This window comes from Schistocerca piceifrons, chromosome 11, assembly GCF_021461385.2.
Source record: "Schistocerca piceifrons isolate TAMUIC-IGC-003096 chromosome 11, iqSchPice1.1, whole genome shotgun sequence".
Classification (NCBI taxonomy): Eukaryota; Metazoa; Arthropoda; class Insecta; order Orthoptera; family Acrididae; genus Schistocerca; species Schistocerca piceifrons.
Genome location: NC_060148.1, coordinates 67,545,646 through 67,672,809, shown reverse-complemented (window position 1 = coordinate 67,672,809; position 127,164 = coordinate 67,545,646). Strand labels below are relative to the sequence as shown.

At 40.0% G+C, this 127,164-nt stretch overlaps 1 protein-coding gene across 1 annotated transcript; it reads left to right on the top strand.

The window, feature by feature from the left end:
- The first annotated feature begins 8,372 nt into the window (after positions 1-8,372).
- Positions 8,373-108,763, top strand: LOC124720108 (L-galactose dehydrogenase-like). The gene is made up of 8 exons (XM_047245400.1): positions 8,373-8,759; positions 38,968-39,130; positions 60,442-60,559; positions 65,165-65,329; positions 77,258-77,494; positions 88,785-88,916; positions 95,375-95,547; positions 108,561-108,763. Exons 2-8 carry the CDS (start codon positions 38,997-38,999, stop codon positions 108,646-108,648), a joined length of 1,047 nt encoding a protein of 348 aa, XP_047101356.1. The 5' UTR covers positions 8,373-8,759; positions 38,968-38,996; the 3' UTR covers positions 108,649-108,763.
- Positions 108,764-127,164: the final 18,401 nt, after the last annotated feature.

Sequence of the window (127,164 nt, the reverse complement as noted above, 5' to 3'; positions counted from 1 at the left end):
GTGATCGGCTGGGATCTGATTCAACTGCACTGCTTCCAGATACAATACATTCCTGGCTATCATTTGTGTTTCCAAGCCTTATTTCCCTTACAAATATGTTTGTGGTTCATGGTTTAATCCTCTGAGTTATCTATTATTGGGCCAAACATTTTGTATATGTCTTCCTTGTATTTACAGCTCTAATGCCATAACATGCACTATAACAATGATACCTACCCATATGATTTCAATTGACACCATTCTGAAAGCTGTGCAGCTACACAGAATTTGTGGCGTTCTGTGTGAATGGTAGCATAGTGTGTCACTAGAGAAAGCCGAAAGCTGTAGCGTCACGTTAGCTGCCTGTGTGAACCTGGCTCAAGTGTAGGAAGTTCTCACACATAAATTTACTGTATTAGTTGCAGGGCGAACCCAGCGACTGGTGTAATTTTCAGATCGTTTAGTATACATATAACCATCTTTTGATGCTCATGACGTCTTGTATAATACAGAAAATACCTGTATGAGGATAGTAATTTCTCCACATGTGCGTCTGACGGTGATGTTAAGATTCCTGGCGACAGGAAAGAGCTGCTAGGATATAGCACTTTCTACTGTAACTTCGAAAAATTCTTTGAGTGAAATTATACCCAATACATGTTAAGCCTTATTCAGCTTCCTGAAATAAAGTACTGTACCTCAATTCTGACAAGTTACAGATAATATTTTTACAGTTTTAGAAGTGTTTGAAAAATACACTCCTGGAAATGGAAAAAAGAACACATTGACACCGGTGTGTCAGACCCACCATACTTGCTCCGGACACTGCGAGAGGGCTGTACAAGCAATGATCACACGCACGGCACAGCGGACACACCAGGAACCCCGGTGTTGGCCGTCGAATGGCGCTAGCTGCGCAGCATTTGTGCACCGCCGCCGTCAGTGTCAGCCAGTTTGCCGTGGCATACGGAGCTCCATCGCAGTCTTTAACACTGGTAGCATGCCGCGACAGCGTGGACGTGAACCGTATGTGCAGTTGACGGACTTTGAGCGAGGGCGTATAGTGGGCATGCGGGAGGCCGGGTGGACGTACCGCCGAATTGCTCAACACGTGGGGCGTGAGGTCTCCACAGTACATCGATGTTGTCGCCAGTGGTCGGCGGAAGGTGCACGTGCCCGTCGACCAGGGACCGGACCACAGCGACGCACGGATGCACGCCAAGACCGTAGGATCCTACGCAGTGCCGTAGGGGACCGCACCGCCACTTCCCAGCAAATTAGAGACACTGTTGCTCCTGGGGTATCGGCGAGGACCATTCGCAACCGTCTCCATGAAGCTGGGCTACGGTCCCGCACACCGTTAGGCCGTCTTCCGCTCACGCCCCAACATCGTGCAGCCCGCCTCCAGTGGTGTCGCGACAGGCGTGAATGGAGGGACGAATGGAGACGTGTCGTCTTCAGCGATGAGAGTCGCTTCTTCCTTGGTGCCAATGATGGTCGTATGCGTGTTTGGCGCCGTGCAGGTGAGCGCCACAATCAGGACTGCATACGACCGAGGCACACAGGGCCAACACCCGGCATCATGGTGTGGGGAGCGATCTCCTACACTGGCCGTACACCACTGGTGATCGTCGAGGGGACACTGAATAGTGCACGGTACATCCAAACCGTCATCGAACCCATCGTTCTACCATTCCTAGACCGGCAAGGGAACTTGCTGTTCCAACAGGACAATGCACGTCCGCATGTATCCCGTGCCACCCAACGTGCTCTAGAAGGTGTAAGTCAACTACCCTGGCCAGCAAGATCTCCGGATCTGTCCCCCATTGAGCATGTTTGGGACTGGATGAAGCGTCGTCTCACGCGGTCTGCACGTCCAGCACGAACACTGGTCCAACTGAGGCGCCAGGTGGAAATGGCATGGCAAGCCGTTCCACAGGACTGCATCCAGCATCTCTACGATCGTCTCCATGGGAGAATAGCAGCCTGCATTGCTGCGAAAGGTGGATATACACTGTACTAGTGCCGACATTGTGCATGCTCTGTTGCCTGTGTCTATGTGCCTGTGGTTCTGTCAGTGTGATCATGTGATGTATCTGACCCCAGGAATGTGTCAATAAAGTTTCCCCTTCCTGGGACAATGAATTCACGGTGTTCTTATTTCAATTTCCAGGAGTGTAGTTTACTCTCAGAAATTAAATACATGGCCATTCAGCTATCGATTAGTTTGCTTCTGAATCGGAATTTCCAATTCTTTGGCTGAAATCTAGTAGCAACCTGTTAAAGCCTTCGTACCAGATTATAAAACCCTATTTTGAACTCTATAAAGATATCCATATTTTGTTTGGAAAGTTTTACTTCTAGAATTGTGATAGTGAATTCTACAGCTCACCTCTAAATCACTCTTGTTATGAACTATGTATTATGCTAGAAAGCAAGGCAAGTGTGATAATCCCTTTATCTCTAAATCCATTATTTCAATATCTTCCATTTTTAGCTTAACACAGTAATGTGATTGCACCCTTCTAAAGAAGAAATAGAGCTTACTTTTTTTGATACCCTGTCACATGAGACAGTACTAAATGAAAGTATACGAGCAATCCCCTGGCACTAGGTCGAATAGATTTCGTTACTTTGCCCAGATCTTTGCTTTAAACAGCCACATAGTTTTTTTACTATCGTTTCCCCATTTGCTGGAGTGTCAGCTGCCTGTTATTTCTCTATTAAAGAAATACACGCAACCTCCTTCTTATCTCTGTTACTGTATTCATGGCTCTTAATTTTCTACAAACGTATATGACTCCTATACATTTCGATAAATTCAGCAATCAACTCTCGACAGAACTTACATTTATCTGCCATTTTAAAATACACTGTGCACACACAGACAAGAAACACTATCGCCTGTCCAAAATTACTTTAGGATTGACGGCAAGGACAGAAGTGGTAGGGTATGGGGGCGCTGAAGGCCACCAGCAGGGCCAGGCCACTTTCCACCAATATCATGATGATGACGATGTTTAGTTTTGTTGGGCTCTCAACTGCGTAGTCATCAGCGCCCGTACAAAGTCCCAGTTTTTCATACCATCCAATTTTTTTACTCAGTCCAATTTAGCCACTGTCACGAATGATGATGGTGGTGATGAAATGATGAAGACATCACAAACACCCAGTTCCCAGGCAGAGAAATTCCCCAACCTGGCTGGGAATTGAGCCTGGGACCCCGTGATCGGGAGATAGCAACAGTAGCCACTAGACCACAAGCTGCAGACCCACCAATCATGCTATCTGCAGCCAGCCCTCCATCAAAACACTTCCTGCTTGCAGTGGGCTTCAGTTTGCAGTCCTACGCAGGATCATCGCGACCTATGACTTTCTGTGTGTTCATTTATACAGTTATAGGAGTTATTCTTTTATTTGTTGTTACTGTTATTCTTTGTTACTGTTATTCAATATTACGATTGTTCGTTGTTAGTATAATTCGTTGTGTAGAACTCTATGATGTCACCAGTATGTTCCTCGCAAGCCATAAGTGGAAAAGTGATTGTCTTATGACAGCATCGAAATAGTTTATATGTTATGTACCAAATTTGAGAATGAAAATCTTAATGATGGCCTGCAGCCTCTGTCAACAAAGAAATAGACAGAACTGCTGCTGCTTTGAATCCAGACTAAAGCACTATTGTGAAGATTAGGAAGAAAATGTTCGACTAAGAAAAGACAGCTGAAGAACCATCAAAACATAGCACCTCTGGCAAAAAATGTCGAATTGATAAGTGGATTACCAGTATAGATTTGTTTGCAGAGGTTTATCATTATTCTCGCAGGACGGGTGATTTAATGCTCAGGAATTTACCCGTCACACTTAAAGAACCAGCACTTTTTCAAGGTAGTTGCACATCTCTGTCCACAGTTTTCACTATGGACATTTCTGGGCCTTATGCAGTTGGTGGAGAGGTAAGATATAGCTGCATGGCGATGCCGATTTTTAAGGTACATCCGCCGTAGCATAAATATCGACGAAGTGATGTGGCTTGCCGAAACGTGGGTTGGTTCTGTTCATGTCATCAAGTAGGGCGGGACAGAAGACACAGCTTATGGAACAATGGCAATGCCTTCTGGCATGTGGGGCCAATGTAGTCTTCTCCATGCAGCACCCACTAGGACTTCTCGAAACAGTCTCTTCCTTTTTATTTAAGAGAAAACATGAGATTTACAAAGTAGTTCGAAGATTTTCTAATATAAAATTTTGAAAAACAGTTAACATTTATTCCAGGTAATACTGTTTAGCCTACCATTCAGTTGTTGTTGACAATGCACATACCATGGCAAACCGAAAGAAGGAAATTATTGATTGGCTTCAGCATCATAATATCAATGTAAGTGGTTATCTTAAAATGGTGGAGCTTATGGAAAAAATTTCTATTCATAATCCACAGTTTCCTCTATAGGAAATAGATGAGGAAAACATGGGTTCACAGTCAGTAGACTACCACCTTACCATTGCCATTTAAACCTAATAGAGTTATTATGGGCACAAATTAGACATTACCAGGAATAATAATAAATGTATCATGTCTGCAATCGAAGCACTCCCAAGGTAAGCTGTCAGGAATGTCAACTCTGAAGGGGGCTCAAAACTGTCCAACAAACATAAGGCATCATTGAAGGAGCATGACAGAATGAAGCTTGTTTGGAAAATTCAGAAGGCAAAGGAGACAATGAAAATTTCATTAAATGAAAGTGACAGTGACAATGATAGTGACGAGAACGACATTGGTGGAGGTTTTCAACAGAGCATGGGTGGATTCAGCTATATGTTTGGAGTGTGCATTTAACATCTGCAAGTACCTACATATCAAAATTATATCCCATAATTTTTGAAAGTTTAATAAGGTCTTGATAGAACCAATTCCAAAAGAAGTTCATCTCAGGAATTCAGTCTGTATTACACAAAATAAATATTACTGGTTACAATATGACTGCTATTATACAGAGACCCTGTCATTTGTATCATCTTCGTTCGTCCTAAACAACAGAGGTTCATCTATTGCAGACACGTTTTTCCACAATGTAAGCCATTGAATCTATTTTTCGTGTTACTATTATTTAGTTTGTGATACACGTTTATTACTGAATTAACAAAATTGTATCATTTACATTGAAGACTAGCTATTCGTAATATTACATTAAAAACTATTTTTAATCAGAAGAAACGCAGAATTTCCCCTTTAAGAGATTTTATTTTAAACAAAAACTTTGAAACAACCAATCTGATGACGTTACATGGGTATATGGTGCAATTAGCGACTGTAATCCATGCAGCGCTATAGCAAACTGGCAAAGTTTTGGTCAGAGTGTCATGGCAGCGAGCCACACCCCCATGGCTTCAAAACGTAGTACGGCTGGGATACGTAGCGCCATCTCCCCTTATTCTTACCTCCATGTTCTCAACCATCTGTCTGCACAGATATTATGTGCACAGGCATTTGTGCAGAGAGATCTTTGCATGTGGGCAGGCCTTAATGTAAACACATCCGTAAGCATTTGCAGAACTTAGAAGTTACTTGCTAGTGGACATAACCATTTTTCATTCCCATTCTCCTGGTCTGCTTGCAAACAAAGCGGAACAATTATAACAGTTGCAGCATCTTGATAGTCTAACATTTCAAATCAGAGTAAATATCGCGCAATATTACTGCACATTTCACTGAACTGTCTACGAAGAACTTCAATAACTTCCTACAAAAACTACACAATACATAGACTATGTAGAGGCAGCTTATGCGGTCAATGATGTCAAAATTATTGCGCAATATTTCTAAACATGCAGTAATATTGAACATGTAGGGATTATATTGGCAACTTGTGCAAAATTATTGATCATATGGAAACATCTGAAATATATTGCTTTTCCTGGAAACATTGTGCGTGTTAGAAGTGTCTTGCGCTAGTAAAACGGCTAGCTGCGTTGACATTTCAAACTGGAAAGCGGCACCTCATGACTAACTACTGTCTCACCTGGGTGCTTCGGCATATGAACAGCTGACACGAAATTCTACCAACAAGTGGAAAATGATTTTATATTTGCAGCTATAAAATTCGTGTACTTTTCCTCATTTTGATCGCTCATTTATATATGTGCACTAAAAATATTAGCGAGTGTGCTAAAATGGCTGACTGCTATTAAGAGAAAAAAATGGTGCTAATTACATTTCACTTGTGCTTAAGAACTTTCACCTGATTGAAAGAAATCGTGTAATTGCTATTTCTGGAACACGTGTCTGACCACATAGTAAAAGTAGACTCAAGATTAAACTGTAGTCAACATTTGTTGTAATGTATGTGGTCACATTAATTATGATTGTGCATTAAATACTGAGAAATATACTAAGGTATTTAAGCTTTTCTGACAAAATTAATACAGGACCATACCATACTGGGACATTAGTGATTACTTTAAATACATTTGTATTTTAAATGTAATTATTACTCTATGCCTGTAAATTGCTGTAACATTGTATAACTATTTGTCCAAACCAAGTAAACAACCTTCAAATTTCATAAACACTTCTCTTTTAGTGCTTGGTATATGACACAGAACTCTCATATTTTTCTAGGCATCTGCATCACTGGTAAGGCTGACTCATTGATATCTTTATCCTAGAAAAGTTGAAACTACTAAGATTTATTAAGTCTGAAACCGAAATCTAGATCACTACCATATGAAAGGTCACGTCCATGAACAGCACGTCTTTGTGATGACTCATCCAACTTTTCTTTGCTTTTGGAATAAGGTACTTTTTTTAGTGTATTACAGTAATACATTTAATGTTTTAAGTCACTGAGAAGGATGGTCTATAAGATGCAGTGATCTATTCAAGCCGGCTGTGGTGGCCGAGCAGTTCTAGGCGCTACAGTCTGGAACCGCGTGACCGCTATGGTCGCAGGTTCGAATCCTGCCTCGGGCATGGATGTGTGTTATGTCCTTAGGTTAGTTAGGTTTACGTAGTTCTAAGTTCTAGGGGACTGATGACCTGAGAAGTGAAGTCCCATAGTGCTCAGAGCCATTTGAACTATTTTGATCTATTCAATATTCGTTTGATAACTCTGATTTTTTTTTCTTCCCCCCCCCCCCCCCCCCAACAGGAATACTGTTAGCGTACAGTACAGAGGCTCGTATACAGAAGAAAGTGTAGTTTGCAAGCAGCTGTTTTCTGCTTACAGTAGGTCCTAATTTATGAATACTAAAACCAATTTTAATAGCTTACTTGTGCCTACCATCGCAATTTGAGATCTAGCACCTGATTGAGCTACTTATTAACTCTTTCACTGAGTTCGTGATGGTAAATATAAATAGCTTCAGCTTCAGTGCTATTTGAAATGAGGATATTATGTAAAAACTCAGTTAGTGGTATCTATTATGCATTTCTTCCCCACCTTAAATAGGAGGTCATAATCTGGAATAATTTGCAGACAGCTACGCGAGCTTTCAGAATTCAGAAAGAGGCCATTAGAATCATAAAGTATATAAACCTAGAAACTCGTACAAGCCCTTGTTTAAGAGTATAGGTATTCTATCTTTACAGTGTATTTATGTTATGGAGACTACCGTTTTTAAAACAAAAGGAATGGGCAAAAGGTAGCAGATTATTTAAACGGTGCCGATCATCACGATAACAATGTTTTTGTTGTGATCTTGTCTGAATACTGGTTTGATGCAACTCTTCACACTACTCTATTCCATGCAAGCGTCTTCATCTCCGAATAAGTACTGCTACATACATACTTCTGAACCTGATTACTATATTCGCCTCTTTCATTGTATAAATTCTATAAAAATAAGTAAATTCCAGCAGCAAATACAAAACAACAGACGAAACATAACAAAGAAAGAAAGTGAAATGAGAACAAGCAACTTATAAGGTAGTAGCTATTTTCAGAATGGTAAAACACTCGTAGCCAGGTGTTCTCTGAAGCCGAGTCGGTATGATCGCTTTACACCGATTTCCATTCCCGGAATTTCAGCGCAGACATTCGCTGCGCGTCTGTGCTGTATCGACAATATCCTTGCCACTCTTACTTTTGCTGACTGCTGTAGACTCTGAGCATATTTGTATTCGCGGTTTGTTGTTTTGAAAATGATTTCAAAAATAAGTGGAATGTGGTCTTTGCAGAGTGCATTGAAATATATAAATCACTGCCAGCGTTGTGAGATGTTAAAGCAGATTAGTACTTCAACAGAAATATTAACAACGATTTGTTGATGAACCATCATGGCGTGAAATGTTTTTTTTTTTTTTTTTTTTTTTTATGTTGTTCAACCTTCATTCTGTCAACAATTTTTCGTGAGCGAATGTTTGAAGGTCCTTTATGCCAATTATCATCCATATTCGTTTTTTCTGCTTTCCAGAAAGTGGAAGTGTTGACACAGCAGCAGCGTCTTGATAAAAAAAAAAATACTAACCAGAATCAGTATTGCAGAATATTATTGCACGTTTCTCTCGAGCTATCGAGGGAGAACTTACGAAGTATTGCACAACATTATTGAAGTACTGTCTACACATAAACAAGTGTTTCCCGATAGCACACCTCTGATAATTTAGTTAACTGATACATCTGGTGCCCTTTTACGTAATCCGACACAGATACGACTTAAGGAGCTGTTATCTGCAAATGCACTGTCTAGGTTCTCTATTTAAGAGGCTTCTGGTACCCACAGTTCATTAGCCAATGGTGTTCGTAGCGAGTGGCAGGAATTTTTGACAGAAAATAGTAAGGTTAGTTTTTTTTCATTCATTCGTAAGGTTAATTTTTAATTTTATTCTTTCTTTCTTGTACCGCAGCCTCCACAGATGCGGAGAACGTTCAGGGATGTGCAGTGAATCAATTTATATGTAAGACATGAAAATTGGGTAAAAGCTGCATATAGATCACCCTCGCATTTTTAGTACCTTGTTTGCCATATCCTTATGCCAATGATTCCTTAAAGACTCGACCTCCGAAACATAAAACAGCTTCAAACTACTGAAGCAATAAATGAAAGAAAAAACTGAAACTTCCTGACAAAAAGAAACAACTGGTTCGAAAAATTTCACTACATCAGTATAAAAACTAACCCATTTTGGGAGACATTGGCAAAATTAGATATCGAAATGTACAGTGTTGTTGTCAATGCAGAAAACGATAAGTGTCATTGCATGTTAAGTGGCCAAAATTTAGGTGAGCTCTTCACTTGACCATATTCAATTTTGATAATATTTTTGCAGGATGTACAAGGGAATTACATGAGCCCTTTTCAAATTACAGCTCCATAAGTACTATGGTTGGGCCACTAGACTCCCTTTTGTGAAGCATAAATTTTTGATATTATAACTTAAATGAATAAATCATCAACTTTATTGTATCATTGCTCGTGATTTAAGGAATGCCGATTTTTAAAGTCATCTGCAGCTTGTCAGCATTTCAAGAAACCCTGCAACAAATGACACCTTGATTGCTCAAATAACAACTTAGTTACCTAAGTTCAAAGTCTACTCAAATGTTAGATTAGTCCATTTTAGTTCATTATCAAGAGGCCATATCTTAAAGGGGATCACTCAGATTTTTGGCTTCATTAAAAAGAGTATATTTTGTTTGATCAGAAAAAGTTGTTTTTATTTTTGAGACTTTGCATTTAAGAACAAATAAACTTATGTTTTCATTAGGTTAAGACCATATACATTTGCACAGTTTTGTTTTGGTCAGTAGTGGCTTTGCCACTTACAATTGTACTGTTTATGGTTGCCAGGCTGTATGGTTTCAGTTCTCATTGATTCAGTTGCTGTAATGTGCTGATAACAGCAATTACAGTTGATTCTGGCAAGCTGTAATGTTGACCCATGCTTGTTGATGATGGAGCTGAAATGACAGAAATAATGAATTGGTCTGGAATCCAACAAACATACTGCTGGCTGGCAAGTAGAATGAATGTACAGGTCCATTGGGATGCATGAAACTGATTAACACATCATGTTCTTCATCTGAAATTTCAGAGACATTACCAATTCACCATTTTCCAACATAAATTCAGACAGGGTATAGGCCTGGTTGTGATAAACTATTCACTGACTTTGGCCAACGTTTAACACAAAACAATTTATATAATTGAATACTCTTACAATGCATATTTGGTTTTCATTCAGTGGCACAAATTGATGATTCTCTCATGTTTCTGGCCACGCGGTCTAGGGTGCCATCTGTCTGTGTGTGTGTGTGTGTGTGTGTGTGTGTGTGTGTGTGTGACAAATCTCATGTTGCTGATAGTGAGCAGTCAGTTTTGAACCTTTCTTCTTTCTCAGTTTTTAATGCTTCAGTTTCTTCTTTTGAAACAAAATTAATTGTATTGCACTGATATTCTTTCTGCAGTGTTTAAACAAATCAGTTAGTGTCAAAATCTGGTCCTTGCTTGGTCTTTGAAGGCTTGTTCTTGATGTGGAGTGCTTTACGGTTCCTCCTACTCAATCATAAGGAGATTTTCCATCATGATTTATATCAATAAAGTTCCATTCAGCTGAGATTCCAAAGTCATTTTGATGGTTGATGATATCAAAGATTCAGGATTTTTTTGAAGTTTTTATACTGTGTTGCCGACCCATCACTGAAGTAGATTTTTTTCGAGGTGACACTTTAGATCTTGTATGAACTTCACGAAAAAAGCATGTACAATGATTGTGTCATGCCACAGGCTGTCACTTATGACACAGTAGCTAATGCTATTGATGGGTAACTTATTTCTGAAGTACACAACACATGGCTGCTTGGCTGTTATCCCAGTGATAACATTGAGCTGAATCTTGGACCAGCCATGTCAGCTGGTTAAAATCCCACAAGCTATTGACCGAGCTGTTCTTTGCCATTGTCAAGTGATACACTACTGTCGTGTCGCCGTGGCCTCGCTGTTATATAGACACACTGCTGGCTGTCACGTCACCGGTTTGCTATTCCTTACCGACTGCTGTAATGTTTTTATCCCGCGTCCGTCGTGCTTGCTTGAAACTCGCGATGGCCAGATCTCAGGTTTTTCAGATATTTTTATTTCTACAGCTTCTTTTACAACCCATCCCAAAATCCATTTGTCCTCACAATGACAATTGTTTTGTCGAATAGAATTAGGTGTCGATTTTGTGAAGTGTGTTCTGCCGTGGCTGATTTCTCAGGATAGCATAGGCATAAGCGCCTCCCGTGTTCCATCTGGCGTTGCTCCACAGTGTGTACTGTTTGGCTGACGCAGCTGACATGTTATTTTATACACTCCTGGTGTTCTAAGCCCTAGTCCCACCACACCTGCTTGTGGGTCACTGTAAGCATCACACAAGAACACCGACAATTTTATCAACCAAATTAAACATCTGTATCACGGGCGAGGTTATATAATGGTCAATTTTGATGTAGTCTCCTTATTTATGTGTGTTCCTGTCAAAAACTGCGTAGTCTCTCTCAGTTATTTGACAATATGATGGCAGGATTGTTTAAGTACACATTGACATCAGAATATTTCCTATACTGTGGCCAGTATTTCGACCAGTTGGACAGTGTTGCAATGGGAAGTCCACTAGCACCATCCACAGCCAACCTTTTTATAGAAAAAATTTGAGGACATCGCTTTGGGAATGGCTCCAGATAACCCAAGTTGCTTTTATCCGTACATCTATGATACGTGCATCATCTGGTTCCACGGATGTGAAAAGCTGGAAGAATTCCGGGAACACCTGAATGGCATTCATAACCTTATTAGGTGTACGATGGAAATAGAAATAGATGGTGCATCGTCCTTCTGTGACATCCTCGTTCACCGGATGACCCGATGGACACCTCAACCACAGTGTGTACAGGAAACTTATACACACAGGAATTCGTGCCAGCATGCTCTCGGTCACGACCATCCGGCACAAAAATGTGGTATTCTAAACACCTCCATCCTCTGTGCTAAAGTTGTCTCAGATGCTGAATATCTGTCACTAGAACTAAGCCACCTACAAAAAATTTTCTGGGAAAATGGCTACAATCATTGCCAGATATCACAGGCTATTTCTGGTGGGACAGGAAAAACAGCACTGAAGAAGAAAACAAGAGACTTGTGTTTTTGCCTTTCTGTTGCACAGTGTTGGGGAAGACTGGCCAGCTCCCAATGAGAATCCTGTACGTATTGCTCACATAGGGACTGTGAGAATAAGATTAGAATAATTACAGTATACATGGAGGCATAATAACTGGTACTCTGCCATGTGCCTTGTGGTAGTTTGCAGAATATAGATGTAGATAAATAGACACGACATCTTATCAGTCTTCAGGCCACCAGCGAAAATACAGCAGCTAATGAGGCCTGTGAAAGATGATCTAGGGCTCGGAATACCTGGAGTGTACAAGATACCTTGTCATTGTGACCGTTGTTATGTTGGCAAAACAGTATGCACTGTGGAGCAATGCCAGATGGAACAGGAATGGTGCTTATACCTACGCTATCCTGAATAATTAGCCTTGGCAGAACATGCATAGAAAATTGATACCAAATTCTATTTGACGAAAGATCTGTGATTATGAGGATGAAGAGATTTTGGGATAGAATCATAAAAGAAGCTGTAGAACTAAAAATATGTGAAAACACCATCAACAAGGATGGCAATTTGCAGCTCAGCACAGCCCGGTACCTGGCCATTGCAAGGTTGAACGGGGGGCAATGAACACGGGACATAAACATTATTACAGTCGGCAAGGAAGAGCGCACCAATGGTGTCACAGCTAGTAGCACGGCTATGTAACAGTGAGGCCATGGTGACACGGCAGTCGTGCACCACTTGACAATGGCTGGGGAGAGCGCGGTTAAAAGCTTGTGGGATTTTAACCATCTGCTGCGGTTGGAATCCTGAGAAGATTTCATTAATTCATATTACTGTAAGACCGTGCATTCATATGAATGAATAACTTTCAGCAATATCCATCAGTATAATCAGTTCATTTGGGTTGAGGCTTTTCCTTACGCATTTTAGGTGCTTACTTTGGTGCTTCACAATATAATGATGAGTAGAAAGCTTGTCACTTTTTGAAATCAGATCTTCAATTAAATCTTCAGTGGTCATCTACTGGTTTCTAATGTACCACTATCAGTGTGCACCCTCTGTTTGAACTCTACAGTATCAGCTGGATCACTGTCTTCAAAATGATTTCTAAAAACTGTTGCAGAAGTTCTTTTCGTGGAAAAATTTCACACTGACAATGCATGCAGTCTTCAGATTCCAAATCGTTCACTGTTTAAGGGATCAGACTCTTGCAATCTTCTTTAATTAGACAGCTTGCAAGCATTTTAGTGTATAAACCAAACACAGACTGAAAGGGTGCACCTGCAGTGATGCAGCAATTTCGCCTCAATTTGGAAAATCCAGTTTGAGGTCCATGCTGATTCTTTTTTCTCTCCAGAAGAAGGTATTTTTCCATCGAAACTTTGTTACCGCCTTTTATAATACAGTATAATCATCGTGCAACACTTGTTCTTTGGCAGTGCCAATACATTATTTCCTGCCTTTAATGTTCTAGTTGCTTTTACCATCCTTACTAGAAGACCAGATTCTTACATTACCTCTTTTCTAATGCAATCCTGAAGTACTAATGTCAGAAACTGCAAGTTTTCAGGCTGCCTTGACAGTTGCAACTTCTCTTTCACATGTTCAGGACATGTCTTGCTTGTACCAGGTGTTTGAAAATCTTTTGGGCAGCCTCCAGCACCAGCAACGTTATTCACAGTTGCCTCTTGACTTTCACTTGCTTTTCATTCTGCACAACCTTTGGCACCCCTAGTTGACACTCTGTGATGTTTCAGAGGGGAGACCCCAAAAGCAGTTAGACTTGTATTGAGTGATCCTGATGGATATGATAACTCTGATTCATCTTCTGACAGGCTGAAGTTGACTGAGACTTTCAGCTTTCATTGCTGAGAATTGTTTCCTGCAAGTTGGACAGAAACCAGATGGCAGTTATAAGAGTCGAGGGACATGAAAGGGAAGCAGTGGTTGGGAAGGGAGTAAGACAGGGTTGTAGCCTCTCCCCGATGTTATTCAATCTGTATATTGAGCAAGCAGTAAAGGAAACAAAAGAAAATTTCGGAGTAGGTATTAAAATCCATGGAGAAGAAATAAAAACGTTGAGGATCGCCGATGACATTGTAATTCTGTCGGAGACAGCAAAGGACTTGGAAGAGCAGTTGAACGGAATGGACAGTGTGGTGAAGGGAGGATATAAGATGAACATCAATAAAAGCAAAACAAGGATAATGGAATGTAGTCGAATTAAGTCAGGAGATGCTGAGGGAATTATATTAGGAAATGAGACACTTAAAGTAGTAAAGGAGTTTTGCTATTTGGGGAGCAAAATAACTGATGATGGTCGAAGTTGAGAGGATATAAAATGTAGACTGGCAATGGCAAGGAAAGCGTTTCTGAAGAAGAGAAATTTGTTAACATCGAGTATAGATTTAAGTGTCAGGAAGTCATTTCTGAAAGTATTTGTATGGAGTGTAGCCATGTATGGAAGTGAAACATGGACGGTAAATAGTTTGGACAAGAAGAGAATAGAAGCTTTCGAAATGTGGTGCTACAGAAGAATGCTGAAGATTAGATGGGTAGATCACATAACTAATGAGGAAGTATCGAATAGGATTGGGGAGAAGAGAAGTTTGTGGCACAACTTGACCAGAAGAAGGGATCGGTTGGTAGGACATGTTCTGAGGCATCAAGGGATCACCAATTTAGTATTGGAGGGCAGCGTGGAGGGTAAAAATCGTAGGGGGAGACCAAGAGATGAATGCACTAAGCAGATTCAGAAGGATGTAGGTTGCAGTAGGTACTGGGAGATGAAGAAGCTTGCACAGGATAGAGTAGCATGGAGAGCTGCATCAAACCAGTCTCAGGACTGAAGACCACAACAACAAGTTGGACAGATCTTCTGACCAGCTTTCAATTGTTGTACTGTTTCCCCATAAACAATCCATAAACCCTTTTTTTAAAGAATATTTCTTAGCACCTAAAGGGCTACAACAAGGTTTCTGTAGGAATTCATGCTTGTCCAAAAGAACTGCTTTGTGATGAAAGAATATTTGAGTATTTTCAGTAAGACGTATTTCACTTCTTTGTGGTTTAGTAATTGTTGTTGTTCTATTGAAAATTCTTTGATTTGTATGAAGCCTTATTGATGTGTTTATGGTTTGAGATGACATGCAGAATTATCTGCAAGACCAATGCTACATGGCACTGAAACATCTCTAATATCCGTGAAACTACAACTGAATTTTTACTTCCAATTACCTTTGCTTTCAATATTTGATAATGTAAAGGTGGTGTATATTTCCACCTGAAAAATATTAAACAATCATAGATGATGATTGTTGTACTTTAGTAGGAAATTTTGGAATAGAATGAAAGAAATTTAAATGATCGGATAAACTTTTCTAAAAAATCAGACAGCTTGAAATAATTTTTATTTACATAAAAAACACATTTAACTTATAATGACAAGACTTTACATCATTTAAAAATGCACCCGTTAGATCTGAACCGTCTCCGTCACACAGAAGTGCCCTTTGCAATCAAGCTCAAAGCATGTTTGTAAACTACATGGTTCTCATTCAGTTTGTCTGTCTCAAGAATGAAAGACTTTTGTGGTAAAACAAAGTGAGTTCTTTCGAATGGTGCAAAGAGAAATCGGATTTGAGTGACTTCTTTTGAGCTATGGCCTCTTGAAAATGAGCCAGACTGAGTACTTAAATTTTTGAGTAGACTTTAAACTTAAATAACTCAGCTATTATTTGTGCAACCAAACTGCCACTTGCATAACATTTTGACATGCTGCAGAGGACTAAAGAATCAGCTTCAGAAAGCTATTCTTTCAGTATATACAGGCTAATGAAGTATAGCCCAAATTTGTTACAATATTTGTGAGCCACTTTGATAGCATATTATGATAAATTCACCACAACTTGAGCTTTTGTTCTACAATTAAGGTATTGCACCCAAGAAGTTGAAAAGGATCATTAAGTTTCAGCACGACAAGTTTCTTACATTCTGAGCAATGGTAAAACAAACTTGATGATTTATTTATTCATCTCACAATGTCAAAAAATGTTGTGTTGACAAAAAGGCAGCTAGTGGCCCAACCATCTACTTATGGAGCTATAATTTTGCAAAACTTCCTAGAAGACTTATATATGTACATCCTGCATAAAGTTTATCAAAATTTAAAGAGGCTCAAGTGGGGATCAGTAAACCACTTGACATGGAGGATCCATAAGAAACACTATAAACAAAATAGAAACTGTTCATAATATTATTGAGCCTATTCAGTATGGGAAGAGCTGTAAGACAAGGTTGTTTTTTATCACCAACACTGTTCTGTATTTGTCTGGAAGAAATTGTTAATGAAAGTTGTGATGGAGGGAGAGGAGTTTGTATAGGGATCAGAGAGTGGAGTGTATAAGATTTGCAGACAACATGGTTGTGATGGCAGAGAGTGCAAGAGAGATGGAACAAATGTTAGATGATCTAAACACAAAATTAGAAAAATATGAAATGTATGAAAAGTATGATAACTGGAGGAAAGGAGAGAGAATGCCATATAAAATAGGGGGAGAGGAAATAGAGCAAGTGAATAACTCCATTACTTAGGAAGTGTAATAATGGGTGATATGTATTGCTCAACAGAAATTAGGAAAAGAATTGCAATGGCAAAAGAAGGATTCAAGAGGATACAGAAATTACTTTGCAGACCACTAAACAAAGATCTGAGGAAAAAACTGGCCAAATGTTACATCTGGAATGTTGCAATGTATGGTGCAGCCTGGACATTGAGGAAGGAAGATGAAAGAAGATTGGAGGCACTAGAGATGTAGATATGGAGAAGAATGGAAAAAATGAAATGGGAAGACCAAGTAAGGAATTAAGAAGTATTAAGAAGAATTGGTGAAGAAAGAAACGTGCTGAAAGTCATCAGAAAGAGAAAATGGAACTGGATTGGACAGTGTTTGAGGAGGGACTGTTTATTGAAGGAAGGAATAGAAGGAATGGTGGAGGGGAAAAGGGGGAAGAGGAAAAAGAAGATACCAAATGCTGGACAATATCAAAGGAGGCAAATATTCAGAAATGAAAAGAGTGGCTATGGACAGACAAAAGTGGAAGAGGCTTAACCCATGATAAGAACTGCCGTAAGGCAGAATAACATACTACTACTACTATTCAGTATGAAATGAAACAAAACACTCGCTGTGTATGCCAACATTGCACCTATCATATTTTTTTCGGATCTCTGCTGTGTTTCATTTGGCACAATAAACTGGTTTCCAGGATCTAGTCATACATCTGTGCTCACCCTTTCTCCCATCAAATTGCTTTCTTGTGGTCTTCTGTTCTGTATTTCCTCTGTGTTTCAGTGTCGATCTTGTTTTCTTTGAAAGGTACATCATCACTATTCTCCTTCAGATATCCGAGAGAGAGAGCTTCTCATTTGGATTAACAGTTTGATATGCATGCAATGTGTTTACCCTGCAGATATCAGTCATCTGGATGGATAATGGCCACCACCACTTATTTGATCATATCTTCTACCTATAAATTGATATCTGCTTATTCAGTAAGTCAAAGCCACCCAGTTGGGTATTGTCATTGTAACATATATATCATTTTTCTGAGCCCACAAGTATCTTTTAGTGCAGCTCCAAGAAATAATAGTATCATATAATCTTTTGTTTGTTGCCACCCCCCCCCCCCTCCCCCCATCCATTTCACTACTACAACTTCATTCCCTTGTCAGACATGCAGCCATACAGTCCTTTTTTTTTTTTATATCTCACATGTTGCTCCAGTAGCTTTAATTTTCTTCTTTCCTAAGGTGATGAGTGTGTCAACACTGGTGCAGAAGCTGTCAAAGAAAAGCTTGTGATTCGGATACTCGCATGTTGGAATCATGCAAATTAGCTCATTTATTGCTCTTGCACTTAAAGCCCATGTTTGTTGTCTGTCATGCTGCAGCCATTGGAGCTCTTAAGACATCAAATCTTATATCCAAATGTGGCAGTCTTTTTCCCTCAGCAACATCTTGGCTGAATGTTTGGATGTTTGGCATGATAATGTACCCTAATTTCATCAGTTGAGCATTCTGAATGAAGTATGCCAAATTTACCACAAATTCCTTCTTGTGTTTTTCAAAGTACAAAATCAGTTTGTAAATCTTGTCTCTTTTTGAGTTGTCATTCAGGTGAATGAATTTCTTTATTTCCTGAAATATATTTCTTGGCATGAAGCAGAAGGCTAAAGGAACACTGACATGTGGAGCCTGTTTGCAGTACATTTTCTCATGGAGAGCCTTATGTTCCCACTCAGCAGTAGTATACTAAAAAGGGATTTTAGTTCTGCTTTGGTTAGAAGAAAATTTATGTTGTTCTGTTGGCAAGCATAGAGTTTGCTTTGTTCTATAAGAGTATTCACCAGTCCCTCAGAAAAAATTCTTCATACTCCTGGGGCATTGTCTTGATTGCTAGACATTCTGCAACAATTTTTTTTTTTTTTTCCAAATGTTTCATTAGTGCTTGTGTATGTTGGTTCATCTTTTTAACACTTATGTTTGTGTTTTTGTGGATGATACATCACTTTCCACTCCATTACCCACTGCCACGAGCTTCACTGTGGTTTGCAGAGTATGGATATATGTGTAGATGAAGACATTTTAAAGCCTTTCTTCATTTAGTTTCTGGGCATAAATCGGTAACCTTAGCTTCATCTCTGCAGGTTATAAGTTCTAAAGAACCTGCTACATCTTGTACAAATTATAGTCATTGCTCAGTACATTTTCTTCAATATCTTCAATATCCCCTTCATCTGTTATTTTATCTGCATTGGGTGAATAATCATCAGTTCTAAGTCACCAGCTTCACGTTCACTCACTCCATAACTTACCAGTTCTATCTGTTACAACTTCTTCAACTGAACTCCATGCAGCATGTTTTTATCCTATTAGAATCATAAACTGTGAAAGAAAATATTTCACTGAACTTTATAACCCTGGAGAAAATTCCATACAGTGCAAGGGAAACAGATCTCAACAGTGCAAGTAGTAAGTAGTAAGTTTTGTGTGGTATTGCAGTAATGAGGTATATTAACAAATGTGCGATAATATACCATTTTCCCTTTATTGAGACACACAAAATAAATTAATATTGCCCTGAATGTTACGTACTGGTAGACATCCACTTGCTTCTAACACATACGCCCCCAGACAAGAAAATCACAATTTATTGTTGTACAGAAATTTTCAGCAGGCATACAGTGCAGCCAAGTGCAAAGATAAATATGCACATTTTCTAATATAAACTAATTACAGAGAAATTATTTCTTTTCAATCAGCAGACATTACAGCAGTCAGTCAAAAGTTTAAGTACAACACTCAAAGCTAAAAGTTCCATTGCTTTTGTAGAAATGAATAAAATATTTGCATCCCAAAAAAGGGGTAAATAGTAAATAATGATTTAAACATGTAAGTGAGAAAATGTTTGAAATTACAATTAAAATCTGTTGGAAGTCGCTATGTGCTCTTATTATGAAACACCAGATGAGTATTGTCTGAATCATTTGCACCCCTATTTTAAGCACAAGCTAGTTTTTTACTTCATTGTTTATGGTTTTTATTTCTTGAAATGTGTGTTGTACAGTGCTATAATTTATAGGTACATTCAGTGGTATACGTGGATATTGTCTGCAAGATGTGTTGTGAATAGAATTTGTAAGAAAGAAGTAATGAATTAAAATGTCAGCAGTTTTACTGCATGAACAGCAAAAGTGTAGGAAGCGATAAATTTTTTCCTTTCATCATTTGGTGGGAAGTGTCAGTGAGAAAAAGTTTCTTAGAAGTTTGAAATTACATGTGAAACTCATTGGAAGTCACTAAATGTTCTCATTCTCACATGATAAATGAATATAATCTTTGGTGTTTGGGGAAGGTGAGTTATGGTGCCTCAAGATATATACACAATTTACTTGTGTTCTGATGCTAAGCATTTAACATACAATTATACTTCTTAATAAATAGATTATGATAGCATTTTAAATTTGGTCGGTAATGATATGAAATACTGAAAATCAAATTTTTGTTGCCCAAGATAGCTGTTAGGACATATTTCCACGTGCAGGTACCCTCAAGCACTTGGTGAGGTCAGACGCACATGGAAGTTTGCAGTGTCGTACTTAAGAACCATGGCAGCTGCCATCATTGTTGCATTATTATTGAAGAAAAATCATGACAAGAAGTTAAGAAAAAATAAATGTTTCCATGGATAAATTGAACTGATGAGTTGGAAACAGGGTCATATCCATTTTTCTTTCAGATTACATTTATCAGAGATAACTGATCTTCATATCAGTTTGCATCATTTGGTATAACAGGAGATCATGTCCAATCAACAGAAGAGCTCATTTGAATGGTATTGGTTTAGAGAAGAGGCCCACATCTGTATAAACGGGCATATACAGGGTGTTACAAAAAGGTATGGCCAAACTTTCAGGAAACATTCCTCACACACAAATAAAGAAAAGATGTTATGTGGACATGTGTCCGGAAATGCTTAATTTCCATGTTAGAGCTCATTTTAGTTTCGTCAGTACTGTACGTCCCCGATTCAGTTCAGTTGGCCCAATTGAAGGAAGGTAATGTTGACTTCGCTGCTTGTGTTGACATGTGACTCATTGCTCTACTGTACTAGCATCAAGCACATCAGTACATTTGAAGAGAAGTAATAAATGAGCTCTAACATGGAAAGTAAGCGTTTCCGGACACATGTCCACATAACATATTTTCTTTCTTTGTGTGTCAGGAATGTTTGCTGAAAGTTTGGACGTACCGTTTTGTAACACCCTGTATAGGATCTGTTCCAATTAAAAAGAAGACATTAGATAACATAAACAAAATTCTGCAATTAATACCTGACAAGCAGAAACCATTTTATAACAGTATCTGCCAGTGGCCAGCGAAGGATGGACAAGATGAAGATGAAGCATACTCACAATGCTTCGCTGTACTTTTGCGTGTGGTTGTATTTTGGTTACATTATGAATAAACATGTATGTTCATAACACACTATTTCATTACTTCAATGAATATGAATAATTTAAACTTGCATAACACAATCCTTTTTCTGCAAGTAGAATGTTAATTGCTTCATAGACATCATCAAGTTCGGAAAGGGGTCATCCCCAGTACATTCGTCCGCAGCTCGTGGTCGTGCGGTAGCATTCTCGCTTCCCGTGCCCGGTTTCGATTCCCGGCGGGGTCAGGGATTTTCTCTGCCTCGTGATGACTGGGTGTTTGTGATGTCCTTAGGTTAGTTAGGTTTAAGTAGTTCTAAGTTCTAGGGGACTGATGACCATAGCCGTTAAGTCCCGTAGTGCTCAGAGCCATTTGAACTCAGTACATTCAAACTCTATTACTGACTACAGTCTGTGGCTGAAGTGTGTTGTAATGGTATATATTGTTTCATCCAGGGGCCACTTGCTACGTGGGAACTTGTAAGACACTGTGCTTAAATCCATTTTGTAATCTCAGTTTTTTGTCTCTCCTGACAAATTTACTTTCTGGGACATGATCCCTTTTCCTACTCACCAATTCATTTGATACAGAGGTATACAATTTAAATTCTCAAGAAACGCTATTGAATGAACTAAAATCAGAGGACTTCACTCAGTTAAAAACTTTCTGAGAATGTCGTACGTGTCAGTTTCGAGCTACTCTTACCTATTGTACAATCAAATAATCAAAAACAGGATATAAAAATGTGGCAAGCTATATCACCAAGAGAGTGCCTTGTAATTATTCTTAGATTTTTTGCAAACCATATTTATTACCTTTGTTATAAATGTAATGCACATTATCAACACTCCGTCTTTAATAGCTGAAAGTTAGTGACCCATCACACAATCCTCTTTAACAGTCTGTCTCCATTTTCCTCAATCTCAGAGTAGCTGACCCATGTTTCATGACTCTTCTCCTTTATCTGGTCTATGCATCATCTCAGTGGTCTTCCCTACAATCTTTATCATTTGACTTTGCCTCGGATGATCATCATCTCCAAGTTATCCTCCTGTTGTCATATTCAGTGACCAAAGAACTGTAGGATTCACTGGAAGCAAATACTGGGCAACCTCTTCTCTGCCCGGAGTTCTTGAAAGATTGAGTTCTTGAGAGATTGAGTTCTTGGAAGACTGAGTTCTTGAAAGAGTGAGTTCTTGGAAGAGTGAGTTCTTGGAAGAGTGAGTTCTTGGAAGAGTGAGTTCTTGGTAGAGTGAGTCCTTGGAAGACTGAGTCCTTGGTAGACTGAGTCCTTGGTAGACTGAGTCCTTGGAAGACTGAGTCCTTGGTAGAGTGAGTTCTTGGGAGACTGAGTTCTTGAGAGAGTGAGTTCTTGAAAGACTGAGTTCTTGAAAGACTGAGTTGGTGAAAGTTTGAGTTGTGGGTCCATTTGTCAATCCATGATGTTCTCAGCAATCTCTTATATATCCACATCTCAAAAGTGTCCATTCTTTTGCAGTTATTGTTCATGTTTCAGTGCCAAGGAAGACTGGAAACACCACAGATTTCAGCACTCTCAATTTAGTACGAATGGTTAGGGTGCAGACTTTCCAAATCATTGTCAGATTCAATGCAGCATCCCTACCCATGACAGTGCAACTGGTAGTGACTCAACTCTGTCAGTTATCATGATCTTGGCCTTTTTATTGTTAATTGACAATCCAGGTTTCTCACTTTTGCTCTTAACCCTAACCAGTAGCTCCATCATTTTCACTTTTGGTTCTGTGCACAGTGTGGCATCATCAGCAAATCTTAAATTACTGATTTGTTGTCCTCCAATTTGGATCCCACCAATACAGCAATGAAGACTTTTTCTAATAACATTTTCTCTGTAGATTTTAAATAATGGCAATAACAGAATGTCTGGCCAGATACTCTGTAAGAGATAAAGCAGTCTTGCATTATCATACAGTGAGAACCAGTCCTGAGAATGTCACAAATCAGGGCAGCGACGTCAAATTGCTTGTTGCAAACGTTTCAAGACTTTGATGTAAAGAGTTTGGTTCACTGTCTGACCTGGAGGAACATACTGATGGTGAACTAATCTTTTACTGTCAAAGAATGTGATCAACATTGTCTATAGAATGGTAGAGCACTTGCCCACGAAAGGCAAAGGTCCTGAGTTCGTGTCTCGGTCTGGCACGCAGTTTTAATCTGTCAGGAAGTTTCATATCAGTGCTCACTCTGCTGCAGAGTGAAAATCTCATTCTGGAAACATCCCCCAGGCTGTGGCTAAGCCGTGTCTCTGCAATATCCTTTCTTTCAGGAGTGCTAGTTCTTCATGGTTCGCAGGAGAGCTTCTGTTAAGTTTGGAAGGTAGGAGACGAGGTAATGGCAGAAGAAAAAGCTGTGAGGATGGGGTGTGAGTCATGTTTGGGTAGCTCAGTTGGTAGAGCACTTGCCCGCGAAAGGTAAAGGTCCCGAGTTCGAATCTCGGTCCGGCACACAGTTTTAATCTGCCAGAAAGTTTCAACACTGTCTATCTTCTTGAAAGTTTTTGTTTGACTTTTTTTGAGGCTGGTGATCTGGGTCTCCACAATTCAGCACTTTGACACTTTGTGTGAGGTCTCACTGTTAGCGTCAACCTTCGTCATCAACAGAAATGTGGGATCAGGTCTGGCTCTCTCCAGTAGTTCAGCGGAAATTCTTTGTCTTTCCTCTTTCTGTTTGTCTGTTAGTGTTTGAGGGACGAGTTTTGCATTAAGTTTTTGTTTTCATAAATCTTCGAAGGTTGAGCAAAAACTTCCAGCAACTGGCAGTTTTGGCAAGTAGTTGCAGCAAGATGCATGAAACTGTTTCTACTAATTTGTGGAAGCTATTTCTGGATGTAGACGAGAGTTGTTAAAGCTGTCTTGCTCGGGGTGTCTCCACGTTGCAGAACTATAGTCTGATAGAAATTACGTGATAGTTGACACTTCACAGGTTGTAGCTGGTTTTCTCCAATAAGAGCGCTCATCGACAAACCATTCACCATTGCCAAACCATCACAATAAACAGTCAGTTCACTTCCAGCTACTTGTCCGATATTCTTTCTCGATGTGTCTGGATCCCGAATCACGGGTCTGGCACTTTAATTTCGTATTTCATCATATATGATACTGGATACTTCTGCACAAGAAGCAGTTCAACATCACATATGTGGTTATCATAATCACAGAGATCAGCCTATATCAGATAAGCTTTGCACGATATTGCATGAAACCAAGTTTTTGAAGGCTGCAATTCATCATTGCTACTGGGTAATCATGTGTAAAACAACAACTTGAGTGGTTAGTGGATTAACCCATGTTGAAGGCTGCAGGTTCAAATCTTGTCAAATGATGTGAATTTTTTTTAATTTCTGAAGCTAATTAAAAGAGTTTGATTGACATTTTTACCCAAATAATTGGTTTCAATGTAATTTTTTTATTTCTAATTCTTTGTCACGTCATTTTCATCATCGTATTGACTTTTTTACTTTCTCTCGTTTATCTACCTATCATTCTTTTTTCATCTGGAATCTGCCTGTGTTGTCTATAATATGCAAACAAGTGTCAATGAGGACTGCTCACCGGTTTGATAATGTGGCAGCTCATGTAGCCAGTGAAAAGATAGTTTTAGGTAACCAATGGTAGCAAGAAATTACAGTTTCCTTTTAGCACTGAAAGTGAACTTTCTTTGATTTGAAGTCTTTTTTGTAGAGGTTAGCTTAAATCGCCATGAACAAAGTAATTGAGATCTTAGTTCTGCCACAGGTTGTTGACTGCTGTTTCCTCAGATACATTGCACATCACGAGACTGTGGTTAAGTTATAACATGAGTTTAAATTCAGGGCTACAAAATGCCACAGTTCAGTTATTGGTCACTTAAAATTAGTTGTTGACAGAGCATCTCGAATATCCGACATACCTCGAGGTGGCCACTTCTAACACTGCTTTGCATTACACATTCACAGCATTTGAGAAGTGACTTGCCATCAGATGTGACAACGTCATAGAGGCAAGTGACAGATGTCAGCTATGAAGTACTTTTAACCAGATTATAGTAGCTTCTGGAAGGCACTTGTGGAGGTTTATTTGCTACGAATACACATCTGCAACTGTGATTGTGCACCACGAACCAAGAACTGAGTCAAGTGGTTAGAAACAGTGTAAGGAAAAGACAGACTGCTGTTTACCAAAAAATAAAGATGACATATTAAGTTGCAGACAGGCACAATTAAAAGACACTTAAACTTTAGCTTTCATCCACAGCCTTCATCAGAAAAAGAAGAGTAACACACACTATTCACTAACACAAGCAAGCACACGTCACATGCATGTGACTACCAATTCTGGCAGCTCAGACCAGAATGCAGCTGTGACGTGGAATGGAACCAGCAAACTGAAGGAGTGAGGGAAGGGAAAGGGGAAGGGATAGCAGTGTACCGGGGGGAGGAGCACTGTCGGCAAAGTTTGCAGGTACTGTACTGCCAACAGGTGCAGAGTAGGGAGAATGTGGGGCAGGGAGGTGGGAAAAATAGAACGGAAAAGGAGAGGACTGGGGAAAGATGGGCAGGTGCCTTGGCAGAGGATGGCATACAAAAATGAAGGGATACTGAATAGTGAGTTGGTGACAGGAGAGAGGGTGTGAAAACTGTATGTTGAGGCCAGGATAATTTTGGGAGCAGAGACTGTGTTATAAGGATAACTCCCATCTGCACAGTTCAGAAAGGCTGGTAGTGGAGGGGAGGATCCAGATGTCTGAGGTGTGAAGCAGCCATTGAAATTGAGCTTGTTATTTCTCGCATGTTGTGCCACGGATGGTCAACCTCTCTTGTCCGCAGTTTGGTGAGGCTGTTCATCCTAGTGGACAAATGGTTGCTAGTCATACCAACATAAAAAGCTGTGTAGTGATTGCAGCAGAGCTGGTATATGACACGGCTGCTTTCACAGGTGGCATGGCCTCTGATGGATCCTATGGTCCAAGCATTCTGGGTCACCAGTGACAATCAACTGTCCAGGGTCTTATCGTTCGAGGTGCTCTGTGTACTGACCCTTCAGTCCTTGCAGAACACATTGTGACAGCATTGGCGTCCTGTTCCTGTCCTGCTCCACTATGTGATCAAAAGTATCTGGACACCTGGCTGAAAATGACTTAAAAGTTCGTGGTGCACTCCGTCGGTAATGCTGGAATTCAATATGGTGTTGGCCCACCCTTAACCTTGATGACAGCTTCCACTCTCACAGGCATATGTTCAATTAGGTGTTGGAAGGTTTCTTGGGGAATGGCAGCCCATTCTTCAAGGAGTGCTGCACTGAGAAGAGGTATTGATGTCGGTCGGTGAGACCTGGCATGAATTTGGCGTTCCAAAACATCCCAAAGGTGTTCTATAGGATCCAAATCAGGCCTCTGTGAAGGCCAGTCCATTGCAGGGATGTTACTGTCGTGTAACCACTCTGCCACAGGCCATGCATTATGAACAGGTGCTCAATCGTGTTGAAAGATGCAATCGCCATCCCCAGATTGCTCTTCAACAGTGGGAAGCAAGAAGGTGATGAAAAGTCAATGTTGGCATGCACTGTGACAGTGCCATGCAAAATATCAAGGGGTGAAAGCCTCCTCCTTGAAAAACATGACCACATCATAACACCACTGCTTCTGAATTTTACTGTTGGCACTACACGTGCTGATAGATGACGTTCACTGGGCATTTGCCACACCCACACCCTGCCCTCGGATCGTCACATTGTATACCATGATTTGTCACTCCACACAACATTTTTCCACTGTTCATTCGTCCAATGTTTACACTCCTTACAACAAGTGAGGTGGTGTTTGGCATTTACCAGCATGACATGTGGCTGCTCAACCATGACATCCAAGTTTTCTCACCTCCCACCTAATTGTCATAGTGCTTGCAGTGTATCCCGATGCAGTTTGGAATTCGTGTGTGATGGTCTAGATTGATGTCTGCCTATTACACATTATAACCCTTTTCAACTGTTGGCGGTCTTTGTCAGTCGACAGACGAGGTCGGCCTGTAAACTTTTGTGCTGTATGTGTCCCTTCACATTTCCACTTCACTATCACATCAAAAACAGTGGACTTAGGGATGTTTAGGAGTGTGGAAATCTCACATACAGACGTATGACACAAGTGACACCCCGTTACCTGACCACGTTCGTAGTCCGTGGGGTGCCCCATTCTGCTCTCTCACGATGTGTAATGACTGCTGAGGTCGCTGATAAGGAGTACCTGGCACTAGGTGGCAGCACAACGCACCTAATATGAAAAATATATGTTATTGGGGGTGTCAGTATACTTTTGATCATATAGTATATCTTTATCCAGCAGAAGCAACCACTTGAAGAAACCTCCTGTTTCAACCCCTGCCAAGTTGAAGCCTAACACGAACCTGCACTGAATGGGTATTCTTGCAGGCCCTCATCTCTTCACATGACTTGGCCCCAGGCCCAGATTCCATCCACAACCAGATGATCCGACACTCGGGCACTAGCCAGAGACAACATCTACCCAGGATCTTCAACAGCATTTGGCTCGTGGGTGTCTTCCCTTCGCAGTGGCGAGACAGCACAGTATTCCCCATACTAATCCCAGGAAGAACCCAACGTCTCTTGACAGCTACCAGCAGATTAGCCTGGCCAACTTCCTTTGTAAACTGCTTGAGGGGATGGTTAGCTTCCAATTATGCTGCATGCTCAAATCATGAGGCCTTTTGATCCCGTATCAGTGTGGTTTCTGGCAAGGTTGATCTACAACTAACCATTTACTCTGATTGTAAACAGCAATTCAACAGGCTTTTGCTAACTGCTGACTGCTTGTTGTGGTGTTCTTTGACCTACACGAGACATACCACACATCTTGGTGCTGTCACATTTTAGTTACCGTCCACGACTAGGGCTTTTACGATGCACTTCTGATTTTTTGCATGGGTTTTTATCGAACCAGCTCTTCTGGATTGGAATTGGCAATTTACACAGCACCCTTGATCTGGGAGAACAGTATCCCACAGGGTTCTGTGTGAAGTATTGCACTCTTCCTCATATCCACCAGTGGGCTCGTAACCTGTGTTGGGCCTCTGGTTACCCCAGTGTTGTTTGTCAACAATTTTTGCATCTGGTGCAGCTCCCCTTCATTGCTCTGCTGAACACCAGCTGCAAGGCACCATACCGTAGGCCTCTGCATGGGCCCTTTCCCTCGGCTTCCAATTTTCTCCCTTCAAAATGTTGGTTATGCATTTTTGTGATCAAATCACAGTAAACCCCTATCCAGAACTTTATTTAGGCAATCAGGACCTAGATGTTGTAGCACAATCCCTTTTCTTGGGCCTCCTTTTTGCTAAAAAGCTGATGTGGCTGCCCCATATTTGCCACCTGGAGACTACCTGCATGCAGAAGCTTAATGCTCTCGGCCTCCTGGCCCACTCATCTTGGGGTGCAGATCGTGCTACTCTTCACCATCTTTAGCATGCTCTGGTTTTGTGCTCACTAGATTATGGTCGTCAGGCTTATGGCTCAGTGGCACCTTCCACTCTGAAAATACTTGATCCTGTTCACCACTGTGGGACGCATCTGGCTATCAGTGCATTTCGCACCAGTCCTTCCGATTGTCTCCTCGCAGAAGCAGGGGTTCCCCCTCTACAAATACGAAGGAGCCAACTCCTGGTTTCTTATGCAATCACTGTTCAATGATTCCCTGGCCGGGATCTCCATCCCCGTTCTTTGGAATGTGCCCCAAGTATTTCCTCCCACATTCCCCTCGGATGGTGCCTAGACCGCAGATTGTGACCAACCATTCCAGAGTCACAAGGCCTCTGTTGCCTCTATGATCTTCTAGTGTCTATCTTTCAGATAGGACGAGGGAAAAATGACTACTTGACTCCATATGAGCCCTAATTCCTCATATCTTATTTTCATGGTCCTTAACACACAATGTATATTGGAGGCAACCGGATCGTTCAGCAGTCAGCTTCAAGTGCCAGTTCTCTAAATTTTCTCAATAGTGTCCCTCAAAAAGAACATTGCCTTCCCTCCAGAGAGTCCGATTTCAGTTCCAAAAGTGTCTCTGTAACACTTGCATGTTGTTTGAACCTATCAGTAACATATATACTACTGGCCATTAAAATTGCAAACACCACGAAGATGACGTGCTACAGATGTGAAATTTAACCGGCAGGAAGAGGATGCTGTGATATGTAAATGATTAGCTTTTCAGAGCATTCACACAAGGTTGGCGCCGTGACAACACCTACAATGTGCTGACATGAGGAAAGTTTCCGACCAGTTTCTCATACACAAACAGCAGCATTGTTGTGATGCCTCGTGTACGGAGGAGAAATGCGTACCATCACATTTCCGACTTTGATAAAGATCTGATTGTAGCCTATCGCGATTGGGGTTTATGGTATCATGACATTGCTGGTCGCGTTGGTTGAGATCCAATGACTGTTAGCAGAATATGGAATCGGTGGGTTCAGGAGGGTAATACGGAATGCCGTGCTGGATCCCAACGGCCTCGTATCACTAGCAGTCGAGATCACAGGCATCTTATCCGCATGGCTGTAACAGATCATGCAGCCATGTCTCAATCCCTGAGTCAACAGATGGGGACGTTTGCAAGACGACAAACATCTGCACGAACAGTTCGATGATGTTTGCAGCAGCATGGACTATCAGCTCAGAGACCGTGGCTGCAGTCACCCTTGACGCTACATCACAGACAGGAGCGCCTGCAATGGTGTACTCAATGACGAACCTGGGTACACGAATGGCAAAACGTCATTTTTTCAGATGACTCCAGGTTCTTTTTACAGCATCATAATGGTCGCATCCGTGTTTGGCGACTTCACGGTGAACGCACATGGGAATCGTGTATATTTGTCATCGCCATACTGGCGTATCACCCGGCGTGATGGTATGGGGTGCCATTGGTTACACGTCTCAGTCACCTCTTGTTCGCACTGACGGCACTTTGAACAGTGGATGTTACATTTGAGATGTGTTACGACCCGTAACTCTCCCCTTCATTCGATCCCTGGGAAACCCTACATTTCAGCAGGATAAAGCACGACCGCATGTTGCAGGTCCTGTACGGGCCTTTCTCGATACAGAAAATATTCGACTGCTGCCCTGGCTAGCACATTCTCCAGATCTCTCACCAATTGAAAACGTCTGGTCAATGATGGCCGAGCAACTGGCTCGTCACAATACGCGAGTCACTACTCTTGATGAACTGTGGTAGCGTGTTGAAGCTGCATGGGCAGCTGTACCTGTACACGCCATCCAAACTCTGTTTGACTCAATGCCCAGGCGTATCAAGGCCATTATTATGGCCAGTGGTGGTTGTTCTGGGTACTGATTTCTCAGGATCTATGCAACCAAATTGCATGAAAATGTAATCACATGTCAGTTCTAGTATAATATATTGGTCCAATGTATACCCGTTTATCATCTGCATTTCTTCTTGGTGTAGCAATTTTAATGGCCAGTAGTGTATATTTGTCCAATGAATACCCGTTTATCATCTGCATTTCTTCTTGGTGTAGCAATCTTAATGGCCAGTAGTGCATAATATCCCACCTCTGAATTGCTTCGATGTCTCCCTTCAATCTGACCTGTACAGATCACAAGACTTGAGCAGTACTCAAGCCTTTATCACACTAATGTCCTATATGTGGTCTCCTTTGCAGATAAACCACACTGTCCTAGAATTCTCCAAATAAACCAAAGTCGACCATTTGTCGGCTTTCCACTCACAAACCTCACATGCTCGTTCCATTTCATACCACTCACATTATACACACATATTTAAACGATGTCCCCTATACGTTCGGATAATTTATAGAAAGAGTGGAAACTGGGATGTGTTATTTACTTTCCTCAAGACAAATTCTACATGAAAATTATTTTTGTATCTTGTATTCTAACAGTGGATATTGCAGTGCAGTTGAAAGAGGCTTTTATTATCAGCAACAAAATGTATTAAAGACCTCTGCAAGATGTATGGATATCTGCTTTTCACAATATTCTTAATGCTCGCTTGTGCTGAATAAACTTTTTATTTACTTTTGCGTACTGTCCCAGGAGATAATTCTGTAGAACAGCAAGTGAAAATATACAAAAGTAGTTTAGCACCCACCACTTTGCTCACATATATTGTATGATCTGCACATATACTTTTTCGTTTTTCTTTAATCGAATTTCTATGTTGTTCACAGATTGTAACATCTTCTAAACTTTGTACACTAATTAAGACCATAGAGGAATGGCCTTTTCTGAATGTACTGTTGTCCAAAAAGCAATTCTGGTAGCTAGAGTCAGAGGTCTTTGGTGCTCCTGCCTTTTGAGTTCTTATGGTGACATTTTCATATGAACTTTTATCCCTTAACACATACTTCCATGGAAGCCAAATAAAAATTTTCATAGATGTAGCTTTAAAAATGTTTTAATGTAATGAAATAGTTTCATAAAAAAATTTCATCCCCTACTTCACTCCCTTAGGGGCTGAATTTCCAAAAAACACTGAAACAGTTTTTTTTCTTTTTTTCTTTTTTTTCTCTTTTTTTTAATTTCTAATTGAGAAGCTAAATACAAATTTTCATGGACTTAGATTCAAAAATACTTCTGTAATGAAATATTTCCATAAAAATTTTCTTCCCCCACTTTACCCCCATAAAGGTTGAATTTGCAAAAAACACTGAAACATTTATTTTTTATTTTGAACCGAGAAGCCAAATACAGATTTTCTTAGATTTAGCTTTAAAAATGCTTTCATAATGAAATATTTTCATAAAAATTTTCATCTCCAGAAACACTGAGACCCATATGTTTTATTTCCAGCTGAGAAGACAAATACAAATTTTCAATGATGTAGCTTTAAAAATGCTTTAGTAGTTCTTTGATAATGATTTATTAAAAAAAAATTTTTGTTCATCCATTATTTTACCCCCTTTGTGGTTGAATTACCAAAAATACTGAAGCACATTTTTTTATTTTTGTTTGCAAAACCAAATACCAATTCCTGTAGTTCTAGTTTCAAAGTTGTCTTAGGAATGACAGATTTTCAAAAAGTATTTCATGCTCTATTTCACCCCCTTAGGGGTGGAATTTTGAACAACCCTGTACTAAATAATGCCTATAGTAAAATTTCAAGGTTTCCATCCATATTGGTTTATGCTGGGTGATGATGGGTCAGTGAATTGCCCGCTTAGGGATGAATTTCCAGAAACAATGAAATACTTGCTTTTTTTATTTCAAACTGAGAAGTCAAATACCAGTATTCATAAATGTAGCTTTAAAAATGCTTTAGTAGTTCTTTAACAATGATTTTTTTTTTCAAAAATACTTTCACCCATTATTTCATCCCCAAGAGGGTTAAATTCCCAAAAATGCTGAAACATATTTCATTATTTCAGATGAGAAACCAAATACCAATTTTCGTATTTCTAGCTTCAAAATTGCATTAATATGTTATTTTTTAAAAAACCTTTTATCTGCATTTTACCCTATTAGGGGCGGAATTTAAAAAAAATCCCTTCTTAAATGAGGTGTACAGTATAAGATCAACACTGTCTCCAAATTTCAAGTTTCTACCCTTAGCGGTTTGGGCTGAATGGTGATGAGTCAAGTGGTCAAGACGTTGTCTTTTATATAAAAGAGATAAGACTATTCTCTTGTCTTTAGGTAAACATATTGGGAGATGCTTATAATGGAGTAACATGCTGAATTGAGCTTCATGGTTAGTTTATCCATGTGTTGACTCCATTTTAATCTGTTATTCAGTGGGGCCCCAAGGAAATTCAGACTCTGCATGTCATTCAGTATATGACCATTAATATCTGCTTCTGGTACCTGCAGGTCATTATTACTGGTTTGAAATAAAACAATATGAGTCTTTGTGAAACTTAGGCTACACCCTTGAACTCGAAAGGTGACTTTTCTGTAAAATATACTACAAAGCGTGGTCAATGGGACTCTTATGTTTAAACTGAAATTTAAGTTGTAAATCACTTGAAAATTTTAACTGAAGTTGTATAACATTTACTTTCACAATTATTTAAGTGTTTTTCAATACTCCTTGTTGATTTTATTGCGCTAAATAAAGCCCACAGTATTTTGCTTTGTATCACACAAAATCACATACTTTTGTATAGATATTTAAATAGTACACAACAACAAACTATCAGAGAACTGAGTTTTACATTCTGAAAAAATATATATAATATCTCTTTAGCCAGTACATTTTCACTCGGAACTAAATTCCAGGGTTTGTTGCTCAGTGCTGGGATCTACATTTTTCTTTACCACCACTCATAACACATTTGATTTTAACTATCACTATAAATTCTTTTTCGAGAAACAGAAAGGCGTCTCTCACCACTAACCTGAAGTTCTTCTGAATGATCCTCTTGTTTGCTAGCAGAATTGGGTATTGCAAAATCGTCGTCTTTTTTACCTTTTTCTTAATCTATACCACTGACATCTTCCCCTAACCACCACCTAACAATTTCGTCAAGCTTAATATCATTAAAGTATACACATTCCTGTGACCACATTTCATACTATACTGCAGAAAACAGGTATTTAGTTCACAAGGCGCAGTCTAGGAGACACCGACACATGTCGACATGTGTCAACAACAAAAAAATAAGACTGTAATGCAATTGATAGTTGAGATTGTGTATTTGGCAGTTTAAGGAGAGTGGAGTGTGTATTGAAACATTCCACCAGAACTGACCTCGGAACGTGAGTTCGAAAACTCTCGTGCGGTCTGAGAGACCACACCTTGTGAGTTACGGGTTGAAATGTTAGCTGTGGACCAAATGTAGGCCTGTTTGGTTATCATGTGAGCTGTGTCTGCTGAGATTCAGCTTGGACCCTTGATTAGTATTCTTATGTCATCAGTAGAGATTGCAGGTTTTGGACGGCACTTTAAAGTCAAGCAAAAGTATGGTACATCAGCTCAGCAATTGCATTTCACCAAGGCAAACAGAATATCAGAATCTGCTGGTCACTTTAATCATGTTGTGGTAATTGTACATTACTGAAGTGAATGAACCAGCCCATTTAAAAAGTGCACATACTTAGGTACCTTTCCCATCAGTCCTGATTTTGGTTGTACAAACCATTCCACTCAAATGACCTCCTGAGTGTTCATACTTGTTCTCTTCTCTATGGTATTTGTTTTTCAATGTTATTTATCATTTTGAGGGAGATATTTATATCATTGCTTCAAAAAAATCTTCAATTTTGTCAGACATCCTACCTATGTATGTCCTGGCAGTAAACTTTATTTTCTCTGTGGATCTCGAGTGTATTAACTGTTGCACCTTTTTATAATTTTGTTGTATTTGGAGTCAACTATTTTTGGATCATATTTATTGTTAAGGCCAACAGCTGCACTCTTGCAGAGTTTTTCATTATCTCTCACTTCTTGTTAGATACAATAGCGCTTTAAGCTCAGTGACCTATAGACAAGGAGTTATTTCTTCCACCTCCATGGCGACTTCAGATTGCATGAAGACATATTACAGCAGTGCTAAAAGAGTGAATTTCTGCTCGTGTATCTTCTCTTTGTGCTCCTACTGAAAAGCTTCCAAGCTCTCAAGAATCTGCATCAGTATCTATATTCTGTGGTAAAGTGGATAAAGGAGGGTACTTCTGACAGTACAGACTTGGGGCTTTTTCCTGTTCCACTCATGTATGGACTGTGGAAAAAACAAGTGCTTCAAAGCCACAAGCATACGAGGGGGGACTCAAAAATAACCGGAATTTCTTTCTAGAAAGCATATACTTTATTGTTTTCAAATACAACCTTAATCTCCTTCGAAGTACTCTCCATTAGCATTAATTCACTTGTCCAAATGTTCATTCCAGTGTTCAAAGCACCTTTTAAATTTGTCCTCTTTGATACCTGCTAGCACTACCATGACATTGCGTTTAACGTCTTCCACATCCGCAAAACGCTTCCCTCTCAAGTCTCTTTTCATCCTCAGGAATAGCAAGAAGTCCGAGGGTGCTAAATCTGGCGAATAGAGCGCGTGGGACAAGGTAGTCATCTTCGTCGAGGCCAAAAACTGGAGAACGCTGAGAGCCGTGTGCGTGGGAGCATTGTCGTGATGCAGGAACCACACGCCAGAATCCCACAAAGCCAGACGTTTTCACGACAAACTTGTGTGAAGCCATTTCATAACCTCCAAATAGAATTGTTGGTTTACTGTCTGGTTTTCAGGGACAAATTCAGAGTGTACGATCCCTTTGATGTCAAAAAAACAGATCAACATCGTTTTCACATTTGATTTCACTTGTCGAGCTCTTTTTGGTCGAGGTGAGCCAGGTGACTTCCATTGTGATGACTGTTGTTTACTTTTTGGATCATACCCATAGCACCATGACTCATCACCTGTAATGATTTTGTTGAAAAAATGTGGATCATATTTGAACGTGTCCTTTATTTCGAGACAGGCTCGAACCCGACGATTCCTTTGATCTCCACTAAGAAGCTTCGGCATGAATTTTGCTGCCACTCTTCACATCCCCAAATCGATGATCAAGATGTGCTGAATTGAGCTCCAGGACAAGTTCTCGAGTTGGTCGATTGTCCTGTGTTGATCTTCACTGATGAGATCACGGATTTTGTTGATGTTGTCTTCGCTTCGAGCAGTCGAGGATCAACTGGAATGGGGCTGATCTTCAACCACCATTTCTCCCTTTTTAAACTGAGAAAACCATTCGTACACTTGCATTTTACTAAGAGCACGGTCTTTATAGGCTGTCTGAATCATCGCAACAGTTTCTGCTTCGTTCTTGCCGAGCAAGAAATGAAACTTCATTGCTGCACATTGGTCATAAGAACTAGCCATTTCCTCGTGTCACGTCTGCACTGTACCCACACTCAAAGAACTGCCAAAGAAACCACAATTCTCACTGTTGTGTGATGCCGCGTGGCAGAATGACTCAGCAGAGCTCCTGCTACAACCCTCTGGTGGCGTAAACTGCTACTACAAGTATATGATGTGCAGCATTACAATTCCGGTTACTTTTGGGTCCCCCCTTGTACTGTAATTAATCTAATCTTCTTCTCACAATCCCTATGGGAGCAATATGTAGAGGGCTGAAGTTTATTCGTAGATTCACCATTTATAGCTGGTTCATGGAAGTTACTAAGCACACTTCCACAGTATCTTTTGCATCTACATTCATGTGTCTGTCAGTTCACATTTTTCACCATTCCGGTGATGATCTCTTGTGGGTCAAACAAACCTATGACTATTTGTGCTGCCATTCTTTGTATTATTAATATTACTGTTTACTCATATTTGATAGGGGGCCCATGCACTTGAGTAACATTCTAAGACAGGATACACAAGCAATTTGTAAACAATCCATTTCATAGAATGTCTGCATTTTCCCCGTAACCTTCCAATGAGCCAAAGTCTGGCAGCTGCCTTACCTACGACTGAGCTTATGTGAGTGTTCCACGTTAGATCTCTATGAACTGTTACACTCAGGTGCTTGTACGAGTTACTGATTTGCAGTTGTGACTCATTGATATTATAGTCAAAGGATACCATATTTTTCACATTATTTAGTGCAGAATTTGACATTTCTGGGGATTTAAAGCAAGTTGCCAATGTTTGCACCAGTTTGAAATCCTGTCAATATCTGGATGAATATTTGACGAGCTTTCATAAGACAGTAGTTACTTATAGATAACTGTATCATGTGTGAAAAATCTGAGGTTACTATTAATATTATCTGCAGGGGCAATAATATACAACACAAACAGCAAGGGACCCAACACATTTCCATGGGGCACACCTGAAGGTCATCAGCCTTATGAATGGTTTGATGTGGCCCACCACCATGAATTCCTCTCCTGTGCTAATCTCTTCATCTCAGAGTATCACTTGCAACCTTTATCCTCAATTGCTGAATGTATTCCAATCTCTGTCTTCCTCTACAGTTTTTGCCCTCTACAGCTCCCTCTGATACCATGGAAGTCATTCCCTCATGTCTTAACAGATGTCCTATCATCCTGTCCCTTCTCCTTGCCAGTGTTTTCCACATATTCCTTTCCTCTCCGATTTGCAGAACCTCCTCATTCCTTACCTTATCAGTCCACCTAATTTTCAACATTCATCTGTAGCACCACATCTAAAATGCATCTGTAGCACCACATCTAAAATGCTTCGATTCTCTTCTGTTCCGGTTTTCCCACAGTCCATGTTTCACTACCATACAATGCTATACTCCAGATGTACCTTCTCACAAATTTCTTCCACAAATTAAGGCCGATTATTTGATATTAGTAGACTTCTCATGGCCAGGAATGCCCTTTTTACCCTTGCTAGTCTGCTTTTGATGTCCTCCTTCCTCCGTCCGTCACTCGTTATTTTACTGCCTAAGTAGCAGAATTCCTTAACTTCATCTACTTTGTGACCACTGATCCTGATATTAAGTTTCTCACTGTTTTCATTTCTACTACTTCTCATTGTCTTCGTCTTTCTTAAATTTACTCTCAATCCATACTCTGTACTCATTAGACTGTTCATACCATTCAGCAGATCAAGTAATTCTTTTTCACTTTCACTCGGGATGGCAATGTCATCAGCAAATCGTATCGTTGATATCCTTTTACCTTGAATTTTAATTCCACTCCTGAACCTTTCTTTTATTTCCATCGTTGCTTCCTCGATGTACAGATTGGACAACAGGGGCAAAAGACTACATCCTTGTCTACCCTTTTCAATACAAGCACTTCGTTCTTGGTCAGCCACTCTTATTATTCCCTCTTGACTGTTGTACATATTGTGTATGACCTGTCTCTCCCTGTAGCTTACCCCTATTTTTCTCAGAATTTCAAACATCTGGCACCATTTTACGTTTTCAAACACTTTTTCCAGGTCAACAAATCCTACGAATGTTTCTTGATTTTTTTTTTTTTTGTTTTGCTTCCATTATTAACTGTAATGCCAAATTGCCTTTCTTGTGCTTTTACCTTTCTTAAAGCCAAACTGACCATCATCTAGTGCATCCTCAATTTTCTTTTCCATTTTTCTGTATTATTCTTGTCAGAAACTTGGATGATGAGCTTTTAAGCTGATTGTGCGATAATTCTCACACTTGTCAGCTCTTGCTGTCTTCGGAATTGTGTGGATGAGGTTTATCTAAATGTCAGATGGTATGTCGCCATACTCATACATTCTACACACCAACGTGAATAGTCATTTTGTTGCCACTTCCCCCAATTAGAAATTCTGATGGAATGTTATCTATCCCTTCTGCCTTATTTGATCTTAAGTCCTCCAAAGCTCTTTTAAATTCTGATTCTAATACCGGGTCCCCTATCTCTTCTAAATCGACTCCTGTTTCTTCTTCTATCACATCAGATAAATCTTTCCCCTCATAGAGGCTTTCAATGTATACTTTCCACCTATTCACTCTCTCGTCTGCATTTAACAGCGGAATTCCCTTTGCACTCTTAATGTTATCACCCTTGCTTTTAATGTCACAGAAGTTTGTTTTGACTTTCCTGTGTGCTGAGTCAGTCCTTCGACTGTTGTAATTTTCTTAAGAAACGTTGATGTGCTACTGACTTAAATGCTCTTTGGAGATCAAGAAATACTGTATCCATCTGACTGCATCATTGCACACACACAGTGGTGACCGGATCCAGAAAGCTCCGTGTCAATTGAGAGAGTGGTACATGATACAGAGAAGTGAAGACATTTGTGTGAATATATTGAAATATTGCTAGTATAAATATATTAAAATAATTAATTGTCACTCAGCTGTATAAGACAGCAGTGTTATTGTCAATATTTGTAATGACAGTCTGGAAGCACCAACAAGCCTCTCTTGTCTTTTGCAGAAACACCAGAGCACGAGATCCTGCTAGAAATGCTGCCCCCAACTTACGTTCCGGGTTTCCACGATGAGGCAGCCGTGAGGGCGATGCGCTATAATGACCTCGGCACAACAGGTCTCAAGGTGTCCCATCTGGGATTTGGCGGCGCCGCACTGGGGTGTTTTGGGTGAGTGGCGCCGGTGAAATGTGATTTTTTGTGTAGTCGATATGACATAATTTGCAGTGAAACCTTTTTGTATTACTAACACAAAATTCTACAGAAGAATATAATTCTGTTCTTCAGTGTTTGAAATCGTCATTTATGAATTAACTCATTCACTCATTATGTTTTGTCAATCCCACCATGAAGGATAGCCTTTGGGGATATGGATCAAGTCAACAAATTCACTGCAGGCTTAAAGATGAGCTATTAACCGACAAGGCAGAAACTTCTAAAGGGCTCCATACGTAAGCAACGGATCGCAGCGATCTATCACGTGGACAACAGATCGCTTTGTAGATCACACATGTGGGCAAATTGCAGTGATCGGTCGCTCATTTGGGGACCCTTAAGTTGTGTGTTCTATGAGATGAAATATTACTCGAGAAAAATTTTGCTGTTTTTATCCTGTACCTGAAATACTGTCAGCTTGTTTAACACATATAAGCATCAGCTGACTTGGGTTCTTTGATAAATGTGTAAGCATCATAAGCATTATTTCAGACTATCTACATACTCCTCTGATTTATCGCCAATGAAAAGAAACAATTGAAACAACAAGCAAATGTGCATATTTTGCAAAGCAGAAAAATGTGGCAATGAGAACATTGAAACAATGGCAAAACATCAAAGCCAAATCTAATCTGACATTATTCATATCAAAAAATAGCTCTCTTCGGAAATATTAACAATATCCATTGTAAAACCAAAACCTCAATAAACGTGTTATCATACAGCAGTTCAAACAGTATCAAGAACTGTTCAGACTCTCGTAGTATTACATGGGGAGTCAGAACATGCCCTGTCTGGCTCACTTTTTACACCTCTGCCTCATGATTTGCCTTTTCCTTTCAGCTGGTTCCTGCTTTTGCACAATGTGTGTTTTATTATGAGGTCTGCTTCGCACATCTCTTTGAATTTCCATTGGAGGAAGTAGTAAATTTATTATTTTTATTTTATAATCCTACAGTATTATTTTACTCCCCAAATATTTGTTGTAAAAATAATATGAATTGAAAAGTAGCATGTCAATTAAGCATGAGAATAGTTTTTAAGGCCAGCGGATGGTCTGCCGTTCATGTAAATAATGTCTGATGCTGCCAGTCAGTCCCAGACACATTTGCGCTGTATTTGACAATTGGCAGTAGTTTTGAGATTGCTTGCTGGTATGAATTGGTCACTTGTGCCATTGTGTTCTGAAATTCCATAAAATTTTCTGATCATCACATCTTCCAAATAGCAAGGATTTGTGTTTCCTTTACTCATTTCTACAGATACTACTTCCTCGAGAGTGTTCCTCCTATAATGTCCCAGTACTGCATGTTTCCAGATTCAGTAAGGTTTTAGCTAAAGCAAAGCTATTGTAGCAATTGTCCGTGTAAATACGATGGCCGCCATGCAGTTTCTCCAACAACAAATGCAAAATGATCTTTTCAGCATGAGACTTTCCCCTCATCTCATCAAGCACTCCTGTGTACATAGTGCAGTTATTTACAAAACGATCCAGATTGCTTAGCATTTACATTTTTATGTCATATTTATGCCTTTCATTTTGTATATATTGTCTAAAAGACAATCTCTCCCTCCAAAGAATCATCGATTCATCTAAAGGTAGGTCTTTCCCTGGGTAATATACTTGACACATTTTATTGTTAAAATAGTTTAGTGGGTAGGTCATATTTTTATATAATCAGTCATACAGTTTTGAGCGTCCTGTCTGTGGATTTGTAGCAAAATGTAATAAGTATAAGATAATCATATCTCTGTCTCTGCTCATGATCATCACTATTCCTTTATTTTGAAACCAAGGATCTTTCTTCCAGTAATTGTGTAATTGAGAGGTTTTCATGTAATCCATATGTAATGAAATACCTAAAAAGACAAGTAGTTTTGTACACTAACAGGTTTCCAACTATGAATCCAAGACCTGTCCTTTGTGTTGTCACTGAGAAATACACTCACTTTGTTTCATCAACTATATGCGAAGGATGGTTTCTGTAAGCAATAGCCTAAAAAATCCATAGGTCCATTGCTAGTAGGATGACATGGTAAACATTGCCTGTTTTGTAAATGGATGATATTGCATGTTGTGTACTTCATCATCTGCCAGTGTGGATTCTTCACCATCTATATTTTCGTCACCACCACCACCACCACCACCACCACCATCATCATCATCATCATCATCATCATCATCCATATGTTCTGAACCCACACTTTTACAAAATGCATTTGAATGCTCTGTCTCCACATTATCATCACTGAGGTAGGTTTCTGTATCCTTGAGACTCGAACTATACTCCTGCAATTTCTTATCTTCAAATTCAAAATTGCTGTCTTGTAACATGTTCAGTACCTGATCAGCAGTGGATTTTTCATTCTTCCTACACTTTTTAGCTTTAGAAGGTCCCAGTGTCCATTGGTTACCTGCCATTTCAAACAAGCTATCTCACAGACAATTAAGCACATTAAAAATAAATAAAATAAAATTTTTAAAAAATGTGGGCAAAAAATTGTTCCCAGAAACTTCATTGCTTGTACAAAAACGTGGTCACAGCTGCAAAACTAAAGTGAATATTAACAACTGTTAACACACACACCTATAATAAACTGCTGCACTGACTAGTTGGTGGTGGAAATGCTCATAACCATTAGCAGCAATAGACTAGTGGCTTTTGTTGATGCTTGTAAGTGTGAGCCACAGTGAATGTGTTAACAGGCAGGACCAACCACTGCTGGCAACTTCTGTAAAGTGACTAGCAACAAATTGTGACTAGTACTAATCTACTTAAACTTATAATTATAGTAATTCTCGATTACTTACATATTTATGTTAGGAGAAAAACAGCTACCTTGAATAAAACAATTGCTTCTCGTCCTATACTACTCTGCTGGTCTCATTATCCAACACATCAAACAAAGCATTTTAACCTTATACAGATCACTATTAGCAGTCTATATACTGGAAAAATCAGGGTCTATCTGGTACAAACATTAGAGTTAGACATTCCTAACCTCACGCGTTGAACAAGTAGTGGCTAATAAGGTATGTTTTTACTTTGTTTTTCAGTATTAAGGGATTTTCGATTTTCTGTCTAATGTCCACTGGCAATCTGTTAGACTTTTGCACATGAATATAAGTTTCCATTCCCAACCCTAGAGAGGGTTCATACTCTGTATGGAAATCATTGCTATTTCTACATTTGTGATTAAGAACTGTAGAGTTCATTCTAAATTCACTCTTTTCTTGTTTGTGGTTGTGAACCATTGAATTCATTCTAAATTCACTCTTTTTTTCTAAACACAAATACCTGTAGGCAGTATATTTACTGGGCTGTAAGTGTAAGAATCCCTAGGTAACTATACAGGAATTCTGCTGATTGTCAGAGTATCAAATTCATGTCTTTTTCGTGACTCTTCCGTTATCTCTTTAGTCAGATTCACCACCCCAAAAATGTACATGATACTACAATGAACAAAAACATTTTTGTAATGAACTTGGAATCTGGCTGAAGTGAAAGATAAATGTAAAATTCCTATGTCACTTAAACTGTAAGCCAACACGAATAATGGAACTATATATGACTTGTGACAATATTATGAAAAGGCTAATGGAAACTCCAGGTAGGAATATCAACAACGTAGGAAAAGACAGATTGCTACTTGTCGTGAAGAAGACACATTAAGTTGCAGACATGCACAATTAAAAGATACAAAAAGCATTCGGTCACAGTCTTTGTCAGTAAACAAGAGCCACACACCATTCATACACACAGGCAAGCACACCTCATGCACACAAGACTGCCAACTGCAGCCTCTCAGCCCAATATATGAGTGAAGGTGTTGTGTGGCAATGGGTCTGATTTTTTAAAAAAAGTGATAGAACATTCTAATGAAGAGAGGAGTTGTGAGCCTTCTGCTGTGAGTAATGATCTTGTCAAGAAAATTGATGAAACAGTTTGTGAAAATTGAAGATTCACGATCTCTGAACTTTTTGAACAATTCCTGCAAATTTCGCTTACAGCTTTGTATTAGGTTGTCACCGATAACTTAGCCTACCGAAAGTACTGTGCTCAGTGGGTACTGAAACTTCTCACAGATGTCCACAAAACCAAATGAATGGTCTCTGCCTTAGACTTCCTTTCATGCTACAATGGAGAAGGAGTAGGTTTTTCTTGAAGAGAAATCTGACAATTGGGTGTTATTTGTTGTTTTGATCTTCAGTCCTGAGACTGGTTTCATGCAGCTCTCCATGCTACTTCATATCCCAGTACCTACTGCAGCCTACATCCTTCTGAATCTGCTTAGTGTACTCATCTCTTGGTCTCCCTCTACGATTTTTACCCTCCACACTGCCCTCCAATACTAAAGTTGTGATCCCTTGATGCCTCGAAACATGTCGTACCAACCGACCCCTTCTTCTAGTCAAGTTGTGCCACAAACTCCTCTTCTCCCCAATTCTGTTCAGTACCTCCTCATTAGTTATGTGATCTACCCATCTAATCTTAAGCATTCTTCTGTACCACCACATTTCGAAAGCTTCTATTCTCTTCTTGTCTAAACTATTTATTGTCCACGTTTCACGTCCATACATGGCTACACTCCATACAAATACTTTCAGAAATGACTTCCTAACACTTAAGTCAATACTCGATGTCAACAAATTTCTCTTCTTCAGAAACGCTTTCCTTGCCATTGCCAGTCTACATTTTATATCCTCTCTACTTCGACGATCATCAGTTATTTTGCTCCCCAAATAGCAAAACTCCTTTACTACTTTAAGTGTCTCATTTCCTAATCTAATTCCCTCAGCATCACCCGACTTAATTCCACTACATTCCATTATCCTTGTTTTGCTTTTGTTGATGTTCATCTTATACCCTCCTTTCAAGACACTGTCTATTCCATTCAACTGCTGTTCCAAGTCCTTAGCTGTTTCTGACAGAATTACAATGTCATCAGCGAACCTCAAAGTTTTTATTTCTTCTCCATGGATTTTAATACCTACTCCGAACTTTTCTTTTGTTTCTTTTACTGCTTGCCCAATATAGAGATTGAATAGCATCAGGGAGAGGCTACAACTCTGTCTCACTCCCTTCCCAACCACTGCTGCCCTTTCGTGCCCCTCGACTCTTATAACTGCTATCTGGTTTCTGTACAAATTGTAAATAGCCTTTCACTCCCTGTATTTTACCCCTGCCACCTTCAGAATTTGAAAGAGAATATTCCAGTCAACATTGTCAAAAGCTTTCTCTAAGTCTACAAATGCTAGAAATGTAGGTTTGCCTTTCCTTAATCTTTCTTCTAAGATAAGTCGTAGGGTCACTATTGCCTCACGTGTTCCATCATTTCCACGGAATCCAAACTGATCTTCCCTGAGGTCAGCTTCCACCAATTTTTCCATTCATCTGTAAAGAATTCACGTTAGTATTTTGCTGCTGTGACTTATTAAACAGGTAGTTCGGTAATTTTCACATCTGACAACACCTGCTTTCTTTGGAATTGGAATTATTATATTCTTCTTGAAGTCTGAGGGTATTTCAGTGATAATTTTTTATGGTTTCAAGCCAAGAAGAAAATAAAAATGTGAAAAACCAGCCTGCTAACTCACAGATAAGTCACAACAACATCCTATTTTTAAACATTCAGGGTCTTGAAAATAAAGTTGAAATTCTGGATGAGTCATTGCCACAGAATAAGTATTCTTTCTTATGTATATCAGAACATTGGCTTAAACCAGAACAAATACAATACTATGTACCAGAAGGTTATAAATATGGAAACAGTTTTTGCAGATCTCAGTACCGTAATGGTGGTACTGTTATCTATGTTTCAAATGAAATAGAGTGTAGAGAACTAGATCTTGGTTGGGCATGTGTAGAGAAACACTTTGAAATTACCGGGATCATATGTGATATAATGAAACTTATCATAGTATGTATCTACCATTCCCCTGACTCAGATGATAAAACTTTTTTAGATAATTTAGACAGTGTACTCTGCTACATAACGAAATGGAAACAGTATGTAACTGTAATTGGGGGAGACTTTAATTCAAGCTTTGATGTAACATGTAACAAACCCAGTGTAAATAAGTTACTGAATATGCTGAGGCAGCACAACTTCCATCATGTAAATTCAGAACCAACAAGACTACAAGCGTGCTTGGATAATGCTTTTGTCAACTGTGCTCGTGATATGTACTCCACCAAGGTAAAGGAGTTTGTTTTCTCAGACCACTCCATGTTAACAGTAAAGTTAAGACATTTTATAAAAGGAGATGAGAGCAAGGCTGGACAAAAGTTAACAAAATCTAATACCTTAATATTAACAAAACACAATCTCATAAAACTAACAAACCAGTTGAGCATAACAAACTGGGACAAATTATTTCAAAACTGTGATTCCAGTGCCCAAACAGTTTATGAAACATTCCACAATTACTTAACAGGTATTTTAAAAGCCCATCTTGTTCAAAAGAAATACCATAAAACAAGAAAAGGTAAATTTTGGTACACCAAAGAACTGGAGAATCTAAAAAATAAGCTACTGCTGTTGAAGCGCCTTGCCAAAGTAAACAATTCTAATGAAATTAAGGATCTTGAAAAAATCACTAAGAAACTGTATAAGAAAGAGTTGCAATTAGCGAAACTAAGATACAACACAAATTTCATAAAAAATAGTAAAAACCAATGCAAAACAGCCTGGTCAGTAATTAATACTGTTAAAGGTGAAGTCAGAAACTTCGACAAGACAGTCCCAATACCAGCAGATACATTCAATAAATATTTTGTAAGCTGTGCTGATGATATCAAAAAGCTGATCAGTAAACCGAATGTAACATATATAGATTATCTGAAGAGAGCAAACCCAAATCATAATAGGGCCGGATCATCATTGAAACACTTCAGAGAGGTATGCCAACATGAAGTTTTTAAAATAGTCAAAGAAATGAAAAATTCATACAGTACAGATATTTTTAATATGTCAAACAATCTATTGAAAGAAATCATACATTACATTGCAGCACCATTAACGTATTCTATAAACCTGTGTCTCATAGAAGGGTTTTTTCCTGATCCTCTCAAACTATCCAAGGTAACTCCAGTCTTTAAGAAGGGTGTCAAATCAGATCCTGCAAACTACAGACCAATTTCACTAATTCCAGTACTAGGAAAAGTCTTTGAAGGCATAATATATAAGCAGATGTATGAGTACCTAGAACTAAATGGTATGTTAAGTGCATCACAGTTTGGTTACAGAAAAGGAAGGTCAGCTATACATGCCATAGAGCTCTTAGTCAGAGACATTCTAGCAGCATTTGAGGACCATGCGCACGCACAGGTAACCTTATGTGATCTGAGCAAAGCTTTTGACTGTGTTGACCACTCACTTCTGCTCTCTAAACTTGAGTACTATGGAATATGTGATAAAAGTTTAAAACTCATCAAATCATACCTCAATAAAAGGAACCAGGTGGTGAGTTCAGGAAGTCATCTGTCAAACATACTCGAGGTTCAACATGGAGTGCCACAGGGATCTAAATTGGGACCACTTCTTTTCCTTGTACACATAAATGACTTACCAGGAAATATAGATGTAAAGACATATATGTATGCAGATGACACAACTTTTCTATCTGTAAACCATGTACTTGATAACCTTGTAAGTGATATGAAATTGGCAAAAGAAAATGCAACATCATGGTTTAATGCCAATGGTCTGCTATTAAATGAGGAAAAGACCCAGAATATGTGGTTCAGTCTATCAAAGTCTACAAAAATAGAAAAACAAAAGGCAAAGTTTTTAGGTATTGTACTTGACAACAGTCTAACATGGAACTCTCATGTAGATCACATAGTGGTTAGGTTGTCAAGAGTTATATATTTGTTGAAGAGACTGATGTGTTGTGTGACATTTGAGTATGTAAGGACAGCATACTTTGCCTTTTTTCAATCTGTTTTAAGGTATGGGTTAATACTCTGGGGAAACAGCAGAAAAATAAATGAAATTATGGTGATCCAGAAGAAAGCAATCAGAGTAATGGCTAAGGTAGATAATAGAACACATTGTAAACCATTGTTCACTAAATATAGAATTTTAACAGTAATTAATTTATATATTCTTGACAGTGTTAACTACATACTTGCTGAACTACCTAATTTAAGTGTAACAAATGAAAGACATGGCTACTATACAAGAACGTGTACTTCTCTGCTGTTGCCACAAAATAGATTAGCCAAAACTAACAATAGTCATAAGTATATGGCAATTAAAATATATAACAAATTGTCTAAAAATGGGTCAATCAAACCTGACAAATTATTTAAAGACAATGTTCATAACTTCTTGTTAACCAATCCATTCTATTCATTAGAAGAATTTTTAGAAATGCCTAATATCAACTTAAATGTGTAAAAAAATTTTTTTAGTAAAATTAATAAGTTAAGTGAACTGACGAAGTCTATTGCATGTAACAATGCTGAATGACTAATAAAGAATCTGAATCTGAATCTGAATCTGTCTCATATATCTTGCTCACCACATGGTAGAGTTTTGTCAGGACTGGCTCTCCCAAGGCTGTCAGTAATTCTAATGGAATGTTGTCTACTCCCGGGGCCTTGTTTTGACTTAGGTCTTTCAGTGCTCTGTCAAACTCTTCACACAGTATCATATCTCCCATTTCATCTACATCCTCTTCCCTTTCCATGATATTGTCCTCAAGAACATCGCCCCTGTATAGACCCTCTATATACTCCTTCCACCTTTCTGCTTTCCCTTCTTTGCTTAGAACTGGGTTTCCATCTGAGCTCTTGATATTCATGTAAGTGGTTCTCTTTTCTCCAAAGTTCTCTTTAATTTTCCTGTAGGCAGTATCTATCTTACCCCTCATGAGATAAGCCTCTACATCCTTACATTTGTCCTTTAGCCATCCCTGCTTAGCCATTATTCACTTCCTGTCGATCTCATTTTTGAGACATTTGTATTCCTTTTTGCCTGCTTCACACAATTGGGTGGCAAATGTAAATGCCGAAACTTAACAATGGTCAGTCGCTTGGAGCCATACCAATTCCCCAAGCAGGTCAAACAGAGCCTGCCAAACTTTGTCATTGAGGAAGGTTATGGCTATGGCTTTGGGATACTGAGGGAATTTTGCTGGTTGAATTTATGGATTGTGAAATGATGATGACATCTGATGTGTACTGTGAAACTTTGAAGAAACTTAGGCTTGCCATTCAAAAGAACATCACAGTATGCTGACACCTGGTGTTTTGCACTTACATAACTACACGTGTCCTCACAGTGCCCGAAACACTCTTGAGATTTTGAAGCAATTCAAATGGGACATTTTTAGTCATTCCCCATAGAGTCCAGACTTGATACCAAGGGATTTTCGTCTCTTCACTCATATGAGGAAGTGGTTTGCATCACAGCACAACAATGAACTCCAAAATTTTGTGAAAGACTGGTTGCTCACCCACGCAGGAGATTTTGTGGAAAAGGAATTTGTAAATTAGTGAAATCCTATGACAAATACTAAACTAGCAAACGGTCGTAGTTTCAGGTTGGACATAACAAAATTCATTTTTCCATGAAAGTTTTTTATTTACAGGCAAAAGGAGATTACTTTCTGAACTGTCCTTGTATCATCACATTGTTTAAAATACACATTGTTTTAAAGTAGTACTGCACTGACAACTTTCAGTTTTCCTTAGGACAGTTTAAGAACTAAGAAAGTTCAAAATTTGTGCAAAATCGCACTGTAAAAAATTCAGTCTTTAAATTTCTTAGCTAAACTTGAAATTTCAACATCTAAAGCTTCAGATTGTTCCATGACCTTTTCTGTAATCATTCTTTATTGATCTTTGATTATGTGTAAGCACTTCTTTCTGCATCAACTGTATCTTCTAAGTTTCGGAGTAAAACCTCTTGTTAACAGAGGAGCCTCTTTCAACTGCAGCATTTCCATGAAACATGCATAACATCTATACAAACTTGGTGAAGTCATGTTTCGCAATTAGCAATAAATTCATCAGAAAATGATCAAGTTCATCCTTCTTAGGATTGAATTGTTCTAGTTGTTTTTCTGAATACTCAGAATATTTAAAATATTCACTCTTCAGTATGTCAGCTGTTGATGGAGTCATATGTTTTTTGACACAAATTCTTCCAATGCATTGTCAGTCAAGAATTTCTCAGAATGGAGCGCTGTATAACTTAGGGTGATAAACATGAACTGCCTACAATCTTTAATTTCAAAGGAGTCCTCTTAGTAATTTGTAGATATAGACTTTGCAAAGTACCTGTGCATACTTTTATGAAATAAGGACATCACTTTCTGTGTTTTCTTTCTAGCAGCAATGGCACCACATACAATATCTGCATAATGACTTGTTTCTTAATCACATGCTTCGGAAACATCAGTAGCAAGTAAAATTTGGTAGACGTTGTCGCCATTTTCATAACAGTTTCTTTATGAACTGAGATACAGTGCTATACATTAAACTGAACAAATCTCTGTACAAAAATGGGTAGAGAAGAGTCAGTTGACAGATGCGTAGTTAAAAGCTCCTCAGGTTCAGTTGATACAGATACAGGAAACTTCATGTTTTGCACAGTTGTGTTCTAAGAGACGTTTAAATTTTTCAATATCTCTAGTCTCTGGAGGTCTTTTATGTACTTCAGCAACATACTTCTTCACATGCAGAATAAGTTCAAGTGCTCTTTTCATGACTTCAGTATTTCCAACACATCTTAAAGAAAAAAATTTGAGAGAAAACTTAGAAAACCCAGTGACGTCTGAGCAGGTTACACTGCTTGAAAGAGTATCCGTCATAAAGTACCAGATTACCCTAGAAATTCATGAGCATTCCAATTACTTTTAATATGAGCTATTTTCAAAGCCGTATTCACCACATGAAGTGAAGAAGTGTCACAGTAAAACACTTGTGGTGTCACCGCCAGACACCACACTTGCTAGGTGGTAGCTTTTAAATCGGCTGCGGTCCGCTAGTATACGACGGACCCACGTGTCGCCACTGTCAGTAATTGCAGACTGAGCGCCACCACACGGCAGGTCTAGAGAGACGTACTAGCACTCACCCCAGTTGTACAGCCGACGTTGCTAGCCATGGTTCACTGAGAATTACTCTCTCATTTGTCGAGACGATAGTTAGCATAGCCTTCAGCTACAATTGCTACGACCTAGCAAGGCGCCGTATTCCATTTATATTGCTAGTCTATTATTGTATCATCAAGAGAGATGTTCTACAAATGTGGATTAAAGTTAAGTATTCCAGAAGCTACGTACTTTTCTTTATAGCATTCATTACGTATCCTGTTTCAGACCTCACGCCAGCCTGCTTGATTTTAACGCGTGCATTTCGGCCTTCTCTAGTTATACAACAACACTTGTGGTTGATTATCTTCTTACTTTTACAAATCAAACTATTTATAACATTCACCAAGTGGTGGCAGGAGAACACACATATAAACACATTTAAAATACCTTTATACGTGAGTTTTCCTGCTGCTGCTGCTGCTGCTGCTAGGTGAGAGGATTTTTCATCTATTCCGTTACGCTATATTCTCAAAAATTGATTTTTTTAAATGTACTTATAGCATTCATTTCACTCACAGTACATTAATAGTGTTGTGCTATTTTTATTGTGTAATACAGTAAAATCTCACGTGGCTTGAAGAAAACTAACTTAAACAGCAAACAGCAAATACAACTACAAGGTCCCTCAACACCCTCCATGTTCTGAGTGGTACCTCCTGGGGAATGGACAGAGTGGCTCTCCTCCGCCTCTATTGCACCTCGAAATTGGACTATGGAAGCATAGTTTATTACTCTGCACAACCGTCTATTGTTCAGCATCTAGACTCTGTCCACCACTGTGGATTGTATTTAGCGTCTGGAGCTTTTTACACAAGCCCTGTGGAGAGCCTTTATGCTGTGACTGCTGAACCTCCACTGTCCAATCAGCAAGCTGCCCTTCTGAGTCATTATGCCTGCTCATCTGACCCATGCCCTTTTTTTTGACGCCTCCATGGATTTAGGGTATGCGGGTCACCCTGCCTCTCTACTACCACTGGGAGCCAGCTTCTGTCACCTGCTACATTCCCTTTCCTTCCAATTTCCTTGACAAATGGGGGTACAATGCCACCTTGGCTTTGCCCCTGGACCTGCCTTCTCTGTGACCTTTGTCAGCTTCCCAAGGATAGTACACCCCCCCCCCCCCCCCCGCCTTCATAGTTTATCATTGGGTATTTGTTGCTCCATGCGCACAAATGGAGGATGTCACATTTATTTACACTGACGGCCACAAGACCACCTTTTAGGTTGGGAGTGCCTATATTGTTGGTGCCATCCCTACTAGATTTTGGCTTCCCGACCAGTGCTCAGTTTTTACTGCGGAGCTCTATGCTGTTCTCCAAGCTGTCCAATACATCTGTCATCATCAGCGGATACAGTGTATTATATACTGGGATTCACTCAGCACTCTTCTCAACTTCCAAGCTCTTTATCCCATCCACTCTCTGGTCCACCAGATTCAGGACTGCCTCCACATGCTCCACTTGAGGGGAGGGGGGGGGGGGGGGGGGGAATCTCTGTGGCATTCCTCTGGATCCCAGGGCACACTGGTATCTGTGAATGAGGCTGCTGATATAGCGGCAAAGGCTGCCATCTCTCTTCCTTGGCCCGCCGTTCGCATGGTTTCCTTTGCCGATCTACATAGCATTTTATGTTGTCGTGTTGCTCTTTTATGGCACACACATTGGTCTGCACTTCCCGATAATAAGTTACAGGACATATAACCTCTTCTCTGTGCTTGGACCTCTTCCTCCCAGCCTCGTCATCAGGAGAAGGTAATTTTAACTAGACTCTGGATTGAACACTGTCTTTTTAGCTATCGACATTGTTTAAGTGGTGATCCTCCCCCACTTTGCCCCTACTGCTTTCAATTGTGGACAGTGAGACACCTTTTACTTCAGCGCCGCTATTTTAATCCACTGTGTGCCCATTTACAGCTGTCGCCTGATATATCTTCCCTTTTAGCAGATGACGCGCGCTCAGCTGATCGCATCCTTGAGTTTTCATTTAATGCTCTTTTCGGGGAAAACAGTCCTCCTTCAATAGCAGTTTTATAAGATTCCCTTCCATTTTTAGTTTCCCTCCTTCTTGAGGTTTGCTCCCATTGCTGCTGATTTAAATTTCAGTTTTTTTACCCTTCAGTAAGCCACAGAATGGGTGCTTATGAGCGTAACAGTTTTGTGCCCCCCCCCCCCCCAAACAAAACAAAAAATGGGGAGGGTACTATATACTAATAATACGAGGGGCATTCGAAAAGACCATGCAAATGTAAAAACTACTTACATTTATTTGGGGTGAATCTTTTTTATTTTTTGACATAGTCTCCTTTCAGACTTATCCACTTCATCCAACGCTGTTCTAATTTGTTGATCCCTTCCGAATAATAGGAATTGTCCAAGTCTGCAAAATAGCTATTGGTTGCTGCAATCACCTCCTCGTTTGAATAAAATCTTAGTCCCACCAGCCATTTCTTCAAATTGGGGAACAAATAGTAGTCCGAGTGAGCCAAGTCTGGAGAATAGGAGGGATGTGAAACGAGTTGGAATCTTATTTCCATTAATTTTGCGACCACAGCTGCTGAGGGGTGTGCTGGTGCATTGTCGTGATGCAAAAGGACTTTTTTGCAGCCCAATTGCCGGTTTTTTCTTGCAGCTCGGTTTTCGAATTGTCCAATAATGATGAATAATATTTCCCTGCAATAGTTTTACCCTTTTCCAGATAGTCGATGAGGATTATCCCTTGCAAATCCCAAAAGACAGTCGCCATAACCTTTCCAGCCAAAGGAATGGTCTTCGCCTTTTTTGGTGCAGATTCTCCCTTGGTAACCCATTGTTTATATTGTTGTTTGGTCTCAGGAGTATAGTAATGTATCCATGTCTCAAGAGTATAGTAATGTATCCATGTCTCAAGAGTATAGTAATGTATCCATGTTTCAGGAGTAAAGTAATGTATCCATGTTTCATCCACAGTGACGAAATGATTCTTAAAATCCTGTGGATTCTTCCTGAACAGCTGCAAACCATCCTTGCAACACTTCACATGATTCCGTTTTTGGCCCAGCATGAGCAATCATGGAACCCATCTTGCGGATAGCTTTCTCATGTCCAAATGTTTATTCAAAATATTATGTACTCATTCATTCAAGATGTTCACAGCACTAGCAATCTCACGAACCTTAATCTTCTGCCATCCGTGACCATACCATGGATTTTATCAATGATTTCTGGGGTCGTATATTCCACAGAGTGCCCAGAACATTCAGCATCACTTGTGCCCATATGGCCACTCCGAAAATTTTGAAACCACTTATAAACTGTTCTAATAAAACGTTCAGAGTCACCATAATGTTTATCAAGCTTCTCTTTAGTCTCCTGAGGCATTTTGGCTTTCATAAAGTAATGTTTAATCACCATACGAAATTCTTTTTCGCCCATTTTGAATAATCACTTGACTTCCTTGTTCACATGAATGCCAAACATAAAGAAATAGACCAATATGGCTGAAACTTGGTGTGCACTCTTTCCAAAGATGCTACTAACTAAACATGACCTCGATACACACTGATGGTCTCATCTCTTGGACTTTGCACAGACTTTTCAAATACCCCTCGTAAAGCATGGTTAACTTTTTGGCTGGTGAGAAATTGATTTTACTCTGATCATCATTAACATCTTCCATAAGAGATTAGAATTACAGTAGTTTCATATTAATTATGAAAAACCTTTAAAAATACCTTTCCAAAAAAGATGCTGATTAATGAAATTTAAACAGAAGAAGGGGTGAACAGAATAACAGAAACAGTTATTCTGATACTTCTCTAGTGACACATTAGATGGCAGCATTATCTTGGACGGAACTACAGTTTACACCTCATTTTGACTTGGTGTATACATCTCATATAGCTCTGTGTTAACAAAGCAACACTTCCAAATTTGCCCTCTCTGCACCTGACCCTCAAGGTTCCAAATGTCAGTAGCAGAGGCTGTGGTAACCTGGCTTGCACAGATGGACATCCCAGTCCCCTACAGATAACAGAGACTTTGTAAGAGTTTGGGTAAATCTTTATAAAATGTATAGTTATGCATTACTGTTTATTAAATGGACTGCTGGATATAACGTTTTTTAGAGTAGCACTAAGTTGGCACTCCCTTCTATAACTGCACCATTACTTTTTCCTTACTTTCATGAGCATTTGTTCACTTTCATGACTTTCTCATGACTTCTCTGACCAATAGGCACCCTGTTATGGAGACTTCTGCAAGATGTCCTGTTATTCAAGTTTACCCAATATTCTTATTGTACACTTCTGAAGGATAAACACTTTCTTTACCTTTGCTACAATGAATTGGAAGACTATATCATAGGACAGAAATGAATCAAGTTCACAAAAGCGTGCTAGCAAATTTGTATACACATCAACACAGTGAGAGAGATTCCTAAGTGAAAAGCAGGCATAACTGAGTTTTTTTGCATAAGTTTATCACATGCTGAGGCAGCCGTAGTTTATTATCCATCTGGATGTGCAGGAACTTCAAACGTGGCCCAATGTGTGATCATTAATCTCTACTTTTTGGAACTGCATAATATGAGTTTTTGCAAGTTTGGGGGTCAAGATATGGGCTGTGAACCAGTTGTAATCCTGTTCCATTATTCTCCTGGATGTGTTTGGTATAGGTGTGTTTTCATCTTTTTATGAATATACTCTTGTCATCAACATATGTGACAGTTTTTGAAGTGTCTTCCAATGTCCTGGGTAAATAATTTATATAAACCTAGAACAGGAGCATATTTAATGTTTACTCACTCTGAATCTAATCTTATTCCTATTGTGTACTTGATAATGTGCACCTTTGTTTTCTGTTACTAATATATGACTCCACTGGCCTTTAATGCAAGGCCATTTCTTTTCCCTTAAGACTTCCTTGTTGGTTTTTCTTTCTGTCCAGCTTGTTCTTATCATTTTCCACCATATCTGCTTTTCAGCAGCTTCACGACTATTCCTTTTCAATTTATCTTTCCATAGAGAAGTAAACTCCATACAAATGAACTACATATCTATACATAATTTAAAAGTCCCCCATGTATTTTTCTGTTTGTGTGTGAAGTCTAATCTCAGGAATTAAGAGAATGACTCACAAGGGAAGATTGTGTATATAATTTGTTACCTCTATGCCAGACAAGTTGTCTGGTTCTAGATGCTTAGTGCTACTTCTTTGAAGTGCGGTCAGGTCTGTAGTTTAAAAATGAAAAAAATAAATATTTAATTGATAAAACATGTTATTCATTGAATGAGTTTTGCAAGATAGACTACTTTTATATATTTAAATTGCAGTGATCCTTTTAGTATGCTTTTCACTTTGTGTTTGTTTTTATTGTAGTTTCATGTTTTTGTTTTATTTGCAATGGCTTATGAAAATTAAATGTATTTTCCCTGACAGCACTTGTCAACGTCCTATGCTGTTTATGTATTTTTTGACCCATTTCAATGCAAACATCTGATACACATACAAGGTTTGATATAATATACACTACTGGCCATTAAAATTGCTACACCACGAAGATGATGTGCTACAGACGCGAAATTTAACCGACAGGAAGAATAAGCTGTGATATGCAAATGATTAGCTTTTCAGAGCATTCACACAAGGTTGGCGCCAGTGGCAACACCTACAACATGCTGACATGAGGAAAGTTTCCAACCGATTTCTCATACACAAACAGCAGTTGACCGGCATTGCCTGGTGAAAGGTTGTTGTGATGGAGGAGAAATGCGTACCACTACGTCTCCGACTTCGATAAAGGTCGAGTTGTAGCCTATAGCAATTGCGGTTCATCGTATTGCGACATTGCTGCTCGCATTGGTCGAGATCGAATGACTATTAGCAGAATATGGAATCGGTGGGTTCAAGAGGGTAATACGGGACGTTGTGCTATGGACTATCAGCTCAGAGACCGTGGCTGCGGTTACCCTTGACGCTGCATCACAGACAGGAGTGCCTGCAATGGTGTACTCAATGATGAACCTGGGTGCACGAATCGCAAAACGTCATTTTTTGGGATGAATCCAGCATCATGATGGTCGCATCCGTGTTTGGCGACATCGCGGTGAACACACATTGGAAGCGTGTATTCGTCATCGCCATACTGCCGTATCACCCGGCGTGATGGTATGGGATGCCATCGGTTACACGTCTTGGTCACCTCTTGTTTGCATTGACGGCACTTTGAACAGTGGACATTACATTTCACATGTGTTACGACCCGTGGCTCTACCCTTCATTCAATCCCTGCAATACCCTACATTTCAGCAGGATAATGCACGACTGCATGTTGCAGGTCCTGTACAGGCCTTTCTGGATACAGAAAATTTTCAACAGCTGCCCTGGCCAGCACATTCTCCAGATCTCTCACCAATTGAAAACGTCTGGTCAATGGTGGCCGACAACTGGCTCGTCACAATGCGCCAGTCACTACTCTTGATAAACTGTGGTATCATGTTGAAGCTGCATGGGCAGCTGTACCTGTACACGCCATCCAAGCTCTGTTTGTCTCAATGCCCAGCTGTATCAAGGCCATTATTATGGCCAGAGGTGGTTGTTCTGGGTACTGATTTCTCAGAATCTATGCACCCAAACGGCATGAAAATATAATCACATGTCAGTTGTAGTATAATATGTTTGTCCAATGAATACCCATTTATCATCTGCATTTCTTCTTGGTGTAGCAATTTTAATGGCCAGTAGTGTACATACAAAATAAACTGAGTAAGTGTGACATATACTGAGCTCTAGCCACAGCATTCTATATGATGTGTTTCCGGAGGAATAGTAAATATTTTAAAAGGTTGTAGCGTAGACTAATTTGAATAAAACATTCCACATAACATGTGTCCACTTAGTATAGGTTAGAGAAATTCAGCTGCTAGAATGTAACCTATACAAATACACACACAATATATTTAGGAAAGGTTAATTAGTAAAGTCTAGAAGTGATTTTCATAAATTTCACCTCCTCCTTCAATGTACTTTTGAATTCTCTTGACAATATCACGTGCAGCTCTTCTGAACTTATCTTGCATTCTTTTAAGAGGGGAACTCTATTTGTAATCCAAATGATCAGTGTGTATTTTGTGTTTACTTTATGACTGTGGTCTTCACCTTTCAACTGTCCCACAGGCAAAAACTGAAAGGGCTAAAGGTCTGGAAACCTTGGTGACCAAGAAATGTGACCGTATCTGCCAACCCATCTTTCGGGGAAGTGTTAAGTTTAACTGTCACCTGACTACTAGAATGTCCAAAGGCCCCGTCTAGTCGATAGAACACATCTGACCTTGGAGCCAAAGGAACATTTTCCAACAAATATGGAAGCCCATTTTCAAAAAAGTCTTGATAGTGCTAACACAACATGCCCATTCTACTGATTGTCTACCACAAAACACCATGCATGTACAGAATAGGGTACTTGAAAACATGTGTGCATGAAGGTTTTTGTCAGATGTGAGTTAACGAGCAATAGGCACAGTTCACACTGAACTCATAGTACGATTTGCGATACAATATGCGATATAATGCAGAAGTGAGTCACATCTGTGGACTGCGTAGATATGTAATGGAAGCGGCTTAAATGGTTTCACTGTAATGACTGTGATACAACAAGAATATGTATTTGTATTGTACTACCTGGCACAACACAGATTGCTGGTTGCTCCACACATCACGGGGAGTGAAATTTCAAGTTATCTGATTTGCCTAAAAAAAGCAAGGCTTTGTCTGTTTCTATAGTTAGTTTCTCAGTAAATCTTATACTTTTCGTGCAAAAACAAATGAACGCCACACAGCCACAACAACACGTAATGGCAGTGAAAACTTTGCCTATGTTTTGAGTAATCGAAAAACTGCATTGCCGCGCGAACACAGGCAAAAAAGTAAGCCTATTTACTTCGCCAACAAAACAGGAAAACGTACCACAACTTCAAAACTATGACATGTTGTATATTGTGTAGCACAACAGCTACCAAAACAAGAGGACAATAACATAATTTAAAAATAAAAATAGAACCCACTGATGATAGCACAAAAGTGCTGAAACATGTATGAGTGAAACAAAAGAAAAAAGGTGTCTTGCATGAGGCGGAACCTCTCATCCCATTTTCTTAGCAAGCACGGAGACAACAAGAAGAACTGCACCACAAGATGATCAGTTCTAGAATATTGCGTAAGTGTGTGGGAACCATACTAGATAGGCCGAACACGAGATATTGAACGTATACAGAGAAGGGCAGCACGAATGTTCACAGGTCTGTTTAATCCATGGAAGAGTGTCAGAGCGATACATAAGGAACTGAATTGGAAGTCTCTTGAAGATAGACGTAAACTATCCCAAAGAAGACTATTGACAAAGTTTCAAGAAATGGCTTTAAATGGTGCCTCTAGGAGTGTACTACAATCCCCTATGTATCACTCACATAGTGGTTATGAGGATAAGATTGGAACAATTACTGCATGCACAGAGGCATTCAGTCAATCATTATTCCCGCACTCCATATGTGAATGGAACAGGAAGAAACACTAAAAACTGGTACAATGGGATGTACCCTCTGCCATGCACTTCACAGTGGTTTGCAGACTATAGTGTGGATGTAGATATATGAATTGGTAATGGGTATTCCAGTAAGCTATTGTCCCAGTAAGCCAATTACACCTAAACCAGCTGTACCTCTGCAGCCAATGAAAATTGAATATACAAGGTGTACAACTTTGCTTGCACCTTTTTCCCCAACATTTGAGGCTTTATTGAAACAAATTGGTTACACATGTATCATTCAAAGTATTTTCCATCACTGGCCACTACTTTCTCCTCTCTTTTGGGCAGTGTATGAATCTCATATCGAAAAATTGTTCATCTTTTGAAGCGATCCACGAATCAATCCAATTTGTGACTTCTTCATGAGATCTGAAGTGTTGGTCAGCCAGGCCATGCGCCATTGATCTAAACAGGTGATAGTCAGAGGGGGAAATGTCTGGAGAATACGGTGGGTGGGGTAGGACTTCCCATTTTAACATTTCCAAGTTCATTTTGGCTTCTTTTGCAGCGTGGGGTCGAGCGTTATCGTGCTGCAAAATCACTTTATCGTGCCTCTCACTGTATTGCAGCCATTTTTCTTTTAATGCTCTGCTCAAAATGCATTAATTGCGTTTGATAACGAGCACCAGTGATTGGTTCACTTGGTTTTAACACCTCGTAGTACACGACGCTGAGCCGGTCTCACCAAAAACGCAAGATCTTGGAGCTGTGAATATTCGGTTTGTCCATTGATGTAGAAGCGTGGCCAGGGTATCCCTATGATTTTTTGTATTTAGGGTTATCGTAATGAACCAATTTTTTGTTCCCGGTCACAATGCAATGCAGAAATCCCTTTCGTTTTTGCCTTTGAAGCAACTGTTCACAAACACCATTCAACATCTCTCGGTTTCAGCTCACACGGGACCCAAGTTCCTTCTTTCTGAATCATGCCCATAGCCTTGATACATTTTGAAACAGTTTGTTGTGTCACTCCCACTAATCGTGCCAATTCTTCTCGAGTTTGACGCGAGTCTCCACTCAGCAATGTCTCCAATTCTGCATCTTTGAAAACACTCTCTCTTCCACCACTATGCCGGTCTTCGACGTTAAAATCACCGTTCTTAAAGCCTTGAAACCACTCACGACACATTCTTTCACTAATAGCGTCCTTACCATATGTACTTGAGAACATTTGACGAGACTCAGCCCCTGTTTTCTTCATACTGCAACAAAACAGTAACACCTCCCACAAATGACGAGAATTAGGCTCGTAAACTGACATTTCCAATCAAGAACAGCTTTATGATGCATTACACAAATCGACTAATGTTTGAATGAGGTTATGTTGACCAAGGTCCAAGCTAGCTGCCTGACATCTGCGATCTGTGTCTTTCAACTGTTACTTACCACTGTTGCCACCAATCGGCAAACGGCGGAAGCAAAGTTGTACACCTTGCACATTATAAGGAATATTTCACTCGAATTAATCTATACTACCACACCTAAAATATTTACTATTCTTCCTGTAATTATAGAATAGGTCAGGATATTCCCAGACATATTAATGCACAGAGATGGGACAACTCTCCTGTAACTGATGAAACCTATGCTGTTGCAGAGACTTCCCCGAGGAAGAGGGGATCGCAGCGGTGCGGGAGGCGATCCGGCAAGGCATCAACTACATTGACACGGCGCCCTTATATGGCCTCGGCAGGTCTGAAGAAGTTATTGGCAAGGTGAGGTTGAGCTGCACAGGCTTAATCGCTTAATCCTCTTGCCGAGGATGGAAGCTCTTATTGTCACTTTTCTGTTTGTGAATTACATTTGCTTTTTAAAAATTGTACTGTCTGAAAAAAGAGATTTTTTTTTCTTATTCTTTACTTAAACATGATTTGACACTTGTATATCATCATTGACACAAGCACCATCACCACCACCAGTTGCTTAGGCCGTGTTTGTGCTGAACCAAATGAACATTTGCAGAGTCAGAGTTCACTATCATTTGATTGTGCCTGTAACAAGAGAGAAGACATAGAATGGGCTTATCATTATTCCAAAACTTTCCACTTCTGTCAGCTGGCACCTTTCACTGGCTTCTCATTACAGTTGACGAGGATATTTATATGCAATACACTAATTACTGATGATGAACATAACCTGAGAAAACGCGAGCATTTTCTCTGTGGTTATTAGCAACTCAAAATCTTTGCATTAGTAGTTGTTTCACAGTTCATTAGCTGACACTTCTCAGATAGGTTTGATGTCTGCAATTACAATGTGTCAAACACTTCAAGGATTTTATTAAGTATATATAAGGAAGATAATGTCAACAAAATATGATTAAGGAAATGTGAAATGTACGTACTATGTGTCACTTAGACTACCTGTAAAATCTGTCAAGTAATTTGTTAGAGGGCAAGTAGTGTAACTGCCAGAAACCAGTTTTTATTTATTGGGTTATTACATCAAAAACATCTAAAATACCAGTGAGATATCAGGCATGTACGAGGTGCATTCAAGTTCTAAGGCCTCCGATTTTTTTTCTAATTAACTACTCACCCGAAATCGATGAAACTGGCGTTACGTCTCGACCTAATCGCCCTGCAGGTGTACACATTTTTCACGACGCTAACGCCATGATTCCATGGCAGCGGCGAAGGCTTCTTTAGGAGTCTGTTTTGACCACTGGAAAATCGCTGAGGCAATAGCAGCACGGCTGGTGAATGTGCGGCCACAGAGAGTGTCTATCATTGTTGGAAAAAGCCAAAAGTCACTAGGAGCCAGGTCACGTGAGTAGGGAGCATGAGGAATCACTTCAAAGTTGTTATCACGAAGAAACTGTTGCGTAACATTCGCTCGGTGTGTGGGTGCGTTGTCTCGGTCAAACAGCACACGCGGAGCCCTTCCCAGACATTTTTGTTGCAGTGCAGGAAGGAATTTGTTCTTCAAAACATTTTCATAGCATGCACCTGTTACCGTAGAGCCCTTTGGAACACAATGGGTAAGGATTACGCCCTCGCTGTCCCAGAACATGGACACCATCATTTTTTCAGCACTGGCGGTTACCCGACATTTTTTTGGTGGCGGTGAATCTGTGTGCTTCCACTGAGCTGACTGGCGCTTTGTTTCTGGATTGAAAATTGGCATCCACATCTCATCCATTGTCACAACCGACGAAAAGAAAGTCCCATTCGTGCTGTTGTTGCGTGTCAACATTGCTCGGCAACGTCCCACACGGACAGCTGTGTGGTCGTCCGTCAGCATTCGTGGCACCCACCTGGATGACACTTTTCGCATTTTCAGGATTGTGTGCACAGAACCCACAGAAATGCCAACTCAGGAGGCGATCTGTTCAACAGTCATTTGGTGATCCCCCAAAACAATTCTCTCCACTTTCTCGATCATGTCGTCAGACCGGCTTGTGCGAGCCCGAGGTTGTTTCGGTTTGTTGTCACACGATGTTCTGCCTTCATTAGACTGTCGCACCCACGAACGCACTTTCGACACATCCATAACTCCATCACCACATGTCTCCTTCAACTGTCAATGAATTTCAATTGGTTTCACACCACGCAAATTCAGAAAACGAATGATTGCATGCTGTTCAAGTAAGGAAAACGTTGCCATTTTATGCACGCTGTTCAAGTAAGGAAAACGTCGCCATTTTAAGTATTTAAAACAGTTTTCATTCTCGCAGCTGGCGGTAAAATTCCATCTGCCGTACGGTGCTGCCATCTCTGGGACGTATTGACAATGAATGCGGCCTCATTTTAAAACAATGCGTATGTTTCTATCTCTTTCCAGTCCGCAGAAAAAAAATCGGAGGCCTTAGAACTCGAATGCACCTCGTAATTGTGGCTACTGTCAATGTCATCAATGAGAATTATCAAATCTTTTGAGTATTTTTAATTTTAGGCAACATAATACATATGTATTCATACTTGCTTACTTTTAAGGAAATTTATCATACTGTTCCTTTTTAATGAAATGAAGTAATGATTTTATTGTCTCTCTCGCATCCCCAGTTGAACCTTTTGTGGCTTCGGCAGTTTTCTGCCAATCATATTTTTTCATCGATATTTGTGCTGTGGATCTCTTGGACTTGCACATTCATCTATCACTACCATTACACATTACATTTTCTCCAGAGCACACCATCACTTACAGTACTCCTTTTGCGTGCAAAACAGCAGAGAAATGATAACGTTACTGCTTGACCAATGCTGAGGGGATGCGAACTTCTATTGTGTTCCAGTAAAAGACCGACACCAGTGCAACAAGAGTGAACACCAGTGAATGCAAACCATATTTGACCTGTAACACTACCGACCTGTTTTGGTTACCTCTTAAGTCTTGTAGACCTCCTTCTACTGCTAATCTCCTAATGATTATTGTGTATTTTAAGCAGTTGTTAAATAATGGTACACAAAGCTATCAAAAATAAATTTCATTCTCTTCTCATATTTTTGATACTAAACATTAAAGATCAGTTTTCGTGTAGTAACTCTGTCAGATACAGGGTGTTCAAAAAGTCTCTCCGCACTGCCGTACGATTGTTCGCCTGCCTGGGTTACTTCCCTTCAAGAGGACTCTCCCAGCATTCCATTGTTTTGTTTATCTCAGCCAGCATCAGTAGTATCATTGGTGTGTGTCATTACTTGTTGGCATGAACCTTTAAGTTTAGTTCGTTTGTTTCATTTTTGTCAGTGTTAAAATGCTAATCATTTAAGAATGTGTGTTTTTAGTTGAACAAGTGTTCAAAGCTGGTGGTAAATACACAGTTTCAGTTCATCAAACATTTAATTCAGTTGTCCCAGAGATAACACTCACACATCATGATACTGTGCGAGATTTGATTAACAAATTTCGAAGTACGGGTTCAGTGACAGATGCACCGAGAAGTGGTCATTTAGCATTTTCTCTGATGATAAACTACTTGATATTTCTGATAAAATGTCCATGGGTCTGAACAAGTCAGTAAGAAAACTTGCCCAGGAAATCTATGTTAGTGTCGGAACAGTCCAGACAGCTGTAAGGAAAAAATTAGAACTTTTCCCATAGAAAATGATTGTTGTGCAAGAGCTGAAAAATACTAATCATGGCAAGAAACTGCATTATTGTCAATGGTTCAAACATTTCGTTCAACAAAATGGAAGGGATATTCTTAATGAAACGTTTTTTACTGATGAGGCATGGTTTCATTTATCTGTGTACATGAACTCGCAAAATTCTCGTATGTGGAGTACTGCAAATCCATTGTGTATTCACGAGGGACCACTTCATTCTGTGAAAATAGGAGTTTGGATTGCAATTTCTAGGAGTTTGGATTGCAGTTTCTAGATGTCAGATTGTTGGTCCCATATTTTTCAATGAAACAATTAACATACAATGATACTGCAGTGAGTTTCACTTCGGTATATTCACTGCGGCATATGGCATGCGGGCTAACAATCATACGGCACTGCGAAGAGACTTTTTGAACACCCCATATAGTAGTGTGGGTCAGCAACTAGTAAAGCCTGTGGCTATCTAACAAATATTCACAAGTGGTAACGCAGACAGCTAACTTAGCAACTCTGTTCCTTCAGTGCTGGATGACAAATGAATGGTACTGAATGAAGTGGAACTGATAATGAAGTTCACATACGGACCACAGCGCGAGGGCTGAGTGACACATACTTCTATACACTTTAACTGCTCAACCATGATTGGCTGTGCCTGTATAAAGATAAGCATTATACAGTCATTACAAAATGGTAAAATACCCAGTAATTACTTCTTCAATAATTATATAAAAGTCAGGAAATGTAAGTAATATGTATGCACATTACTCAGTGAAGTATAAGAGGCATTCAAAAAGAAATGAGCCGGAGACATAATTACAGAAACCAGTACTTGTATGTTAGAATTATTGACACTGGCTATTGAGACACTTGAGTGAGTGAGTGAGAGAGAACTGTGCAAGGAAATCTAGCAAAAACAAAAGTGCACAGTGTAATATCACTCTTCTACTGTAAAGTTTACGTAACTTCACCTAGAAACTCAATTTTAACACTGTTTACCTCCACAGGGGGGAAATGTACCATTGCTGGCAGAAGTCTGATAAACTCTGCAGATTAAAACTGAATGAGTCTGCAATGTGTATTATCAGTTTTGTTAAAATTCATCACACACTTGTGCCTCAAAAATGATAGGGCATCTACTTGTCAGTATATCAGCAGTTATCAAAAAAAGTCACACGGCTGCATTCCGATAAATTCTTTGAACTTATATTCGGCTTCGTGTAAAAGAATTGGTCAGCCAGTGTTCCTAATGTTTGCCCACTGTTACCTGTTCTGCAGGCCCTGAAGGGCATCCCTCGGAAGGCGTACTACATCGCCACCAAGGTCGCGCGCTATTCGATGGAAGACCCACGCACTATCTTCGACTTCTCTGCACAGAAGACGAGGGAGAGCTTTGCGAAGAGCCTTGAGCTGCTGCAGCTGGACTACGTAGACGTTATACAGGTGATCAGTTAGAAACAGTGAAAGGGGTGGTTGGGTGTCTACCTGTTTTTTGGAACAGGGAGAAATCATTTTATTTTATGGGCAATGTTGGTGTTATTTTTTGTCACTTTTTGTGTATTTTCTAATGGCCTGGTTTTGAAGAACTACTGTATGTTCTTTATGTCATTGTTTTTTGTTGCTATGGTAAAGCGAAAAATATAGTTACCATTTACATTATGTTTATTGGCATCATACTTATCACATTAGAGGATAAACAAGCATTTACATTATACCTATTATTATATTAAATTAATGGGATCGAACAAGATGTTGCAGTGGTTAGCACACAGAACTCGCATTTGAGAGGACAACAGTTCAAATTCCAATTCAACCATCAAAATTTATGTTTTCCAGGATTTCACTAAATTACTCAAGGCAAATGTCGGAATGGTTACTTTCAAAAGAGCACCGCCAATTTCTTTCATCATCCTTCCATAATTCAAGCTTCTGCTCCATCTCTAATGACCTCACTGTTGACAGAATGTAAGGCCCACATCGCTTAAAGTTTCCAAAAAGAAAGCATTGTCATAACCCAAAGCTCGGTGAGTCACTATTCAATTTATCCATCAGTTCTTGACTAGTGTTAAAGCAGCTTCTCAAAATCTGTATTATAATGAGAAAGACGAATTGCCTTAAGCACAACAGAAGGCATTTGATGATGTCGACCTTCATCGCTGGCACGGCAAATTCCATTTCCATCAAATTCTGAAGGGATCTGTATCCTGGTTTCATCACCAAAAATCCATTGCCCCTATTAATGGAGCCATCTTAAAAGTTGAAATAGAGGTTACAGGTTTATCTGCTGACACCACATTTCCCGAAACTTTTGTGCAACAAATTGTACTAAAAAAGTGAATGTAAAGTTAAAATGATGTTTTTGCTGATTTTTTGCATTTATACATGTTTTGTTCAGAGATACACATTTTAATTGATGCATTGCTTTATGATCTCTAGAAAACGTGACGTTTATGGCAAGATTTTTGGTGCAAAAGGATAAAAAAATGTGACATCATAGAATAAAAATGTTACCAGTATAGAGTTCATTGGAAGTAGAGTATATTCATGTGATATCATATTCTTATGTGGACAATGAACTGTCACTTTAAAGTTGTGCACAAACCTCAGCCATAAACCAAAAATTCAGTATCCAATTTCAACACAAAATAACTAAGAAGTTATTAATAATACCAGTAATCTGCCACCCTTTCATTTCCAACATTTTTATATGGAATAGGGATAATGCCATATTTTGTAACTTTTGAAAATACAATGAAACCCTTATTTTAGATTTTCATGCTCTCAACACTTAAAAAATGCAAAATTGAGGAAAACGCAGAATCCAGGAAAATGTTAAAACCCCCAAAATACCAGCAAAAATATATGTAATTGACATAGAAGATTAAAAATTGTAATCCTCTCTAATACATTGTATAAAATCTACATATGTGAAGGAAATTAAATGTTCACCACAGTGTTTATACAAAATAAGTGGTAATGAATTTCACCTGATGGGTAAGAGCAGGTAAAAACTCGTCAAAAAATTGAAATCGCTATCCGGGTACAAGGTAATTGAGCTATTTTCCGACGTGATGGGATCACAAATTATATGTCAAAACACATGTTTTTGAGAGATCTTTCCTTTGTGATCACCCACAGAAAAGCAGAAATTGATGAACATCTACATCTACATCTACATCCATACTCCGCAAGCCACCTGACGGTGTGTGGCAGAGGGTACCTTGAGTACCTCTATCGGTTCTCCCTTCTATTCCAGTCTTGTATTGTCCATGGAAAGAAGGATTGTCGGTATGCCTCTGTGTGGGCTCTAATCTCTCTGATTTTATCCTCATGGTCTCTTCGCGAGATATACGTAGGAGGGAGCAATATACTGCTTAACTCTTCGGTGAAGGTATGTTCTCGAAACTTCGACAAAAGCCCGTACCGAGCTACTGAGCATCTCTCCTGCAGAGTCTTCCACTGGAGTTTATCTATCATCTCCGTAACGCTTTCGCGATTACTAAATGATCCTGTAGCGAAGCGTGCTGCTCTACGTTGGATCTTCTCTATCACTTCTATCAACCCTATCTGGTACGGATCCCACACTGCTGAGCAGTATTCAAGCAGTGGGCAAACAAACATACTGTAACCTACTTCCTTTGTTTTCGGATTGCATTTCCTTAGGATTCTTCCAATGAATCTCAGTCTGGCATCTGCTTTACTGACGATCAACTTTATATGATCATTCCATTTTAAATCACTCCTAATGCATACTCCCAGATAATTTATGGAATTAACTGCTTCCAGTTGCTGACCTGCTATTTTGTAGCTAAATGGTAAGGGATCTATCTTTCTGTGTATTCGCAGCACATTACACTTGTCTACATTGAGATTCAATTGCCATTCCATGCACCATGCATCAATTCGCTGCAGATCCTCCTGCATTTCAGTACAATTTTCCATTGTTACAACCTCTCGATACACCACTGCATCATCTGCAAAAAGCCTCAGTGAACTTCCGATGTCATCCACAAGGTCATTTATGCATATTGTGAATAGCAACGATCCTACGACACTCCCCTGTGGCACACCTGAAATCACTCTTACTTCGGAAGACTTCTCTCCATTGAGAATGACATGCTGCGTTCTGTTATCTAGGAACTCTTCAATCCAATCACACAATTGGTCTGATAGTCCATATGCTCTTACTTTGTTCATTAAACGACTGTGGGGAACTGTATCAAATGCCTTGCGGAAGTCAAGAAACACGGCATCTACCTGTGAACCCGTGTCTATGGCCCTCTGAGTCTCGTGGACGAATAGTGTGAGCTGGGTTTCACACGACCATCTTTTTCGCAACCCATGCTGATTCCTACAGAGTAGATTTCTAGTCTCCAGAAAAGTCATTATACTCGAACATAATACGTGTTCCAAAATTCTACAGCTGATCAACGTTAGAGATATAGGTCTATAGTTCTGCACATCTGTTCGACGTCCCTTCTTGAAAATGGGGATGACCTGTGCCCTTTTCCAATCTTTTGGAATGTTACGCTCTTCTAGAGACCTACGGTACACTGCTGCAAGAAGGGGGGAAAGTTCCTTCTTGTACTCTGTGTAAAATCGAACTGGTATCCCATCAGGTCCAGCGGCCTATCCTTGTTTGAGCGATTTTAATTGTTTCTCTATCCCTCTGTCGTCTATTTAGGTATCTACCATTTTGTCATCTGTGGGACAATCTAGAGAAGGAACTGCAGTGCAGTCTTCCTCTGTGAAACAGCTTTGGAAAAAGACATTTAGTATTTTGGCCTTTAGTCTGTCATCCTCTGTTTCAGTACCATTTTGGTCACAGAGTGTCTGGACATTTTGTTTGGATCCACCTACCGTTTTGACATAAGACCAAAATTTCTTAGGATTTTCTGCCAAGTCAGTACATAGAACCTGACTTTCGAATTCATTGAACGCCTCTCACATAGCCCTCCTCACACTACATTTCGCTTCATGTAATTTTTGTTTGTCTGCAAGGCTTTGGCTACATTTATGTTTGCTGTGAAGTTCCCTTTGCTTCCGCAGCAGTTTTCTAACTCGGTTATTGTACCACGGTGGCTCTTTTCCATCTCTTATGATCTTGCTTGGCACATACTCATCTAACACATATTGTACGATGGTTTTGAACTTTGTCCACTGATCCTCAACACTATCTGTACTTGAGACAAAACTTTTGTGTTGAGCCGTCAGGTACTCTGTAATCTGCTTTTTGTCACTTTTGCTAAACAGAACATGGTAAATTAAACTGAAAACTGTGAAGTATGGTGAAAAGCATTGGAATGTAACATTTGGTGGGGTGTGTTTTCCTTCCGTAGCCAGTGGCAGTGCAGCATACTAGCATATTACTTGTAAAATTTTCCTTGTTCATTGTGCTAAGGGCATAGTTTGTTTGCTTTCAGATGAGTTAAGGAAGTGATGTTAAAATGATGGAGGCAAGCATTCACAGTGTACGTCGATATGTCGATTGCCAAATACAAATCGAGTTGTCATGAGTGGGGTAGCACTGTTATTAACACACTGGACCCGCATTTGGGAGTACGACAGTTCAAACCCGCCTCCGACTGTTACAATTTAGGTATTTTGAGATTTTTCTTGAATTGTTTAAGGCAAATGCTGGGATTGTTCCTTTGAAAGAACAAGGCCACTATCCTTTTTTATCCTTCCCTAATCTGTGCTTATGGTCCATCTCTAATGACCTCGTTGTCAGCGGTATGTTAAACGCGAATCACCACCTTCTCTTCCTACTCCAGTTGTGTGCAGAGGAGATGCAGGTTGTAGTTAAAGGCTTTAAGACAGAGCTGTCCCAAAATATATGTTAATATACAGTTCTGACTAATGGATAACAGAACTGAAATTATCAGGGTGCACTTTGAATATTTCCCACACAAGTCTACACAGTGACAGTCAACATTTTTGGAACTGTAGTAATTGAGTGATGTTTTTTGAACAGGTAGTAGTCTGTGCCTTGAAATGCTGGTTAGCTCCATGCAGAAGAGAGTTTGGGGTGTGGCTTCTACAGGGTACAGCTGTTATGGGCCTCCCAGAGGCTCATTTCCTTATGCCCAGTCATTCTACATCAGATCTACATCACAAGCAGAACTTCAGAGATGCCATATTGATTTTGCTGTACTCATAATACGTTTTTTTCACATTATAACTTATGTCCTATGAATATGCGCTGTTTCAAAGCATCGGAACATTAACAATTTTTTGAAAATGTGTGATTATAAATACATCTCATTGAAAGAAAATGACAGAAAACATCATGTTGATGGCTAAAGAATTTTCATATTTGGTTGTTTACATATTATAGCTTGCATGCTATGAAAGTGCATCACTTCAAGGCAATGGTGCATTTAAGATGTATTGAAATCCATCATTCTTATTACAATTAATATAATTTAATGTCAGTTAATGACATATTGGTGATGAATGCCTTAACAGGGCCAAATAAGTAATGCATGTGTGCATTGAACTGCATTGTAGTATAATGGTTTGTGACACCAACTAAAGATGTCAGTGTTAGATCCTCCTTTCTCCAAATTTTTTTTATTCACCATCACATTTTCTGAAAGAATCTGAGACTTCCTTATTAACTCTATCACTGCTGTGGACGTGGATACAAATACTGCTACACCATTCCCCAGGTGCTGAGGATGTGTACACATGCGCTGCTTGGGTTTTTCTACAGTGCTACGGATGTCTGTATGCACCCTGAGTTGCCAACCTCTCACTCCTGTGGACAGCTTACTTCCATATCTCAGTGAATAAAAAAGGTTCGAGTGTTTATCACACAACATATTTGCCTCATTGTGTGCTATCATTTTCTAAAAACCTTGTTTCAATATCACGAATTGTTTGAAATTTGACGATTGTTATGAGCACATGAATCACGATGCCCAAGGATGTGAATAGGCATATCTCACACAACCGTCCGTCGGATATAAAACTCAACAACTCGAAATGATCTGATACCATTCAGCTCTCAATTTTAAATAAAATTCAAAATTTTATCTGCATTTCATTCACTGCAAAGTATGAGCTTAGGTCAACCATATGCAATGTTTATACAGTGTGTTTTTATCTATGCAAACTCTTTAAGATTTCATGCAATGTTTTACTTACTTTGATGCAGTGCAGCAAATATGACAGATAATGAAAAGAAATTCAATTATTTATCAGGTGAGGATATCCGACTGTAAGTTGTGCAAAAATCAAATTTTCTCACATTACAGTTTTCAAAAAATTGGATGACAAGTATTTCATATTACTCAGAATGTCATCTCTCAGCACAGGTACCAACATTTGGTGAGCAGTGCAGCCAGAACAAAAGTTGCCCTCAGCATATAATGGAGAGAGCATGTCTGTTGTAGTGAAAAGGTTTTAATAGAAGTGTGTTCTGTAATATGGGATGTTATGTACAAATAAGATATCTCTCTTTCTCTCAGCAGTTGTTTGTTGCATTATGCAAATATGACAGGGAATAAGGACCAATGGACTACAAGATTGTTTCTGCGTCACTGCCTGATTTGATCACAATTCAGTATTCATACATTCATACATTCATCCAAATATCACAATCACAGCACAAGAGCCATCATTTCATGGAAACATCACTGTTTAATCATGCAAACTTATAAATGCCACAGGTTGCACACACATAAAATATTAAACATATGAAGTTTAGAACTGAAAACATGAGAACATTCAGCTCCATCAAAGCTAAGATACACAGCATTAAAGATCTCTCTAAACGCATCTTTTAGTAATCATTTGTTGTGGTAAAGTGTCAGGAAATGTGATACTGGCAGATAAATATGCTGTCTATAGCACTTATCTTCGAGTTAGCTTTTGATGATATTCAGCAGTTGATTGTAATATGGAAAGAAGATACACTATGTAAACTTTTGGCTATAGAGTGTTATTGCCCAGCCCCGTCCCATCTCCTCAAATTTTGGCTGTGATGACATACTGATCTGCAGCATAGCCCTAGGTCTAGGTTAGTTCCGATTGATAAATGTGGAATGTTCCCCAGTATGGAAATCATGAGCAGCATTTGAACTAAAGCCATGTTACATTTTGCTTACAAGTTCTAAAAGTACTGATGAAATCAGTTGGGTGTATACATTAAACATTAATTTGAACTTCTGTATGACTAAAAAATGAAAGTTGCTTGACATCCAGTATTCTGAGCCAATCTCGTTTCTTTTAATGACTTTGATATGCACAGTTACATACAAGTGAAGTAGCAGTGGGTCAACAATAATATCGAACATTACAAAAGTAATTCTGCACATTTTATATAAAAGAATTAACATTATGTCAATTGAAGATGGATGAAAGCCCAAAATGCATGTTGATGTAAATAGAAATAGATAAAAAGTAGATGTTTGCTGTATTTCATAAAGTAATATAATTCACAGGCGCAGAACAGAAAAACCAGTAAAATGGCTAAATTAAGTAAATGTTATCAGTCCTCTGTGTTCTTTCTCTTTGCTCACGTAACATCATGTGCCACAACACCATTACATCCCATGACGGTATGTACAGTTGACCCTAGAATGCTAATACTACTGATTTTCCAACAGGGAATTTTGGAATAGTACCACTTAGCTGTGGCTCTAAAAAAGGGTTGTACATGGATGTTTCTGGTGTGAAAGGATCAGCCGCCATTTCTCGATGCCCTGGATACGCCTGATTGCTTTTCTCAATCGTAATCTCCAGGGAGGCTTGTTTCATGTACCTTAATTGTACCACCGATGGAGAGGAATTGGCAGTGGTCTGTGGCTTACCCAACCACATGTGATATGTACGAACTGAATTAAACATGCTGTTCAGAAAATTGCACAAGGAAGCAGCAGCAGTTCTGGAACTTTGTGTGAGGCACAGAAGTGTGCTGAGACTGACAAACACTTTCAACTGTAACAATATATTTGATGGGTGTTTACGCTGCCAGGATGAATTTTTACTTGACAGTAGACTGTGAGTGAGGTTTGGAAGGTGAGAGTAAAGCTGTGAAAAATGAAGCGCACATTTATATATGCCGTCAGCTGCTCTATAAATTTTGTTGGAATGTGCTGTTCTCAAGCTGTCAGTACTCACTGAGCTTGCTATAAGAGAAGTTACACATTAAAATTGCAATGCAGTAGCCTACAGGAAAGTGCAATGTGTATTTCACCACGGCAGTTCCAAAATTTTTACAGCAGTTGCAGTATGAACGTAATGAGAGTAACTTGCACAGGTCTTGCAAGAAGTATATATGCCACCTTTTCAGTGGTAGTATAGATGTGTCCAATTATCAGAAATGTGTTACTGACATACAATACAAATAGAGATGTCTGCCTATTTAAGGATATGAAAGGCAGCTATGTTTAATACATTTGAATGCAAGATGCTAAAATAGATATTTGTCCAGTGTCAAAGGATGTCCACATATACCAGAACTATGAGGTGTGTCTGGAAAGGAAGTACCATTTTGGGAAAAAAAACACATAAAAACATTTTGTGTATGTAGACTGAAATGGTGAGTGAAAATTTGTACCAAGGCCAGGAATCAAACCCGAGTCTCCTGCTTAATAGGCAGCTGCACTAGCCACTAAGCCACCTTGGCACAGTGATTCACACAAACAGAATTGCCAAGACTGAGACTCGAACTCGGGACCTTTGCCTTTCGTGGGCAAGTGCTCTACCAACTGAGCTACCCAAGCACAATTCACGCCCCGTCCTCATACCTCTAATTCCGCCAGTACCTCATCTCCTACCTTCCAAACTTCACAGAAGCTTTCTTGCGAACCTTGGTAGCTCAGATGGTAGAGCACTTGCCTGCGAAAGGCAAAGGTCTCGAGTTCGAGTCTCGGTCCGGCACACAGTTTTAATCTGCCAGGAACTTTCATATCAGTGCACACTCCACTGTAGAATGAAAATTTCATTCTAGAAACAACCCCCAGGCTGTGGGTAAGCCACGTCTCTGCAATATCCTTTCTTTCGGGAGTGCTGGTTCTGCAAGGTTCGCAGGAGAGTTTCTGTAAATTATGGAAGATAGGAGACAAGGTACTTGTGGAATTAGAGCTGTGAGGACGGGGCATGAGGTGTGCTTGGGTAGCTCAGTTGGTAGAGCACTTGCTCACGAAAGACAAAGGTCCTGAGTTCGAGTCTCAGTCCGGCGCACACAGTTTTAATCTGCCAGGAAGTTTCATATCAGTGCACACTCCACTGTAGAGTGAAAATTTCATTCTAGAATTGCCAAGGCTCTCCATGTTCTGGAATAGCACCTCAGCACTGGACGTAAATGGGGACCCAGCCAGAAACCTATGTGCAGGTACCTGCAAATGAAATGACACAATTTCAGAGATTTTACTGGTCTCATAGAGATATGATTTAATGTATGAATTGGACTGAGGAGGTAGGCATGCCAAGATAATCCGTGCTGTTGTGTGAACCAGTGTGCCAAGGTGGCTTAGTGGCTAATGCACCTGCCTAATGAGTACGAGGCCTGAATTCAATTTCTGGCCTCGGTACAAATTTTCACTCGCCATTTCAGTCTAGATGCATAAAATCATATCTGTATGAGACCAGTAAAGTCTCTGAAATTGTGTCATTACATTAAAACATTTTTTTTTTTCAAACCAGAATTTATTTTTACAAGAATTATTTTTCTACATAATTACCATCATTGTTCAGACATTTGTCATAGTAGGAAACCAACCTTTCTGTCTCCTCTTCATAGAAAGACACCAACAGTAAAGACAGCCACTGCTGACAATGTTTCTAGCATCATCATCGCTATCAGAGCGTCTTCCTCGAAAATCACACTTCAAGTTCAAGAACAAGGGGTAGTCAGGTGCAAGATTGGATTGTATGACAGGTGATTGAATTGCTCCTAACCGAATTGCTGAATAAGATTTTGACGAATTGCTGAATAAGATTTTGAATTGGGGGGGGGGGGGGGCATGCATTGTAATGAAGCAGCACAAACTGAGAATTCCACACTTTTTTATTTTGAATTGTACTCAAAGTTTTCTCAGTGTTTAACAGTATTGTACCACATTGATGGTTTCACCTCCGAGAAGGAACAGAATGCCCTGTCTGTCCCAGAACACAGTGCACCTGATTTTTGTGCTGACAAAGTTGTTTTGAAGTTTTGTTTTTTGAGGGTTCATGAGTGCCTCCACTGCGTCGACTGTTGTTTTCATTCTGGAGCAACATGACAAATCTATGTTTCATTACTGGTCACAATTCTGTTTAAGAATTCATCTCCCTCATCACTGTATTGAGTAAGCACTGCCAAATCGCTTCATTTGGTGGACATCCGTAAGCATTTTCGGAGCACAATGGGAACACAATTTGCTAAAATTTATGCAATTTATGAGACTCTCGTGCAAAACAATTTTTGAAATTTTTGGGAACTCATTACAAAGCATTCGTATCGTGAACACCACTTTTCACACAAACCCTCATTGGCAACAGAAGGCTGCCCACTCCGTGCATCATTGAATTGTCTCACCCAATTTCTCAACATTCCATTAGTAATTAGGTTTCAACATAAATCTACACAAGCTGACAATAAATTTCATCTGGCTTAACATTCTTTGCATTCAGAACCTGTATTGCAGAATGCACTTCACAGTCGGAGGGCTCGGAGATTGTCTTAAACCTTTTTAACTAACAAATGTAAATGCAACACAACCCAGCTGCAGTGCAGTCAGTGGAAAGACTGCGGATCAGAGAGACGAGTGTGAATGTGCAGAACTGCGAGCCTAGTGATGTGATGGCAGTAGAATGAAACAGTACCTACTTTCCAGACACAGCTCGTAGTAACACACTCCAATAGAGTGATGGTGTACATAAACATTTCCTGCATTGAACATATTACAAATGTGGAGCACCACCCTGCAAGGTGTAACACCTACAGCACCTCACAGTGTTGAGGGGGGGGGGGGAGGGGGGGGAAGAGCTCCCAAATTAGCTCCCATATCCTTAAAATATCAGTTCACAAAATTACCCAAGTCCCTACACAAGTAGTAATTACAAAAAATAAATAAAAAACAAATAGAGGGAAATATCTAGTATAGAAAGCAAAAGAAAAGAAAAGAAAAGGAAAATTTAATTATAAATTTTAGAAACATGGGAAGGGGGAAAAACAGTAGAAAATATTAAAATATTAGTTATTCCAATACATAAGAAAATCAATATTATAGTCATAGAACGTAGGTCTGGGACACCAAAGATAGTGTTTATTAAAGTACAAATAGCCACATGTTGTAATTATGATACTCCAGTCTCTAGTCTGTTCTAGTTCAGAAGTTATTGAGGACGTACAGCTTTAGAGAACAACAATTTGGACTTTATTAAACGGGGATTAAGAATAGATCATGACGAAATTGTTTTTGAGGATAGTCAATTCAAGACTTTAATTTGGACATTTATCAGATTAGATAAGCGGGAAGGTGAATAGTAATCTCTTTGACTTTAATGTCAATTCTTGTGAATATTTAAACGCTTTACTGAATTGAGAATTTTAACCGGATTTGGACTTTGAATTGTGATAGCGGGAAACTTTAACTTCACGCGATTAGTGATCGTAGTTAATGACAGTTTGCGGATATTAAATGGAAATAACTTATTTACCGAAAGTGACAGGATATTATCTAACATCTCTGATGTTAGCGGGAATCCTACTTAGACATCTAATTAAAGAACTTCTTTGAATGAGATTGTATGAGTGAACCTCTTTATTAATAATTCTTGTCAATAAACTGACGTTGTTAATTTGAAACATAATACAAGTCTTGAACATTAATTTAAATTAGATTAATAAACATTAAGGTTATGTGACCTATGCCAAGAACAAACTAGCGATTCTTAACTAAAACAATTGAACGAAAGGTTAAAGCATCGTCATCTGTAAACATTGGTAGTAAAGCTACTAAAGATTTTTTCTCTCAGAGTTGGGAAGACTATACGTGTAGTGATCAACGTTTAATATTGGGTTTTAAAAGTAATCAAACTGATACTTAGCCGGGACAATATTAAATAAAAGTAAAACCCTTCAATGACAGTCAATGTGTAAAAATAAAATGAAACTTTCACCTATTAGACGAAAAAGTGAAAACAGAAAAAGGGCTGCTACAAAGGGTGGATCACGAGTCGCGTTCACATAGCTCAGTCAGTAGAGCACATGCAGGCGAAAGGTAAAGGTGCCAGGTTCAATCCTGGTCCACCGCACAGTTTGTCCGCCAGGAAGTGTCAGCACTGACATTGTCGTGTTCCTCTGTGAGTACAGAAACATCGCAGTACCTTTGACTTCAGTGGGTAAGTGAATAATTTTTCCCCTCTCGACATTTCCAGGTGCACGACTTGGATCTCGCTAACAAGCCGGACTTAGTTATCCGGGAGACTCTTCCGGTGCTGCAGGAGTTTGTGGCAGCAGGCAAGGCGAGGTTCATCGGCATCACGGGGTACCATCCGGAGGCCCTCCGGGAGATTATCGAGAAGAGCACCAGTGTGAAGGTGGACACGGTGCTGTCGTTCGCCAGAGACACTCTCCTAGATGACACACTCCAGCGGCACATGCCATTCTTCAAGGTATGTCCACCAGTCAGTTTTGATTCACGGTTCTTAACTTCACCGTCTGACTGTTGACAAGTAAACTTACATATTCTGCCGATCACTAAGTGTTGTCGTCAAGTCTGAGTACGGCCCCCAAGTTTACCTTTTGAGCTAGTGACAAGTTCACTCGGGCCTCCTCACCAACTCCTGAGTACTAATGGCAATTATAGATGTGTCACAACTCAGGTACCTCAGTCAGGGTGTATATGACCCGGCACAACCGGGAGATCTGGGAAAAACCCGGGAAATTTTTCATCCGGGAGAAAACCGGGAAAAACCCGGGAATTGTTTAGAATTCCGGGAATTTTTCACTGCTTTCATTTTCTGTTAAATTTCTGTGATTTTTGACTCTTAAGAACCAATACTCAAACTAAGGATATTATTGTATCCTGCTACTGCAGAATAATGCTGCAGCAACAAAACATGAACGAGAGAAAAAAAAATGAAAATAAAACTTTAGTCGCAAAGGAAATGCGCCGTATATCACAACAAAACACTGTGCTCGTACAAGTGTCTGCCAACAGCACAGTGTGTCAAAGGCTTAGGAAGACTATGCAACGCTTCATAACAACAAATTGCCTCCGATGAGCGTGACGTGACAACTGTTTAAATTAAGAGTCATTTGAGCAGTTATGGGCAGGCTGTTGTGCATGCGCAGTTTAGTCACGTATGCGTAGTACCTTCTCCCGCTTCTGGTTAATGAAGTGTGGCTGGGCGCCACTACCTAACATTGCCCCAGTTTGGGAATATAGTAAATCTGGGGCTGATGCACAGAGGAGTCAGAATTGTGGTGGGGAGGTGGGTCGTCTCCACGTGACCCGTCTTTACGTTCATTGATTTTGTTGTTTCGTCTTCGTTTATTGCTCTCACGTTAAATGATGATGAAATGGATTTTTGTCGCCGGGAGTTATCAAATGAATTAAAATACGTTCGCTTAGTGACGGAAAGCAAAAATTTTATTACCACTTTTCTGACAGTCAAGAATTAACCGCCTTGCAGAAAAATGAAGTTATTTTTGTAGGTTTGCTACAGAGATTTGACTTTTATTAATCTTTTCTGCTGAGGCAGTCAATTTATTTGGAACGAAGAGTTTAATTTCACACTCTTGGCTGGTTTCAACTGTTCACTGCATTTCAAGTCCATGTATGGCATTATACCATAATAAAGAACCAAACATGAGATAATACAGCACTGGTACTCCAAGAAAATTTACATCCGAATATGGACATACGAATGTGCACTTTAAGCCGAATTATGCATTTTAGTGTGGTTCACAAAATTCCGGTGCTCTTGAAGTATCCTCTGATGTCTTGTTTCTTTTATGACATAATATAAGATCTTTTAATGTTTTACACGTATGAACATATGGGCTTCCTGCGTCATCGTAGCTGCGCAAGCGTGGTGACGCCTGTTATCTGGCGCTCTCTGGCAACTGCTGAAACGAACCTATTTCTAACAGGTCGCAGGAAAATATTGCGAATGGTGGTTTGGAAAGCGTTACATTCAAAGCAAATTTCCTTTTGCACAAGATGAACTGTGTGCGAGAATTTACTATCAATTTCTTAAATCACAAAGCGTTTGACTCTCATTTAAAAATCAACTCTTTGAGGATGACCATTTGGAAGAATTTCGAGCCCAGATCAGACATTTACATTGTTATTAAACATTTTACTGGCACATTTGTGTGATGTATCTTAATTTAAGCCATGAACTTTTCTTATTTGTGTGTTCGCACTACTGAAGAGTGATCTTGCTATTGGTTGACTACATCACGTGTCCTATGCTGTCATCAGCTGGCGAGATCAAGTGACATGAGCTATGACTGGCTTACAAAAGCGCATCGCAATCTCGATTTCAATGCTTCGGAAAGTGACATGCGGAGTTTGATGGAATTCAAATTCGTACCTTTGTAATACGAAAACAATAGCCCCCTCCCGGGAATTTCGTTTTCTGAAGTGTCGGGAAATTCTACGTTGGTATATAAAACCGTAAACATTCAAAGGATTGATGAGTTTTACAGTGCTGAGGAAGAGTATATTGTCACTTAACATGGAAAGAGTGTATTTTCACCCGGGAGAACGTGTATTTTTTACCGGGTAATCCGGGAAAAATCCGGGATTTTTTTTTCTTTGTCCACATATACACCCTGGTCAGTGCTGTTGGTGAGTCTAAGCTTAGGCTGAGTAGTTCCTTCCCATATCTCAGTAGGTTGTCACAGTCCTGGCCTCTAAGTTGTATTGGGATACCTTGTAGTGCTCTCGTTTTGTCGAATTCGACATCACTTTACATCTTACCGTTCACAACAATTGACATCACAGCATTTTTTTTCATCTATCTACAAAGAGAATGACAGGATGTCATAGTTGAAAGTTTATTTCTTAGAGATCAACAGTATCCAGATACCCCCAAAAACATACGTTTTTCTCACATTAGGTGCATTTTGCTGCCACCTACTGCCAGGTACTCCATATCAGTCACCTCAGTAGTCATTAGGCATCATGAGAGAGCAAAATGGGGCGCTCTGTGGGACTCACGGATTTCGAACATCGTCAGGTGATTGGGTGTCAGTTGTGTCATACGTCTGTAAGCAAGATTTCCACACTCTGAAACATCCATAGGTCCACTGTTTCTGATGTGATAGTGAAGTGGAAACGTGAAGGAATACGTAAAGCACAAAAGCGTACAGGTTGACCTCATCTGTTGACTGACAGAGACCGCCGACAGTTGAAGAGGGTCGTAACGTGTAATAGGCAGACATCTATCCAGACCTTCACACAAGAATTGCAAACTGCATCAGGATACACTGCAAGTACTATGACAGTTAGGCGGGAGGTGAGAAAACTTGGATTTCGTGGTCGAGTGGCTGCTCATAAGCCACACATCGTGCCGGTAAATGCCAAATGACACCTTGCTCAGTGGAGTTTGTGGAGTGATGAATCATGGTACACAATGTGGCGATCCGATGGCATGGTGTGGGTATGGTGAATGCTCGGTGAATATCATCTGCCAGTGTATGTAGTGCCAACAGTAGAATTTGGAGGCGATGGTGTTATGGTCTGGTTATGTTTTTCATGGAGGGGGCTTGAACCCCTTGTTGTTTTGCATGGCACTATCACAGCACAGGCCTACATTGATGTTTTAAGCACCTGCTTGCTTCCCACTGTTGAAGAGCAATTCAGGGATGGCAATTGCATCTTTCAACTCGATCAAGCACCTGTTCATAATGTACAGCCTGTGGCAGAGTGGTTACACGACAATGACATCCCTGCGATGGACTGGCCTGCACAGAGTACTCGCCTAAATCCTATAGAACACCTTCAGGATGTTTTGGAACGCCGACTGTGAGCCAGGCCTCGCCGATCGACATCGATACCTGTCCTCAGTGCAGCACTCTGTGAAGAATGGGCTGCCATTCCTCAAGAAACCTCCAGCACCTGATTGAATGTATGCCTGTGAGAGTGGAAACTTCATCAAGGCTAAGGATAGGCCAACACCATATCGAATTCCAGCTTTACCGACGGAGGGTGCCACGAACTTGTAAGTCATCACATAGTGTATTCAGGAAGAGCAACAGTGAGGACGAATTGTATGATGTCACCGTAAGTGTTAACCCCTCCACAGATTCTGAAAGCAACATTATAAGCCATCTGTGTCAGCAGGGGAAACACTACAGTTTTATGCTTCAACAAGAGAAGTAATTGATGGATCTTCCAAATCTGAAAATGATAGTAACTTTCAAATTGGTTTATCAAAATCGAACTAGGAAAAGTCATATTTACATTTATGTGAACTTGTTGGAACCATAAATTTGCACAAAAACTCAAAGTCAGAAATGTAATTTTTAACCTTCTTTCTTTCTTATTTTTCTAGAACTCCATCATCTTCTCTCCAGGTTTTCTTTCCATTCTTCTATTCATATGGTCCACATTTCTTATTCCTTCTGTCTTGAAATTCTTCAAAATTTAGTATTTTATTCTGAAAAAGTTTTTTCTCTCATTTCTAATTCTTTGACGATGCTTCTTTCTAGTTCTTTTCACAACTCTGTAATCCATAGTACTATCAATTTCTTTTTCTTGAAATATGAGTATGTTCGTTTTGTTTGTTTTCATTCATTTGGTGGGGGTGTCTAAAGAAGATTGATTATTGACATTGGCAGAACTTCTGATATTTTCCCCATATTTTAGTTTATCTCCTCATTACTTCTCATTTTGCAGCCATCTGTAGTTTGTGTTGCGCCCATCTGTTTTCTAATAATCCATTTTTTGAGTGTTCCATTCTGTCCAGCATGTACTTCATTGTTAAAGCTACATGAAATTAGCAAATAAACTTTGAAAATTCAGCATTTTGAAATTTGAATTTAGCATTTATGTTTTTCAGTGTGCTTACACATCTAAATGAGCAAGCTATTACATGAATTAACAAAATGTTACATCATAAAGGTTAATCAAAAGCATGCAATTCCAGTGCCACCATATCTTTCTGGTGAAAATATTTACAAAAAAAAAAATTGTAGCTTTACTTGTATTTTAGAAAATTTTGCTCAATAATTACAAAAATAAAGAGGAAGAACACGGCAGATGACAGAAGAAACAGCCATTCCAAAATTCATGTGACAAATGTATGTTTGCCGCTTTCCTAAAAACATTTCTATGTTTAATGCATGGATGCCGTATTTGTATCTGGACAAGGAATGTAGCAAATGAAACTGAAACAAAGAAATTGATAAGCATCAAAATCAACAACTCTACTACTTTCACATGCAACAAAGCATGAAAACTTAATGTTTGAAATCATCTGTAGATGATGATTTCCTGCTATGTTTCTTGACTTTGATGTTTATTTCTTGTCTCACTTTTATTTGTTCATTATTCTATCAAGGTAAAAGTAAAAGATCAGTGGTTTAGTGTTCACTTTTCAGTGACAATGTATCTTGTTTTACCTACTCTGTGTTAACTTGGTAGTGCATAAATACATGTGTGTTGGACAGGTTAGTAGAGCATCATACAAATACTTTCAGTTTTTGCTCTTTTGTCATATTTATGTGATGATCTCACATTTGATCATGGATATATTAAAAAATCACATGTCTAGCACCTGTGTATTGAGATATTTTAGCATTTAAGTAGTAAATTCATTGAAATATACTAATTTTAATAAATTTCACTGAAATATTCTGATTTTAATAAATTTTGCTGAAATATAGCAATTTCACCTTTTATCACACTTTGAAATCGACCAAAAACATGTTGCAATACACCCAGGTAGCACTGGAGCTACTATTTTTTACACTTTCAAAGCATTTTGCACTGATAGCATATGTGAATTTTACATAGCTCTATTCATTGTTAAGCATTCACACAGGTTTAAAAATTGTGGTCTTACCACTGTACAGTGTCTTTAGTTTTAATTTTTTAAAGATATAAATTTTTTGTAGGTTTTTTGTCAGGCTATATGCTTGTTCCATTTTATTATGTTTGACTTCTGTCTAGTCCATACTGCTATGTAGTTGCTCCCAGGTATTTAAATTTCCTAGCTATCTATTTTACCTATTTATGTTTGTATGTATTTTTGAGCTTTTTAAATATTTGTCATGAGTGTTATTCTTACAGCTGAAATTTTGAGACCAGTTTTATTCATTATTTTTTTCCAGAAGATTTATTTGAATAACTGCTTCTGTCAGATTTTCTGAAGATATTGCAAAACTGCCCGCAAAAGCCAGGCAGTTCACTGTAAATTCCATTTGTTTTCTATTCTGGAATTATTGGTTCAATTTTGGGATTTTTTTAGCTGCAAATTCCAGATCGAAATATTTTTTCTAAAACACAGTTAAACAGTAGCAGTGATAAATTGTCTTCCTTGTCTAACACCAGTTTTTATTTCACTTGGTTAAGATACTTCTAACTTTAGAGCGCACAATGAAGATTATAATATTTGTTAGAGTTTCGTAAAATGCCTTCACTAATTTTGCCAAATTCTATTATGATTTTACAATTATTCTTGTGGCTACCAACTCAAATACTTTGTTGAAATCAGTAAATGTTATTATAGGTTAACTGGTTAACATTCTGTGGCAAATTAGTGATTTTAAGTTAAAAATCTCTCGTGTGCAGGATTTTACTTTTCAAAACGAATGTTGTTCACCCAGTCGTTTATCTAATGTTTCTTCAACTCTGTTCAGGAGAGTTTTTGATAATATTTTGTATGCCAATGGCGGAAGTGACACTCCTTTGTAATTGTTGATATTTTGCTTGTGTTGCTTTTTCTGTGTGGGTGACTTGTGCTATTTTCCACTTCTCTGGAATCTTTTTCATTTTCCGAAAGTTCTTAAAAAGCAAGTGTACGTGACTACATCTTTAGTTCTGACCATTTCAGTTATTCTACTGTAACGAGTCTTTGCCACTGTCTTTGCTCATTTAGAATGTTTTGGTGGCTTCATGAATTTATAGCTCTATTGGTGGGAAATCTTCAATATTTTCTGGTATTGCTGGAAACTCTAATTTAACTGTTTGAACAGGGCAGTTTAACAGCCTGACAAAAAAAGTTTCTATTATTTCACATTTTTCATTGTTGTTTAATCCTATTTTGCCATTTTCATTTTTGAAACAGAAACTTGGTGCTTGATACCCTTTAAGCACATGTTTAAAAATTTGGTAAAAATTTCTAGTTATTATTTTGGTGGAATTTTCTAGAATTTCTATGAGATAAAATTTTTCAAAGATTCTTTTGATTTTCTGGATTGTTTTTTATGTTGATTTTCTTTGATGTCTGAATTGTTCTGGGTGTTGTTCCTTTTTAAAGATATTTTTTTCCATTTTTGAGCTCTTTGTTCTAGTGCTTCTTTGCACTCCTTGTCACACCATGTCGTCTTTTTATTTTTTAACCAAACCTAATGTTTTCTCTGTGACATAAGTAATCTGTACCTGGAGTTCGTGCCAAACTCCTGTTTTAGCTGTCTTATTTTCTTTTTTAAATTTTCTGTTGTAATGTTGGCCCTACTGGAGTTATATTTGATAACTTTCTGGGTTTTCTTTTTTTGTTTTGATGGTAGAAATCTTATTTAAACTTTAGAGAGGTAATGATCTGAATCAAACTGCCCATTTGTCATTACTTTATCAGTCAAAATTTCCTTGATATTCCTTTTAGATCTGGGTATTCTGAAGAAATAGTTTCAATTCCTTCTGTTTTCCAGTCTGAGAGAAGAGAATTTACATTTAATGTTCCAATGTAGTACTTCTATTTCAACTTACAACTTAAAAGGCATTTTAGGACATTCCATTTCTTCTTTACCACAAATGTTTGGATTCCCCCGGAATTCAAGGTACTATTGCATTATAAGATGTAATGCTGAATTCCTCCTCAGAACTATCACTTGAGGTAGTGTAATTATCCACTATGAAAACTTTCCAGTTTGCAATTTGAAGTTATAAACTGCAGAGAGCAGGAAGTCCAGGATGATCCCTGGATTCCCAGAATAAGACCAAGTTGTTAGCCAGAAATTCTACTGTTTCAGACACCTCTAACATGTGGAACAGTCATGCCAGCTGTCCATTTTAGACTTGACAACATGCAGGATTTTATTTTATTTATTTATTCATTTAGGGCTGCCAGGAACCAAGTCAGTTAACAATAATGACTTTCTGTAAGCCTTTTTTGCAGCACAAAAATATTGCATTCTCTCTGTGGCCACTTACCTTCTCCCTCTGTGCTGCCACATTTTTGCTTCTGCTCATTGTGGACGCATTAAATTCACCAACCAGTGATCTGTTCAAATGGCTCTGAGCACTATGGGACTTAACATCTGAGGTCATCAGTCCCCTAGAACTTAGAACTACTTAAACCTAACTAACCTAAGGACATCACACACATCCATGCCCGAGGCAGCATTCGAACCAGTGATCTGTCATCATCAGTTTTCTGCTATATTAGCAAGTCCTTTGCCTCTCCATTTTCTGCGATCCATTCCTTCCTTCTTAAGGCTGCTGTATGTTGTACCATCCATCACGTCTTCCAGTATCTGAAATCTTTTCCTTCCTCACTTCCTTTTCCCTTCTACATAACCCTCTAAAACTGTTTTTATCAGTCTGTCATTGTTTCTTAATATATGCCCCATCCAATTTCTTTTTCGTCTTTTTATTACACCTAGTAACTATCTTTTCTCTCCCACTCTTCTCAGTACCTCTTCATTTTTTACTCCATCCATCCAACTTATTCTTTCTATCCTCTGCCATGTCCATATCTCAAAAGCCTCTAGCCTTACTCTGTCTTTCTTCCTCAGAGTCCATGTTTCAGTGCCATACAGAAGAACATTCCATACAAAACATTTTATGAGTCTCTTCCTGAGTTCCCTGTCCAGACCGCTGGAGAAAAGTCTCCTTTTCTTATAAAATGCCTCTTTTTGCCATTGCTATCCTTGTTTCTTAATTTCTGTGGCGCACTTCCAGTCAGTGTCTATCCTGCTTCCAAGATACTCTAAAATTTTGCACCTGTTCTAATATTTCTCCATTCAGCACAATTTTTATTTCTTTATTTCCTCCTAGTGCCAATACTTTTGTTTCCTTTGTGTTAATTTTCATTCCATAATTTTTTCCGTTAGCTTCAATGGTGTCCACCAAATCCCGTGGCTAGAAGGACCATGTCATCAGCAAACCTCAAACACCCTACACTTCTTCCTCCAATTTCTACTCCTTTGTCACCTAATGAGCACTGGCCAATCATATTTTCCATGTAGAGGTTGAAAAGGGCAGATGATAGACAACATCCTTGTCTTACTCCTTTTCCTAGTCCGATCCAGTTTGTACTTTCTCCTCTCACTTTAACTGAGGCTTTTTGATTAAGATATAATGAGTTAACAAGTCTTCTGGTTCTCCAGCCCACTCTCTTTTCCCTCATTATAGTCGCCAGCTTGTCCCAAACCACACTGTCAAATGCCTTTTCTAGATCGATGAAGTGCATGTATATAGGTCTCTTCCTTTTTCAATAAACCTTTCTGCCAAGATTCTTAGGAGCCCTATTGCATCTCTGGTGCCTGTATTCTGTCTAAAGCCAAACTTCTCCTCGTGAAGATTCTCCTCCATTACTTTTTCAAATCTCTTATTAATTATTCTTAACATCACTTTGGCTGCATGTGAAATGAGGCTGATTGTCCTGTGTTCACTACATTTATTGGTTCCCTGTTTTTTCGGTAATGGAATCATTACTGTTGTCAGAAATTCCTCAGGACATTCACCACCATCATAGTGATCTGTACTTGGAACAATTAGAAGTGTCATCCTGATTCAGTCCAGTGCTCTTGAGGTCCTCCCTTACCTCCTCCAACCATTTATCAGGGACTGTCTCTCTGTTTCTTGATAGGATCAACAGGTCATTGTCAAATGCAAGGCAGATGTCCCTTACACTGTTTTTTGAACCTCCAATGTGAACTTTGTTCATTAACTCTTTCCCAGCCAGTTCGTTTTCCCATTTTCCGGTGACCTTATCTAATATGCACTTGAAGAGAACAGGGCAGTACATCACCCTGTTAGGTGCCAGTTTTAATTAAGAAATCTTTGAAAGATACTCCCATGCATTTTGATTGTTTAAGTTTCTTTCTAAATTTTTTTATTGTAAGTTGTGTATGAGTCGAAATATGGTCCTTCAGTTAGTTATTCACTTCTGGCTATTAAAATTGCTACACCAAGAAGAAATGCAGATAATAAACGGATATTCATTGGACAAATATATTATACTAGAACTGACATGTGATTACATTTTCACGCAGTTTGGATGCATATATCGTGAGAAATCAGTACCCAGAACAACCGCCTCTGATATGCCTGGGCATTGAGTTAAACAGAGCTTGGATGGCGTGTACAGGTACTGCCCATGCAGCTTCAACACGATACCACAGTTCATCAAGAGGAGTGACTGGCGTATTGTGACGAGCCAGTTGCTCGGCCGCCATTGACCAGACGTTTTCAATTAGTGAGAGATCTGGAGAATGTGCTGGCCAGGACAGCAGTCAAACATTTTCTGTATCCAGAAAGGCCTGTACAGGACCTGCAACATGTGGTCGTGCATTATCCTGCTGAAATGTAGGGTTTCGCAGGGATCGAATGAAGGGTAGAGCCACGGGTCGCAACACATCTGAAATGTAACGTCCACTGTTCAGAGTGCCGTCAGTGCGAACAAGAGGTGACCGAGACGTGTCACCAATGGCATCCCATACCATCACGCTGGGTGATACGCCAGTATGGCGATGACGAATACACGCTTCCAATGTGTGTTCACCACAATGTCGCCAAACACGGATGCGACCATCATGAGAGCTGTAAACAGAACCTGGATTTGTCCGAAAAAATGATGTTTTGCCATTTGTGCACCCAGATTTGTCATCGAGTACACCATCACAGGCGCTCCTGCCCTGTGATGCAGTGTCAAGAGTAACCGCAGCCATGGTCTCCAAGCTGATAGCCCATGCTGCTGCAATTGTCGTCGAACTGTTCATGCAGATGGTTGTCCTCTTGCAAACATCTCCATCTGTTGACTCAGGGATTGAGACGTGGCTGCACGATCCGTTACAGCCGTGCGGATAAGATGCCTATCATCTCGACTGCTAGTGATACGAGGCCGTTGGGATCCAGCACGGCATTCCGTATTACCCTCCTGAACCCACCGATTCCATATTCTGCTAACAATCATTGGATCTCTACCAACACGAGCAGCAATGTCGTGATACGATAAACCGCAATTGCGATAGGCTACAATCTGACCTTTATCAAAGTCGGAAATGTGATGGTACGCATTTCTCCTCCTTACACGAGGCATCACAACAATGTTTCACCAGGCAACGCCGGTCTACTGCTGTATGAGAAATCGGTTGGAAATTCTCCTCATGTCAGCACGTTGTAGGTGTCGCCACCAGCGCCAACCTTGTGTGAATCCTCTGAAAAGCTAATCATTTGCATATCACAGCATCTTCATCCTGTCGGTTAAATTTCGTGTCTGTAGGACGTCATCTTTGTGGTGTAGCAATTTTAATGGCCAGTAGTGTATTTGGTTATTAATCACATTTTTCTTTGTCTTTATGGCTCTCTGTATGAGCAGATTAGCGCCAGTCTTAATTTGTTGTTAGTATAGTTTAGAGAAGTAGTCAGCAGCGGATGCTTCTGCCTATGAACGTCCGCCTCGACACATTCCACATCCCCGAAGGCTTTCCTTCTCGATGGGATTTATGGAACGCAGTGTGTGAGTGAATGAATGAAGTGGCACGGTTTAATCCCTCGTGCAGGAGAAGGGCGTGGGCGTGATCTGTGCAGCGGGTGTGGCGATGGGTCTGCTGAGCAACAGAGGTCCAGCGCCGTGGCACCCGGCACCCCAGGAGCTGAAGGAGGCCTGCCGGGCGGTAGCCGACTACTGCAAGGTGGGTGTGAAGAAGCCAGCATGCAAGTGATACACAAGTTACTGGCAGGGTAGAGAAGTGCGCAGGATAAAAGGTACGAGGTTTACAGTAAAAGGTGCATGATGCAGAGTTAGAGGGGCAGGGTGTAGGGTAAGAGGTGCAGCATGTAGTGTAAGGGGTGCAGGTTGAGGGGTGCAGAGTAAAGGGGGCACAGTAAAAGGTTGATGGTAAAAGGTGCAGGGTAATTAGTAAAAGGTTCAGAATAAGAGTTGCAGGGTGGAAGGTAAGACATACGGGGGAGGTGAAAGGTACAAGGTGTAGGGTGCAGAGTAAAAGCTCAAAGTATTTGTGCACTAGGATTTGAGAGCAGAGCATGTCTGCTTAAACACTTTAAACTTGTTATATAATCTAAATATAGCTATCACAGATAATATGATGGAGAGTACGTCTTACAGCAACATCTTATCAAAGTGGCCCTCTCAGTTTCCCCAGTGCAACTCACTTCTCAAAAAAGAGCAAAGGAATTGAAGGACTGTGTGGTGTCTGTTCATTCAGACATGTCTGAAAGAACAGACACAATTTTGATCCAGAAGCCATTATGAATTAAAGACACAAGGGAATTACACATGTCGGCTGTGAGTGGACACTAATTGTCAACATTCACCTTTGATTTCAATCAACACCTGCCCACAGCCAACGTCTGTAATTCCTTTGCTTCATAATTCGTAATGGCTACTGCATCAAAATTGTGTCTGTTCTTTCTGACATGTCCAAAAGAACAGAACCTCATACATAACTAAAAAAGAAAACTTTAAAACTTTCCAAACAATGTCATGATGTCATGTAGAAAGTATAAAACATTTCAAGCTCTTTGTTAACAGAATCACCACTAGCTGAATGCGCATTGTTCTAATCTACAAATTGCAAAGTCAGAGGTTTGAGACATCTTGGAAGCATTTTTATTTGTTTATGTATTTTTATTTGAACTTCATATTTATTATTCATTTTAAAATTTAATTGATAAATATTAATCATAATTTTTAAAAAGAATAACATTTCATTTTTATTTACTAATTGCACAATAATTCAAGTACACATATTAGTAATAAATAAAAATTCAGTACAAAAATGTTAATATATCAGACAATGGAAACTCCAGGTAAGAATATCTACAATGTAGGAAAAAACAGATTGCTACATACTGTAAAGAAAACATGTCAAGCTGCAAACGGGCACAGTTAAGACACCCACATATAGCTTTCACCACAGCCTTCTTCAGTAAAAGACACACACACACACACACACACACACACACACACACACACACACACACACACACACAAAAAGCAAGCACACCTCATGTACCCACAACTGCCAATCTTCAGCATTTCAGGCTGGAATGCATGGGGTGGGAAAGGGGAAGGGATACTATTTTACCCTCCCAACTTTGCACAAAAACAGACCTCCCATGCCTTATCTCTCCAGTCACCCACCACCCCCAAAAGTCCCACTGTCCAGCCATAGACGAGCATTTCCCTCAGGACTGGAGCAGCTGAATCACATTCTCCACCAGGGTTTTGACTACCTCTCGCTGTGCCCTGAAACGAAAAATGTTCTACCCACTATGCTTCCTACCCCTCTCACAGTGGTATTCCACCACTCACTGAACCTACACAATGTCCTCATCCCTGCATAACTCTTGCTTCCAGTCCCTTGCCTCATGACTCATATCCCTGTAGTAGACCCAGATGCAAAACCTGTCCCGTACATCCTCCCACCACCGTCTCCAGTCCAGTTACAAGTATCACCTATCCCATTATAGGCAGAGCTAACTGTGAAACCAGTCATACAATCTACAAGCTAACAGCAAGCACTGTGCTGCATTCTACACATGACAAGCTCTATGTCCACGCAAATGGCCACTGACAAACTGTGGCCAACAAAGAGCTGGACCACCCTATTGCTGAGCATTCTGCCCAACATGATGTTCTTCATTTCAGTGACTACTCCACAGCCTGTGCTATCTGGATCCTTCCCCAAAGACCAGCTTTTCTGCATTGCACAGGTGGGGCGCTCCCTACAATATGTCATGTGCTCCCATAACCCTCCTGCCCTCAACCTTCATTAGTCATTGTTCTTACCCATCTTGCCCCTTCCCTGTTCCCATTCCAGCTCTACACAGCTCTCTATTCTGCCATCGCACCATCAGTCTTCTTACTTTCCTCCTTTTCCACTACCCACATCCCACCCTCTGTCTGACTTCCCAACTGCATCTAGCTGCCCTACCCTCTCTCATCTCATCCCTGCATGTCCCACAAGCAGCACTTTACAATCCCCCACCCCTACCCTGCTTTTGTCCCCCTGCCCTCTCTGGCCGCCTCCTTATCCCCACCACCCAGTTGTCTCTCCCATCATGCTCTGCTGCTCGCAGTCTGGCTTCGGCCGCCAGAGACTGTGATCATGTGTATGAGTTGCATCTCTCTCTCTCTCTCTCTCTCTCTCTCTCTCTGTGTGTGTGTGTGTGTGTGTGTGTGTGTGTGTGTGTGTGTGTTTTGTCTAATTTTGATGAAGGTCTTGTCGCCTGAAAGGTCACTTTCCTACAGTCTTTTTGTTGTGCCTATCTGGAACTCAGCTTCTCCATTACATGGTGAGTAGCAACTATCCTTTTTACACTACTGGCCATTAAAATTGCTACACCAAGAAGAAATGCTGATGATCAACAGGTATTCATTGGACAAATATATTATACTAGAACTGACATGTGATTGCATTTTCACTCAATTTTGGGTGCATAGATCCTGAGAAATCAGTACCCAGAACAACCACCTCTGGCCGTAATAACGGCCTTGATACGCCTGGGCATTGAGTCAAACAGAGCTCGGATGGCATGCACAGGTACAGCTGCCCATGCAGCTTCAACACGATACCACAGTTCATCGAGAGTAGTGACTGGCGTATTGTGGCGAGCCAGTTGCTGGGCCACCATTGACCAGATGTTTTCAATTGGTGAGAGATCTGGAGAATGTGCTGGGCAGAGCAGCAGTTGAACATTTTCTGTATCCAGAGAGGCCCGTACAGGACCTGCAACATGCGGTCGTGCCTTATCCTGCTGAAATTTATGGTTTTGCAGGGATCAAATGAAGGGTAGAGCCACAGGTTCTAACACATCTGAAATGTAACGTCCACTGTTCAAAGTGCCGTCAATGCGAACAAGAGGTGACTGAGACATGTAACAAATGGCACCCCATACCATCACGCCGGGTGATACACCAGTACGGCGATGACGAATACACGCTTCCAATGTTGACTCAGGGATCGAGACGTGGCTGCACGATCTGTTACAGCCATGTGGATAAGGTGCCTGTCATCTCAATTGCTAGTGATACGAGGCCGTTGGGATCCAGCACGGTGTTCCATATTACCCTCCTGAACACACCAATTCCATATTCTGCTAACAGTCATTGGATCTCGACCAACACGAGCAGCAATGTCACGATACGATAAACCGCAATCGCGGTAGGCTACAATCCGACCTTTATCAAAGTCGTAAACGTGATGGTACGCATTTCTCCTCCTTACACGAGGCATCACAACAACGTTTCACCAGTCAACGCCGGTCAACTGCTGTTTGTGTATGAGAAATCGGTTGGAAACTTTCCTCACGTCAGCACGTTGTAGGTGTCGCCACCGGCGCCAACCTTGTGTGAATGCTCTGAAAAGCTAATCATTTGCATATCACAGCATCTTCTTCCTGTCGGTAGCACGTCATCTTCGTGGTGTAGCAATTTTAATGGCCAGTAGTGTATACTATTGTTTCACTCCATCCTGGAATTTATAGTGGTAGATACCTATCCCAATAATCTATGTGCTTTGACAACGTTTGTGAAATACTCATTTGCCAGTAAAACAATTAAGCCCTGACATGGGAAGGAGGGGGGCTCAACCTTCTCAAAATAAAATATCGATACCCTCAACATGCAGGACGTCAAAATTGACCAGTTGAAAAACTGACGTGTTAAAAGTGCATTTTCCTACAATGAAAAGGGCAAAATAAGAAGACAAGTAAAAATAAAAGCCCCAGCTAGCAACACTGAAACCCATGGTTAAGAAAACTCATCTCATACCAGGAAGCGTCAGACAGCAACCCTCCAACCGCCTCGATGTGCGGGGCCACACCACTCGTGTGTGTCACGAGGGCACTAAATCCACCGTACACATAGCAGGGAAGTTACAAAAATTTTCGTGCATATCCAAATATCGAAGGAATGGTTGAGGCCCATTTTACACAGCATAACCGAATAAACTATAAAATACTTCAGTGTGAAAATTATTAAAACCAAATAGACCAGACGCAAGGACGTATAAAACAAGCCCAGGATGAATAACCGAGCAGTCATCAAAATGCCAGCAAAGTTTGACAGTGTACTGCAATGTCTTAACCCCACCTGAGTGTTAAGGGTGTGTGGGGGCTATAGCTTCAGACTCTGCATAATTTCAGTCCATTCCAGAATTTATAAAGTCCAGCCCCTTATTTCTTTGTGTAGGTCTTTTAAATTATTAGCTACATGGAGTGGCCAGCATATTAACTGTACCGATTATGAAAAGCAAAATCCTAAAGTTAGTAACCAAATGTGTCAGTTTCCTACTCTAAATCGTACAAAAACCTACATCTACATCTACATCTACATCCATACTCCGCAAGCCACCTGACAGTTTGTGGCGGAGGGTACTTTGAGTACCTCTATCGGTTCTCCCTTCTATTCCAGTCACGTATTGTTCGTGGAAAGAAAGATTCTTGGTATGCTTCTGTGTGGGCTCTAATCTCTCTGATTTTATTCTCATGGTCTCTTCACGAGATATACGTAGGAGGGAGCAATATACTGCGTGACTCCTCGGTGAAGGTACATTCTCAAAACTTCAACAAAAGCCCGTACCGAGCTACTGAGCGTCTCTCCTGCAGAGTCTTCCACTGGAGTTTATCTATCATCTCCGTAACGGTTTCGTGATTAGTAAATGATCCTGTAACAAAGCATGCTGCTCTCCATTAGATCTTCTCTATCTCTTCTATCAACCCTATCTGGTACGGATCCCACACTGGTGAACAATATTCAAGTAGTGGGTGAACAAGTGTACTGTAACCTACTTCCTTTGTTTTCACATTGCATTTCCTAAGGATTCTTCCAATGAATCCTAGTCTGGCATCCGCTTCACCGATGATCAACTTTATATGATCATTCGAGTTTAAATCACTCCTAATGCGTGCTCCCAGATAATTCATGGAATTAACTGCTTCCAGTTGCTGACCTGCTATATTGTAGCTAAATGATAAAGGATCTTTCTTTCTGTGTATTCGCAGCACATTACACTTGTCTACATTGAGATTCATTTGCCATTCCCTGCACCATACGTCAATTTGTTGCAGATCCTCCTGGATTTCATACAATTTTTCATTGTTACAACTTCTTGATGCTAAAAACTGAAAAGACCAGCCATAGATTTGAGAAATACATATGTATCAGGTCAATGTGTAGGTCAATCTGTATATTGAGCAAGCAGTAAAGGAAAAAAAGAAAAGTTCGGAGTAGGTATTAAAAACCATGGAGAAGAAATAAAAACTTTGAGGTTCACCGACGGCATTGTAGTTCTGTCAGAGACAGCAAAGGACTTGGAAGAGCAGTTGAACAGAATGGACAGTGTCTTGCAAAGGAGGGTATAAGATGAACATCAACAAAAGCAAAACAAGGATAATGGAATGTAGTCGAATTAAGTCGGGTGATGCTGCGGGAATTAGATTAGGAAATGACACACTTAAAGTAGTAAAGGAGTTTTGCTATTTGGGGAGCAAAATAACTGATGATGGTTGAAGTAGAGAGGATATAAAATGTAGACTGGCAATGGCAAGGAAAGCGTTTCTGAAGAAAAGAAATTTGTTAACATCGAGTATTGATTTAACTGTTAGAAAGTCGTTTCTGAAAGTATTTGTATGGAGTGTAGCCATGTATGAAAGTGAAACGTGGACGATAAATAGTTTAGACAAGAAGAGAATAGAAGCTTTTGAAATGTGGTGCTACAGAAGAATTCTGAAGATTGGATGGGTAGATCACATAACTAATGAGGAGGTATTGAATAGAATTGGGGAGAAGAGGAGTTTGTGGCACAACTAGACTAGAAGAAGGGATCGGTTGGTAGGACATGTTCTGAGGCATCAAGCGATCACCAATTTAGTACTGGAGGGCAGTGTGGATGGTAAAAATCGTAGAGGGAGACCAAGAGATGAATACACTAAGCAGATTCAGAAGGATGTAGGCCGCGGTAGGTACTGGGAGATGAAGAAGCTTGTACAGGATAGAGCGCTACATCAAAACAGTCTCAGGACTGAAGACCACAACAACAACAACAACAACATCAGGTCCTGCACTAAATTTAGGATTGAATACACTATTCTGAAATGACAGAGGCAATTCTGTTTCTTGACACAGGAGAAGGGAGTGGAGCTCGCGCGGCTGGCGGTGCACCACGCCTTGACACGTGAGGGGCAGGCGACGCACCTCGTCGGCGTCAACAGCGTGCGAGAGCTGCAGTCCAACCTGCAGATCCTGCGCGACGGACTGTCTCCCGCGGAGAAAGAGGTGCTGCGTGACATCCAGCAGAAGTAAGCCACGCCTGCTCGTGCTCTGCATTTCTTCCTAGTCCATCTGGGCTGGCCCATTGAAGTCCAAATCTTGTTTTCTGGCTTCACAAAGCACACCTCCCATCAAGCTGTCATCATAATCTTTTCTCATTTTTTTGTAATTCAGCAGAGAACTTCCGCAGTCTACCTGTCACCCCATCGCCCGGCTACGTTTCTCGGAATTGCCCTTACAATCAAAGTTAACAGCTTCAACTTCACACTCATCACTGAAACACTTGCTTGTTCTGTCTGCCCAAGTAACTCTCAATATGCACCTTTTTGTTGCTGCTAAGCAACCCCAATTTTAGGAATAGTTTTTGCATTTTATGTAAGACACTATACTGATTTTCAGACCAACTTTCAAAGTTGCTATGTTTATATTTTGCAGGCCGAGCTTGAGTGCAGTAGTGTCTGCTTCACACAGTCACATCTTTTACATATCTGTGTATAACACTGCAAAGCAATATGATGTGAAACGAATGTGTACGGATTATATTAGGGATGGCGAATGGTTGACATTGGTTTATTGGGAGAATTCTAGGAAAGTGTGATTCATCTGTAAAGAAGACCGCCTATAGGATGCTAGTGCAACCTATAGTTGAGTACTGTTCAAGTGTTTGGGATTCATACCAGTTTGGATTAAAGGAAGACATCAAAACAATTCAGAGATGGGCTGCCACATTTTTTACTGGTAGGGTTGAGCAACACGCAAGTGTTACGGACACGCTTTGGGAGCTCAAATGGAAATCCCAGGAGGGAAGGCAACATTCTTTTTGAGGAACACTATTGAGAAAGTTTCGAGAATTGGAATTTGAAGGTGACTGCAGAATCATTCTACTGCCTCTAACATACATTGCCCGTTAGGGCCATGAAGATAAGATACGAGAAATTATGGCTCATACGGAGGCATATAGATAGTCATGTTTCCCCTCACTCTTGAAACAGGGAAGCAGAGTGCCCCCTGACATGTATCTTATGTTGGATTGCGGAGTATCTATGTAATTGTAGCTTGGGTCACAACTTTGTGTTAAGGAGCCCTCACCCAAGTATAGGTCAGGCCGTGATTTTCTCAATGTTTGAGTCATACATTGCTAAAAAAACTGGACTGATTTCACATGAGAGCAATGTATGGATGTCTTGCTATTTGTCCCTTGATTAGTGCTGCCTTCTGTTGTCAGTTTATAGAATTATTTCAAAAGATTTCAGTTTCAAGAATTATTTCATAAGGAACTTTAGTGGACATAACACCTGTTGTCGCAAATGGCAATCTCTATCACATTCAGAGACTGAAAGAATTCATTGGCAAGAATTCATTGTACCAAGACAGGGATTTGAACCTGGACCTCCCACTTGCAAGGTAGATGGGTTAATCGTATACGCCACCTTGACACAGTGGTCAGTGAGAATTGCACGTACTACTGAAGGATACCTCACCCTCAGTCCAAATTCCCATTTGCCGCACACAACCAAAGCAGTGTCTCCTAGCCCTTTTTACACGTTTTGCTTCTCGCATAATGTGAAGTCCTGCACAGTGTTGGGTGAAGAGTGATCTGCACTGAGTGATCAAATCAGAATTTGGATTAAGGGGGGAAGCATGCTTGGATAGTCTGTGCAGTTGTGTCTAACCACGGCACCAAGTGGCATAGATGGTTAACGCATCTGCCTAGTAAGCAGAAGACCCGGGTTCGAATCCCAGCCTTGGTTCAAATTTTCATTGCCTGAATGTGGTAGAGATCAGAAATTATGGACATATACATCACTTCTGTTGAGTGAGCAAGAAGGTTTGAAAGTTCAAAAGGAACAAATTGCTCAAAAACTCATCTTGTATGTTTTTTCTTGGGAGGATACTTACACTTTCTGTTATCATTATTTTAAAATTTGTAATCTATCAAAGAAATAAAGTAAATATGAAAAATAAATCTTTTAACATGTATTGCGCTTGAAGATACATCAATCATATATGTAACTCTTTAAGTAACAGCATAAATGGCCAGATTCATATGGTCTGTCCAAAATTACTTTAGGATTGACGGTTTAGCAAGAGCATGCAGAAATGCAGGATAGAGTTGCCACCCACGTAATCTTACATTCCATCCAGCTCGCACAAATAGGCAAACTATTCACTTTATAAATATAGAAACTGTGTCAATGTATTCTGGAAGAGTTACACTATGTTTTGATTTTTGTTTTATCTGTGTAACAACAAATTATTAAGAAGATATACGGATGGTTTACAAAAATGCTTTTTCACACAACATTACCAAATTTTCGACATGTGAGAAACCTTTTTCTTATTGAAGTTATGTGAATGAAATCTTAAAAATGGTTCAAATGGCTCTGAGCACTATGGGACTTAACTTCTGAGGTCATCAGTCCCCTAGAACTTAGAACTAATTAAACCTAACTAACCTAAGGACATCACACACATCCATGCCTGAGGCAGGATTTGAACCTGCAACCGTAGCGGTCGCGCGGTTCCAGACTGAAGCGCCTAGAACCACTCGGCCCCACCGGCCGGCAATGAATTCTTAAGTATACATCATATTTTCATATGTTTGAAACCACAACTCTGTCAGAGGTCCCTAATGCAAGATAATTTGAGTTAAATATGATGCACAATGCTCCACTTGTCTGTCAACTACTAATCAGGTGCCTGTACAATTTTGACACGAGAAACAGATCGCTATAACACTGCAAAAAATAAGATCAAGTGTGTTTATCATGGTGGGAAAATGTACTTTAAATAGGCCAGCCTCTCTTGTTTAGAAAGAACAAAAGCGACGTAAATAATAGGGCCTTTTTATTACAGCAGTGATATTGTAAACATTATATTTGTTTTGTATGATACAGATGGGATTCCTGAGATGACCTTCCTTTGGAATTAGGTGCTATTAAGGCTCTCTTATTAAAATGTCAAAGCTTACGACAATATAATTTTCTTATGTAGGTACTTACGGGTGTTAACTGCACACTTCAAACATACAGCTGAATCCAGCTGTGCTCCATTTCTACAGAAAAAGTCCACTTACATCATTCTCATTTCTATGAAGTGTCAGTATCATTGTCACAAGCACCATTGTCATTTAATGAAATTATTATCTCCTCCACTGAATTTTCCAAAAGAGCTTCATACTGCCATGTTCTTTCCATGATGCTCTGTGTGTTTTACAGCTTTCATTCAGTCTTCAGGCATGACCTTCCTGACAGATTCTCTTGTGATTCTTTCAACTGCAGAGGGTAAATTTGTTGTTATTCCTTGCAACATAACCTGTAATTTGAGCCCACATTAACTCCATTGGCTTTAAATAGCAGTGGTAATGTGGCAGCCTAATGACTGTATGCCCATGCTTTTCTGCCAATTCATCAATCTCATGTAGATGGAGTTGTGGCTTATTGAGAGAGATTTTTTTCCATAAACTCTGCCTTTTTAAGATAATCACTTACATCAACGTTATGATGCTGAAGCCTATCAATAATTTCCTCCTTTCAGTTTGCCATGGTACATGCATTATCAACAATAAATGAATGGCAAGGAGCATTACCTAGAACAAATCTTTATGGTTTTTCAAGATTTGTTATTAGTGAATCTTCGAATCATGTTGTAAATGTAATGTGGTTCATTTTTTAATGATAATCTTGTTTTCTTTTGCTTTGAAAAGTAGGAGACTGGCAGAAAACCTTACAAGGTGTCTTCATGAAGAAGAATAAGCCTGCCCCCTTGCCTAAAGCCATTTCCATTGTTCCTTTAGCTATGTCATTATGAGCAGTCCTGCTTGACAGTTTGACCAGTATTGACCTATTTTTGTCAAGCCACACCACTTTGTTGATATTTATGCTATGGGTGTCCCTTAAAAGTTGGCATTGCCATGCAACTACATCTTCCATCTCCATCAACAGCCTATGGCCACAGAAATGTCCATAGTGAAAGCCTAGGTTGTGTAAAAAGAATCAGGGCTTTTTTAAGGTCACACATACTTGTCCAAAGAGTTGGACATTCCTTCCTCTGATAATAATAAAAAACGTGATGAGATTGGTTTCTCTGCAAATGAATTGATATTGGTATTCTGCTTATTCATAAGACATATTTTCCCAGGGGTGTTAAGTTATGAGTTCTGTCAATTACTTTGTTAATGGAGAGCAGTGGAACACCATACAGTTTTTTATTCTCAAGGTACGCATGTAACATGCAAACCATTTCTCCCGACTGTGCTCATATGGCAATCCCCTGGCCAAAAGAGCAACATCAATGATGAACTTCCTCTTGGCATCCTTGAGTACCACACAACGAATAATAGTAACAACAAGTAACGGTAACAACCAGGACCATTTTTACCACAAGGCAAGACCAGGCAGTCACCTGGGGTGGCAAAATTTTAGAGGTCAGGAAAGGCAGTAAAAATTAATTTCAAATCAGACAGCAAAAATATTGAGCAAATGAGGAGAAAAATGAAAAATAGGAAAAATTAAAGCACCTAATTCTCTTCAAGAGAATATGGAACAGTTACGAAGTAAGTCTTCACTTACTTTGCCGAAGGTAAACACATTGCCTCTACCTAACTCAAAACTAAAGCAGTTGCTACAGTGCCACAGGGGCTGCTAATAGAAGTTGTAAAATTCTCAATAGAAAATACAAACAATTCACCATTTATCTATTTAACTGCAGAAAGTCAGTGCTGAAAAATCTGAGAGTCATTCGTCATTCTAAAAATATTTCAGTTAAAACACAAATGAAATAACATCACAAATACCAGATGACCTAGTTTGAAGCTTCAGCATGTTTTCCATCAGTATAACATGATTTCTAAATTCAAGAACAAATTTATTCACACCAGAAAATAGTTTCACATCTTTATTAGTCCATTTTCTTGCAGTTAAATAAAATAAATAATTGATTCAAAATTTGGTTGCAGTGGTATATTCAGTTGAGTTCTAGTGTAAAATGTTTGGCACATTCTTCCTATTTTGGTTATTTTGGGAAATTTCAAAACATGAGGACAAAAAATGAGAAACAGAGGACATTTGTTGTCCTCAATCAGTTTTAAAGGTATTGAGGACAAAGCATATAAATTGAGGACTGTCCCCAGAAAATGAGGACATCTGATCACTTTAGTTTAATAATGAAAAGTATAAGAGGAGATTTTCATTGTTGTGCCGTTGGCTGTTGGTGGTGGTTGTGAGGGGGCATATTGGGGAGACTGTTGGTAGGAAAAAAGAGGGGGATATCATTTTTCAATTCTTGCCTAGGGTGGCAAAACACCTAGCAGTGGCCTTGGTGACAACAAATAACAGTAATAAAAAATAAAAGAATAACTCCTACAACCATAAAAATGGGCGCAATGATTAGACAGGACAGCAAGCTGACTGCAGCTGAAGCTCACTGCAAGCAGGAACTATTGTGATGGTCGGGTGAAGACTTGGCAACTTTGGGGGTTTGCTGTGGCTGCAGGTTGCATGATATTGGTGGAATATGGCCTTTACCTGTCGTGTGGGCTCCCTCCCCCACCACGCCCGTCCTCACTGCAAATCCTGAAATAGTTTTGGACAGACAATAGGACCCATATTCTTCTCAGAACAAAACGGATTTACATCAGGTTGTTCATGCACAGACAAAGTGTTTGTAAATAAAAACATCATGGAAAAACACAGAGAATTTAACACAGAAACTCTTATTGCCTTTATCAACCTGGAGAAGGCTTTTGATTGTGTGAACCATTATAGCCTAAGGAAGATTACATCTGAATGTGGATATCCTTATCATCTAATAGAGAAATAGTGAAAAGTCGTCACAAAACTACACACATTGTAATAGACACAGGTAGGATTTGATTAGAAGAAAAAAATATTAACCAAAATTTTATACAAGGGTATGGACTATCACCTACCCTTTTTAATAATTACATTGACTACTTTCTTGGCAAATGGAAATGGAAAGTAAACAAAGTAATTAAGATAACAAGTGAGAAATACCTGAATGTACTTAAATTTGCTGATGACATAGTTATTATTTAGAAGAATGAACATTACCTCCAAAGATCAGTGTACAAGCTGAACGAAATTTGCAAGAAGTACAACTTTAAAACTTCTAGCAACAAAATAAAAATAATGACATTCTGAGGAAAATATCCCGTCAGATAAAGAATTGCTTTGGATAACTCAGTTTTAGAAAAAATGCCTCAAATCCCTTATCTTTTGATTTGGCTCTGATATTGAAAGAAAATACGCAAATTCCAAGCTGTGTGGTACCATCATACCATCATGAAATTCTGTCAAGTAATGGCAGTTACCAGCGTAATCTATAGAAACAAAAGCTGGGTTACCAAAGAAAAAAAAAATTCAAACAGTAGATGAGGTTCCTAAGAAAGACAAAGGGCTACACAAGAAGAGATATGATTAGAAACAAAAATATTAGAACAGAATTAAATATTTTCAGCATGAATTAAAAAAATCCAAAAATATTATGAAGACTGGTGACAACAACTCATAAGAATGCCTGTCACAGAATTACTTAGCAGATCCTGAACTATATGCTAAATGGGAATTGGAAGACCTCAAAAAAGATGGGAATGATTTTCTTTGTGAGTTCGGAACAGGTGGCAGCCTAATCCTTGATAGGAGGATGATGACGATGATGATGGTGATGGTGATGGTGATGTAGCTTATCAATGGTGTCCTTAAATCAGTTAAGGTAAATGCTGGGATGGTTCCCCTAAAAAGGGCCCAGCAGATTCCTTCCTGCGCACATACCCTAAACGAGCAATAGGTGCTTCACTAACAACTTCATTGATAAATGAAAAGCAGTGAAGATCATGTAGTGCTAGGTACAGGAAGCTGGTTTAAATGTGAAATTGATAGCAGTGGGATAGCAGTATTCCTCATTAAGTGTATATCAAAGAGATAGGCAAATGGGAAATGGTGGTGGTGTGTTCATCACAGTAGATGAGAAACTCATAGCCATAGAGATAGAAATTGAAGGTGAATGTGAGGTTGATTGGACAAGACTCAGTATCAAAAGTGCATGTAAGAAGATAATTAGAACCGTCTATTGCCCACCAGACGCATCTCCTGATGTAATTCAAAATTTTAAAGAAAAGCTCAGTTTACTTGTACTCAGTTTATTTGTATGTAAGTTTCTGTCATACTGCAATAATTGGTGGAGGCTTGAATCATCCAACAAACAACTGGGGAAATTAGTTATTTTAGTGGTGTGCATGATAAGACATCCTGTGAAACATTACTAAATGCCTTTTCTGAAAACTACGTAAAACAGATAGTTTTGAACCCTACTTATGATGGAAATGTATTGGATCTAATGGCAAGAAATAGACCTGACCTCTTTGAGGATGTCCACATTGAAACTGGTACTAGTGTCCATGACAATGATTGGAAAAGAGCACAGGTAGTCCCAGTCTTCAAGAAGGGTCGTCGAGCAGATGCGCAAAACTATAGACCTATATCTCTGACGTCGATCTGTTGTAGAATTTTAGAACATGTTTTTTGCTCGAGTATCATGTCGTTTTTGGAAATCCAGAATCTACTATGTAGGAATCAACATGGATTCCAGAAACAGCGATCGTGTAAGACCCAACTCGCTTTATTTGTTCATGAGACCCACAAAATATTAGATACAGGCTCTCAGGTAGATGCCATTTTCCTTGACTTCCAGAAGGCCTTCGGTACACTTCTGCGCTGTCGCCTGATAAACAAAGTAAGAGCCTACGGAATATCGGACCAGCTGTGTGGCTGGACTGAAGAGGTTTTAGCAAATAGAACACAGCATGTTGTTCTCAATGGAGTGACGTCTACAGACCTTAAAGTAACCTCTGGCGTGCCACAGGGGAGTGTTATGGGACCATTGCTTTTCACAATATATATAAATGACCTAGTAGATAGTGTCGGAAGTTCCATGCGGCTTTTCGCGGATGATGCTGTAGTATACAGAGAAGTTGCAGCATTAGAAAATTGTAGCGAAATGCAGGAAGATCTGCAGCGGATAGGCACTTGGTGCAGGGAGTGGCAACTGACCCTTAACATAGACAAATGTAATGTATTGCGAATACATAGAAAGAAGGATCCTTTATTGTATGATTATATGATAGCGGAACAAACACTGGTAGCAGTTACTTCTGTAAAATATCTGGGAGTATGCGTGCGGAACAATTTGAAGTGGAATGATAATATAAAATTAATTGTTGGTAAGGCGGGTACCAGGTTGAGATTCATTGCGAGAGTCCTTAGAAAATGTAGTCCATCAACAAAGGAGGTGGCTTACAAAACACTCATTCGACCTATACTTGAGTATTGCTCATCAGTGGGATCCGTAACTGATCGGGTTGACGGAGGAGATAGAGAAGATCCAAAGAAGAGCGGTGCGTTTCGTCACAGGGTTATTTGGTAACCGTGATAGCGTTACGGAGATGTTTAACAAACTCAAGTGGCAGACTCTTCAAGAGAGGTGCTCTGCATCACGGTGTAGCTTGCTCGTCAGGTTTCGAGAGGGTGCGTTTCTGGATGAGGTATAGAATATATTGCTTCCCCCAACTTATACCTCCCGAGGAGATCACGAATGTAAAATTAGAGAGATTAGAGCGCGCACGGAGGCTTTCAGACAGTCGTTCTTCCCGCAAACCATATGCGACTGGAACAGGAAAGGGAGGTAATGACAGTGGCACGTAAAGTGCCCTTCGCCACGCACCATTGGGTGGCTTGTGGAGTATAAATGTAGATGTAGATGTAGACATGGTTGTGACAACAATGATTAACAAAGGGCAAAGGACAACTAAAACAAATAGAAAGATATAGACATTAAGTGAGCACTCCATCTTCAGGCCACAAGTGACCCATCTGGACCATCCGACTGCTGTGTTATCCTCAGCTGAGGAACGCGGAGAGGAGTGGCGTGTGGTCAGCACACCACTCTCCCAGTCGTTACGATGGTTTTCTTTGACCAGAGCCGCTACTATTCAGTCGAGTAGCTCCTCAACTGGCATCACGAGGTTGAGTGCACCCTGAAAAATGGCAACAACACATGGTGGCCCAGATGGTCACCTATCCAAGTGCCGGCCACACCTGACAGCGCTTAACTTCGGTGACCTGACGGGAACCGGTGTATCCACTGTGGCAAGGCCATTGCCTAGACATTAAGTAAACTAGGAGAAAAGTCAACAGTGTTGTATCTCAGCAAAGAACTTGAAACTTCCAGCACACAGCAAGAGCATCTAGAGGAACAATGGCTCAAGTTGAAAAGAATGATTGACCATGCTCTGGATAGGTATGTGGCCAGTCAAACAGTTCATCATAAAAGGGGCCCTCTGTGGTATACAATCACTCAAAGAAACTTCTGAAGAAAGAGAAATTACAGCATAATAGCTGTAAAACAAAGCATAGGGCTATAGATGGATAGATGTTGAATGAAACGTGTTTGGCTGTCGAGGGAGCAATGTGGGATGCCTTCAATGACTACCATAGTGGAATATTTTCAAATGATCTTTCACAGAACCCAAACAAATTCTGGTTGTATGTAAAGGCTGTTAGTGGCACCAGAGTTTGTGTCCAGTCCCTAGCGAATGAGACAGGAACTGAAACTGAGGGTAGCAGAGCAGAAGCTAAAATGCTTGTCTCCTTTTTTAGGCATTCCTTTACAAAGGCAAACCCAGGAGAAGTGCCCCAATTTAATCCCCATGCCACTGAAAAGATGAATGAAATAAATATTACTGTCAGTGGTGTTGAGAAACAGCTGAAATAGTTAAAACTGAACGAAGCTCCAGGCTCCAGTGGCCTTGTCAGATCCTATACTGAATTTTTGGCTGAGTTAGCCCCTCTTCTAGCTATAATCTGTTGTAGATCCCTCAAACAAATAACTGTACCCAGTTCTTGGGAAAAGGCCCAGGTCACACTTACAGGAAGGGTAGTAGAACTGATCCACAAAACTACTGTCCAATATTGTTAACATTGATTTGTTGTAGAATCCTAGATATATTCTGAGCTCGAGCACAATGAGGTATCTTGAACAGAATGACCTCCTCCATACCATCCGGCACGGATTCCTAATACATCGTTCATGTGAGACCCAACTCATACTTTTCTCACACGATTTACTGATAGCTTTGGATCAAGGCAGTCAGGTAGATGCAGTATTTCCTGATTTCTGAAAAGTGTTTGACTCAGTAACACCCCTATGCTTTCATCACAAGTATGATCATAAGAGGTATCAAGTGAAATTTGTGACAGGGTTGAAGACTGGTACCTTAGATGGAGATTCATCGTCAGACATAGAAGTAACTTTAGGTGTGCTCCAGGGAAGTGTGTCAGGACCCTTGCTGTTGATGATGTGTATTAATGACCTTGCAGACAATATTAATAGTGACATCAGGCTTTTTGCAGATGGTGCAGTTATCTATAATGCAGTACTATTTGAAAGAAGCTGCATAAATATTCAGTTAGATCTTGATAAAATTTCAGAATGGTGGAAACATTTGCAGCTTACTTTAAATGTTTAGAAATGTGAAGTTGAGCACTCCACAAAACACTGTGACTATAATATCAATGAGACACTGTTGGAATCAGCCAATTCTTACAAATACCCGGCTGTGGCACTTCATAAGGATGTGAAATGGAATTATCACTTAGGCTCAGTGGTGAGTAAAGCAGTTGGTAGACTTTGGTTTATTGATAGAACACAGGGGAAGTGCACTAAGTCTACTAAGGAGATTTCTAACAAATCGCTCATGTGACCAGTTCTAGAATATTGCTCAAGTGTGTTGGACCTATACCAAATAGGACTAAAGTGCGCATCATTTATGACGGTGGCCGAATTTAGGTTCATTCTGCGCATCTGACGTCACAAAACACAGTCAGCCAATGAACAGAGAACGACGTTGCCAGAGCTCGACTGCAGTGCAGAGCATGGACGAGTGTCTTCAGTTTTAGAAACGTTCAGTCATAAATAAAGTAATTGAACAAAAGCATTGTCTTGATAGCAGACTTTCTGTTTGGAAAAAGCATTCTTTATACTAATTGCTTCATATTCTATTAATTAATTAAACCAAACGAGCTATAAGCCTCCTAATTCAGGCGATAACAAGGAAAGGTGCTTGTATCATTCTCACGAACCGCTTTTTCGCAATAAAGAACAGCAGTAATTGTTTATTTCCTGTTGTACTTCGACGAAACGTGAGTAATTCATAGTCATACCAACAATGTTTGTCGGTATTTTGCGTGATATTTAAGCGTCCTCCAGGAACTCTGTTTAACGACGAGCTGCGTTAGCATAATGGGTACGATGTTTGGCTGCCACGCATAAGGTTCTGAGTTCAAACCTTGATTGGCGCTTAATATTTTTTTTATTTACTTATTTCTTACTTCATGAACTTTATTCATTTGAATGTAATTTTTTGAAATTTCTAGTGCCTTATCTCTTCATTATAATCATAATAAGTTTCTGGTTTTTCTAATTTTGTCCTCCAATATTTCTTTTCACAGCAATTAAAAACAATGGAAAGGCACACATACAATATTCATGTTATCTGTTTTGTTTGTATATCTTCTCTTCCGCAGTCGCTGTTTTACTATTCATATTGAGATATATTCTTTTGCGACAGTATTAAAAGTATTACTTAGAGCAGAATTTCAGCTCGTACGTTGCCGAGCTACTTGATTGCCTGATTCTTTGCTTCGCTGCTTTAGCGACATCATATTCAATGTTTTCGTCGACTGATCTATGTCTTGGCAAGTATTTGCTGTCCGTTGTGACAAACACAAATCGTTTGCGCACTGTGCCTCACTGACGGTATATTTTAGTTTCTATGTTTTATTATGTCCACAGTTCAGTTTTTTGTACTTTGCCAACTTTGTTTTAATCAGAACGTTTTAGAAAAAAGTGAAATGGTTCTGGTATAAATAAAACTTCTATTACAGCCGCGAAAGACGGGATATTTCTCAATATTACATACAACACCTATCTGGTACTTAAATTAAATGAGATATTGTTATACAGTAAATTTTATATGAAATTTTGGTGTCTTGTCCACATTTCATTCTCAACATTGTGGCAACTAGAATCGACCATATGGAAAGTATACACTATTGACTTTTACCTCTGCAAACTCTTCAAAATTTCGCGCAATGGTTTACTACATTTAAAGCTGCACAATAACTGCATTGAACATCGAAACAAAATTAAGTCATTTATGGGGGGAAGGCATCAGTCAAGAAGATGTGTAAAAATCAAATTTTTGGTCCAAATAGTTTTTGTGAAATCGAATGATAAGTGTGTCAAAGCAGTCAGAACACCATGTGTCTGCAAGCAGTGCAGTGATGACAAAATCGCTCACAGCGCGGGATGTGGGGAGCACATCTCTGTAGCAGCGAAAGGGTTAAAAGGGTTAATGCGCCCGTGGTGGGTTTACTTCATAAACTGCGCGCTCCCCCTAAATGTAAGTTTGCGAGCTATACTATACTATGGCGCTGCTTCTCTTGGTGCGTGTGTCGTTTGCAACTGGCAATGCAGCAATCTCCCGCGTCTGGGCGGGTATGCACGAGCCGCCAAGATAAAAGAATTGAACTATAACAGGGGATATTGAACATATACAGAGGAAGGCAGCAGGAATGGTCATAGGTTCATTTGATCTGTGGGAGAGTGTCACAGAGATAGTGAAGAAACTGAACTGAAAGACTCTTGAAGATAGACGTAAACTATCCTGAGACAGCCTACTAACAAAGTTTCAGGAACTGGCTTTAAACGATGACTCTAGGAATATACTGCAACCCCCTATATAATTGCTCACATAGGGATTGTAAGGGTAAGATTAGAATAATTACAGCATGCACAGAGGCTCTCAATCAGTTATTCTTTCCATGCTCCCTACATGAATGGAAGAGGAAGAAACCCTAATAACTGGTAAAGTGGGACATACCCTCTGCCTTGCATTTCACGGTGATTTGTAGAGTATAGATGCAGCTGTAGATATTTAGCAAACTCATCCCTTTTTCTTCTGCAGATTCTTTGCGAAGCTACCAGTGCGCCACTGGGAAGGCGTGGAGCAGCCGAAGCTGATGGAGGCGTGGCGGAAGTTGGGGATGCTCTGAGCTGTCATCACTGTATAATTCATTTCCATTCAGTTGTGTACATGGATTCATAAATACATCATTTACAAAAATAGTAAAGAATCCAAAATAAATAAAGAAATATTATTCTGCTTTACTGTATTTATAATTCCTGATTCCTGATCTGAAGATTGTTGTACTTGGCCCTGTCAGTGTGTCATCAGTATGTTATATGCCCTCTTATCCAAATTAACTGAAGCCTTCAGTGCCATTTTTTCCAACTGTCAACTTTTGATCTAACACAGGCCAAGAGGTATGCTACAAATCAGTGTCACCACAACCTACATTCAAAAAAATTGTCATTCACTTCCATTTTCCACATATACCACATCACACAGCACATCATCATTATGTCATGTGGAGGCGCTAACATCTGGGATCAGAAGGTCTAACGCTTTCGACACTGCATCACACAAGGGGCTTGTAGTGAAAATTCTTGCTTAAGGAATATCGTCTCAATTGAGACACTGGCTTCATGATTTCCTGTAAGAGAGGTCACAGTTCATAGTAACTGACGGAAAGTAATCGAGTGGAACAAAAGTGATTTCTGGCATTCCCCAAGGAAGTGTTATGGGCTGTCTGCTATTTTCTATCAATCCTCTTATGTTGTTGTTGTTGTTGTTGTTGTCGTCGTCGTCGTCGTCCCCCCCCCCCCTTCCGCCCCTCCCTTCCCCACCTTTTCTTTTCGTGAACGTAACACTTTTGTACCAATTGTGGCTTTTATGAAATTGTAAATGCTCACTGCACATGGATCATTAAAGATATATTTCAATAAATAACAAGTTTATTTACAATGCGGAACTCGCCATTTTTATTGACTTTTTATGAATATCCACCCAATATGCATAATGCATATATGGCAACGAGGCTGTGTGCCGGAACCCTACGATTAAACTTGTCCAAAATCTCACCGATTACCTTACACCAAGGCTTTTTAGCTATTTTACCTCCACACTGGGTGTGCCTTAGACCAATATCAGATGGTGAAAGTGAGGTTATGAGACACCATCTGTGATACAGAAAGCCAGAATACAATATCAGAACTAAGGAACTAGCAATAATAAAGTTTATTAATGACAAAAGCAAAACTCATACTGGATGTTCTCAGTGAAGGCCACATGCTAAAGCCTCCGCACAGCTGGAAATTGAAAGTATAGGGAAAGTGTCATCTGAACATTTCATAATGTCATCATCTGTTTGGTCAAAAATACAAATGTGCCAAACAATATTTTGGAGACAATACATACCACCTTTCATGTTACCCTCTGCCACCACCTCCCTCCTTTCCAGGTGCAAAATAATGTCGGGAAAAGTATATTCTTCTCCAGACTGACTCTTTCACCATTGAAAAAAACTAAAATTGTTTAACCTATTTATGCTTTTTGTTGATGCATAATGTAAGCTCTATATTTGTCCAGCCACATATTGCAAAATCTAAATTATCTTCCCACCTGAAGTTTTCATTGTTTTATTTTTTGATTTCACACTTGTCGGTGAAATGTCAGATTCTTTCTGTAAACTTCGCAGTGCGTCACAAAACAAAGCAAACAATACAGTAAAATTTAAGGAGGCAGAAACATGAGTGAGTGTAGGAAGATTAGGTTAATATGAAATGTTAGCAAGCAATGCAGCCTCCCCATCCAATGTCAACACTTTCTTCTGAGAACACTTGACTTGTTTCCTTCCATTTTGTCCCATTCCATTCTGTTGAGGAGACAGTTTTAATCCTGAGTACAACATTAGTATAAATGACTGAAGCAGTTTCACATATTTGCTTTAGCTATCTTATTTGACGTATTGTCACAGGGCTTGGCAAACACTTAGAAAAACTCAGGAACCCTTACTGATTCTGCAGATATTAAGTTCTTCCCATTTTTGGCACAGAAAGTTTTTATAGATTTGTGATGCACACTTACAGTTCTGGTAGGTTTGTCAGTAAAGCATGCGTAAACACCGAGTCTTTCACATAACCCCACACAAAAAGAATTACATGTGTTATGTGGGGAGAGATGGAGGCTCTGACATGATTTGCTGATCATCAACCCCACCATGACCAGTCCATCGGTTTCTCAAAAGGGATGGAGCACCATTCTGCTGGTAGATGAAGTTCACACTAAAGTGACCGTACACTATAAACTGTCAGAATACACAGAACACATTAACTTTTGGTGAATCTCAAATGTCTTGCACAATAGCATGTGGATCCTCTGTCCCCGAGCTTTAAAGATTGTGCTGCTCCACTGTACCTTTCACAAAAAACACTGCTTCATCACTAAATATGAGTTTTTCACAAAACCTATCCTGTTCCATAAGCTGTTGAAACTGTGCGAAAACTTTGAAACATCTGACTTGAGTAATTGCAAGCAGTGAGGCTTCAGCTTCAGTAATTTCCTTAAAATCTTCCAAACAGTTGGCTGTGGTATTTTCAGCAGTCTGCATATTCTGTTCTTTGACTTATGTGGGCTACATGTGAAATTTGCGAACACAAGGTCAGCCATTATTCACTCATTGCAGGCCGACCAATCAATTCCTCTTGCAGGGGCATCCAGAAGCTTTAAACTGTGCGTATCATTGTCAAATGGAGTTGGTAGCTGGTAGGCCTTTGTTGAACTCTGTTCTGGAGTGTTGATGCACTGTTACAGCAGACTGATGTAAATGCGTTTCAAACACAACATACATTTTCTCAGTACCTGTTGCCATCTTGCCTAAATGCTCAGTGCTTCGCTCTCGTGGCAGAAATGTGAAGTGGTTGCAACAATACAAAAGTTTTGTGCTTTCATACATGAGTGCTGTTGTGAACAATATGTCAATTAATGTACGGTACTGGCCATTAAAATTGCTACACCAAGAAGAAATGCAGATGATAAATGAGTATTCATTGGACAAATATATTATACAAGGACTGACATGCGATTACATTTTCACGCAATTTGGGTGCATAGATGCTGAGAAATCAGTACCCAGAATTAGCACCTCTGGCCATAATAACAGCCTTGATACGCCTGGGCATTCAGTCAAACAGAGCTCGGATGGCGTGCACAGGTACAGCTGCCCATGCAGCTTCAACACGATATCACAATTCATCAAGAGTAGTGACTGGCGTATTGTGATGAGGCAGTTGCTCGGCCACCATTGACCAGACGTTTTCAATTGGTGAGAGATCTGGAGAATGTGCTGGCCAGGGCAGCAGTCGAACATTTTCTGTATCCAGAAAGGCCCGTACAGGACCTGCAACATGCGGTCATGCATTATCCTGCTGAAATGTAGGGTTTCGCAGGGATCAAATGAAGGGTAGAGCCACGGCTTGTAACACATCTGAAATGTAACGTCTGCTGTTAAAAGTGCCGTCAATGTGAACAAGAGGTGACCGAGATGTGTAACCAATGGCACCCCATACCATTACGCGATGAGGAATATGCGCTTCCAATTTGCCTTCACTGGATGTCGCCAAACACAGATGCGACCATCCTGATGCTATAAACAGAACCTGGATTCATCCGAGAAAATGACGTTTTGCCATTCGTGCACCCAGGTTCATTGTTGATTGCAGGTGCTCCTGTCTGCGATGCAGTGTCGAGGGTAACTGCAGCCATGGTCTCTGAGCATGATAGTCCATGCTGCTGCAAATGTCGAACTGTTCGTGCAGATGGTTGTCCTGCAAATGTCCCCATCTGTTGACTCAGCCATGTGGATAAGATGCCTGTCATCTCGACTGCAGCAGCACGGCATTCCGTATTACCCTCCTGAACCCACCGATTCCATATTCTGCTAACAGTCATTGGATTTTGACCAACGCGAGCAGCAATGTCGCTATACGATAATCCGCAATCGTGATATTCTACAACACAACTTTGATAAAAGTCTGAAACGTGATGGTACGCATCTCACCTCCTTACACGAGGCATCACAACAACGTTCCACCAGGCAGCGCCGGTCAACTGCTGTTTGTGTATGAGAAACTTTGTGTATGGAAACTTTCCTCATGTCAGCACATTGTAGGTGTCGCCACCGGCACCAACCTTGTGTGAATGCTCTGAAAAGCTAAACATTTGCATATCACAGCATCTTCTTCCTGTCGGTTAAATTTCGCGTCTGTAGCACGTCATCTTTGTGGTGTAGCAATTTTAATGGCCAGTCGTGTAGTTACAGTGAATTTATGAAATGTCTCTATTTGTTGCTCCCATCAGCCACCACATCTAGTGTCACCATGCTTAGTGTCAGCTCAGATTATTTTGTGCTCCTATTCGTGCCAATATTTTCTGCCCCCTGACTCGTACTTGTTCACTCCGTGAACCGGCCCCGCAGACTGACTTCCTATGCACCTTTTCTGCAAGTGTCAAAAAGCCACCCTACTATCTAACGGAGGACCATCGCCTTGGGTTCAGCACAGGAAGTGTAAGATTCCATACACAGTTGTGGTTTCGATATCTGTACACTTATAGGCCCCTTTGAAAATGACAGTTGTGATTTCCTTCCCCCATCAGACCCCGTGACGTTTCTCTAATGTCCTCATCATTGGCAAGATGTTGAAGCCTAATATTTCTTCCTCCTTTTAGTATGTTTATTTGGTGGATATTGTAATGTGGTTTAGCTTTATGTTAAGTCAAGTGTGTGTTATACAGCAGTGTGGAAAGGAACCTGTCCACAGTACGGCAGGATCACTGCCCACAAGTTAATTCGCTGCAAAATGTCATGACAGGTGATAAAAGGCAGTCAAATGAAAACAGAACACTTGTCACACATGTTAAAGACATTTATTCCACTGGCAGATGGGACGATCAATTTCCGTTTGTAGGATCCAGTGGTTGATGGATTGACAACTGTAACTGTTCTTGCTCTTCCTTGTCCAACTGAGATTGATGTCAATGTCTTTCTTTTGGTAACCAAAGATGTGAAAATCGTATGGTAAAACATCCTTGCTGAACAGAGGTTGAGCAGTGTTTTGCAACCAAACTGGTGAAGCGTAGGCATTGTCTGATTGGTGTGTCAGGGTGGCGTGCAACAGGATGCTTTTGTGTGGCAGCATTCCTGGGCATTTTGACTTTTACGGTGCATGTCACAGTTTCTGCAAAGTCCCTTCATAGCGCTGCATATTGATTGTTGTTCCACAGTTGAGAAATTAGATGAGCAGAGGGCCACCTGCAGTCAAAGTAAAAGGTCAACACGACCTTACCGGAACTTGTGTGAACGTCTTTGGATTTGTTTGGTGAGGGAGATATGGAATGTTTCCCTTGTTCGCTTTCCTGTTTGCCCTCAGGCTATTGGATAAAATTATCCTGTTACATGATAACACGCACCCCCACACTGCACATCAGATGGAGGCTATGCTCGAGTGATCTGGTTGGGAAACCCTGCAACATCCTCCATTCAGCCCAGAGGTTTCACTGTGTGATTTTTCACACCTTTGGAGATCGGAAGAAAGAGTGCACGGACATTAGTTTCAGTCAGTTGAGGAAGTGCCAGAATGGATGTGGTTGTGGATCTGTCAGCAACCACATTCTACAAAACGGGAATTGATTGTCTCGTCTCCCAGTGGGATAAATTCTTAAAGCATGTGGTGATTACCTTTGAAGAACCATTCCGTGGTCCCATTGTGACAGATTTTTGGTTTTCAGTCGATTGCCCCTCTGAAATATGCGAGAAGCGAGTACGTACACCTGATATGGAAATGTTAAACAGCCCGAATTCCAGTTGTAGCAGCCTCAGCTTTGATTTATGTAAGCCAAGTGCATATTTCAATAACACTGATAGATGTAATGTCATGGTTTTGCATCTGGATTTATAAGTGATTGAGGAAATTGAAGAAAACTTGTCACAGTAAAGTTGTTGTTGTTGTGGTCTTCAGTCCTGAGACTGGTTTGATGCAGCTCTCCATGCTACTCTATCCTGTGCAAGCTTCTTCATCTCCCAGTACCTACTGCAATCTACATCCTTCTAAATCTGCTTAGTGTATTCATCTCTTGGTCTCCCTCTACGATTTTTACCCTCCACGCTGCCCTCCAATACTAAATTGGTGATCCCTTGATGCCTCGGAACATGTCCTACCAACCGATCCCGTCTTCTGGTCAAGTTGTGCCACAAACTTCTCTTCTCCCCAATCCTATTCAATACCTCCTCATTAGTTACGTGATCTACCCATCAAATCTTCAGCAACAGTAACGTTACGCTGCACTAAAGGAAACTCTTGTATATCACTGCACACTGTCACCAGAACAGCAAATACAAAACATCCTTGCAGATGAAAACATGGGCGGTAAGTCTTCATCACCGATGCTCAAAACTCTGTGTATATCAACAGGCCCCTAACTTCTACCCAAATGGTCTTTACATGTATTATGGCTTCATAAACTTCCAGCTACCATCTGCTCTGTATTGTGGCACAAACACACGTGTCATTGCAAGACTTAGCAAGGAAGTCAGACACCATTGCAAACAGTGTAAGTAATTTTCCCATTTGTGCAAAAATCAGCAACAATCAAGACAAGGAATAGGCAGAGAAGTGGAATGTTCTGTAATGCACACAATACAGGGTGTCCACAATGAGACTCCAACATTTGAACACACAAAATCTGAGAGGAAACACAATTTATTGACGAACAAATACAGGGAAATCATACAGCAGCTCATCAAGTTTTCATACACAGGTGGACGGTTCACTACTCTTGAACATGGGTGCCACGGGTAGTGTGAAGAATATCAAGTCCATAATCAATTTTGTGCAATGTGTTGTGGAGCATCTGTTCTGTGACAGAGTTGATGACAATTCTTATGTGCTGTTTCAAGTCTTGCAGGTCCTTTACTGGTGTAACGTATACCCGGTCTTTCACATAACCCCACAAGAAAAAATCGAGGGGGGTTATGTCGAGCGAACGTGGTAACCAAGGAATCGGACTTCCACGGCCAATCCATCATTGCAGCAATGTGTCATTTAAAAATTTACGGACATCAAGGCTCCAGTGGGGTGGTGTACCATTCTGTTTAAATATCACATTTGGCTGCAGGTCTCTTATCTGTGGCACACACATTGTTCCAACATGTCCAGATAGATGGCTCCATCCACAGTCGGCTCCTGAAAGAAAAACGGCCCAAAAATATGACTTATCATCAATCCACACCACACGTTAACTTTCGGACTGTCGCACATGTGGTCCCTAGGTGCATGTGGATTTTTGGACCCCCAGATGCACACATTGTGACGATTGACAGCCCCTGACACGTGAAAGGTTGCCTCGTCAGTAAACATCACACGTGATAAAAATGTCTCGTTCGCGGCGATGCGATCTAACGTGACACATGCAAATTCTTCTCACTTTGGTCGATCATCAGTCTTGATTTCTTGCACCACCTGCACTTTATATGCGTACAAACATAATTGCTGATGAAGCACTTTGTGCACTGTTGAACATTTCATACGTAGTTCTCATGTACCTGTTGCACTGACTTCTGTGGACTTTGTTCGAATGACCGCCGCACTTGTTCCACATGATGTTCGCTGATCTCAGGTTTACCACCATCATGCCCTTTTGCAACACTCTCAGTAGCCAAAAACTGATCACACCACTTCTTTAGTCTCGAACGATGGGGACGCTTTGTTGTAAACTCGACGAAAATTTCTTTGCACTTGTGTCGCCGAGTTTGTCTCTGCATACCACCAGACCACTTGTGCACGCTCCTTCATATCCTCCATTTTGCTAAAACAATTGATTGCAGCTCCACTACGGCCACTTGGCATATCAAATTTGCACACCACAAACTTGTTGAGTTACTCTGACTGCCCCTTCAGGATTCACAGGTCCACCATCTGAAATGAGAAAGATATAGGATATTAAAATGTTGGAGTCTCATTGTGGACACCCTGTACTCAGCAACAGCATGTGTCAGCTGAACCAACTATGGAGCAACTAACAGCACAAGTGTCAAAACTAAATGTGCAGGTAGCCACACACCAACAGCAGGAATGAAGTCCTTGTCTGAAAAATAGGGAAACTGCCATGCAATAAGACTCATTGGAATGACGATGCTAGAATCATACGAGTTTGGCAGCTCAGCACGTCAGTGCATTCAACCCTACAATTACCCAAATTTCAAAGATGAGCACTAATGTCTATTGGTAACAACACATGTGCCCAGGCTAGAGTGTAGTAAGAAGAAGATATGCAAACGGGAGTCAGTCACACCAGTTGTTTATACAGAACCAGTTATAAGGTGATAAGTTTCTTATTGATACAGGTTCAGAAGTCAGTGTCTGTCCAATAGCCGCCAGTGACACGCAGATGGCAAAAACCCAAGATATAATTATTGTAGCCAATGTTTCCAGGATTGTTACATATGGTGAAAAACGTTTAGCACTGCACTTGGACACTGTAATGATACTTGAATTACGTAACCATTATGGTACCTTACCTGAACCTCTCGATACCAGTAATATTCTACTGTATTTCTGTTAACTACTTAACATATTTCTGAGACAACATTCAGATTTGATTTCATTTTTGATACATCGATATGTTTATATTGCAATGATATTATTCTTATGTGTATTCTTTCTTTTGTCACTATGATCTTTGATATACTTGTAACTCTGATTTTTGGGTGTGTAAGCGATTCTCAGTTAGTTGTTAAGTTGTTAGAGTGTCGGACCTTGAGAGGGTTGGGTGTTGGACGTCATGTTGGGGGGACGCATAAAGTGGTCAGCTTGTAGAATGTGAACTTTGACAGTGAATGTGAGGAGGATGTTTTCAGGTATGTTTTGTATTGTGAGGTGATGTTTTATGTTTGCGTGACATTGCAATGAAGGCAATTAAGGGGAAGTTTAACTTAAATTCGGAGTGCAGTTTTTTTTTTTTTTTTTTTTTTTTTTTTTTACATCACTATTGTGCTGACTTTGAAGGGTTTGGTCTCCAGGAGCCAGCGTGGGAAGCACAAAGGGATGAGTGCCTAGTTTTTTTTATTGTTACATGAAATGACTTTATTAACTGTGCTCTGATGACGCCTGCCACATGATAAGACTGTTGTTGCCCGAAAGTGCGGTGTTTGGCAGCGTGAGCAGCACCACAATCGTTATTAGATGCTGACCTTTGTTGTGGTAGGGTTGTTAGAACACCCAGCATTGGCTGTTGTGATTGCAGACATGCCCGATCATCACATTACTGGAGTGGAATTTTTGTGTCATTAATGGCTTATGTCTGACCTGGTCAATCACTGATTAGTACTAGTAGCCACAGAATGGATATTTCCTACTGTGCCTTCTGCACTGAGTCAAATGCAGTGTGACATGCCTGTGGCTTGTCGCACAAAAGTGTCTGGTGTCTAAACTTCATCCGCTCGGGAGTGTATTGATTCATTTCCACACCTACAACAATGTGGGGTACCCATGTGTGCCTCACACAAGAACCACCATGGGAGACATAATGATTTGTGTGCTGTGGCAAAATCATTACCGTATTTACTCGAATCTAAGCTGCACTTTTTTTCCAGTTTTTGTAATCCAAAAAACCGCCTGCGGCTTAGAATCGAGTGCAAAGTAAGCGGAAGTTCTGAAAAATGTTGGTAGGTCCTGCCACAATTAACTTCTGCCATCGAATATATGTAGCGCTACACAGACATGCTTTGCTGGCACAAAGATAAATGCTGGCACCGAAACCTCTGCGTCAGTATATAAATTAAAAGAAAAGGTAGAAGAATGTAAACATTATGCCATGTATTCTTTCGTGTTTGCTGCTATCTAATTTAAATCTTGTCTGCCTAATAAACTACAAAACTAGAGTGAGACAACAGCAAACAAGGAAGAATATACGTATCATGTCATGTTTATATTCATATTATTCTTATGGTGAATAGTGATTGAGTCAGAAATGAAGTACGGCAACTGAATAGATTTTTAATTCTAACATGACTCTAATTTCTGTGCGGAATGTACTAAAGAGGCGTCTGCAAAGATTTTCAAACGGGAAAAAAAATTTCGCTAAACTCTCCTTCAGAACATCTTCTATCATACACAGTCTATTATTTGGTTCTTGTTGATCATTATCAAAGAAAGCAGCAGTGTAAGTAACAACAAATAGCAGTCTCTTGCCGTTGTTTTGCTTATGAGACAATTCCTCTCTTTTTTTTTTTTTATTGTAAGTGAGCGGCGACAGGCTGTAAACACTCGTTATCAGAATGCGACAAACAATGCATGACACAGCACAACAATGCATTTTGAGCTTAGAGTGACGTAAACACCTATTACAAAGAGAATGGCACTTATCAGATCAAAGCAAAATAAGCAATCGAGTCAAATCAGACCAAGCACATGAAAAAAATGGGTACCCGTATAAATATGGACGGATCGCCTGACACCTAGCAATGGCTACTTGGTAAAGCTTAACTGTTAAGCTTACTACTCGAACCAAACTACTGTAGCTGAATCTTCATCCATTCGACCTCAACTGTGCCTCATGTTACAATGGACCCTCTTTGTTTCAATTTGGAGGTGCGGTCTAAAACTTTTTTCTCCCTGTGAATTTCGAGTCTCAAATTTCAGGTGCGGCTTAGATTTGGGCAAATTTTTTTTCCTTTATTTCGAGTCTCATTTTTCAGGTGCGGCTTAGATTCGAGTGTGGCTTAGATTCGAGTAAACACGGTATGTTATCTGAGGAACCACTTTTTCATAATCTACTCCTAGACATTCCAGCACTCATTTAAGCTTTCAGTGCCACCAGAAAATCCTCACACAGTGTTTAGCATCACATCCGCATGACACAAAGTGAACCCGTCGCATTCAGCCTGCGGTGTTTGCATCCAGAGAAGTTACTTGCAGCACAAGCAGAGTTCGACCAACTGCTGAAAGCGGGTATTGTGGTCAGCTCTGATAGTGTGTGGGTCTCCCCAATCCATGTAGTGCAAAAGAAAGATAATTCCTGGAGGATATGTGGAGATTGCAGTATGCTTAATGGACTCACAATTCCAGACCACTGCCCTGCACCCAATGTAATGGATTTTAAGAGCATTACTAGTAATATTCAATGTGATAGAACATGCCAAGACATATTTGCAGAGTCCCATGGTGTCAGCAGACATTAAAAAACCATCACTGACTATACAATTTCGCTTGTACGAATGCCATTTTATACCATTTGGTCTCAGGAATGTCACACAAACACGACAACAGTTCGTGCTTGAAGTACCTGTAGAGTTACTGTTTGTTTTTTTCCAAAGTGAATGACGTTCTCATGTTTTCTGGCACAGTAGAACAGCATGAAGCACACCTTTGAAAACATTTCAGCTACTTACACGAATCTAGGATAATTTATATTTATTGAACTGCATATTGGGAAAACAAAAAGTTAAATTTGTGGATTACTTTGTCTTCCTGGCAGGACTGTTACCATTGCCAGGCATATCAAAGCAGTATAACTGATGCTTCTTCCCACAACTTATAAGGGACTTCACAGATTCTTATGCTTGCTGCCTCTCTTAGAAGCCATCCAAAAAGCACTCATGGCATTACTCACAGGGAAGAGTTCTGCAGGGAATCATAAGATACTGTGGATTCCGGATACCGAAACAGCTTTCCGAGAGCTCAAGAAATGCCTAGCACAGGCAACATTGCTCCGACCCCCAGGACTGAACATCCCTTTGGCACTTACGGTACATGCAAGGAAAACAGCAGTAGAAGTGGCTTGGAAACAGAAAGAGTTCTCCTCGTGGGGCAGCCGCAACTATGAAAGTCCATTTCATAAAATGAAGAAACTGCACAACAGTTGCTTAATATGTAATCTTTTATGGTCAATAAAATTCTTCTGGGTTTGAGGCCACATTGTCAAATATAAAATTCTGAGATTTCGGCGACTACTGTAAGACGCCTTCCTCAGGGTGTGTTGCTAACTAGTAATGAGCACTAGTTTGGTTACTTATGTACTATGGAGCAGTGCTGTCACTGGATATGAGGGTGAGGAGGAAGGGTATTGGGTGGTCTATTGTCTTTGCATTGCATGTTGTCATCGGTGGAAATGGGCATTTTTCCATTGGAGTTTCCGTTATTGCTCGGCATTGGTAGAAATCGGCAAATAGGAAACTGAGCGGTGACTGCAGCATAGCGTTGTTTACTAACTGCCTAGTATCAGCTAGGGCGCGTCAGCACTCTGTGTACCTTCCGCCGCTGTGGTCTACCACGCACCTGCTCCTTTGCTAGACCTGTCCTGCAAAGCTGTCACTGCTGGCAGCCAAGACACTGGAAGTTGGTGCACGTCTTCTCTATTCATGTTGTTGGCGCTTGGCTATTTCTGGAGCCTCTTTAATCTTCTTCCTCAAACTAAACAGCTGTTTCACCAGTACACGGGCCTCTCCGAATTCAATCTTTATCCTGTACTGTTCCTGGTGTTCTGCCACTGCTGATTTGTTGTATTGTTAGAGACGGATATCTCTCTTGAGTTCAGATAACCTGCTTATTGGATGCCCAGTCTCACCTACATACACCAGTCCACTTTCGCACCCAGTTTCATATACTCCAGCAGCATGAAACTTGTCAATTGTATCTTTTGTCAAGCCCAGAATGTCTTTTATTTTGTTGTTGCTATGAAAAATCAGCTTAATATCATTATAAGTTTAATTTGAGGAGGAAGATTAGAGTGGCTATATAAATAGCGAAGCGACCCGACAACATGAATAGAGAAGACAGGTACCGACTTCCAGCGTCTTGGCTGCCAGCCATGACAGCTTTGCGGAAGAACAGCTCTAGCAATGCAACAGGCGTGTGGTGGGCCACAGTGGCGGAGAGTACACAGAGCACTGACATACCCTAGCCAATACTAGGCAGTTAATAAACAATGCTATGCTGCAGTCACTGTTCAGTTTCCTATTCGTCGATTTCCACCAATGGTAACCAATAACAGAAGCTCCAATGGAAAATGCCCATTTCTGCCAAAGACAACACGAAATGCAAAGACCAATAAAAAAATTAAAAAAAATACTTTGTCTTCTGCCTTACGGCAGGTCTTGTCATGGGGGAAGCCTCATCAGAGAGGTCCACTGCATGACCCTCTAGGGAAGTGATTCCAATGGTGGTTTCCCATTGCTTTCCACTGATGATAATGAGGACAACACAACACCCAGTCCCTGAGCAGAGAAAATCTCCCAACTCAGCTGGGAATCAAACCCGGACCCCTTGCCGTGACAGACAGCCGCGCTGACCACTCAGCTATCGGGGTGGACAAAGACCAATAAAAGAACACCTACCGTATTTACTCGAATCTAAGCTGCACTCGAATCTAAGCCACACCTGAAAAATGAGACTCAAAATAAAGGAAAAAAAAATTCCCGAATCTAAGCCGCACCTGAAATTTGAGACTCGAAATTCAAGGGGAGAGAAAAGTTTTAGGCCGCACCTCCAAATCGAAACAAAGTTGGTCCATTGCAATATGAGACACAATTTAGGTCGAATGAATGACGATACAGCTACAGTAGTTTGGTTCGAGTCGTAAGCTTAGCAGTTAAGCTTTACCAGGTAGTCACTGCTATGCGTCAGGCTCTCCGTCCGTATTTATACGGGTACCCTTCCTTTTTCACGTGCTTCGTCTGGTTTGAATCGATTGCTTATTTTGCTTTGATCTGATAAGTGCCGTTTTCTTTGTTATCGGTGTTTACGTCAGTCACTCTAAGCTGAAAATGTATTACTGTACAGTGTCATGCATTGTTTGTCGCATTCTGATAGTGCGTGTTTACGGCCTGTCGCCGCTCGCGGCATGGCTTGCTTTTGTGCGCGCTACCGCCGCTTACAATTAAAAAAAAAAGAGAGGAATCATCTCATTAGCGAAACAATGGCAAGAGACTGCTATTTGTTGTTACTTACACTGCTGCTTTCTTTGATAATGATCAACAAGAACCAAATAATAGACTGCGTATGATAGAACATGTTCTGAACGAGAGTTAGGCGAAAATTTTTCTCCGTTTGAAAATCTTTGTGCCCGCTTCTTTAGTACATCAAATTCTGCACAGAAATTAGAGTCATCTTAGATTTAAAAATCTAGTCAGTTGCCGTGCTTCATTTCTGACTGTATCACTATTAGGCATAAGAATAATACGAATATAAACATGACACGATACGTATATTCTTCCGCGTTTGCCATTGTCTCACTTAAGTTTCGTAGTTTATTAGGCAGACAGGATTTAAATGAGATAGCAGCAAACACGAAAGAATACATGGCAAAATGTTTATATTCATATTATTCTTATGGTGAAGAGAATACTGCATGTGATTCACATTTCATCAGGTTCCTATTAGCAACCATCTATTCTCACAGGTAGGAAAAAATTCAGAACGTAGAGTTGGCCATATTGACAAACATCCCAAACAGTCTTACCAGTCGGATTTTAGTAGTACATTTAAATTGTGCTACATTCGAAGATGAACAATACGGAATTTGTATTTGCGTCGCTGGATAATGTATGAAAATGCAGTGGTCGAAACTCGGGCGGAGAAAAAAAGCTCGTCTTTCACCTTTTTTTTTTTTAATTTCTTTACTGACGCAGAGGTTTTAGCGCCCGTATTTATCTTTGTGCCTACAAAGCATGCCTGTGTAGCGCTACATATATTCGACGGCAGAAGTTAGTTGTGACAGCACCTACCAACATTTTTCTGAACTTCCGCTTGCTTTGCACTCAATTCTAAGCCGCAGGCGGTTTTTTGGATTACAAAAACCGGAAAAAAAGTGCGGCTTAGATTCGAGTAAATACGGTAATACCCTTTCTCCTCACCCTCATATCCAATGACAGCACTCCTCCATAGCGCATAAGTAACCAAACTAGTGCTCATTAGCAGTTAGTAATACACCCTGAGGAAGGCATCTTGCAATAGTCGCTGAAACGTTGGAATTTTATAGTTGACTTGTGGCCTCAAAGCCAGAAGAATTTTATTGACTGTGACAACAGCCACGGAAGCCTTGGTTAACATAATCTTTTATTGTTTATGTGCTGGTCCAGAACATATAAAATTCCATCATCTGGTGTAAAAACTAAAATAACTTAACCATTTGAGGTCATACTCACCCCAATGTTGTCATGGTACCAAAGATTGCATGCCAAAATGTAAAAGTGACATAAATCCCATAAAAACTATCCCCCTCATGCTGTGTGACAGGGAAAACAACAGGTTGTGTTTGTGATTCTGTCCCCAGTCGTGCAGCATGGGTGGAATGGTTTTTATGGAATTTATGTCTCTGTTATCCTTCTGGCATGGAACCTTTGGTTCCACGACAACATTGGGGTGAGGGTAACCTGAGGTGATCAAGTTATTTTATTTTTTACAGCAGGTGGTGGAACTTTCCATGTTTCAAAACCAATCATGTACACAATAAAAGACTGTGGATTAAGCAACCTGTTATGCAGTTTCTTCATTTTCAAAATTGCAACAGAAAGTCGAGGGCAGTTGGAAGCAACTTGCATTTTTCTCCAGGAACCTGACTCATCAGCAGCAAAATGGTTCAAATGGCTCTGAGCACTATGGGACTTAACTTCTGAGGTCATCAGTCCCCTAGAACTTAGAACTACTTAAACCTAACTAACATAAGGACATCACACACATCCATGCCCAAGGCAGGATTCGAACCTGTGACCGTAGCAGTCGCGCGGTTCTGGACGGAGCGCCTAGAACCGCTCAGCAAACACGGCCGGCCAACAGCAGCAAAAATGGAGTGCAATTGATTATGAGTTGCATGCTATTTATTTTGCAATTAAACATTTGTGCTCATCCATGGAATGGAGACATTTTGGAATTTTTACTGATCACAAGCCACTGGTGGCCATTTTTCAGTGAGAGACTGATCCTAGGTTGCTGTGTGAATACAGGCAGGTTGAGTATATTGTACAGTTATCAAATGATGTGTGACACATAGCAGGGAAAGACAACCTGGTTGCAGATTGCCTGTCTCATAACTTTCCCAGTTTAAACTCTATTCATTGGGTGGAGATAAGTGTTAAAACAATAGGAGGATCCTGTCTTGCACAGCCTCATACAAGAACAGTGAATTATGTTGCATCTCAGGTGTGTGCCAGCTCAGGATATGCTAGACAGTATTTGGTGTGACACAGCAGGAAGGAAACAGTGACCCTACATATTGGAACAATACCATCAGGCAGTTTTAGGCATGCTGCATAACTTAGCACACCTGTGAGCCCAAGTGACAGCCAAGTTAGTTGTATGGCCGGGATTGCAGAAAGATTGTCACATATGGCCATATATGTGCCTGACATGCCAGCATAATAAGATTGGTAGCCACATCTTTGAGCTCGTTGCACAATTCCCATTGCTGTAAACCAAATTTTTGTGAATACATTTGGACATCGTAGGGCCATTACCGTACTCTGCTAGACAAAGTTATTTGCTAATGCTCATCGATTGTTTTACGCCCCCCTTTACACGACTAGCTTTCTTGACGTCTCAAGACAAGCGCATCTACTGCGGCAACCCTGATGTTCTATTCCCATGTCTGTTTTGAGTGGTCACTTTTGTTTACACCGAGCACCAAAACTGATGTTGTGGGAGCTGCCCAGAGTTTGGTATGTGGATGGTGAAAGTGAGTTTGTGAGTGACTGTCATCTTACGAAAAAATTGAAATATATTAACAAAATGCAGGAACAATCAGTGTCAACAGAGTTTCTTAATGACCAAAGCAGAATTCATAGTGGAAGTTCCTGTCAATGGTCGTGTGGTAAATTCTATACACTCCTGAGAACTGAAAGAATAGGAAAAGCATCATCCAAAGATTTCAGAACATATTCATGTATTTGAAAAAAATTGTACCTGCAAGCACATCAGGCAATATGTAGAGTGCAGTAAATAGTGCCTTTTTGCTTTCTCCTTTTTATCTCGTTTTCTTGATAAGTGCCAAATAACAATGAAAATTATTTTTCTCATCCAATAAATCTGACTTATTCATGTTGAAATAATTTACATAAAAAAAAACATGTTTATCTGTTTACATTCTTATTTTTGCATAATATGGTTTTTTTTCTCTGTAAACTTCTTGATTTCAGATACTTCATCTCTCTTGTAGGAGAACACTAGTAGTAAAAATATGAGGACCTTGTGCACTTTTCAGTGTGCCACAAAAACAAAACAAATAAGATAATTACGATTTTAAGACACAGAAGTACGAAATGAATTTCTATAATAGCAGTGAGCTCATCCAGAATGGGTTATAACTTCTGATGTTGGAAGATGTCACCATAGTCACTTGTTTTTGTGCATGTGCTGCATGCAGCATACTTGGAAACTTAGAACTCCACACTCGCCACAATCTACGGTCATTGACATCGTAGACAAACTCGCATCACGGTTGGTTGCTGATGTGCGCAAGGGTATGAAAGGCGCACACACTTCAAATAGTCAATTTTGACCAGAAAGTCACTCGTGTAAAATGGGTTTTACCAGGCCCCTAGAGGTCACAGCGATACAAGGTATATCTGCTGATTCGTTTGCGAAAGCATTGCTGCATGCTTCGTTCTCCAGGTCTGGGGTACAAGAGAAAACTACAGATTGTGGGGGAACGATGTGCAAGCCAACTTTCCAATGGGCTTCTCCTACTGTACAGTTGCAACCACCTCTGCAATACAAGCTACGATCCAGCAAGTAATAGAATAGTAGAGTGATTCCACCATACAGTCAAAACGGCCCTAATATGCAGTTCATCATTGTGCCCAGAAGCATAGCCACTAGCCACTGGTTCTACTCAGGTTTGGAATGGCAGTGGAGGAGGACATCCAGTGCTCACCAGCACAAATTGTCTACAGTGAGCAGTTCAGGATTCTGAGCAAACTTGTCTTGACAGTATCTACATCTACACTGATACTCCGCACTCCATCTTACGGTACGTGGTGGAGGGTAGCCCGTACCGCTACTAGTCATTTCCTTTGCTGTTCCATTTGCAAATAGAACAAGGGCGAACACCTGCCTATATGCCTCCACGTGAGCCCTAATTGCCATTGGATCTACTCAGGTTGGGAACGGCAGTGGAGAAGGGCATCCAGTGCTCACCTGCACAAATTGTCTATGGTAGGCAGTTGAGGATTCTCAAGCAGTACTTAAGAATGGGGGGGACCAGCATCCTATATGTGGTCTCCTTTATAGATGAAAAACACTTTTATAGAATTCTCCCACTAAACTGAAGTCGACCATTCGCCTTTCCTACCACAGTCCTCAAATGCTCATTCCATTACGTATCACTTTGCAATGTTGCGTCCAGATATTTAAATGACATAACTACGTCAAGTAGGACACTAATAATTCTAGAATTCTGCAGACAGTTTCAAGCTAGTTTTCTAAATCTTCTCAATCGTGTTCCTCAAAAATAATGTCACGTTCCCTCCAGGAATTCCCATATCAGTTCCCGGAGCATCTGCATAACACTTACGTGTTATTGGAACCTACCAGTAACAAATCTAGCAGCCCACCTCTGAACTTCTTTGATGTCTTCTTTTAATCCGACCTGGTACATATCCCAAACACTCAACCAGTACTTA

Coding starts and splice junctions, on each gene's coding strand:
- LOC124720108 (XM_047245400.1), top strand. CDS start 38,997: ATGCTGCCCCCAACTTACGTTCCGGGTTTCCACGATGAGGCAGCCGTG. Junction 65,330..77,257: donor ACTACGTAGACGTTATACAG/GTGATCAGTTAG, acceptor CGACATTTCCAG/GTGCACGACTTGGATCTCGC. Junction 95,548..108,560: donor CTGCGTGACATCCAGCAGAA/GTAAGCCACGCC, acceptor TTTCTTCTGCAG/ATTCTTTGCGAAGCTACCAG.